Source organism: Ovis aries, chromosome 3, assembly GCF_016772045.2.
Source record: "Ovis aries strain OAR_USU_Benz2616 breed Rambouillet chromosome 3, ARS-UI_Ramb_v3.0, whole genome shotgun sequence".
NCBI lineage: Eukaryota > Metazoa > Chordata > Mammalia > Artiodactyla > Bovidae > Ovis > Ovis aries.
In genome coordinates this window covers 126,923,136-127,067,314 of record NC_056056.1, presented here as the reverse complement: position 1 = coordinate 127,067,314, position 144,179 = coordinate 126,923,136, and the positions used below count along the sequence as shown (strand labels likewise).

General features: G+C 36.9%; 1 pseudogene; it reads right to left on the bottom strand.

Annotated features, from left to right (window-relative positions):
• Positions 1-124,223: 124,223 nt before the first annotated feature.
• LOC101111701 (small nuclear ribonucleoprotein Sm D2-like) lies at positions 124,224-124,689 on the bottom strand (annotated as a pseudogene).
• Positions 124,690-144,179: the final 19,490 nt, after the last annotated feature.

The following is a 144,179-nucleotide window of genomic DNA, read 5'->3' as shown; positions in this document are numbered from 1 at the left end:
TCCCAGCACCAGTGGTAGACTCCACAGCCTCTCACTGCTGGTATCACTGGGTGGGATGCTATTAAAATAAAGTCCAGCTATATTATGGGGCATCTGCCTAGCTGCTCCACCCATCAGTATAATTGCAGGTGGGCCCAATGCTGTTTCTCCTTCCCTTTTGCCAAGTCATTTTCCCCATCTTTAGGTAGGGACATTGCCATGACAGCCTGGACAGACATAAGAATGGGATACTGATGCCTCCTTCTTGAAGGCACCCTCAATTTCTACATTTTATCATATTTGGCTTTGGGGAAGGGATGAGGAAAAGACAACCCTATCTGTTGCCTATTCATCTTTATAGATTTTTATGGGATGATTTTGTATTGTGGTTTTGAGTATAGGGCCAGTTTTGTCACCTCTGAATAAATCCTAAAGACAACTGTCTGCCTCTAGTTAGAGACTTTTTAAAAATGTTCTTGAACAAAATAATATAAGAAGATTTAATATATCTTATTTTCAACCATGAGATCAAGTTACCAGTTCTAGAATAGTGGTAAATCCCAATGAACCTTCTATACCAACCAAATAATATACACACAAATATCAGATAACACTAGATATATGAAGAAAAAAGTCAAGGCTTTGTGACAGAGCAATTAGGTTCAGAGATTATCAGTGTTCTCACGGAGAAGACATTTAGCTGAGACCCAAATGACCAGAAAGGTCAGTAGTAAAGAGAACTGGAGGGAAGAAGGCAAAGATGATTGTAGGCAGAAGAAATAACTAGTGAGCAAGTGAAAACTTGACAGTGAATCTAATATATATGGGTAGCAGAGGATGAGATGGTCAGACAGCATCAGTGACTCAATGGACATGAATTTGAGCAAACTCCAGGAGATAGTGGAGGACAGAGTAGCCTGGCGTGCTATACTCCATGGGGTCAAAAAGAGTTGAACACAACTTAGCAAACTGAACAGTATATACGAAGAAGGGAAAAAGTCACTGTGGCAGTAGCAAGGTTCCAAAGTAGACTGAGATCAAGAGTGGTTGAAACAGTGGACAGAGACAGATGACAGTATTTTCAAACAGAATGTAGGGTCCACTTAACTGAAGTGGGAAATACTTCAAAGTATATTTAAGGGAGTTTGCTGATCTATTAGATGTAGACACAAGCAGCAAGAGTAAAGGGAAATTATTTTTTAAAATGTTTGTTTGTTACTTCGACAGCTGTAAAGATGATCATACCATTTACTGAAATGACAAAGACTATGCCGAAGAATTGATGCTTTTGAACTGTGGTGTTGGAGAAGACTCTTGAGAGTCCCTTGGACTGCAAGGAGATCCAACCAGTCCACTCTGAAGGAGATCAACCCTGGGATTTCTTTGGAAGGAATGATGCTAAAGCTGAAACTCTAGTACTTCGGCCACCTCATGCGAAAAGTTGACTCACTGGAAAAGAGGGATTGGGGGCAGGAGGAGAAGGGGATGACTCAGGATGAGATGGCTGGATGGCATCACTGACCCAATGGACGTGAGTCTGAGTGAACTCCGGGAGATGGTGATGGACAGGGAGGCCTGGCGTGCTGCGATTCATGGGGTCGCAAAGAGTCGAACACGACTGAGCGACTGAAGTGAACTGATGGGGGGAACAGATTGGTTTTGCTGTTTGTATTAGTTCACTAGGGCTGTCTTGATGAACTACCATGGACTGTGTGGCTTAAATAACAGAAGTTCATTTCTCATAGTTTCAGAGGCTACAAATCTGAGGCCTAGGTGTCAGCAGGGTTAGTGTCCTCTGAGACCTTTCCCCTTGGCTTGTAGATGGTTGTCTTTTCCCTATGTTTTCACATAGTCTCCCTATGGTACCTATGTCCAAATTTCTTTTTCATATAAGAATGTTAGTCACACTGGATTAGAGCCAACCTTAATGCTAATTTTAACTTAATCATCTCTTTAAAGACCCTTCCTTCAAATATTCCATTGTGAGGGAACTAGAGGTTAGGATTTCAGTACATGAATTTTTAGGGGATACAGTTTGGCCCATAACCTTGTTGCTGTTAATTTGTATTTATTTTGGTGGAAAGAAATGGAGGAAATCAAGAGCTGTGTCTTGAAATTTACTTTAGGAAATTTAAGAAGAGATAAAGCTTAGGATGACATCTTAAAAGGACACCTCAGACATCACATAAGTACTGTTGGCATTCCTCTACCCCCCAAGTATCAGCAGACAATGTGACTTTGTCTTCATGGAAATGACAGCTTGTGCCTGCAGTCTCAGCTAGTCTACATGCCAGTGTTTTCTTACGTTTTGGCTCATACTTCTTTCTCTCCTGAGAACTTTGACACCAGACTCACAACTCCCCTCTCTACTTTAAATACTGCCATCATTATGAGTGTGACTTCAACACTGAAGGGGACAAACCTACTAACATCATAGTCTCACTACTCCTAAAGAATTTGAACTCTTTATAATATCAAGCTCTGTTTCACTTTACCTTTTCTCTCTAATGACTACAACTTGCATTCATTCAACAAATGGTCATTGTGTGCATGCAATATATTTTCCTCCTGGAAAATGATGAGAGTGTACAAAGATGAAGAACAATGGCTTTCTGCCCTCCAGGAGTTTCCATCTTGAAGAAGAAAGAGACAAGTTAAAACAAAAATTACAATAAATTTATCATTTTTATTTACTTACTGAAGGAATATTATTAAACAATAATAGCTAATACTGTTGAGTGTTATCATTGCTCTATATGCTTGACATATATTAACTCTTTTTAATCCTCACAAACACATTATGAGGTAGGATTTATCGCCATCCCTGTTTTATGCTTGAAAAAAACCTGAGCTATTAAGAGGTCAAATAGATTGTCCAAGGTTCTCCAAGTTCACAAACTGCTTATAAGTATTACAACTGGAATTTGAACTTACGCAGTGTGGCTCCAGAGTCATTCAACCACTACACAATACTGCTTTTTCTGTAAGTACAATTATGTAACAAATCTAAATTATTATCCTTGAAATGATACCTGTATGTCTGATGCTGCCTAGCATATAATAAGGGCAACTCTGCCTTCTGGTCAGGTCAGTCTAGAGTCCAAAGCAGCCCCTCTTCCTGTCAATAGCCTGAAAATTTAGCAGTCATCCATGCCCTGCCAAATAAATACACCAGAGAGATAAAAAGAGCTTTTGGCATCATGAGGTTAGGATTTCGGTAAAGATGTCAGAAAACATACAGTAAAAATGGCTAGAGCTGTCTGTAGTGAATTCACCACATTCTCAAGAGCTCTCCTTTGTTATCATGGGCAAGCCAGGATTTGCCCCAACAGTGTGAGTGGACCTGAGTTAAGGTTAAAGAGCTCAGGAACACAAGGTGAAAATCCAGAAGGATGGAGCTGACCATTCCTGATAACAAGTGCAAACTCAGTTAGTTCCCTCACTTGCCTCTAAATTAAAATGGATCCCATTTCTCTGCAAGAAATATTCCTTATCCTCCTCTGCATTTCTTGTATTCAGCAAGAACTGTTGAAATTAAAAATTAAATTTGGAAGCTCTTAAAAAAAATGGACACAGGCCAAGAGCAGTCAGAAAATGAATGAAAATCTTTTTTGAAAATTTTGTTGATGATTGAGAATCTGGACAGGAAATATGCCTGGCAGCAAATCTTTTATAACAAGGAATCAAATGTGCATGACAACCTTCTTTGTCTTATAATGGGTTATTTATGTCTTTGTTATTAATGCTTTCAGAAAATATATTTATTGACAGATAATCACCTTTGTATTTCTATAGTAGGCACAATGGGAATATGAATGAAGCTGAGATCTGGGGTATGCACTTGGGGTGGAAGAGCTGTGGAGTAGGAGGCATGTGACCCATGCCTTGAGAGAGGAGAGATATTTGGCTAAATGACAAAGTACACACTTTAAGAGAGGAAACAGCTTGAACTAAGGCACTGAGAAAAGAATAAGTCAATACTAAATACGTGGAAGAGCCTGGTCTGATTCATTTAGAGCCAGTACAGAGGAGGTTTTGAGGAGTGCTGGAATATTGTGACATTTGTAGCGTGGTGGAAGAGTAAGAACAGTGCTTCTGAATCACATAATCTCGAATTTGACTCAGCTTTGCACACAGAAGCAGTTAAGACTCAAACCAAGTTTAGATTACTTCTCACAGGCTGAGTGTCTTAATATATATTGTTTTTAACCTCTGTGGATTAAATGAGATAATGTGGCACATTTTTAAACACAATACCTAGGGGAAAATATTAGGTTTTTTTTTTTTTTTTCACCGTCATCCCTACTATTGGTCTTGAGAAATGGAGGCCTTTGAGGTTCGATTTGATACTGTGAACAGTGCTAAATTCATGAACAGAATAAAGTGATAAATTCTGAGTACAGTGATAAAATTTCATCTTGATAGCACACTGAAGCTAAGTTTAAAAAAAAAAAGTAAGAATATATTATTGTAATCTCTTGCCAGGGAGAGGAATCATTATAAAAAGAGACTCCATAAATAGAAGTTGGAAAAATCAATCTCTTGATTTTTAAGAAATACTCTATTTAAAATTTCCATTTAAAACTGCTCCCCCCTTTTTTTTTTCTGTTTGGGGCTATCTTATTAAATATATACATCTTCAAAGGTACAGAGTAGAGGCTTGGAAAGGAGTTAGAAGGCAGATTAGATTTTTCTACTTGCCTGGAGAAGTGTAACACTTTTGACCAACTGAAGACTTCTTTGTGGTTCTTATTGTTTCTGAATATTCCCTTTTCTGAATGTAATTTATGGATTACTCTCACATGCTTTGGAGGAAGGGACAGTGAAGGAAATGACCACACAATGGACAATTATGCAATTTTAGAGCACAACATTCTGGTACATATTAAGTTTTTCAAAATTTAATTAGTATCTTAATAAATCAAATTGCATATTACTCCAATTATGCAAAGCTGTATTGAAAATAAATGATGCGTGTATCTCATTCTTTTTATAAGAACACTGCTAATTACTGTATAATGGTTTAATGATTTGCAACTGGGTTAACCACACATGGCATATTGTAATATACCAATTTTATATAAACCTAGGCAGTAAACAATCAAATCTGTTCTTCAGATGCATACATTTAATACAGAATCATGATATCCACTAACAGGAAAGTGGGATTATCTGATTATCTTCACATTTAGTTAAAAAAAAAATCCTATTACTAACAGAATAACTAAATTTTCCTTTAGCCAATTGAAACTTTCTTTGTATATTTCAGGATTTTCTTTCTGTTTTTGGTCTTAAATGTTTACTCCCTATCTGTAAAATTTGAGGGAAAAAAATCATGTCATAAAATGATTTGAGAATACAAACTTATGCACTTCTAATGATAGTTGTGAAAAAAATTAAGCCTCTAGCCTAACTTAAATGAATTTATTTATCTTTGCTTTGCTATCATGGCATATCAATCAGGCAGGATAGTATCTTAATTAGCAGTTCATTTATTTGTACAAAATTTATATTCAAATCCATGCTGTTGGAGTCAGTCATTGACAGACTTATGGAAGACTTCCTTAAATATTCCTTGCAATCTTATTGGGTCACACTTTGCATCCACATTCCTGTTCTATCATTCAAAAATTTAATTGCATTTTGATTTGCACAGATGTAACAAAAATAAGTAACTAAGATATTGGTTGAAAAATAATACATTTCTGCTTCTTCAAAAAATTTTAAAAGATTAGAAGATATAAAGACCTGTAATGATTTTTCTTACCTTTCTCTGCAGAGTGACATTAGGCATTTACACTCCTAGATGACATCAGTATAGAATGTGAGCATCTCTTTGAAATCAGGCATTTCGGTGGTTTGTCAGAATCGAGGAAGGGTGAAAAAAAAAGAGCTGGCTGGGTAGAATGAATGTACTGAAGAATTATGGGAAATGTAGTAGGAAAGAGTAATTCTATACCAGAGGTAAAAGAAAAGAGGAAGGGGCAGTAACATGTCAAATGTAGAGACCCTACTATCTAAACTGATGTGGCTGTGCCATTGTGCCCATTCAGTGGAGTCACATACAGGAAAGAGAGCAGAAGATTATAAAATTATTTTATATAAGCTATTGCCACTATGCTCCTGAATTCAACACCTTGGGAGCTGGATTTGAATATGCTTACATGTTAGCCTGGGCTGCTGAGACTGCCTGGTATGAAGCTAAACTTACTAAAATACTGAGTATTGTCAGTCCTGCAAAGAACACTTAGAGGATATTAAAACTCTGGTGGTCTCTGTTTCAAATTCACAGAGTGTATTTGGTTCGGCTCACACACCTTTTTTTTAAAAAGCCAACTTGTTAATACTGTGATATATAATATAATAATAAATATAAATACTTAATTTCTGGCTTTTCTTATAAATTGGCACATCTAGCAATACTGAACCCAGATTTCCTTATTGACATAATAGGCTGGAAATGAGAGAGACATATTCTTGAGCCAGGGAATACATTGCCATAGTACACATTATTCCCTATTTTGTCCCTGATACTGGGACTAACTACTGATTGGGGTTTATAGTTTATAGTTTATTTTGTAGTTTATAGTTTATCTTGTAGCTTATAGTTTACTTTGTAGCCTTTTTTAATACTAGAAAAGATTTCCTTCCTTTCTTAAAAAATTTGTTACATTTTTGTCACCTTCTTGGGAACCCAATAAGAATTGGAATTTGTGACAGCTGCTTTTTTTGGCTTCCCATTGCTCACATTCTGTGATTAAACTACTCAGCCTGACGTACATTTACTGTTGCCTGTCCTGATGCTACAAACTGGAGTAGTGATGATGGAATCAGTGAAGGCAGTACAAGGGTAAAAATGGTACAGTTCCTGCTCTCAAGGATCCCAGAGTCTATGAAGATAAATTTCATAAAACTTTATATCAATGAAGTGATAAGTGTTCTAAAGGAGCATGTTCATAACATATTATTGTTACAGAAATACACAGGAGATCAATGTCAAATTACACTCAGGCTGGGTGATTTAGGACACTTTGACATCTGGACTATATACTCTGAAGAAATTTATGAAGCCTTGTAGGTAAGCATTCTATGTCTGTAAAAATAATAATAATATTCACAATTTTTTGATACTTCCTTTTTTGGAAACTACTCCTTTCCTTTTTTATGGAAGCAACCAGACACTCTGGAATCTCCCTTGAGGATTTCCCTCCCCTTGAGGATAATATCTCTAGAAATTTAGCACCACTCCCACCTGCCTTCCATTTCCTAAGAACTCACAGAACTTAAAGTAGCTCTATGGTTTTCAATTAACTCTTATTTAGTGATTGTATGGATAAAATGATCTTGTGTTGGGGAGTCTAGAAAAATTTGCATGAGTATATGTTTCCTGAGTGTTGACCAACTGCCTTGAATGATTTGGGGTGTATTTTTTGTGTGTATGTCTAGAGAGTACAAAAATAGACATGATGGAACACTTTCTGAACTCTTAGGGGAATCTGAGATTTAAATATACTGACATTGACAAATTATTTCCCAACACCCAGAGTTATTATTAAGTAAGATCTTTTCCTATAGAATCAAACTGCATGCTCCTTCTTATATTCTACTTTCTGAGTTAATTCAAGAATGACTATTTATCTTTAGTAGTTCATAATGTACAAGACAGAATGAATGAATTGGGTTACTTTGGTTTTAAATGATCTGTTTATAAATCCTGGAAGAGATGGTATTTATAAAAGTAATTCACAGAAGATGAATGGCCAATGTTAGAATTTGTAGCAGGACTGATCAAAGTATGATGCATAGCCTTGGAAATGGATTTGTTAGCCTTTGTTATGAAAGACATACTATTTGTTTGCCCAAGTGTAGATTTATCTTAATGAATATTTAATTATCAAAATCACAATTTGAAAAAGAAAAGTTAGTATTTGTATTGATATATATTCTTAAATAATCAAATAGAATTAAGAAAATAAATTTTTCAAGTCTCCAAAGACATATGAAGTAATATATATATCAAATATCTACATAATATTATATATATGTGTGTACATACCTATATACACATTCTTCTGTTTTGTTGTCTTTTAGGGAAAACACCTCAAGTGAACTGTTTAAACATTCCTTTAAAAGTGAATCACAAAGTAACAGTTTCCTAAAATATTCCCAAATTTAGATATTTTAATAATTTCTATCTACCATTACATATCAGGAAAGGTATCAAATTTACTTCGAATTCAAGAATCTAGATACTTAACCTCTAAACAGTATTTGTTTAAACATCTGGCCATTTTAAGTCATGTACTTGTATTCCTTTCTTCCCAATAATTCAACATAATTCAAGGGTATTAATTAATGAAACTTGATGTACTTCCTTGATAGCTCAGTTGGTAAAGAATCCACCTGCAATGCAGGAGACCCTGGTTCAATTCTTGGATTGGGAAGATCCACTGGAGAAGGGATAGGCTACCCACTCCAGTATTCTTGGGGTTCCCTGTGGCTCAGCTGGTAAAGAATCTGCCTGCAATGAGGGAGACCTGCATTCAATCCCTGGGCTGGGAAGATCCCCTGGAGAAGGGAAAGACTACCCACTCCAGTATTCTGGCCTGGAGAATTCCATGGACTGTATGGTCCATGGGCTCGCAAAGAGTCGGACACGACTGAGTGACTTGCACTTTTCACTTTCACTTGTGAGGCACAAGTACTACTAATGTACTTGGTCCTGAATCATAATTTGAAAGCTGTCAATCAGGGTATTGGAAGAAGTAGCCTTGGCTCTACCATTTTGAAATGGGGCCAAAACTTAATAGAGGAAGATTGGATGGAGAGCACTCTCCACACAGTTTTGGCTACTTTGTAAAATATAATATACAACTAGTGCCAATGATTTTAGAATTCAGAGAAAAGGACATTTCATTTAGATTGCTGCCCACATTCTTCTGTGGCTCCAATTAAATTGCTTTGCATTGTTTTGTATTATTATCATGGTTCCACTCTTGATCTCACTGTGTGGTAGAAATGCACATCTTTTAAGTATCTATTGTTAGAACATGAAACAGCCTTGGTTGTAAGACATTACTGGTTACTTGAATGAGCATAGAGTGGTACCTGGGGTTACAAGCAAGAATCTATTGTACAAGACAATTATGGGCTAAAAGAAATGGATTTGTTTTGAGGGACCAATTCCAGAGTGCTTAGATGGGCTTCCCTGGGCTTATTACATATTGCTCATGTCATATGCTTACATAATGTCAGAATATCTAATCATGTAAGCAGAGTAAAAGAGTGGGGAATTTAATAGAGCAATAATTATTATCTTGTATTTTCTGGTCATACAAAACCACACGTGGTGGATTCATGTTGATGTATGGCAAAACCAATACAATATTGTAAAGTAATTAACCTCCAATTAAAATAAATAAATTTATATTAAAAAAAAAAACCCACACTCCAGTCAGCAGACTAGGGAAGATCTGGAACTAGTCTTTTGCAAATGAATGGGAAGAAATAAGCAGGGTTCAAGGGATACAGGAAATGCAACTGAGTTTCAAGGTAAATCTCTCTTACTTCAAGATAAGCAATTTACAAATTTGAGACATATTTATAGATGAATACTATTAGCCAAGCATCTACTAGAATGAAAAGTGAGACACAGCCCCCTCTGTTTTCAAGGATCTTACAGTTTAATGAATTATTTAGGTACTTGCACAGATGGTTGTGTATAATTTAGTAAATTATTGATTGATAAAGGAACCAGGGATTATACATGTTTTGATGAGAGGCAGCTACTCCATCCTGAGGGGTTATGGTGTAGCGAGGTGAAAGGTTTTCTGGATTAGGAAACAGAATGAACAAAGACACTGAATGGAGTGTTCAGGGTATGGGAAATGTATCAGTCTTGGCCAAGCACAAGTAAAAGTCAATGAGTATCCAGAACTGAAGCTGGTAAAATAGGCAGATTCCAAGGCAAGAGGACTTTATTTTTCTATTCTATGATATTTCTACCCTGTATATAATGGCTTTTATAGGTAAATTTTTATTTTATTTTATTAATCCCACAGCTGTGTAGATGATAGGCAGAAAGAGTTAAACCAGAAGGCAGTTTGAAGGCTATTGCAGTGGTTCTGAGAAATGATGAGGTCAGACCCAGTAGAATGGGTCTAGTTGGGTTAAAAATAGAAGTGGTAGCACATTTGAAATTTATTCAAGAAGTAAAGGAGAAAAAAACAACTTGGCAGGCAGTCATTACAGCACAGAAGATGCTGTGTGTTCAGCAGCCCCTTTACTTTTCCTCCTAGGCTTATGGACACACTACATTTTCTAGCCTTCATCGCAGTTGAAGTGGCCTTATGACTTGGTTCTGGCCAGTGGACTATAGTTAGAATTGCTGTTTGCTACTTCTGATCTCAACTCATCCAAACCTTTTGCAATCTTATTGTTATTTTTCTCATTCTTTTGGATGCATAGGTTTTTGGAAAAGTATTACAAGACCCCAGCACTTGACAGAAGAAACTGCATCCCTGAGTGACTCTAAGAAGCAAAGCTTCATTACTGACCCTGCATTGAACTTCATTGTGTTTAATTAGCTGTTTGTTGCTTATAATAATAATATACCTTACATAACTTACATAAGTAAAAAAAAAAGGAACGTACTTAGATGGAAAAGAATCATTTCAGTTTTGACATGGTAAATTTTAGGTAATTATGAAGTTATTACCAAAAAGATAAAAACTCCAAGAGTAGATAAGGTCATTCAGGATAGTGGTTGACTGAGGAAAATAGTAAATAAAGGATGAAAGCACCTAAAGTTAGGAGTCAAAAATATAAGAAAACAAGATGCTGAAGCTGGAGAGACTGTCCAGGTCAAATCCAGAGGGACTTGACCTTCACCTTTTCAGGTATTCGAATTCTACCCTTTAAGTCATGGGAAGTCTCTGATTGATTTAATCAGGGAAATGATTTGGTTAGCTCTGTATTTCAGTTAGATTAGTCCTGTACCTCAGGAGATGACACGTGTGGGCCTCAAAAATTACAGAAGAGTTGAGAGGCTACTACAGTAGCCTTTATGGTTAATAGTTTATGGTAATGGTTTATGGTTTATGTGAAGTTATTTTGGAAACAAAGTAAATAAAGTTTCAAGGACAAAAAAATACGATTAATGGTGAGAATGATCAAAGGTGCCAAATTTAACAGAAAGTTTCATTTTTATAATATTAACTTTGGCAGTATGACAATCAACAGGGACTTTAGCCATATTGTAGTGGGGTGAGGCATTACCAGAAGTGAGGAAACAGACTCTACAAAAAAGTAGACAAGCTTTCTGAAGAAGTAATGGGAACAAAAAAAAGAAAACAACTGGATCTTAGTCAGAGGCATGTCTCTAGGGTTAAGTGATTTTTATTGTTGATTTTTGTTAGGATAAAAAAGATGGTTCATATGCTAAAAGGAAAAAGTCAAAAGCACACACACAAAAAAAGGATAGCTTAAGGCTTTTGCAAGAAGAAGATATAACTGACACGGTAAAGTCCCAGGAGTAGGAGAGGGAGAGGAATCGACATCCAACCTGGGGTGGATTAACTTGAATAGGACATGAAGGAACCATTATCAGCAGAGACTGGAAGAAAGGAACTCCAGCATTAATGTCTGTATGTGGGGACAGCAGAAACGTGAGATGGTTCACACTCAATTTCCTCTATTGTCTCTAGAAGAAATAAGCAAAGATATTGAACAAGGTGCTGGAAAATGAACATATGAAATGACCACTGAGGGCAACATAACACTAGAACCAAGGACAAATGAAAAGATCTATGCATGGCATTGAAAATTATCTATTTTCATCTAGAAGTCAAGGACAATAATTGGTATGAACTTTCCAAATGATTATAATGATTAATTCAAGTGTTAGATTTCAGTTTCTAAAAATCAATTATTTGCCAGTGCTTTGGGTGATTTAAATACGATGGTATTTTATGATAATTACTGTCTTTACTGAGCTACATTTTCCACTGACCATGTGTATAAACATATTTGCCTTAAAATTTAAAAGAAGACTTGAACTGTACAGTCACTTACAATGGGCTCTCCTTTGCCTTCCCCTGGAAACACAGGAGGTAGATAGGAGTTCATTCTGTTAGTAATTCTACCTCTCAATTCTTGTTTCTCACATATCATCTTAAAGCATGAATATAGGACAAGAAAAAAAAAATCCTCCTGAAATAGAATTCAAAGGCTATCAGCTCTTTGTTTATAGAAGAATTTCATGAAATGAGATTGCCTATAAAATAAACCTTAGGTGGAGTTGACGTCAAAATCAATACCATTATAGAACTGTCAGATACCGCTTCTCAGGGACTTTTCCTAAAACACTCAGGCTAAGTTGGAAAAGTCTCAGTGCCTCTCATCAAACCAAATATGTCTCTGACATGGCACTCTATGTGACAGAATTAGATCCCTTTATCTGCCTCCCATAATAAACTTGGTCTCCTGACAATTGGGGCTGTAGATGGTTCATTTATATTTCTAGCTCTTTGAAGGCTGCTTGGTACTTGCAGGCAATCACTAACTGGTGCCTGAACAAAACACTGAAAATAAGTGAATTATTGAATAAATAAGTAAGTGAATATTCTCATATTCAGAAAAGATACAGGTTTATTTGATTTCATGCCAGACCACACAGATAAAGCTACAGTTTGGTTCCTCAAAAACAAAAATGAAATAAAAAAAGAAACTAAATGAACAAACTTTTCCATTATTGATGTCAAGGATACACAGAACATGTATGCATAACATTTAGGCATACGGTACCTGCTATGATAATTGTTCTTTGTTCATAAATTAAAAAAAAAAAAAAAACCAACCAAACAAACACTAGGAGAATGCTAAGGAGTGAAATGTGTACTATTGCGCTCAAGGGCAGCTCTGCATTACATGATACAAGTATCAAAAGACATCTAGTATAATATAGCTCAGGAGAGAAACCTCAATTAACAGTTAAAGTCACTGCACTGCAGCATGCATGCAAATCACCAAGGAGAGAGTGCTTTTCTACTGGTTTTCTGGGATTACTAAGCAAAGGAGAGACAAGTTTTCTGCAGATTCCTAATGGTTACCAAATCGTAATATGTATTTTTTAAGTCTATATTTTTAATTTAACTCATTTTGAGAGAAAAGACAAAAAAAATGTAAATGAATACTTGGTTGGTTTACAGCAAAGACATTAGGCCTAGGACAAATTAATTTCATAAAATATATTGCTTTTAATATTAAGAAAATACTACTACTAATTGTCATGATTAGACACACTTGACCTCTGATTAAAATGAGTTCACCTTGAATAATTTCTTACAGAATCAAACATTCAGACGCTATGTTAATATTTGAAACCTACAGATTTTCCCAAAAATGGTGTTTTAGTCCAATTTTTAAAATAATTTGTAATTTTAAAACATTAGTCAATGCACTGGTGCTAATTTCAAATTGTTTTAGGATTATTTTCTCTCTTCTCAAATGAGTCCATAGTGTTATGAGGTTAAATTTAACCTGTCACAAAAACATGTTATAAGTGCAAAAAACATTAGACATGTAGATATCAAGGAAGCTATACAATTCTAAAATCTGAGGTAAAACTACTTTCTTTTTTTCCATGTATGAAATTATTGCCCTGTGAACAGTCCTGAATGCTTTTGAAAGTTTTCATATTAACAATAATCAAAGGATAGACTTATAACACTACAGGGAAATTACTTTTAAACAATAGATGATTATGTTTGACCATATATTTAAAGTAATTTGGAACTACTGATCAGTTGCTTGCATGTTAGCTACAATGTTTTCTTTCATTATGTTTTTGGTATTTTCTTCACAATTGAAAACATTAATATACAGAATATATATATGTATTATATATATACATGCATATAAATACATACACACATGTATGTGTACACACACACACACACACACACGACTGCTTTCCTCAAATTTGTTCATTCTATTTTCCTTAAGTACTAATTATATTATGAGAAAAATTAAAGAAAAATGCAGTTAGATCATCTTAACAGTGGTTCCAGGCTGTTCTCAAACTAGACTAGAATATTCCTAATTTCTTATTGGTTCTAAGAGTGGGAACTAAACTTTGTCTTTTAAATACTCTTATTTTATCCTGGTGGAGGCTGATTTATTAGGCCTAAAATATATATACCATCTCACTTCTCTTACTTGAAGAATACCTGAATAAATAAAATAATCCAAGTATGGCTTTTTCAGATTAGTAAAATATCATGGTTCTCCATGATGATGTTGATAGTTCATTTCACTGGTCTGGCGGCAGGACTCAGGGGGCCCAAAGCTGGTATTTGACTTTTGGTGAGGGGAAATGGGATCCAGCCAGTCCTAGAGCTGGTGCTGGCCTGCTGGTGGGCAATCTAGGTTCTGCCATGGCAGGCTGCAGGGGTACCGTTGTCCTGGGGATGGTGTCTGCCTGCTAGTGGGTAACGCTGGTCTCAAGGCTACAGTAGGCTTGCTGATGAGTAGAGTTGTGTCTCAGGGTCTCTGGCTGCAGGGCCTTGGGTAAGGTTTAGGACATGTGCACTGGTGTGTGGGGCCAAGTGCTGGACCCTCTGGTTGACCAGACTATGTCCAAGGGGCAGCTGTGGGCTCAGATCCTTAAGGCAGCTTGTCTGCTGGTGGGTAGAGCTATATCCCTGCCCAGTTAGTGGTCTGGCCTGAGGCATTCCAGTGCTGGTGCTTATAAACTGGTGGGTCGGGGCAAAGCTGGGTCCTGAGGATACTAATGTAGAAGAAAGATTTCAAAGTGGCACTTTCTAGCATGCGTATTCATGCCGTAGACTGAGTTTCTCAAAATGGCTTCTGCCAATGTTATGTCGCCAGCTCAAGCTCCAGGTGCCTCCTGCCTCTGTGGGGTACTCTCTAAGATGGGCCAATAGGCTCCTTTCAAATTATGATTTCTGTCTAGGGTCCCAGAATACGTGAGACTTTTCTGTGTGCCCCTTAAGACAGGAGTCCCTTTTTCTCTTAACCTTCTGCAGCTCCCAAAGGTAAGTTCCACTGGCCGTCAAGGCCAGATGTTCTGGGGGTTCATCTTTCGGTGAAGAACTCCTAGGTGGGGAGCACTTTGTGGAGTGCAGACCCCCTCGCTTCTTGGGGGAGCCTCTGCAGTTACAATTATTCTCCCATTTGTGGGCCATCCACCTGGGAGGAAGGATCTTCAGTATATAGCATGTCTACACCATCTCATTGCGGCTCCTTCTTTATACCTTTAGTTGTAGAAGATCTTTTCTGGTTGTTTCCAGTCTTTTTCATCAACAGTTGTTCTGTAATTAGTTCTAATTTTGCTGTAGCCTTGAGAGGAGATGAACTCAGAGTCTTTCTACTCTGCCATCTTGGGAACTCCTATCTAACACTTGCATTAATTTCTATTGTCCAAAAGGTACCCAGGTTGTTACTTAATCTTACTGGAACACTTTGTAAACACTAAAGCTTGTATTAAGTTTACCCACTAAGAATCTCATCACCTTATCCAGTCCTAGTTTTTGATACTATGGAATAGAAACCTATGTATTCAATAGAGACATCGTGTTCTTTCTTTCTCATCATGTCAGTTTCTTCCTCTAATTTTTTTTCTGAACAATATATTGATCCTGCTGCTACTGCTGCTAAGTTGTTTCAGTCGTGTCTGACTCTGTGTGACCTCAGAGACGGCAGCCCACTAGGCTCCCCCGTCCCTGGGATTCTCCAGGCAAGAGCACTGGAGTGGGTTGCCATTTCCTTCTCCAATATTGATCCTAGAGGTTGTCATTCACTAATTTATTGAGCTGAAGGTATACAGGTAATACTACAGAGGATCTGATATGTACAAGGCATTTTAACATATTCTAGAGTTTACCATTAGAAAAAGTATGGTTCTTCCCACTATTTTTGTTTAAAGATATTAGGCTCATAAATAAACCACTAAAATTCAATTTTATTGCTATATTTGTAATATATAGAGAATTGCTATGGGAGCTCAAAGGAAGAACTTATTTAGCTAAGGTCAGTTTTGTCTATTTAGTCATCTAGTCCAAATTAAAAATAGTAGGTAAAGTCCTTCTTACATCTTGCTTCATTTTTTACCTCCATGTGAGCAAAGAACAATGGACGTACATTCCATGGTTATTCTATGATACAAGTGGGATTAAAGCCTATCTAGCATGCTTTATGTCATGAAAGAAAGGACCCGTGTTCAATTTTCTCTTCTATAAAACTGATAGAAATGTGAAGTTGGCAGAGTTGTGAGCATTAAATAACAGAACTGAAATATGGAGTACAGTCTTGAACCAGAAAACGTTGCTTGCAAAACCTATATAGCACTGTGAGTAACCTTCCAGGCTCTGGAACCAGGTACCCTCAGTTCAAATTCATGTTCTATCGTTTACTGTCTATGCAATCTTCAACAAGTGGTTTAATCTCTGATCTTAAATTTCCTTTTGTGTGAAATTAGTATAACAATAGCACCCAGTGCATAAGGAGTTTTGAATGTTAAGTGTGGTGAAAAGTGAAAGTCACTCAGGCCTGTCCGACTCTTTGCAACGCAATGGACTATAGTCCATGGAGTTTTCTAGGCCAGAATACTAGAGTAGATAGCCTTTTCCTTCTCCAGGGGATCTTCCCAACCCAAGGATCAAACCCAGGTCTTCTGCATTGCAGGTAGATTCTTCACCAGCTGAGCCACAAGGGATGCCAAGAAAATCACAAAGAAAAGTGTTTGACACATATTAACTAAGATAATGTCACCTTTTATTATTCATCTCTTTCTTACTTATTTTAAGGAGTATTATGAAATAATGATCAAAGACAATGCCACCTAGAAACACAGTGTAAACAGGCTGCTACTATGTACGAGTATTCTGTTCTTAATCTGCTTTTTGCTTATAAACACCTTAACTCTGACTAATGCTTAATCTTCCCACCTCATCCATATGTGTTTGCCTTTTTATTTTCATTTCACCTCCTGCCATGTAATTTAACTCAGTATTAAACTCATTCTTCTGGAATTTATGCTTTCTTGTCTACTTATTGGGTTATTTGTTAGTAAATATCAATTAGCACTTTCTAATAAAACTTCATGAATGCAAATATTGAAATTGTTTAAAAGCTGAAAAATGCCCTAAATAAAGAGGACAATACTGTAATACATTTTCATTAAGACAAATACATTTTACTTGAAAATTTATTTACAGCATTAAATCATTATTATTTTGTACATTGTTCTATTTCTGTTATCTTCTCAATAACTACATAAGCATAATGCATTTCTGACATCACCTAATATAGACTCCTTCTCAATATTACTGACTTAGCTTAACAAGAACACAAGAAACAAACCAATGGCATCCTAACCAACACCCCTTAGATAAATGAAAGATGGCCTTTGGGATGTTTAAACAATCCCACAGTTTTATTGAGGCATAAAATAAAAATGGAAATAGTTTTATGGGCCAGTGCTAAATGTTCAAGCTGGCTAGAAAAAGCCCATCTCGAAGTTGTTCAGAATTATCTCACAGGAAAATCCTTGAATTCCCAAAGCATATGCTAAGTGCTGAACTGAACTGAATTGATGCTAAGTGCCTTATATTAATTTTATTTTCTGGTTATCTCTGGCTATCAGGAATCTCAAAAGCAAACAAACCAGAAAGAAAGAGTAAGTGAAGTCGCTCAGTCACGTCCTACTCTTTGTGACCCGATGGACTGTAGCCTACAACGCTCCTCCATCCGTGGGATTTTCCAGGCAAGAGTACTGGAGTGTCATATCCTTCTCTAGGGGATCTTCCAGATCCAGGGATTGAACCTGGGTCTCCCGCGTTGTAGGCAGATGCTTTACCATCTGAGCCACCATGGAAGTCTGGAGGAAACACACCAGAGAGTGTGCTGACTGCACAAAATGTGTTCACATCTATCTACCTCTGATTTTTAGCATAATTTCTATTGAAATTAACCTTATAGTTATAAACTGACTCAATCCTTTGGAGAGGTTAAAAGATTAATATGTTCAGTAAATTAAGAATAATTTCAAGATCTGAAGAACTTGTGAGTATCAACTACAAATTGGCACTTTCCAAGGGCATTGCCAATGACTAAACAACAAAGGCATTTGCCACCTGCCTCTGCAGAGACCGAACTCCATGCTGCTGCAGCTGCTGACCTTCATCAACCCCTGGGAGAGTTCAGGGTGGAGGGAGGCACTCTGTGCTCCAGGGAATCTGGTGGGACAAGTCTTTAGATAGTTGGATGGTTTTAGGAACAGATTTTATGATCTCAATCCTTGCATCTCCTCATATCTAGAGAAGCACTAAATCCCTTCACGGTGACATCAGATCCCCATGACTAACAAAAATGAGTAAAATGAGTATCTCATGGTATTGAACTCCCCCTTCACCAACACCTTATATATTGGCCTTCTCCCACTGCTGCTTTGGAGCAGACTCTCAGAGCTATCTGAGATGCTGCCTCCTGGGCTGCAGTCCTCATTTTGCCACAAATAAAACATAACTCACAGCTCTCGAGTTGTACATCTTTTTTAAGTTGACATGAGTGAAGACATTTAAATCTCTTTCCACATCAATAAACTAATAGCTCCTGTTGACACCAGTGAAAATTACAGGTAAGACAATGAAACAAGAGATACAATACAAATGATACAAAATTTCTTCACAGTCCCATATTATGGTATTAATTGCATTTTGAAAGAATTAGTCTGAAGTCTCACTTATAGAATAAATTACTCCAGCATTCATGCTCTCAGAGTAAAAAAAAAGATATATTAACAATGTTTTCCTCCTGACATATATGAAAACTTCTGTGTTTCTTTTTCATTTATTCATGTTAAGAAAACTCCAACATTATTTTTCTAGACATAAGACTACACCACTAAGGAGTTTCAATTGGTGTTTTATTGCACTCAATAACATAGGCCAGAGTTGGACTAAACCACTGAATGATGGGCTTCCCTAGTAGCTCAGATAGTAAAGCTTCTTCTGCCTGCAATGCAGGAGACTGGGGTTTGATCCCTGGGTTGGGGAGATCCCCAGGAAAAGGAAATGACAACCCACTCCAGTATTCTTGCCTAGAGATTTCCAGAGGATTTCAGAGGAGCCTGGTGGCTACAGTCCATGGAGCTGCAAAGAGTGGGACATGACTGTGAGACTAACACACACACACTTGAAAGATATACACAACTGGAATCTAAGTGATTAAAAAAATCACCTAAAATATTCATAGTAGATGTTCTTGTATTGCTCTATCATATAGTCATCTCCATAAATAAAGAAAAACAATAAACTAAAGAGATAATATGTGCAATTTTAAGGCAATCAAACTGTGTTGCTATCAATAATATACTTTTACATCCAAGTAAAAATGAAAAAAAAATCCACTGTAAAAATGAAAACAGTATCTAGGCAGAATCTTTACAGAAGAAAAATGTACACAGAAGAAGAAATGTGAATAGCCAATAAACTATGGTCAACATCATATATAGATTTTTTAAATAAATGCCTATAGTCTTTATTCAGATTAGAAAAATTTGAAATATCACAAATATATCCAACATTTTCATACATTGCTATGGAAATATGAATTCTTACATTTGGAGAAGAAACTTGGCATTAAATCTCTAAAAACAGAGAGAAAGAATGTATTTTGACCCCATAACCCTAAGTTTGGAGATCAGTCATGCACTATAAGAGTACCAGTACATTGTATTAATCAACAAGAATGCATATGGCACTGTTGCTTGTATTATGAAGAATAGAAATAAAAGACTGATAGTCATTGTGCCATTTGAATACCAGCTCCTTTCACCAGTTTTTAAATTTGCTCTGTGACCTGTACAAATTGAATTAGGGATTCTCTTGCATTCTGAACCAAATTTCTAGTTGGGTTTAGATAGTGAGGTGAAGGAAAAGGAGCATAAACCCAGAATATTTATTTGAAGATTCATTCCCTACTAAATTGCCATGGATTGTTTAGCTTTCTTGGACAAAGACCACAGCTTCTGTCAAGAGCCACTCTTCCTTGTGTTATTTCTCTGAATTCTAATCTCAGCTCCCTTCTCTTGGCCATTCAAGCTTTCTGGTGTTAGTGATTCCCTTCTGTTTCTAGCCCCTTGTTGCTACTAGCACCTTTCTCTCTCTCTCTCTCTCTCTCTCTCTCTCTCTCTCTCTCTCTCTCTTTTTACTAACACCTTTAAAAATATTTCTAATATTGAATTAACTTCACAGAGAGTATGTACAATCTACTTCCAACTGGCATCTTGACTGATATATCTATCAATTAGAAAATTGTTCAATGAATTCTAACATAGCTATATTCACAAAGTGCACTAGAATTGTATGTTCTGGCTTAAATGAGTGCATGTAATATAATGCAGAATAAGAGATTGAATTTAACAGAAAATATGCCATTAACAAAGAGAAAAGACAGCATAATAAGCAAAGATATGTGCATGCGTGCTAAGTCACTTCAGTTGTGTCCAACTCTTTGCAACCCTATGGACAGTAGTCCACCAGGCTCCTCTGTCCAAGAATTCTCCATGCAATAACACTGGAGTGAGTTGCCATGCCCTCCTTCAGGGGATCTTCCCAACCCAGGGATTGAACCTGTTTTTCTTATGTCTCCTGCATTGGCAGGTGGGTTCTTTGCCACCACTGCCACCTGGGAAGCCCAAGGCTAGGGTGAGCCCCAAGAATTTCCATTTCTAAAAAGTTCCCAGGTGATATTGATACTGCTGAGACATGGCCCATGCTTTGAGAAGCACTGTTTGGAGAAACTGTTACCTATGTACACAAGGAGCTATGCGAAAGACTCTTCACTGCACCAATATTACAATAGTGAAAAATTGGAGACAGACTTAAAGTTCATTTCTAGAATAGATATACAACTGACAGTATACTTATACAAATAAACACTATAGACTGATGAAAATAAGTGAGCAAAATCCACCTGTATAAATGTCCGTAAAATTTATAAACATAATGGTGAATTAAAAATTTATTTTCAAAAGGATAAATTATATTATTTATATATGTTTTGTAAAAGGTAAAAATAACACAAACAGCTATTTGTGGAGAAACATTTATCCATGTAATTATTTTTAAAAATATGGGAAGGGCACACTGTAAAATAGTGATAAACTGAGGCAGGATCAAATGGGAACAGTATGCATGAAGTTCAGCTGAATCTGTAATATCTTATATCTTGAGCTGAATTGAGGTGTTACACAGGTCATATTTATGCTACTACTATAAGAAGGCATATGTGTGTGCTTAGTTGCTCAGTCGTGTCCAACTCTTTGTGACCCCATGGACTGTACCCCACCAGGTTCCTCCATCCATGGGGATTCTCCAGGCAAGAATACTGGAGTGGATTGCCATGCCCTCCTCCAGGGGATCTTCCCAACCAGGGGATTGAAACCAGATCTCCCATATTGCAGGTGGATTCTTTACCATCTGAGCCACCAGGGAAGCCCAAGAATACTGGAGTGGGTAGCCTATCCCTTCTCCAGGGGAAGAAGGCATAGGTGTATCAGTTCAGTTCAGTTCAGTTCAGTTGCTCAGTCATGTCCAACTCTTTGTGATCCTATGAACCACAGCACATCAGGCCTCCCTATCCATCACCAACTCCCGGAGTCCACCCAAACCCATGTCCATTGAGTCAGTGATGCCATCCAACCATCTCATCCTCTGTTGTCCCCTTCTCCTCCTGCCTCAGTCTTTCCCAGCATCAGGATCTTTGCCAATGAGTCAACTCTTTGCATCAGGTGGCCAAAGTATTAGAGTTTCAGCTTCAACGTCAGTCCTTCCAGTGAACACCCAGGACTGATCTCCTTTAGGACAGACTGGTTGGATCTCCTCACAGTCCAAGGGACTCTCAAGAGTCTTCCCCAACACCACAATCCAAAAGCATCAATTCTTTGGCTCTCAGCTTTCTTTATAGTCCAACTCTCACATCCATACATGACCACTGGAAAAACCATAGCCTTGACTAGACGGACCTTTGTTGGCAAAGTAATGTCTCTGCTTTTGAATATGCTATCTAGGTTGTTCATAACTTTCCTTTAATAAGTGTCTTTTAATTTCATGGCTGCAATCACCATCTGCAGCAATCTTGGAGCCCAGAAAAATAAAGTCAACCACTCTTTCCACTGTTTCCCCATCTATCTGCCATGACGTGATGGAACCGGATGCCATAATCTTAGTTTTCTGAATGTTGAGCTTTAAGCCAACTTTTGGAATATCATTGACTTTTACATATTGAACTTGTATCCCGTAGCTTTGCTACATCTACTTATCAATTCTGGGAGTTTTTTGTAAATTCTTTGAAATTTTCTACATAGACATACTTGCTGTCTGTGAACAGAACTAGTTTTATTTCTTAAAATCAAAACCAGGAGAAAGAACTTATCCTTATGATGATGTTTTATTCATGTCCATAAGGGAGAAAGATTGATGAGAAATGTAAAAATGAGTTCAGTGCTTGTTCATTCATGCAGTTCTTTTCATGAAGATCTAAAATGTTACCAGGTTAGCAAGGGCAGTAGATTGCATATTACAATCTTCCCATTCCTTTTCTGTGTATTTGTATAAATTAATGAGTCTTGACTCAAAGAGTTCGTTCAGAAAAATAACAATGCAAACTGTTGGAATGCAAAAACAATGTGATGAGGTAATTAATAAACATAAAAATGTACTTGGTGCTTGTTACTTGTTAGTGTACAAATAATTTACTAGTATTTTAATGAAAACTACAAAAGACTTATTTTGAAATATAATTAAGGAAGGGATAATGATATTTCTTGGCTATATATGTGAATATACTGAATCTAATATGTGAGATTAGAACAAGAAGCTAGGAAAAATTTCCTATTATTATCAGTTATTTTGTATTTGTTAGGATCTGAGTGTTTACGGAGATGAACAGTCCTTAGTCAGGATGAAAACAGTATGAATCTAAAAACAATAATAAATCTTCAATAAAAGTTCATTATTTTTTCAGTCACATTGGCTAAACTGATAAAGTTAAGCACATGAAAGGACTTGGTACAATGTAATTTGCTTTAAAAATACATTAACTTGGGCAAACTTCGGGAGATGATGAGCCACTGGTGTCTACAGTACATGGGGTCTCAAAGGGTCAGAAATGACCGGGTAACTGAACAACAGCATAAAAATAAAAGAGACTGTTTCTTTTTTTTTTCTTTTTTCAATCTATTGTACTAAAAAGCTACTCACACACACTATTGCAATGAAAAAATGTGCACACAGCAAGATTCATGACATAAATGAAAGGAGGTCCTCAATAATTCACAAATGAGAAACATTTTCCTAAAATGACTGCTTACTAATGAACTGCTTTTTTTCTCTTTTATTTAGTTGTTCCTGATGCTTTTCTTCCATATAGTTTCAGGTTTTTCCCCCCCACTTCTGTTGCTTACTTCCTTCATTGTTTTCTGTTGAATTTATTTCAGTTAGCAATTTTTCCATTTCAGTGTATGACATATGTGTTCTGAATCCTATTAATAAGGCAGAGAATACTAATTTTAGGTCTCAAATCAACTTTTAATTTTGTTTAATGAATAGTTCTTACCAACACATCTCCATGAAATGTAAAGCATTCAGAAAACAAACAAACAAACAAACAAAACAAACAAAAACTACTGATGGGTTGACTGGTGTCTTGTGTTTTGTCTTTTGATGCAATGTACCATCATAGACAATCTAGCAGTACACTTTCAAGAATTGTTTTATGATTTAATGATGCCCATCTGGTTTTACAGAGAACATAGACTTAAGTAAAATACCAGATACTAAAACAGGAAGGAAAACTGGCTCTTTAAGTATTAAGATGCAGAAGGATTTGAGTTTTTCATTAGTGAAATATTGAAGCACTTTACATTATTTTTTTTTCAGATACACAAGACATCTAGAATACAGTGAGTACAAAAAACAATGTCTCTTGGACATTGGAGAATACCTGGTTCCAAATTTAATGTTGTGACGAAAAGTTACCTAGAATGGATAGTAGTAAGTTTGCAAAGTAGGAAGGTCTTCCCACTGAGCTTTATCTCATCTAAGTTAAGAAGACCACCTTGTCCATTTGCTTATGTGTGTGTGATGTACTCAGTCGCTTCAGTTGTGTCTGACCCTCTGTGACCCCCCTGGACTATCACCTGCCAGGCTCCTCTGTCCATGGAATTCTCCAGGCAAAAATACTGGAGTGGGTTTCCATGCCCTCTTCCAGGGGAATCTGTCAAACCTGCATCTACTGGATTGCAGGCCGATTCCTTACCCACTGAGTCACCTATAGATGTCTGAAAAGAAAATATAGGATTTCTTTGCAAACACTTCCCTGGAGCACTGTTTCCTCAAGCTGGCCTTGGAAAACATATACCGATTTTGTTTTTTTCTATTTCAAAGCGAGTCACGCTTAAAGGAAGATCTTTAGCCTTTATTCTCTTAACAGTCTTGTTCTAATTTTGTCTTTGACAATTATCAAACACGTGGCAGGTTCAAATTCCATGATCAAAATGTTTGTCTTCAGTAGTGAGGAGTGGAGATATTTCAGGAGATTTTTAATAATTATACTGGGTATTTAGTGCAGCTAGTTCTACATAAATGTGGTTTTAATTAATGTAATTATATAAATCATAGCAGAACATATTAGAACTCCTTGGATTAATAAGCTAATTGTAATTTATTACTTCTCAAGTATTATTTCCTGGCAACCAAGCCACACAATACACCTTACAATGAACATTCAATAGTTCTTTGTTCAATGTATTTCAATTGTTCGTTTTTATTTTAAATGTTCTGAACTCTGTGGCAATGGCCTTTCCCCTTCTGCTTTGAATAAAATATTAATGATAATTACTTTTAAGTGAAAGGTAGTGTGTCTCACCACACTTAGAACATAATAATAAGACAGTATATCCTGAGTCACTGATTAAAAGTGATTAGTACATCATCATGCAAAAGGAGGCTAAATTTACCAGGTTGTATGAAATGACCATTAACTATATGAATGATCATTAACTATATGAATGATGTGTTCTACCAAATGTTCCAGGAGGAGGGTAATTATTGAACCAAATATAATTTGAACCTGACACTTAATTATCGATGATAATATAATCAGTCCTGTACAGAACTTTCTGATTCAATGACAAGTGAAAGCCTTTTATAAAAAAAAGAAAGCATACCTATAATATCTATAGCATTTTGAGATAGTCAAGTAAAAAGTAACAATGTCCAAGAGGGAATATATACATCTATACGCTCCCAACAAAGATTAGTATTTACCTTTGTAAATACTTTGATGGAATGTCTACCTCACTTTCCGTAGCATAAATTGGTCTTTGTATCCCTGAGAAAAATACCTGGGTTTTGGTCCAAAATATAGTTTAGCCAAAGATAAAGAGAGTTTCATTGTTTCCTAGTTGACTACTTCTTATAATTAATAAGTAGTTTTTGGTGTATATCATCAGGCACCCTTGTAATGCCAATCAATATTAAAAGCAGAAACAGCCTGCTACTCAAAGTCCTGTGGAAAGCAGACATCATTATATCTCCTTAGCAATAGCAGGAACATTGCATCATCTGCCTGGATTGACCAATATGTATTAACTAAGAGGAGCTTTCCATTTATACAGAAGCAACTTTCAAAATAAGAAAATTATCAGTTGAAAAAAATATAGCTGGATCACTAAGACTTCTAGGTTGCTCTACCTGTTATGCCAACTGATCTTCAGAGATTTAGCCTTTTTTTTTTCTTTTACTCATATATACACCAGATGGGTGCTCCTCATCTTTAATCATACTGTGATATCAAGAAGGACACTGTTGACAGAAAATAAGAGATTAGCCATGTTGACCAAAGGCTGAACACCTTTGATCACTAATACGTTCCTGTTGTTACAAATGTTTTTGATAGCAGTAATATATCACCTCTTGTCAAGATTGAAGATAAGTAAATGTGCTCCTGGTTAGAGCAAGGTCTCCTTTATATTATTCAGAAATTCAGGTACTTTCCATAAGGCAGCTCTGTCTTCCTTTAGGATTCCACACTCCTCTGCATTCAGCCAACAAGTAGTGCCATGATTCTCAAAATAGTGTTTATCAGTATCACTCCAAAGGTAGGTTAGAGTAAAATCATTCAGTCTACCCTGGGAGTTGCTGACTCAACAGACCTGGGGTGGAGCCCAAGAATTTGCATTGCCAGCAATATCCTGGTGAAACTGCAGCTCATTTGGGGACCAGATTTGAGTGGAGATTAGTATTGTGATCACACTTAACAGGATTTTGTGGGGCAGTCCTGGAAATAGTACATAATAATTATACTCATCTCATTAAATACCACTCAGGCAAGAGATCTCATCTACCTGCACTAGGGGCTGGGATATATATAATTTTATGTCCTGTGAGAAAAAGAAATGGGTTTTCATAAGCAGCTGATGATCTCTTTTACATGTGGCAATTAGTTCATATTGTCATTTTAGCCTTCCACAGGCTTTTGAGTGGAATAAATCATCTATCTATTCATCTAGCTATCATCTATCTATATATCAACCATTCACTGATTTGGATTCAATTCCATTTTTATACAGGACATAAAGGAAAAAGAAGTATAACACTTAAGAGGAAAATTTAAACAAAAACAAGCTATCTTAAGTACTTTTGAAATGCATTCTCAATTTCTAATAAAACCCAGAAAATTGCAGAAATTTGAAGGAATGGCATACTAAAGATATCTTGTGTGTATTCAAGGTAAATCAATACAGCACTATATGTACAGAAGGAGAAGTCTGAAAACAAACCAAAGCCTATCAGTGAGGGAACTGATTGCACATCCTACTGTCAATGAAGAAATATAGACAAAAAATTTTGTTCTGATATTCTCTTTCAATTAAAGATGCTCTATGGAAGTTGAGAGGGAGGCAGTGAGGAGTAACTGGCTGGTCACACAATAGCATAATGGTGACACACGTACCATAGCTACTTGCAGTTTCCTGAGCAGATACAGAAATGGTGTTTAAATATTTTCCATGTCAGATTTTAGTTGGAAAGGCTGATTAACAGTCTTTAAAATTGAATTATGTCACCAAACTCCCATTAAGTATTTTACAACAATGCATTTTTTTTAAGGAGACCAGATGTTTGTATCAGCTCAACTATGACATTCTCTTAAGAGCCACACAATACTGGAATTTTTCTGAATTCAAATGTATGAAAGCAGTGGCTTATAGCATCATTTATTTTTGCTTATTTATGTAATGGACTTATTTCCAGCATTACAATTTTTCTGTTCAGTTCTTGTATTTCCACTAATTATGGTTTATCTGATTTAAAACCATGTTATTTACACAGGAAAAATCTCTGGTAATTATTTCTCTGTTGGGATTTTTACCCTTTATTATTACAAAATATTAATCAAATCATCTTTATTTTTGCCTTGACTACGTTTTGCCTAGTGTAAGTATTATAATCATTATCTGATTCCAATTTGCTTACATTTGCCTTAACTCATTTTGCATAATGCTTTACATTTATAATTTGTGTTCTTTCTAACTATGATATTGTTTAGTTATGCTTTAAAAATTGGAACCAAGAGGCTCTAGTTTAATTAGAAAACCTTACTATGTTGGTGCATGCATGCTGGCTTCGTCAGTCGTGTCTGACTCTTTGCTACCCTATGGACAGTAGCCCTCCAGACTCCTCTGTCCATAGGATTTTCCAGGCGAGAATACTGGACTGGGTTACCATTTTCTTCTCCAGGGGAAACTTCCTGATCCAGAGACTGAATCTGCACCTGCTGCATTGGCAGGAGAATTCTTTGCCACTGAACCACCTGGGAAGCTCTATTATGTTTGTATTTTTCCTATAATCAGTATAAAGTGTTTAAGCCAATGTCCATCATCCATATCAAAATATGAACTTTACCATTTGTAAAGTTGGCCTTTGTAACAACACCTACATCATACAGACACTGTGAGATTTAAATGAATTATTTTTATACAAAGCATTCAAATCAGAAAATATATCTTTTAATAGTTGACTTTTGTTTTTTATTTTATTCTTATTTATAGCATTTATACTTTTTCTATATGGTTTACTTTTTCTGATCTTGTATTACTTGGTATTTAATATGCATATGTCTTATTTTCAGTTAACCAATGAATGCTTACAAGATTTTCAATATTATATTTACTTCCTGAAATCTTATTCTCAAAATTATAGAAGGGAGAATTTTTACTGAGTTTTAGCTAACTGAATGGAAGGAATTCAGAGCATTCAGTCCTCCCCGTATCACTATCCTTACCACAATTAATGTTGTTGATAATTCTGAAACTTCATTTATAGAATTAGTGTTACATTATAATTTCATGGTATTGTTCCGCTTTTGTAAGGAATTTGTGTTTCATTGAGTTTCATAACCATATTATTCTAAGACATTTACATTGATTAATCTTAGTGTTCAATGTCACTAATAATCCTAAAATGATTATATATCTGTTATTATATAACTAGGATATTGACATTTGTAGAGTTATGATATGGAAATTCCCATCACCACAAGGATGACTCATATTGCCCTTTTATGGCCCCATTCACTTTCCTTCCACACCCTTCTCCTGATCCCAAGCAGCCATTAATCTCTCTTCCATTTCTATATTTGTCATGTCAATATGTCATGTAAATATAATAAAACTATATAATTCTTTAGGGATCAAGTTTTTCCACTCAGCATAATTCTCTCCAGGTTAATCCAGGTTGTCACATGGCTATGGGGGTTTTTATTTGGTGAAGGACATCCAGTTTGTATTGTTTGTGGCTATTATGTATAAAGCGGCTATGAACATTTATGCACAGGTTTTCATGTGAATGTTAAGTTTTCAGTTCTCTGGGATTAAATGTCCAGGAGTGCAACTGCTGTGTCATATAGTGGTTGCGCTTTTAACTTTTTAAGAAGTTGCCAAAGTGCCTTCCAGGGTAGATCCAGAATTTACATTCCATCAGCAATGTCTGAGTGATCTGGTTCTACCTATTCTGGCTAACATTTGTTGTCGCTGTGTTATTACAATAACTGTGTAGTGACATCTTACTGCAAATTTAATTTGTATTTTTGGAATGGATAACAATGTTGAATATATTTTATGTGTGTACATCCTCGTATCTGTATAATGAAATCTGTATATTCTCTTTGGTAAAAGGCTTCTTCATGTCTTTTGTATATTTTTAAATGGGATTAAAAAAATGAATTCTGAGATACTTTATATTTTCTAGATACTAGTTGTTGTTGGATCAGTGGTTTGCAAATATTTTCTTTCACTTTGTAGTTTGTCTTTTTAAATACTGCTAACTGGAGATAGCAATATTGGAGTACTGGAGTGGGTTGCCATTTCCTTCTCCAGGGGATCTTCCCAACCCAGGGATTTAACCCATGTCTCCCTCATTGCAGGCAGACTCTTTATCATTTGAATCACCAGGGAATCCTAACACTGCTAACAGGATCTTTCATAGAACAAAATTTTTAATTTTTATCATTTAAATTATCAATTTTTCTTATTGTGGTTGTACTGCTGGTGTCAAGTCTCAGAGCCAAGCATGCTTTTCTAGCCCTAGATCCCAAAGATTTTCTCTTCTGCTTTGTTCTAAAAGCTTTATATGAAGTTTTACATTTTATATTTGAGAGTGTGATCCATTTTGAAGTAATCTTTTAATAAAGTGTAAGACCTAAGCTGTGGCCCATTTTTGCCTATGGATGTGTAACTGCTCCATATTTGTGGAAAGACTATCCTTCCTCTACTGTATTTCTTTAGCATCTTTGCCTTTAATAATCAGTTAGGTTCATTTGTGTGGGTATGTTTCTGCTTCTATATCCTTTTCTATTGATTTATGCTTCTATCCCCATGCTAAAAATATTGATACTATAACAGACTTCGAAATCAGTAGGCTGATTCCTTGAACCTTATTCTTCTTTTTAAAATTGCTTTTAGCTACATTTGTTCCTCTGCCTTTCTATATAAATATATAAATTTGTAACAAACTTTTTCATGTCTACCAAAAAAAATCTTCCTAGAATTTGTTATAAATCATGTTAAACCTGTATATTAATTGAGGATAACTGACATCTTTACTGTTAAATCTTCTACGAACACAACATGATTGTTTATTTAGGTCTTATTTGACTTTTCCATCTATTATACAGTTTTCTGCATCAATGCACTATATATACTTTGTTAGACATATCTAACCCTTTTCCCCTCTCTTCCATCATTTCTTCTTCATCCTCTCCCTCTCTCTCACTCTTTTTCATCTTCTGGGTGATGGTTTAGTTGCTAAGTTGTGTCCGACTCTCTTGCGACCCCGGTGGATTGTAGCCCACCAGGTTCCTCTAATTGTGGGATTTCCCAGGCAAGAATATTAGAGTAGGTTGCCACTCCTTTCTCCAAGGGATCTTCCTGACCCAGGGACAAACTTGTATCTCCTACTTGGCAGGCAGATTCATTATCACTGAGGCACCCAGAAGCCCCTCTTATCTTCTAATGATTATAAATAGTACTGCCTTGTAAATTCGGGTTTTCTCTGTTTATGGCTAGTATATAATTGATTTTTGTATGTTTACTTCTTATCCTGTGACCCTATTGAATTCGTTAAATAATTATAAGTACATTTTTATAGATGCCTTGGGATTTTCTATGTATATTGTCTCCTGCAGATAGGGAGAATTTTATTTCTTTTATCTTCATAATTTTTATTTCCTTTACTTGCTTGATTGCACTGGTCAAAATTCCCAGAGCTATTGAGTAAGAATGGTGAGAGAGGGCATCCTTGTCTTGTTTGTGATCTAAAATGGAAAGTATTTAGTCTTTTACCCCAATATAATGTTATTGAAGGTTTTCTGTAAAATGTTCTTTATTGAGAATGGATCTTATCTTCTATTTCTACTTTTTTTCTGAGGATTTTTATTATGAATTAGTGTCAAAATTTATCAAATACTTCATCTGCATTGTGTTGTAAATATATAATTTTCTTTTTTGACCTGTTAATATAGTAGGTTATACTGATTAATTTTCAAATATTGAGCCACCAGTGTTTGTATCAAAGAGTAAACTCAATTTGGTCATGATGTATAAGTTCTTTTATATATTGCTGAATTCTATTTGCTATTTTCTTAAAAGATTTTTGGGTCTATGTTCGTGAGAAATATTGGTCTGTATTTTATTTGTTTGTTTTGGTGCTAGCTTTGGTATGAGGGAAATATCTGCTTCATAGAATGAACTAGGAAGGGTTTCTTCCAATAAATTTTCTACAAGAGTTTATGTAAATCTAGTGTTAATTATTTTTTGAAACTTTGGTGGTTTCTCCACTGAAATCATCTGGACCTGGATATTTTCCTTACTTATTTTTTTGAGTTTATAAATTATAAATTTAGAAGTGACCTTAATTATCACGGTACTATTCAAATTATCAATTTCAGTTCAGTGAGTTGTACTTAGTGATTTTTACATTGTTTATCTCTTTTCAATTTCATTGCTTTCAACTCTTATATTTATTATTTTCTTCCTTTTCCTAGGAGGGAGTGATTATTTTGAGCTTGTTTCTCTAGGTTTGTGCAATGGGGGTTCAGGTTATTGATTTTAGACTTTCTCCTTTTTTCCAATGTATGCATTTAGTTCTCTAAATTTCCTTCTAAGTAGCTTTTACTGTCTGACACAAACTTTGTTATGATGTATTTCCATTTAAAGCTTGCTTCAATTTAATGTATTGCTTTTTAATTATCCTTGAGACTTTCTCTTTGGCCCACAGATTATTCAAAAGTGAACTGGTCAGACTCCCAAGTATTTATTTATTTAATGTAATGATGCAGGCTTTTTCTGCTTTTCTGAGATGATCATTTATACTTTCTGCTCTTTTCAAAGAAGTAACTCTTTTAAATTTATCAATCAACTTTATTTTGTCTTATGGAATTAATTTCTGATTTCAACTTTATATTTTTCCCTGATAATCTCACACGTGCTAACATTTTTATTGTACTGTTCCAGTTACATTAAAATACAGTTTTTAAAAATTATTTTAATAATTATATTTAGAATTATGTATTTCCATCTGATTAGCTTTTGACTACTATCTTCAGACTTTTAAACAGATATTTCTTACATTATAATTCAGTTATTAAGACAGCAATTTTTCAGTAGCCAAATAATTACTTAGTTTTAAAAAACTATCAATTACATAAAATAATTCTAACTTTTTGAAGTTAGTTTCTAACTTTATGGTATTTTGATTGATAAATGTCACTTTTTTGAAACTTATTTAGGAGAATTGCTTACACATTCTTGATATTTGACTTTTGTTAGTTCCTTTTGATAAAAACTTCTTAGATTTAATGATGGTAAATATCTTTTCCTGTATTTGGACAGCAAATATCAAGCTATAAAGCAGGACATTAGTAAATCTTATAACTTATGACATTATCATAGTCAGGATAATTGCTTGTTGCACCATCTCACAAGCAAGTATATGACTGCAAATGATAATGTTTAAGTGCCTTAAATTCTAGGAGAATAAATCTCTGCCTATAAGCCGAGTAAGGTAAAAGCCCTGTACTTCATCTAATCTAGATATCTACCAGAGTCTACCTCACATGGTCAACAGTACTTGCTGATGTGTCCTGTACACAATGTTTACTGCAGAGTAGGAGACACGATACACCCAAGAAAGAATGAAGCTATGACAGTTCAGTGTGGGTAGCTTCCTAAATTCTCCAGGTGTCTCCAGAATCACTGCTAACAAGACCCCTGACAACATAAAGTATTTACCCTAAACATGTTCACCATGTGTAGAGTTGTGCTGGGAAGCATAATCAAAGAAGGCTTTTTCATCATAGTAATGTTTTAACTTTTTAAAGTGAAAGTGAAAGTGAAGTCGCTCAGTCGTATCCGACTCTTTGCGACCCCATGGACTGTAGCCCACAAGGCTCCTCTGTCCATGGGATTCTCCAGGCAAGAATACTGGAGTGGGTTGCCATTTCCTTCTTCAGGGGATCTTTCCAACCCAGGGATCAAACCTGGGTCTCCTGCATTGCAGGCAGACGCTTTATCCTCTGAGCCATCAGGGAAGCCTTAAGGAAAATATATAGTGTGTTGTAAAGTACATAATACAAAGGTAAAATAATACCTCTATTATTTAGCAGCTCTCTTGCAATTTGATAATTTTTATTTAATAATTGTATGATTTTATCACCCTCTAAAAAAGTTACTATAAAATTCTTCATAAGGCTGATAAATATAATGAATAATTAAGAGTTTGAATTCTGGAAACAGACTGCCTCCTTTGAATCAAGACCTCTTTATGTAATAATTGTGTGGTGTTATGTGAAAACTAAACTATAGATGGCCATCGTAATAGTATCTATTTCACTAGGCGATTTTGTGCATCAAGTAAAATCTTGTACACTAAATCCTTAGTATATATACTGGCACAAAGGAAACACTCAATAAAGCTTAGGATTATCAGATAATAAATGAGGGAAGATAAATCAGGCAAAAATTAAAAATAAAATTTTAATGTCATAATTATTCATGTTCAACAAGGACAAATTTATTTTTATGTCTAATGCTGTTTGATCCATTTGGCAACTTTTTATTCATGTGTCAGAATTATGTTTTTATTTTAAATTGCTAATAGTCATAAAGATTATAATAGCTTGGTGCCTTGTGATGACCTAGATGGGTGAGATGAGGTGGGCAGTGGGAGGGAGGTGCAAGAGGGTGGGGATATATGTCCACATATAGTTGAATGACTTCGTTGTACAAAAGAAATTAACACAGCATTACAAGGTGTATACACACACACACACACACACATATATATAATTGTGAATATATATATACATAGAAAGAAAAATGAAGTCGCTTAGTCGTGTCCAACTCTTTGCAACCTCATGGACTGTAGCCTACCAGGCTCCTCCATCCAAGGGATTTTCCAAACAAGAATACTGGAGAGGATTGCCATTTGCTTCTCCAGCAGATCTTCCTGACCCAGGGATTGAACTCAGGTCTTCCGAATTATAGGCAGACTCTTTACCATCTGAGCCACCAGGGAAGTCCATATATATACATATACACACATATATACAACTGAATCACTTTGCTGTACAGCAGATTAAGACGACATTGTAAATCAATTATACTTCAATAAATAAATAAAGTGAAAGAAAAGATTGTAACTGACCAACACTTTACTTAATTTGGTAGCTTAAGAAAAACTGAATGTCTCTTAGCAACCGGGGCTGATGATATCCCTGAGAAGAAACATTTCATCTGTTCTCAAATCTCTTTCTCATGACTGAAACAATATAGATATAATTAAGGCCGTTGCCTGGGATTCAAAATGATATAAGAAAATAGAATGACTGCAAATTGTCCTTGGATGAGATGATTTGCTCTTGGTGAGCACATTGTCTATACATCTGAGCAGCAACATGATAGTCTAATTTTTTCCCCTGTAATCTGGCATATCAAAGGCCGAAAATTTGTACTGTGCTTGGTTCTTAAAGTAATCAAAAAAAGAAAATGACTCTGAAGTTTTCTTGGAGGAGGCTTAGTTAGGTACATAAAGCAAAACTTTTTTCTCAGAATACTTGATCTTTAAAAAAAAGACTGAGGGACTTGGAATATAAGAATGCAATTTTCTGGGACTACAAAAATCACATGTTAAATAAATCAAGGAAATTGAATTGAAGTGCTCCTTTTTAATTCAGTGTGAAAACTCATCATGAGAAAGGAAAGCTAATATTCCAAAAACAATAATGACTCAGTTTTGCAATAAAAAGCATTATGTTCAACCATCTCATTCTCTGTGTGTTTTTGAAAATAGTGATGAGGAAATGAAAACTAGGATGCTTTTTGTTCTTTTCATTTGAAAATTCCAAACAGGCACTCATCAAATAGACCTATATTTATTTTACTTCCAGTACCCATTAAAATATGTGAGGAGCCTGATATCACAATGGGAACTAAAGGAAGCAGTTACTACGGAAGGCTTCTGAATAAGAGCCAGCTGAGCACTCTGCATTTTCTAAGGGAAACTACTCTTTGAATTAAATTATTTCCATAGTAATTTAGCAGCATGAGCAGTCAGAAAAACTGGTCCCTAAAATAACTGTTATTATGTACATCCATAGAAATGGTGAGTCAAGATAAGGCAACAAGGCTTTACTGAAGTTTGAGGTTTGAAATATTGATTAAGGTTTAGAAGACTCATGGAGGAAATAACAATTAAACTTAAAAAGTACAAAAAGGCCTTTATTTTTCTGGCTGATTACTTATTGTTAATGCCAAACAATCTTGAGCCTGTGGAATTCCATCAATTTCTAGAAATATTTTTGATAGCAGTAATCCCAAACTTGGGAAAAATATCAGTGGGATTCTTACTGTTTTCTTCTCGGCTTCAGTCTATAATGAAAATTGTAACTGATTCTTTCTACTCACATCCTTTCTTCTTTAAATATTTGTTGAGAGCACACTTTAGTTTCCTGATTCTTGGAAAAATATTGTCACTTGGGTATTATACTAAATATCAAGGTTTAGATGTTCTTCACAGCTATCTTTCTCATCTTTAAAAGCTCAGATCTAAGATAAAAATAAATATTTTAAGAAGTTCATGGAGCTGTGACAAAAGCTATTAATAGGCTTCAGATGATTTTAAATAACACTAAGTTTTGGGAAACTGATGACAGGAGGTCCCTGAAGTATTCAAATATTCCTATCTGCATCACTTGTCACTCTGATTTTCAACAAATAGGTCAAACACAAAAAAAATTGGTATAACATTTAAAAATTCACAAATATGTGTATACATAGATATAGAGAGAGATGGATGGATGGATAAGGTGGTTATAATATGATTTTAAAATATTACCTCTTTTCCACATATAATTATTTTTATGGATTTCACTATTTCTTTCAATGGAACTACCATTCTTTCACATGACAAGTCTCTACAAATTTCCATTTTCATTAAGCTTACACTTTAATCGAGATATAAAAAATAAAAAATATTTTAAAATATTAAATAAGCCCAATATGCAGAATATCAGTGATGAGGCTAATGAAGCATGAGAGAAAATGTTCGAATAAATTTGAACCCTTAAGTAAAATGATCAAGAAAAGAGAAAATTACTCTTAAGAAAGTGATTCTTAAGCAAAAACTGGAAAAAAAAAAAAAAAGAAAGTTAATGATACAAAAGGCTAAGCAAGTGAAAAGGCCCTGAGGGAGAAGCATACTTAATGTTCTTGGAATGGTAAGAAGGCCAGTGCGGGTGGCTACAGTGCAGAAATGAGGGGAAAGGTTTTTTAAATAACTCCTTAGCCTGGCATTTAAAGGTATCCCTAGTCTAATCTCCCTCTAATAATGCTCTGTCAATTAACACTCTGCCCATGCCCAAAGACTGCATAGCACTCTCATCATCAAGATTTTATTCTTTCCATTCTCCTTGTCTATTTTATACTCCTTTCTTTACACCTAGGTAACCGATCTGTACTTTGTCAAGAAAAATATCATCCCTGAGGAAACGTGCAATTTTCCCAACCTCGAGGGATTCTCTCTTTTCTCTAAATCTCTTAGAGTGCAATTTCTCTCTCTCTCTTTCACACACACACACACATATACACACATACATGCCTTTATATGAGCATAATGTATTTATATTTTTCTATCTCCAGATCTAAAATTACAAGCTGAGAAATGGGGAACTCTTAATAGCTTTTTGTATCCTATAGCAACCGGAGTGCCTTGCAGCAAGTCAATTTTTAAAAAAGATTTAGTCATATTTGTCTGTAGGATTGAAAGCTCAGTAAAGGGAGTGACTTAACCTTTCATTTGACAAACACATATTGAATCCTTACTAAATATTGCACTGAGGATTGAGAAAAAGAAGGCCCAATCTCCAGTGACAAGAAGATGACAAGCTAGTGTATAAGACCACCTGGTAAATGCGCAAGTGCAGTACAGCCTAATTGTTGCCTAGTTAGAGATATACACAGGGGTGTGGATGTGTTACTCTGGGTCCTCCAAGAAGCAGATGCTAAGACAAGATTAAATGTGCAAAGCTTTTCCCTAGGGAAATGCTTGTGAGTGAATACAGGGAGGAAATGGAGAAATTTGAGAAGCAGCTGGATCATGATGCAAGCCTGACAAAGAGAAGGAGGAACAAGTGGGTGAAAGTTTCCTGGACTTCTGTGCAGTCTCAGGAAGGTTGATCCAAACACAAGAGTCAGTGAGGCAGAGCCAGGCTTTGCAGAGTCCTGAGTCTGCCAGGATGGACCTGCCTTTGTCTTCCACATTCAGTCATTGACTAGACATGGCCTATGAGAAGTGTGACCTTGGCACAGATGCAGCCCTGAATTACAGAGCACAGCAGCTGGATTTCAGAGCAAGGATGAACCCTGCTGTGGGAGGTCAGCGAGACACAGACTCAGGGCTGCCACCTGTAGGAGCCCGTTGGATCCAGAGTTAAACCGAAGCAAGGGAGGACTCTCCAGAGTAGCCTACACTTGAGTTGTGCCATGAATACATATGGAGTTAGTTCCATGAAGGAAAAAGGGGGAGAGCCAAACTGGGAAGGCACTGAGGCATGAGGTGCACTGGTGGTTCAGGGTGTCCCATAAATAGGTGGCTTGAGAATATGGAAAGTAAAGGAAGTGAGAATGAATAGAAATGCAGCAAACAGTGGGCACGTCATTAAGAGCTCCATGAATGGCATATGGGTTTGATGTTCAGAGAAGAATTGCCAGAGAAGAATTTTCAGCCAGAGTAATTGCTTGACTGACTGCTCAAACACTACTAAAAAAAACAGAAGGTAATCCTGCTATGATTATAGCACTCTCCTCGTTTTCAACTTATATTAAACATTCGGTTCAGTTCAGTTCAGTCGCTCAGTCATGTCCAACTCTTTGCGACCCCATGAATCGCAGCACGCCAGGCCTCCCTGTCCATCACCAACTCCCGGAGTTCACTCAAACTCACGTCCATCGAGTCGGTGATGCCATCCAGCCATCTCATCCTCTGTCGTCCCTTTCTCCTCCTGGCCCCGATCCCTCCCAGCATCAAAGTCTTTTCCAATGAGTCAACTTTTCGCATGAGGTGGCCAAAGTACTGGAGTTTCAGCTTTAGCATCATTCCTTCCAAAGAACACCCGCCGCCCCTGACCTCGGACGCGGGGTAGCTCCTCTCGGCCACGCTTCTGCGAGGTCTGTCGCAGCCGGCGTGCCTCTCTAATATTAACGTTAGCTTTTGAAGAGGGTAAGTTGATTTTTTAAAATTATCTTCTCTTTAGCTTTTGGTGGGTTTTAACTAATTTTGAAATAATTAATATCTAATGTCTGTAAGAATCTAGACTTTAAAATTCAGGGCTTCTAAATGAAGGCGCTTAGAATTAGGAAGTTGAGGTTCTCTGTGTTTGGTGTTATTTTGTTAAAAAATATTTATAAAAATCTCTCAAGAGTTTTTGGAGGGTATAGAGAAGCTGATAGGCTTGGACAAGGGCTAAATCCAGGAAGGATATAAGCTGAGTATTATGAACCTATTGAGTATCATTTGCCATTTTGTTAAAGGAGTTTGAACACCTTCAATCTTTCTGTTGAAGAAATATCACAGTGTGATACTCAACATCATTAAACACAGTAGGATATGTTTGGGCTTACCATAGTCCGAGATTCCCTAAGGAAAAAAAAAATTTCCTCTTATTCTGGCAACAACCATTAGATAGTAATACAAATGATTCAGGAAATGCTACTCAAGGATTATTTAGTGAGTATAGTTATTGGAGACATGAGAGATTTCCACACAATTGCAATTCTTAATTTGTTCTTTCTAATGGAATGCTTTACTAAAATAAAGATGGTTTACCATGATCTCCACCACTAGCTATGGACTGATATTCTTAGTAACTAGCCAGACCTGTCAATGAGAAAGACACAGATAATTTTGAATAAAGCAAAGGCAAATGCTTTCTACTGGCAATATACATATATACATATAAACATCCATAAAATGACACCACACAAAAGATAGTTTGGCACTACATTTGAGTGGTGGTAGTTGCTCAGTCACTAAGTTGTGTCTGATTCTTTGTGACCCCATGGACTGGGACCCGTCAGGCTCCTCTGTTTATGAGATTTCCCAGGCAGGAATACTGGAGTGGGTTGCCATTTCCTTCTCCAAGGGATCTTCCTGACCCAGGGATTGAATCTGCATCTCCTGTATTGGCAGGTAGATTCTTCACTCCTGAGCCACCAGGGAAGTCCATTTGAGTGGTTACTGGGCAGTGGTTCTGAACTGAGAGAGAGAAGAGATTTTACACTTACCCCAGGAACTTCTCTGGCTGCTCAGATGGTAAAGAATCTGCTTACAATGCATGAGATCCAGGTTTGATCCCTCGGTTGGGAAGAACCCTGTAGAAGGGAATGCCTACCCATTCCAGTATTCTTGCCTAGAGAATCCCATGGACAGAGGAGCCTGGTGGGCGACAGCCTGTGGGGTCATAGAGTCAGAAAACAATCGAGCACACACACATACACACACACACACACACACATATACACGCAGGAGATATTTGGCCATGTCTGGAGACATTTTAGATTGTCACATTAAAGGGGATTATTACTTACATCTTGTTAGTAGAGGCAGATATGCTGGTAAATAATGTACCGAATGGTCTCCCCACCACCCAAGAAAGAATTGTCCAGTACAAAATGTCAACAGTTTCCAAAATGAGAAGTGTGATCCTAACTATAAATCATCAAGCCCTGATCTGAGAAACAAACATGTACCAGCCCCGGCTGGTATGTAGAAAACTGATACAAGCATAGTAGTCTGGATGAGAGAAGATACTACCTTCACTCCACAAGTGCTTTGCTTAGTCACTCAGTTGTGTGTGACCTACTGTTTGTGACCTCATGGACTGTAGCCTGCCAGACTCCTCTGTCCATGGGGATTCTCCAGACAAGAATAGTAGAGTGGGTTGCCATGCCTTCCTCCAGGGGATCTTCCCAACCCAGGGATTGAACCCAGTTCTCATGCACTGCGGGTGGATTCCTTACCGTCTGAGCCACCAGGGAAGCCCAAGAATACTAGAATGGGTATCCTAGCCCTTCTCCAGGTGATTTTCCCAAGCCAGGAGTCAAACCAGGGTCTCCTGTTTTGCAGGCAGATTCTTTACCAGCTGAGCTACCAGGGAAGCCCTCACCCCACATAATAACACAGATACTCTTCACCTGATATATATCTCAATGACTAGTAAAACAGTTGGCTGTTGTTTTTAGCTACAGTGACAAAAAGAACAGGGACAGTGTGAAGAAAGTTCATTTGTATCTCTGGGGAGAAAATTATTGCATAGGAAATTTCATTATTCCAAAAGGCCAATATTAGGTAGTCCCACTATATATCAAACAATTGATGGATCCTATTTTATAAAATACTTATTATAATCCTTTAATATGTATTTATATTAAATACCTACTTTAATATTATATATACATACATATATATATGTATACATACATGCATATATATATATATATATATATATATATATATATAAAATGACCAACCTATACAGCATATTAAAAAGCAGAGACATTACTTTGCCAACAAAGGTCCATCTAGTCAAGGCTATGGTTTTTCCAGTAGTCATGTATGGATATGAGAGTTGGACTATAAAGAAAGCTGAGCGCAGAATTGATGCTTTTGAACTGTGGTGTTTGAGAAGACTCTTGAGAGTCCCTTGGACTACAAGAAGGTCCAACCAGTCCATCCTAAAGGAAATTAGTCCTGAATATTCATTGAAAGGACTGATGTTGAAGCTAAAACTCAAATACTTTTGCCACCTGATGCGAAGAAGTGACTCATTTGAAAAGACCCTGATGCTGGGAAAGATTGAAGGCGGGAGGAGAAGGGGGCGACAAAAGATGAGATGGTTGGATGTCATCACCGACTAAATGGATATGAGTTTGGGTACAAACTCCTGTAATTGGTGATGGACATGGAGGCCTGGTGTGCTGCAGTCCATGGGGTCAGAGTTAGGCATGACTGAGGAACTGAATTGACTGAACTGAGTGTATACATGCTGCTGCTACTGCTGCTAAGTCGCTTCAGTCGTGTCCAACTCTGTGTGACCCCATAGACAGCAGCCCACCAGGCTCCCTTGTCCCTGGGATTCTCCAGGCAAGAACACTAGAGTAGGTTGCCATTTCTTTCTCCAATGGATGAAAGTGAAAAATGAAAGTAAAGTTGCTCAGTCGTTTCCGACTCTTAGCGACCCCGTGAACTGCAGCCTACCAGGCTCCCCCGTTATATATATCCCATTTTACTGAAAAAGAAATTGAAGAAGAGTCACTTGTCAGTTTGCTCAAGTTCTTGTAGATCATAAGCAGATGGTTTTAACAACTTGTATGTCATCCAAGCACAATAATTTTAGAGGTTTTCCATCCTTGCAACTATTGTTAAAGCTTTCTTTGTTTTTAAACATTGAAGTCATTTTCTGCTATACATCTTTATGTCAAAGAACCCATGCCTCCCTCCAATAAAATCTCCAATTATCTTCTAGTCACCAAATCTGACTACCTTTGTCTCACTTTTCATCTTCTCTGAGTTTCCTGATTCATTTGTAACTATTGACACTATCCCAGTGACACAGAAGCTGGCTCCTTTTATTTTTCTCACCACTGGACACATCAGGCTTTATTCTGTTTTATTCTTGTCTGTTATAGCTCCTTTTATCCTCTTTATCTCTAAATTTGCCTCTCTTCTACAATTTTGTTTCTGAATCTCTTTACTTCTCTGTATTTGTATTATTGATATCTTATGACAGACACATATACACCCATATTTCTTCAATGCAGATACAGAAATCAACTTTAAAATAGCAGATATGTGATTATACAAGCGGTTGCTGGTTAAAAGGGTATATATACAATTGATTTCTAAATAAAAGGTATAATATTATGTAGGTAGCAAAGAGAATTAAAGAGTAGAAAACTAGAAAAGACTTACTTTGATAGGTGGACAAAAGCATATTTATTGAGGAAGTCTACAATGGTTAATGTTTTATGTCAACTTGGCTAGGCTATGATAACCAGCTATTTGGTCAAACACCAACCAAATATCTCTGTGAAGACTTTTTAAAGATGAGATTAACACTTAATTAGTAAACTTTGAATGAAGCAGTTTATCCTTTATAATATGGGTGGGCCTCATCCAATCAGTTGGTCTTACTGGATTGAGGTTTCCTGAGAACAAGGCAATTCTATCTCTGGGCTGCCTTCAGACTCAAGCTGTAACACGCATACATTCACACATGCACACACACAGACACACACACACACTGCACGCACACATATCCTACTGATTTTCTAGAGAACCTTAACAGAGTCTTAGTAAAAATATCTGAAAAAGGTAGTACGAAACCCGGGAAAGATTACCTTCCAAGCCACTGATGGAGTTTCAAGAAGTGTTAGGTGTTCAGCAATGTCAAATGCTGCAGAAAGCCCTACATTTTGCAACAGAGAAGAGACCAATGAATAATAATCTTTCATCAATAGTAACTTGAACAAGAGGAGTTTCAGTGGCATTCAGGAACAAAACTGTAATGGGCTAAAGAGTGGGTGATCTTGAGGACTGGAAATATTAGCTTAGACAACCCTGTTAATACATTTGATAATGTCAGATATCATTATATATCTTCTCTTTCCACTCTCACTGCCAATCTCCAAGTTAAAGCCCTTCTCCCACTTTGTAGTCTACCCCCTTAACTCTTTTGCTTTAAATAACAGCTTCATTAATATATTATTCACATACCATAAAATTCACTCTTTTAAAATATACAAGTCAGTTGAGTTAGTATATTTACTGAGTTGTGCAACAACCCCTCAATTGTTCATCACTTTTCTGCTGAGTTTCCCTTTCTACTTTCCTCCGTTCATGGTTTCCATATTGATCTTCTTAAAGCACAGAATAATTAGGTCTCTCCTGGTGCAGAAACCTGTAGCAGTCTCTGCTTACTCAATTACCTATTATTTTTCAGTCTGGATTCAAGGCCTTCCAGACCTGAACTCTCTTCACATATTTTCCACTCCCACAAAGCTAGATGATTTTTATTTTTTTCAATTTCTGAAAAGCCACTTAGCTCTCCAGCACACGCTGTTCCCTTAAACTGGAACACTCTTCTCCCACCAGTTTAGCATCACATATTATTCCTACTCATTGTTCATAATCTCATATGTCATCAATCTCAAAATGTGCCTAACAGAAATCATAGTAATGGTGCTTTGCAAAGACAAACATTTAAACCTTTCTCATAAAAGGCCCAATCTGAGCAGTCTCTAGGTTGGCAATGGTGACTTTCTAGCTTCAAGTTTCACTAAGAGTAGGGTGTGACCCACATCCTCAGAGACCAAAATAGACTCATTGACAGAAGGAACATCCTAAGCGGTAAGAAGGAGAAAAGAGGAGAGACAAAAGAGACATTCTGGCTCTCTTTTAAATTAATCACCTATATAAATTCTATATAATATTGCAACTTCCAACTTATTGATCAGCATGTATTTAGGGAAATGGCACCATGTAGCTGAAAGGATGTTGGTAAATGTGAACTTCCTTCTTGACCATAAACATTCTAAAAGAAGAGATTGGACACTGAAGCAGGCAGCGTATAGTCTCTGTCACAACCCATGTTCTATGCTTTTAGACATTTCTTGTCCTGATATTGCAGCTATTTGGGTAATAACTCTGGATAACAGTATTATCCCTATTCAGATCACAAAGTCTGTGAAGGCAGAGATTGAATTAACCTTTGTATATACTTTAGTGTTTAACTTTTTTTTTCACATCAAAGTGTGTGGATGTTTAGAAGACAAGTCATAACTTACTCTCCTGAATTTAGGACCAACTATGGCAGAGACACAAGAGTAATATAAAAATAACTGGGAAAGTTGGGCAAGAGTATGAAAACCTAGCTTGGACTGAAGGCCACAGTTGTTTTCCTATAAATACTTCATAATTTTACCTCAGGCAAGGAAACCACACAACTACAGCTCTACGCAATTAGCTCTTGTTTCATTGCTTTGTGTGTGGGGAATAGGAAGAGAGAGGTCTTATGTTCCTTAAGGAAGACTTGTTGAAGAGATGGGTTTAGATCGTGAAAGAGAGACACAGAGAACAAGTGAGATAAGACTTAACTCATTCTACAAGCCAGGTAAGTTATTGATTTGTCTGTGGTATGGTCAAGTAAGGGCTGGAAGAAAGATGCAAAGGTGTTGTTTTTCAGTATTTGTTTATCTGGGTAATGGAATGAACTCTATAGAAGCAACAGTGGGTAATTAGTGCTTCTCTTAACAAAGCGTGTATTACGTGCACATTTATTACAGTCACTGACCTGGGAACTTCAATAACTTTATCTAATGACTTCTCGCATGCTGTGCAGTAATTACAATAAGAGTTTATCATCACATGGATAATCAACTCTCCAAATTCAGGTCTGATGATCATTTCTGCTGATTTCTTAAAGAAATTGGAAAAAGGGAGCATTAATTGCTTTTATTTAAAAGTGTTATAGCTTATCGACAACTTGTCAAAGAAAGTCAAGTATTTACTTTGCATAGTAAATACACTTTTTCTTTTGAAGTTCATTGTTACTAATAGGGAGTGTTTGACTATGAATGACCAGATAGCAAAATAGAAATTTATAGAAAGTGTAGTAGAACTATGGAATATCAGATGATATAATCAGTTCTTTCTTAACGCTTTTTAAATGTTTAAGCATGTTACTTAATGTAGGGCTAATGAATTCTCTGTGTATGTGTGAGATGAAGAATATACTTCCAATGCTGAAAGTTCATAGCTTCTATCTATCTACTTGTCTATTCATAAATAAGAATGACAAGTACAGAAAAGAGAAAATAAAGCTGTTTCCATTTTAAATTTTAAATTTATTTCTGCTTTAGAGCATGTAAGTAAGGAAAAGAGTGAAGAAGTTTGAATGAAAATAAAATTTTAATGCCTTGAGAAATACTATTTACAGTGATAAAGAAACTTTAAGTACCATACTAAAAATATGGAGGCCAGGAGAGGCAGATACCTATGCATATTCGAGCAAGTATTGCAACCATAAATTTTAACATAGATGCTAACATTTGATGAGTGCCTAGAAGTCCTATTATTCTAGGTTACCCCAAGCATGTTAATGGGATGTTGTTGATTTAACACATATTGCTTGAGGCTTTTTCTCTGAGCCAGTCCTTGGTTTTGAGTTGAAAAAGACAGGCTTTCATGGAGACTGTCATTAGTGATGGCATGTACAAATATGGAAAGTTACCAAGACTTGAGAGATACTAAAACAAAACAAAACAAAACAAAAACACAAAAAAAGAAACCAATACTTTCTAGCAAAGCTTTATTCCTTACAGAATCGACTTTTAAATTTTTTATTTTATATTAAAGTATAGTTGATTTACAAGGTTGTGTTAGTTTCAGGTACATAGCGAAGTGATTCAGTTACACATATACATATATGTGTGTGTGTGTGTTAGTCACTAAGTCGTGTCTGACTCTTTGCAATCCCATGGACTATAGCCCGCCAGTCTCCTCTGTCCATGGATTTCTCCAGGCAAGAATACTGGTGAGGGGTGCCATTTCCTTCTCCAGGGGATCTTCCCCACCCAGGGATCGAACCCCGGTCTCCTGCATTACAGACAGATTCTTTACCCTCTGAGCCACCAGGGAAGCCCGTAGTAGTAGTAGTAGTAAGTAGTAGTGTTAGTCACTCAGTCATGACCGATTCTTTGTGACCCCATGGACTGTAGCCCACCAGGCTCCTCTGTCCATGGAATTCTTCAGGCAAGAATACTGAAGTGGATTGACATTCCCATTCAAAGGGGATCTTCCTGACCTAGGGATCAAACCCGGGTCTCTTGCATTGTTGGCAGATTCTTTACCGTCTGAGCCACCAGGGAAGGAAGCACATACATATATTTATTCTTTCTCAAATTCTTTCCCCATATATATTATTACAGAATATTGAACAGAATCTATTTTTTTATATGAGAGTTTAAAGGCAAACTGGAAAATTATCTCATAATTCATTAAACCCTATGAAACCTACATATACATTGCCTATAAAATAGATTTAGTTATGATTTTATAAATCATAACTCATCATGTTCCCACTCTTAATGAGATAATTCAAGAGTGTATAGGATATTTTTTATTGATTTTTCCCCTGACTTTCTAGGTTCATCATAGTGGAACTGCTCAAATCAGCCCTTACCCAATTAGACTTTCTTAATTCTTGAGTCAATTCTGAACAAGATAAAAGGAAATTAGCAACCAGATGATATAGTCTGGGACTGGTCTTTCTTCAGTAAAACTGATATCTTGGGTAAATTCTAGTTACCTACAGAGTTTCTTATTTAGCTTTGCAAATACTGAAGGAGCTTCTCTTTGTCCTTTTCTCTCTCATTCCTTCCTTCACCAATCTGTTGGACACATCTATTTGACTATTACTTTTTCTTCAATGTTTCTACCTGATCCTTCAGTGATATGTTAGAAATAGAACTCTGTCCTAAAACCATGTAACTAGAAGAAGCTGTCACTCCCAGGAACTCAGTCATATTTCCATTATTTAGTGCCTGACTAAGGTCCTCCTTGAAAAAGATCACCAGTGATTTTGAGTGTTAGCTCTAATATGAAAAGTCAACTTTAACCGATTGATTAATCTTTCTTTCATGCACCAAAACCTGCCTAGACTAGATCTGAACTTTCATCCCTTTGGACCTTGCTCATCATCATAACACCTTGCCCTTAGGCAAGCCAGCTAAGGGAGGACACATTTATTCTAGATAGTAAACAAACCCAATAATCTTTCCCTTTCACCCTACTGCTCATGTTACTGGGACTTGACATATCTAAATGTGCTCACAACTATGATCATAGCTAAAGAAATCTTCCACTTTTCTTTATATTGCATACCCTCTCTAAAAATACAGAATTAATGTACACAAGGAAGAATAAAAATAGTCACGCTGGTACAAAATATGTTTACTGACATTGAGCAGCAAATAGCACGACTCAGAGTTGTTATTCTTTTCAGACACACTGCGTGAGTTAAGCAAATTTCATCTAGTTCTGCAGCATTAGTCAGACCTCCAAGCTTAAAATGTTGCATTGTTTAATATTTTCCATTACTGTGACGGTAAACACAGTCATTAATCCAATATCATGGCAACAGTAATGTTTTGTTGTAAAGAAGTTGATCACCAAGACTGTCATAAATACACTAGTGCATAGGAAATTTTGATATACAGTGTTTTGGGGGAATGGATAATTAATGTTCTTGAAGCATATTTGACTAGATGTTTATTTTGTAAACCACCGTAACCATTTAAATAAGAAGCTTAGAATGATGTCAAAATATTTTTGAAATAGTCCCAAAACCCTTAAATATAATTCAAATTTATATTCCAGCAATCGTAAGAATCAAATCATTTTCTCCAATAAAACAATATTTTATCCAGCAAAGAAAATAGTGTTATAGACTCATTTTTTAAGAGGGACATATTTAAGTATAAGCCAAATGTATAAGCCAATTCTTCTTTTTAAAAGTAAAAGAAAGCAAAAAATAGTTGCTTTCTTATAAACTTCTCATAAGCTAGGTACTCTAGAAACAGTAATTATTATTAATTCTTTAAGTGATTTTATGTGGCATAAGTTCAGTTCATAATATGGTTATTTGCACTTTTGATGATTCCTAGGTTTTCCTGTTCAGTCTCTAAGTCATGTCGAATTCTTTACAACCACATGGACTACAACATGCCAGGCTTCCCTGTCCTTCACCATTTCCTAGAGCTTGCTCAAACTCATGCCCATTGAGGCAGTGATGCCATCCAACCATCTCATCCTCCGTCACCCCCTTCTCTACCTTCCCTCAATCTTTCTTAGCATTTATTAAAGACTAAAAAATGAAACCAAATGATACATAATTCCACATACTAAATTTTTTATCATTGTCATTTAAAAATATATTTTGGAGGAAACACAAACATGTAACATGCCATATATATATATATAATATATATATTTGAAATAGCATAAAGAGATAGATGTTAAATTATGAAAGATTTGCTCTATCTGTACAAAATGTCCTTTTTTCTTGCTGTGTTGCAAAGACTTATTCACTAAAGTGAGCCAGTAGAGAATTATCTGATGAACACAGGAAGAATAAACAATTTCAGGATAACTGTTTAATGTGTCAGTTTGTCTGACTTCATCAACTGAAGAAAGAAAACAAGTTCTCAGTCCCACTTACAACTGAAATGTTTAAAAAATGTTGAATCATCCTAATGGAAACTATGAGACTGAATTGGTACACATATAACTAAAATTCTTCAATATGAAAGAAGTATTTTCTTAAGCTACATACTTTTAATAAATATCTTATTAATAAATATCAAAGTTAGACTAGAGAGCTGATTATTTAGAATATGCAGCAGAAATTGTGGCTTAAGCCTGAGTCATCTAAGTTTCTTGGCTTTTTGATATAACTTAGATTATATGTCTTATTGTGATAGATGATTAATTTGGAGAAGCTCTTAACAATATTCACTTAAGATAACTTGCATTTAAAGCCTTAAGGCTTTGAGGAAATAAAATTTGCTATCTTCATTGTATAAAATTCACTTGGTTTTTTGATACACAATGTATATATGAAAAGGCCATGCTTCCCAATCAATTATAATTGTGATAAATATTGACAATTGAAGGCAAGGAACAAACTCAAGGTAATAACAAGGAACCACTCTCCTTTCCTCACTGAATGATTTCTGGTTTGTGTCTTTGTCTCAACCTAGCTCAGAGGTCACAGACTGTGTAGCCATATGTAAATAACTTCATCCCAAACTCCTCCTAGTCCTAAAGTAAAGATTTTGTCTATGTAGTATCTAAGATCCCTTTCAATATAACACGGGATTACTATGTTATATCCTTGTGGTATCCAAAGAAATATGTCATGGGTTCCATCCCTAGGAACCATACCTATGGAATAGGTCCCATACCTATTTTGGGACTTACCTGGTGGCTCAGACAATAAAGAATCTGCCTGTAATGTGGGAGACTGGGGTTGTATCCATGAGTTGGAAAGATCCCCTGGAGAATGAAACGGCAACCCACTCCAGTATTCTTGCCTGGGAAATCCCAGGGACAGAGGAGCCTGATGGGCTACTGACCATGGGGTCACAAAGCATTGGACACAGCTGAGCAACAAACACTTTCACTTTCACATTGAATTCGCAGCAGCAAAGAAGATTAATTTTTCAAACTTGTTGTGAAATTGTGCTAGAAATAAAATGTGCTGAAAAGAGGAAAAGCAGATATAAAGGGAGAATCAAATGGGAGATATCCCTATCAAAGCAACTAGAACAAACAGAATAGAAAGCATACAATGAGCAATTTGTTGAAAAGCAAATTTTGGTTATGTGAATGGGAAGTTTATCATCTGTCATAAAAAGAGAAAAGAAATATAGAATCCCTGATAATAAGACATAAACTGGTATATGTTTTAAACATAAAATAATATGTAATTATCACTGTGCATCCAGCCTGTTCCAGCTCATTAAAGTACTTAGAACAAAAATCAACATCTAAAAAATGTTCAGGGGAAAAATATTAAATACATTCTCTTTTTTTTTTTCACTTTCCTTTTTTTTAATTAATTAATTTATTTATTTATTTTTAATTTTAAAATCTTTAATTCTTACATGCGTTCCCAAACATGAACAAGGATAGCTTTCACATTAAAAGAAAACAAAAAGACATTTTGAAATATAAAAGAATTGAACATATACAGTATTACTTATAAAAATCTACCTGCAAATGCAATGCAGTCAAATAAATAATGAATCAAAATTATAAACAATGGATCAATAAATCAAGGAGTGAAAGGATTAGAAGAGAATTCTGAATCTAGGTAAATATATCATTAAATCTTAACATTTATAAAAACTGGCTGCAAATGGAATGTTTTAATTATAGAAACAAAAGTTAATACATTTGAAAAAGAGCAGACAAAAATATGCCAGAGTGTGCCAAAAATTGGGAAACTTGGACAGACAGGGAAGGTTATTGTTGTTTGACTCTTTGCAACCCCATGGACGGCAGCCCGCCAGGCTCCTCTGTGTATGGGATTTCCCAAGCAAGAATACTGGAATGGGTTGCCATTTCCTCCTCCAGGGGTTCTTTTCTACCTAGGGATCAAACTTGCATCCCCTGAATTGGCAGTTGGATTTCTTTACCACATAGCCACCTGGGTTAGGGAAGGATATAATAATAGTCCTTAATCTTCCACACCAGAGAGTAAAGGATATTTACTTTCTGTAGCTAATAACTAGAAAAGCTTAGGCAATATAATTTAAAGATATAGAGATAATCACATTTAGAAAAGAACAATTCTGCTTTATTGACTATGTCAAAGCCTTTGTGTGGATCACAATAAACTGTGGAAAATTCTGAAAGAGATGGGAATACAGACCACCTGACCTGCCTCTTGAGAAATCTGTATGCAGGTCAGGAAGCAACAGTTAGAACTGGACATGGAACAACAGACTGGTTCCAAATAGGAAAAGGAGGACGTCAAGGCTGTATATTGTCACCCTGCTTACTTAACTTCTATGCAGAGTACATCATGAGAAACGCTGGATTGGAAGAAACACAAGCTGGAATCAAGATTGCTGGGAGAAATATCAGTAACCTCAGATATGCAGATGACACCACCCTTATGGCAGAAAGTGAAGAGGAACTAAAAAGTCTCTTGATGAAAGTGAAAGAGGAGAGTGAAAAAGATGGCTTAAAGCTCAACATTCAGAAAATGAAGATCATGGCATCCAGTCCCATCACTTCATGGGAAATAGATGGGGAAACAGTGGAAACAGTGTCAGACTTTATTTTTTGGGCTCCAAAGTCACTGCAGATGGTGAGTGCAGCCATGAAATGAAAAGACGCTTACTCCTTGGAAGAAAAGTTATGACCAACCTAGATAGCATATTGAAAAGCAGAGACATTACTTTGCCGACTAAGGTCTGTCTAGTCAAGGCTATGGTTTTTCCTGTGGTCATGTATGGATGTGAGAATTGGACTGTGAAGAAGGCTGAGCACCAAAGAATTGATGGTGTTGAACTGTGGTGTTGGAGAAGACTCTTGAGAGTCCCTTGGACTGCAAGGAGATCCAACCAGTCCATTCTGAAGGAGATCAGCCCTGGGATTTCTTTGGAAGGAATGATGCTAAAGCTGAAACTCCAGTACTTTGGCCACCTCATGCGAAGAGTTGACTCATTGGAAAAGACTCTGATGCTGAGAGGGGTTGGGGGCAGGAGAAAAAGGGGACGACAGAGGATGAGATGGCTGGATGGCATCACTGACTCAATTGACATGATTCTGAGTGAACTCCAGGAGTTGGTGATGGACAGGGCGGACTGGCATGCTGCGATTCATGGGGCCACAAAGAGTCGGACACGACTGAATGACTGAACTGAACTGAACTTTGAAGTTAGCAAAGATAAAAGATAAAAGAATAGCAAACAATTAAAATAAAGGATGAGTGAGTGAGTGAGTGAGTGAAGTTGCTCTCATGTCCGACTCTTGGCAATCCCATGGACTGTAGCCTACCAGGCTTCTCTGTCCATGGGGTTTTCCAGGCAAGAATACTGGAGTGGGTTGCCATTTCCTTCTCCAGGGGATCTTCCCGACCCAAGGATCAAACCCAGGTCTCCTGCAATGCAGGCAGATGCTTTACCCTCTGCGCCACCAGGGAAGCTAAATATAGGATACACACATTATCTAAAATAAAGGATACACACATTAAATCACATGAAAAAAACAGACTTAAATATTTGAAGCAAAACAAAACATCTGATAAGAATTGCAAATGAAAATTTCACCAAACTGAGACAGAGTGCATCCTGAAAACTTCTAAAGGAAATAAAATAAGCTGTAAAAGAATAATAATTAGGTCAACCACATTTTTATCAGTAAAAATGGATGCCAAAAAAACTGAAATGTCTTCAAAATTTATAGGGAAGTAGTTTGTAATCGAAAATTCTATACTCTTGTGGTAGATTGTGCAGTGGCTGAAAAACGTTCACTTTCTCCTTGTATCAGGATTATACATCCTTATCAACCTACCTGTGATTTTTCTGAGCATATGTCGCCATGGCACTGACCTCAGATTTTGAACAGGTAAATGTGCTTTGGCAATTGAGATGTGAATGAACATGACATACATTTGCCATATTTGAGTTGGACTCTTTAAATACTACTGCTTGATTTGGTTTGACATCACTCTCGCATCCCTGCCCTCTCTGTGAGAATGAACATCTTAAACAGGGGCTACTCTATCAGCCTGAGGCTCTGAATGATAAGATATTGAGCTGCTGAGCCACGTTGAACACACTGGGTCAAGCAGAGCTGAAGCTGATCTACAGCCCTCATACAATGTGAGCCAGAAATAAATTTATGCTGTTGTAAGTTACTGAGACTTCGAGACTGCTTATCACCAGAGCGAAACTGAAAATGCAGACATTCAAATGACCCTTCCCCTGTGAGAAAGAAGTTTATTGTGTTCTCAGCATTCATTTTTCCCTTTGTTCTAATATTACCAAAGAGACTTCCATCTGGGATCTACTCCTTTTTCAAGCACCATTCAAATGGTTTGGGTGAGTCTATGCACAAGTCCCAGCTCCACGAGGTGTGGATACTGTTCTTTGTCCATATTGACTTGATCAGAAGTTGGTACATGCCCCTCTTCAGCCATGAGACATGTTTATTAACTTTTACCGATTGGCACGCTTACTGCTGAGGAAAGCTTTCTCTGCACTTAAGCCTGGACAGCTGTTAAGTCCAGATCTTTCAGTGGCCATCATGAAAAGATAGATTGTTTCTAAAAGGCTAAATATGAAAGTGAAGACTGAGCTATATGACATTATTTAGACCTTGAACACAACCATTGTATTCCTGGAATTTCCTTCAATTAATACATAGTTCTCCTTTATATTTTAGACAATTTGAGTTAATTTTAATCATAGCCAAAATAGTCTGTATTACTCTAGCTCCCATTTACCTTTTTTCTTTAAATTTGTTGACATTCTCAAGTAAAACAAGTAAATCAAGAAATAGCAAAGCCTTGAATTAAAAACAAACAAACAAACATAAAACTCTATGAAGTTTAAGGGAACAGATGTGTATTTTATGAACTTACTGGTCACATGATAGGAAAATACTAACTTCAAGACTCCAAGAAGGATTTCGTCAAAATTGTGTCCCAAGCAACAGAGAAAATTATTAAGAAGCTGGAAGACATTAGTAACAGAGTAAAGAGTGTGCATGCTTTGTTTCTCTTCTATTCTCTCAGTAAGAAAAAAGAAAGGCAGTAAGAAATATACAACTCTACATAAATAACTATACAAGGAAGTCATTATTTTTAGTTGATGCAAACTAGAAAAGACATCATTTGGGGAAGTTGGTGGAATACAGGCCAATATTTGTGAATGTGTTTGAAAGTTAGCTAAATTTTCAACTAGCACAACAGGAAATAGATAAGATTCAAAGGCATGATAAGTCAATAAAAATAAAGCTCCATCTAAAACTATCCTCCATAGGTTTGGACTCCTCATTACAACTAAAGTCATAAGTGGTTAGAGGGATTGCCTCTTACAAAAATGAGAGTGATAGGAAGGACAAGGGAAGCACTTTCATCACAGGCAATCTTGTACAAACTTGTGCAACTGGATTTCCTACTTGTTTTGTGTATTATTTTTTATAAGTAAATGAGTTAAGCTTAGCAAATTGAAAGAGAAAGTTTAAACTAAAATAAAATTTAAACTACATGATGCATGCAAGAATTTACAATGAAAAGTCTACCTAGCATAAAATATAGGAACAAAAAATAAGACTCTGAACTCTAAAAATACATTAATAGGACACCCAACTTTAAAAAATGTACAAAAGATTTGAAAAGACATTTAACCAAAGATATAAAAATAATAAACACATGAAAAAATTGCTCATCATTATTACTCATCGGGAAAATTGAAATTAAAACAAGATACACTGAGGGGCGGCAGTGAGGAGATATCCTTCGTCCAAGGTAAGGAGAAGCAGCTGCGCTTTTCTGGAGCAGCCGTGAAGAGATACCCCACATCCAAGGTAAGAGAAACCCAAGTAAGATGCTAGGTGTTGTGAGAGGCATCAGAGGGCAGACACACTGAAACCATATTCACAGAAAACTAGTCAATCTAATCACACTAGGACGACAGCCTTGAAACTAAGCCATGCCCATGGAGCCACCCAAGACGAGTGGGTCATGATAGAGAGGTCTGACAGAATGTGGTCCACTGGAGAAGGGAATGGCAAACTACTTCAGTATTCTTGAGATCCTAATGAACAGTATGAAAAGGCAAAATGATAGGATACTGAAAGAGGAACTCCCCAGGTCAGTAGGTGCCCAATATGCTACTGGAGATCACTGGAGAAATAACTCCAGAAAGAAGGAAAGGATGGAGCCAAAGCAAAAACAATACCCAGCTGTGGATGTGACTGGTGATAGAAGCAAGGTCTGATGCTGTAAAGAGCAATATTGCATAGAAAACTGGAATGTTAGGTCCATGAATCAAGGCAAATTGGAAGCGGCAAACAAAAGATGGCCAGAGTGAACGTTGACATTCTAGGAATCAGCGAACTAAAATGGACTGGAATGGGTGAATTTAACTCAGATGACCATTATGTCTACTACTGCGGGCAGGATGCCTTAGAGGAGGAGTCACGGTCAACAAAAGAGTCTGAAATGCAGTACTTGGATGCAGTCTCAAAAAGGACAGAATGATCTCTGTTCATTTCCACGGCAAACCATTCAGTATCACAGTAATCCAAGTCTATGCCCAACCAGTAACACTGAAGAAGCTGAAGTTGAATGCTTCTATGAAGACCTACAAGACCTTTTAGAACTAACACCCAAAAAAGATGTCCTTTTCATTATAAGGGTCTGGAATGCAAAAGTAGGAAGTCAAGAAACACCTGGAGTAACAGGCAAATTTGGCCTTGGAATGTGGAATGAAGCAGGGCAAAGACTAATAGAGTTTTGCCAAGAGAATGCACTGGTCATAGCAAACACCCTCTTCCAACAACACAAGGACATCACCATCTACACATGTCCATCTACACATGGACATCACCAGATGGTCAACACCAAAATCAGACTGATTATATTCTTTGCAGCCAAAGATGGGGAAACTCTATACAGTCAGCAAAAACAAGACCGGGATCAGACTGTGGCTCAGATCATGAGCTCCTTATTGTCAAATTCAGACTTAAATGGAAGAAAGTAGGGAAAACCGCTAGACCATTCAGGTATGACCTAAATCAAATCCCTTATGATTATACAGTGGAAGTGAGAGATAGATTTAAGGGACTAGATCTGAGAGTGCCTGATGAACTATGGACGGAGGTTCATAACACTGTACATGAGACAGGGATCAAGACCATCCCCACGGAAAAGAAATTCAAAAAAGCAAAGTGGCTGTCGGGAGAGGCCTTACAAATAGCTGTGAAAAGAAGAGAAGCAAAAAGCAAAGGAGAAAAGGAAAGATATGAGCATCTGAATGCAGAGTTCCAAAGAATAGCAAGAAGAGATAAGAAATCCTTCCTCAGTGATCAATGCAAAGAAATAAAGGAAAACAACTGAATGGGAAAGACTAGAGATCTCTTCAAGAAAATTAGAGACACCAAGGGAACATTTCATGCAAAGATGGGCTCAGTAAAGGACAGAAATGGTATGGACCTAACAGAAGAAGAAGATATTAAGAGGTGGCAAGAATACACAGAAGAACTGTACAAAACAAAGATCTTCAAGACCAAGATAATCACGATGGTGTGATCACTCACCTAGAGCCAGACATCCTGGAAAGTGAAGTCAAGTGGGCCTTAGAAAGCATCACTACGAACAAAGCTAGTGGAGGTGATGGCATTCAAGTTGAGCTGTTTCAACTCCTGAAAGATGAGGCTGTGAAAGTGCTGCACTCAGTATGCCAGCAAATGTGGAAAACTCAGCAGTGGCCACAGGACTCGAAAAGGTCAGTTTTCATTCCAATCCCAAAGAAAGGCAATGCCAAAGAATGCTCAAACTACCACACAGTTGCACTCATCTCACATGCTAGTAAAAATTGCTCAAAATTCTCCAAGCCAGGCTTCAGCAATACATGAACCATGAACATTCAGATGTTCAAGCTGGTTTTAGAAAAGGCAGAGGAACCAGAGATCAAATTGCCAACATTTGCTGGATCAGGGGAAAAGCAAGAGAGTTCCAGAAAAACATCTATTTCTGCTTTATTGACTATGCCAAAGATTTTGACTGTGTGGATCACAATAAACTGTGGAAAATTCTGAAAGAGATGGGAATACCAGACCTCCTGACCTGTCTCTTGAGAAATCTGTATGCAGGTCAGGAAGCAACAATAGAACTGGACATGGAACAACAGACTGGTTCCAAATAGGAAAAGGAGGACGTCAAGGCTGTATATTGTCACCCTGCTTATTTAACTTATATGAAGAGTACATCATGAGAAACGCTGGGCTGGAAGAAGCACAAGCTGGAATCAAGATTGCTGGGAGAAATATCAAGAACCTCAGATATGCAGATGACACCACCCTTATGGCAGAAAGTGAAGAAGACCTAGAGAGCCTCTTGATGAAAGTGAAAGTGGAGAGTGAAAAGTTGCCTTAAAGCTCAGCATTCAAAAAACGAAGATCATGGCATCCGGTCCCATCACTTCATAGGAAATAGAATGGGAAACAGTGGGAAAAGTGTCAGACTTTATTTTTTGGGCTCCAAAATTACTGCAGATGGTGATTGCAGCCATGAAATTAAAAGACGCTTACTCCTTGGAAGAAAAGTTATGACCAAATTAGAAAGCATATTGAAAAGCAGAGACGTTACTTTGCCAACAAAGGTCCGTCTAGTCAAAGCTATGGTTTTTCCAGTTGTCATATGTGGATGTGAGATTTGGACTGTGAAGAAAGTTTCGGTTCTGTTCGGTTCAGTCGCTCAGTCGTTTCCAACTCTTTGCGACCCTGTGAATCGCAGCACGCTAGGCCACCCTGTCCACCACCATCTCTCGGAGTTCACTCAGACTCACATCCATCGAGTCCGTGATGCCATCCAGCCATCTCATCCTCAGTCATCCCCTTCTCCTCCTGCCCCCAATCCCTCCCAGCATCAGAGTCTTTTCCAGTGAGTCAACTCTTCACATGAGGTGTCCAAAGTACTGGAGTTTCAGCTTTGGCATCATTCCTTCCAAAGAAATCCCAGGGTTGATCTCCTTCAGAATGGATTGGTTGGATCTCTTTGCAGTCCAAGGGACTCTCAAGAGTCTTCTCCAACACCACAGTTCAACAGCATCAATTCTTTGGCGCTCAGCCTTCTTTACAGTCCTACTCTCACATCCATACATGACCATAGGAAAAACCGTAGCTTTGACTAGACGGACCTTAGTTGGCAAAGTAATGTCTCTGCTTCTGAATATACTATCTAGGTCATAACTTTTCTTCCAAGGAGTAAGCATCTTTTAATTTCATGGCTGCAATCACCATCTGCAGTGATTTTGGAGCCCCCCAAAGTAAAATCTGACACTGTTTCCACTGTTTCCCGTCTATTTCCCATGAAATGATGGGACCAGATGCCATGATCTTCGTTTTCTGAATGCTGAGCTTTAAGCCAACTTTTTCCACTCTCCTCTTTCACTTTCATCAAGAGGCTTTTAGCTCTTCTTCACTTTCTGCCATAAGGGTAGTGTCATCTGCATATCTGAGGTTATTGATATTTCTCCAGGCAATCTTAATTCCAGCTTGTGTTTCTTCCAGTCCAGCGTTTCTCATGATGTACTCTGCATAGAAGTTAAGTAAGCAGGGTGACAATATACAGCCTTGATGTCCTCCTTTTCCTATTTGGAACCAGTCTGTTGTTCCATGTCCAGTTCTAACTGTTGCTTCCTGACCTGCATACAGATTTCTCAAGAGGCAGGTCAGGTGATCTGGCATTCCCATCTCTTCCAGAATTTTCCACAGTTTATTGTGATCCACACAGTCAAAATCTTTGGCATAGTCAATAAAGCAGAAATAGATGTTTTCTGGAACTCTCTTGCTTTTCCCCTGATCCAGCAAATGTTGGCAATTTGATCTCTGGTTCCTCTGCCTTTTCTAAAACCAGCTTGTACATCTGAATGTTCAAGGTTCATGTATTGCTGAAGCCTGGCTTGGAGAATTTTGAGCAATTTTTACTAGCATGTGAGATGAGTGCAACTGTGTGGTAGTTTGAGCATTCTTTGGCATTGCCTTTCTTTGGGATTGGAATGAAAACTGACCTTTTCGAGTCCTGTGGCCACTGCTGAGTTTTCCACATTTGCTGGCATACTGAGTGCAGCACAGTCACAGCCTCATCTTTCAGGAGTTGAAACAGCTCAACTTGAATGCCATCACCTCCACTAGCTTTGTTCGTAGTGATGCTTTCTAAGGCCCACTTGACTTCACATTCCAAGATGTCTGGCTCTAGATTAGTGATCACATCATCATGATTATCTGGGTCGTGAAAATCTTTTTTGCACAGTTCTTCCGTGTATTCTTGCCTAGTGCCAAAGAATTGATGCTTTTGAACTGTGGTGTTGGAGAAGACTCTTGAGAGTCCTTTGGACTGCAAGGAGATCCAACCAGTCCATTATCAAGGAGATCAGCCCTGGGATTTCTTTGGAAGGAATGATGCTAAAGCTGAAACTCCAGTACTTTAGACACCTCATGCGAAGAGTTGACTCACTGGAAAAGATTCTGATGCTGGGAGGGATTGGGGGCAGGAGAAGAAGGGGACAACAGAGGATGAGATGGCAGGACGACATCATTGACTCGATGGACGTGATTCTGAGTGAACTCCTAGAGATGGTGATGGATAGGGAGGCCTGGCGTGCTGCGATTCATGGGGTCTCAAAGAGTCAGACGCTACTGAGTGACTGAATTGAACTGAACTGACACTGTGGTATTGTATCTTAATGTGGACACTAAGGACACTGTGAGGCGCGTAGAACTCTTACAATCCGGGTGAGAATGCAATGTACTGCAAACATCTTAAACAGTTTGATAGTTTCTTAAAAAGTTAAACACATACCTGCCCTATAAGATCACTATAACCCAGTCATTCCACTTTTAGATATTTACCCAAGGGGATGAAAAAGTATATGCCCACACAAAAGACTTGTGTAATAATGTACTTACAACTTTATAGTAATAGTCAAAAACTGAAACAGGACTTCCAGAATGACAGACTTGTGAACCTGTTCCTTGGCGAAATAACTGTGATTATAAAAATGATAAAGGCCCCAAACCCTTAATCATTTAAACTCACTGGAAACTCTCCTAAGGATATACAGCAAATATATAATTATTTATGCAATGAGCATTTGTGACACTTGAGTTATGCCCTGTTTCCTCTTTCTCCACTCCCAGCTCAGCGTAATAGAAAATTCACTCCATAAGGTGCAGCCAAGATGATGTGGCTAAGCTTGCTCCAGATCTTCATGAGAAACTACGGTGTCTCCTCAGGAAGAGAAGGCTGCAAGCATTTCTCATCCTTCCAAGTTCTGTCTTGCATCTGGCAGAAGCTGAATTCCGAACAAATGCAACCAAGAAACAGAGGGCTCCCTTCCCTCATTCAGTCCTCACTCTCAGCATTGAGGCTCTACCAAGGAAGGCAGACTGAGAATAATGGGACCCCATGTGTTAATAAATGTAGTCCTTTCCCCAGCTTGCTCATGGGGCAGAGATTCCATGCTGGTAAGAGGAAAGCTGAGAAACCAGAGGCTACCATCCTCACCCAGCACCCTACTTATAAAGTAAAGGAGTCACCACATGAGAATAGTCCACCATCATCTCTCACGGTTCTGGGAAAATGACTCAGAGATTTTGCCCATGGGGAGAGGCAGACCATAAAACCAGAAGACTCCAAAGCCCTCTTCAGGTGAGCTGACTTGACTGGGAGTAGAGTAAGAGAAAATTCAAGACACCTGTGAAATTAATGGGAATTTGGAGTTCTAGTATGTACAGGAGATTGGAGACTCTAAGAGAGCAACCAAGTAAAACATAGGGCAGTTGATTTATCAGGAAAAGAAACAGCTAAAATGACCTCTTCTCTTTTCAGAACAAACCTCAAAACTGCCATGAAAACCTGCTCCTCAAAAGGGCCTGTTCTTGATTGGGTCAGACCATGGAGCAATTTATACTGCAAGGCAATGTCAAAAAGTTAGAACAATCAGCTGGCAATTAGGAAGCCTAGCCAACTGAGTGTAATATCAAAAGAGGCAGATAGCTTAACACAAAGAACTGGAGAAGACTCAAAGAGAGCTCTGTTAAGACACTGTCATTTTTGACTTTGCACACATCCAAGGCAGCACTCTCTAAGAGGTGATATCAGAGGTATCACATTGCAGGGAAATGGACTTCACTAAAACAATCCAGTCCAAACACTAATCAAATGAACAAGCAAGCAAAGCAACAACACGTCCTGAACAAGGGAGATTAGCATCCAGAGTTACTACAACATATTATCTGAACAGCCAGTTTTCAACAAAATAGTATGAGGCACACAAAGAAATGGGAAAATGAGATCCATACACAGGAGAAAAACAAGCAAGTAACAGAAAATGTCTATAAGAGGGCCAGGTGTCTGACTTAGCGGATAGTCTTCAAGGCAACTATAAACATATTAAAAAAAAAAAAAACTAAAGGAAATCACTCCTTAAGAAGTGAAGGAAAGAGTTCCATTTCTGGTTGACAGTCTCTGAGGACATACTTTCCAGTGAAACTGATGGGAAACATGAAAGGACAATCAGTTAAAGAGATTATGTTGAATGAAAAATGCCAGACAAAATTAAGTACATGCTATAACAGAAAATGTAAACATTATATTGAGAAAGTCAGATGAGTGGTTGCCTGGCTATGCAGGGGGGTGGTGGAGGAAGGGTGCTGAAACTTTTGGGGGTGGTTAATGTGTAAATTCTTTTTATGGTGGTGATCCTTTCATAAATTATATATATATATATATATATATATATATAAGTTTACAGTTTAAATATTTATAGTGTTTTTCATGTAAATTCTTCATAAAGCTCTCTAAAAATGTTGCACAAAAGTATAACAGGAAAAAGCTAACAGAAAGAATGTGGGGAATCACAATTCCATGGAGGTTTATCCTTTAACTCAGGAAATATCTTTAAATGCTTCCTTCCCCAAAAATGCACTTCAATGTCTCATTATAAAGACTAATAATTTTTTTCAAATTATATAGAATTAACACCAAAACAACACAGAATTCACCCTGCAGGCAGACAGAAACAGTTTGAAGTCCTCTACCCATCCTCATACTCCTTTGCAATTTGAAGGTTATTCTAAATGCAGAATGGTTTGATTACTTGAGCATCTGCAAAGAGATAGCTTGTTCCTTTCTCAGATTACTGTTTATCAAACTTCAGTGTGTATATGAATTACTATGCTTATTTTATATACAAAATACAATGACGTATATGAAATATATTGACAATCTCGGGGAGGTTGCAAGTGCAATTTGGTTAAGGTGTGATTTTTGCCTTCCAAGTATGAATGTAATCAAAATCAAAGCCAAAGGCATTCAATCAAAGCATTACTGTATCACAATGGATATATCATTAGAATTACAAGGGTACATAGTAAGGAAGCTTTATTCCCTCAGTAAGTCATCATTTATATGAAAAATAATAGCAGGAAATACAAAGAAGTAGCAGATAAATACAGAAGCGGAAGGTGTTTTTCAGTCCTTCATGACTATTTAAATCTTGAGGCATGGTCAGAGAAATTCAATGTGTAGTAAGGTAAGCGATATAACTCCTATTTTCAAAAACCTCTTTTTTGTTGTAGTACCGTTAGTAATATGAAATATGTTAATCACTTAAACATATAATTTGCCATTAAACACCTTAATTTGGAAGACATGTTTGGCTATACTCGAGAACTAGTCACCAGCAAAACCCATTAAAAATTTTCAGTAAATACAAACAGAATATGGATAATAAAATAAAGTCTAACCTTTTTTTTTTTTTTTTTGTGCTCCATCTAGTTTTGCATGCTCACAGGTTGCCATGGGCAGAGGTCCTGAACCAACCCTTCAGACTCGAGTTTCTGGTGGCTGCACTGATGCTTCATCTCCTGCCATGTGTAAAACTGCTGGGCACAGCACCCAATTCTACAGACAGTGGAGCCAAGTGGGCTGTGCACAGTGGCAGTATAAACAGCAGGTCTGAGCCTTCCCCCTGACCCCAGAACACCCCTTCCTTGCCCTGCCCATCAGGAGAGTGTGTTCTAGAGCTCAGCTCAGACCTCTTACTTCTTTGACTGAAGAATATAGCTTTCCTTTGCATCCAAGCCTAACTTGGTCTTATTTTACTCGCTCCAAAAACACAGGGCAGGAGAGCCCTTGTTGGGGCCTGACCCAGTGCCAGTAACTCTACTATTTGTATTAACTTATGGCGTGTGTGCATGCTCAGTCGTGTCCAACTCTTTGTCATCCCATGGACTGTAACCCACCAGGCTCCTCTGTCCATGGGATTTCCCAGGCAAGATACTGGAATGCGTTGCCATTTTTTTCTCCAGGGGATCTTCCCAACCCAGGGACTGAGCCTGTGTCTCCTGCATCAGCAGGTAGATTTTTTGCCACTGTAGCATTTGCAGTCATTAACATTGATTTGGAATGAAGATCATATCAGACTATTAACGATCAACTACTGCTCTATAAAAAGCTCCTGTAAGCCTCAGTTGTATACCAAAAGCATAGCACTTTATTATTTTGCAGTAATCTGTAAATTGGCTGGTGGTTCCTCTGATATTTCACCCAGGCTGTCTTAAACAACTGCATTCAGATGGAGGGTTACCTGTGGCTATAAGATGAAAGATGATCTAAAAATTTTTAAGCAGTCAGTGATGACTTTTGGATGGGTTACTTTTTAATTCTTCTGTATGTAGCCTTTCATCCAACAGCATTCTTAACTGGCCCCTAAATGGTGATTCTCAGGGCAGCTGAGAGTGGTAGCTGCAAACACGTTTAAGGGCTAGGTTCAGGAATCATTTTCTATTGGTCAAAGCAGGTCACGAGATTAGCACATGTTCAAGGGTATGAAACTGCTGAGGGAAATGCCTTTAAGATCCTTAGAACAATTTTGGCAGACTGACAAGGTCAGCCAAATGAGGCATGAATTTAAATCACTAAGAGGTCGTTAAAATTGCATAGGCACAGCCTTGGTGAGATCTTTGTCTGCTGAGGTTATTTTATGTTGAAGATTTTTTACTACTGGGCAGAATGGAAACAGCCACTTCCAACCCAGTATGCTCTCTAGGCCTTCTATATTTTTTCTAAATTTTAATCGCAAATCATTTCCTTTCTTAGCTCCTTTCCTTTCTCAACTTTCTGTCCATAGATGTCCTCGATCATATCCTGTTCATTATGCTGGTTTTCTATCCTCAGTTCCAGAAGTCAGTATTTTTGTTAACTGTTCTTCCATAACATCACATGGATTACCCTTTCTGTAGCCTCCAACAGTTCCTTTTCCAGCCATCTTCCCTGTCTTTGCTTATATGTTTCTCATTGCTTTTCCAAGTTCTCTTGTTCCCAGTCCTAAAATAAATGGCACAGTTATTTCAAGATTTTTGTCATAGTAGCTTCCAACTTCCAGGTACATAACTATTAACTATTGGTATAAAACAAAGCACACCAAAACTCAGAGGCATAAACTATAAATATTTACCATTTATCATCAGTCTCTGGGTTGGCAAGTAACCTCTATGCTGACTTATTTGGGTAACCTCGATGGATGCTGGAAGATAAACTGGCTATGTAGGGGAGAAAAAATAATTTTCCACCTACCCTTCTGAGTTATCACTGAGTCTGTAACAAAAGACAGATTAACAAGAGAAAAAATGGATATAAGATTATGAAAATGTATACATCATGAATACATGGAGGTACCCAGAAAAAAAATGAATAATTTAAAGAGGTAGCTTAGAATTTAGGCTTGCAAATTTCTGCTTTATTGACTATGCCAAAGCTTTTGAGTGTGTGGATCACAATAAACTGTGGAAAATTCTGACAGAGATGGGAATACCAGACCACCTGACCTGCTTCTTGAGAAATCTGTATGCAGGTCAGGAAGCAACAGTTAGAACTGGACATGGAACAACAGACTGGTTCCAAATAGGAAAAGGAGGACGTCAAGGCTGTATATTGTCACCCTGCTTATTTAACTTCTACGCAGAGTACATCATGAGAAACGCTAGACTGGAAGAAACACAAGCTGGAAACAAGATTGCCTGGAGAAATCTCAATAACCTCAGATATGCAGATGACACCAGCCTTATGGCAGAAAGTGAAGAGGAACTAAAAGCCTCTTGATGAAAGTGAAAAGGAGAGCGAAAAAGTTGGCTTAAAGCTCAACATTCAGAAAACGAAGATCATGGCATCTGGTCCCATCATTTCATGGGAAATAGATGGGAAACAGTAGAAACAGTGTCAGACTTTATTTTCTGGGGCTCCAAAATCATTGCAGATGGTGATTGCAGCCATGAAATTAAAAGACGCTTACTCCTTGGAAGAAAAGTTATGACCAAGCTAGATAGTATATTCAAAAGCAGAGACATTGCTTTGCCAACTAAGGTCCATCTAGTCAAGGCTATGGTTTTTCCTGTGGTCATGTATGGATGTGAGAGCTGGACGGTGAAGAAGGCTGAGTGCTGAAGAATTGATGCTGTTGAACTGTGGTGTTGGAGAAGACTCTTGAGAGTCCCTTGGACTGCAAAGAGATCCAACCAGTCCATTCTGAAGGAGATCAACCCTGGGATATCTTTGGAAGGAATGATGCTAAAGCTGAAGCTCCAGTACTTTGATCACCTCATGCGAGGAGTTGACTCATTGGAAAAGACTCTGATGCTGGGAGGGATTGGGAGCAGGAGGAGAAGGGGATGACTGAGGATGAGATGGCTGGATGGCATCACTGACTCGATGGATGTGAATCTGAGTGAACTCCAGGAGTTGGTGATGGACAGGGAGGCCTGGCATGCTGCGATTCATGGGGTTGCAAAGAGTTGGACACGACTGAGTGACTCAAGTGAACTGAACTGAACTGATCATTAACTCTTGCCCATGACTAAATGGACTTGAGTTACGGCCATGAGTTACATGAGTAATGGCCATAGCACCACCGACGCAATGGACATGAGTTTGAGTAGACTCCAGGAGTTAGTAATGGTAGGAAAACCGGTGTGCAGCAGTCCATAGGGTCACAAAGAGTCAGACAAGACTGACTGACTGAATTGACTGATCATTTTAAGAGAGAAAGGAAAGGAGACAGGTAGTCCTATTCATTCAGTCAGTCATTTCAGTCACTCAGTCGTGTCCGACTCTTTGCAACCCCATGAATCACAGCACGCCAGGCCTCCCTGTCCATCACCAACTCCTGGAGTTCACTCAGATTCACATCCATCGAGTCAGTGATGCCATCCAGCCATCTCATCCTCTGTCATCCCCTTCTTCTCCTGCCCCAAATCCCTACCAGCATCAAAGTCTTTTCCAATGAGTCAACTCTTCGCATGAGGTGGTCAAAGTACTGGAGCTTCAGCTTTAGCATCATTCCTTCCAAAGAAATCCCAGGGTTGATCTCCTTCCAAATGGACTGGTTGGATCTCCTTGCAGTCCAAAGGACTCTCAAGAGTCTTCTCCAACACCACAGTTCAAAAGCATCAATTCTTTGGTGCTCAGCCGTCTTCACAGTCCAACACACACATCCATACATGACTACTGGAAAACCATAGCCTTGACTAGACGGACCTTAGCCGGCAAAGTAATGTCTCTGCTTTTGAATATGCTATCTAGGCTGGTCATAACTTTTTTTCCAAGGAGTAAATGTCTTCTTCACGACCTGGATAATCACGATGGTGTGATCACTCATCTAGAGCCAGATATCCTGAAATGTGAAGTCAAGTGGGCCTAAAAAGCGTCACTATGAACAAAGTTAGTAGAGGTGATGGAATTCCAGTTGAGCTGGTTCAAATCCTGAATGATGATGCTGTGAAAGTGCTGCACTCAATATGCCAGCAAATGTGGAAAACTCAGCAGTGGCCACAGGACTGGAAAAGGTCAGTTTTCATTCCAACCCCAAAGAAAGGCAATGCCAAAGAATGCTCAAACTACCACACAATTGCACTCATCTCACATGCTAGTAAAGTAATGCTCAAAATTCTCCGAGCCAGGCTTCAGCAATACTTGAACTGTGAACTTCCTGATGTTCAAGCTGGTTTTAGAAAAGGCAGAGGAACCAGAGATCAAATTGCCAACATCTGCTGGATCATGGAAAAAGCAAGAGAGTTCCAGAAAAACATCTATTTCTGCTTTATTGACTATGCCAAAGCTTTTGACTGTGTGGATCACAATAAACTGTGGAACATTCTGACAGAGATGGGAATACCAGACCACCTGACCTGCCTCTTGAGAAATCTGTATGCAGGTCAGGAAGCAACAGTTAGAACTGGACATGGAACAACAGACTGGTTCCAAATAGGAAAAGGAGTATGTCAAGTTTGTATATTGTCACCCTGTTTATTTAACTTCTATGCAGAGTACATCATGAGAAACGCTGGACTGGAAGAAACACAAGCTGGAATCAAGATTGCCTGGAGAAATATCAATAACCTCAGATATGCAGATGACACCAGCCTTATAGCAGAAAGTGAAGAGGAACTAAAAGCCTCTTGATGGAAGTGAAAGAGGAGAGTGAAAAAGACGGCTTAAAGCTCAACATTCAGAAAACGAAGATCATGGCATCCGCTGCCATCATTTCATGGGAAATAGATGGGGAAACAGTGGAAACAGTAGTTCTCTTAGGGGAGAGTAAATGACTTTTTGGAAATATAAACAGACCCTTAAAAAAACAGATGAAAGATATGATAGTTTGTGACAGTTTTCCTAGGTGTGGTGCAGACTTCTAGTCTCCTCTTATGTGATAAGGAGCAATCTCCCCTGGTTGATGAAACTCCAAGAGAGGGCATTTATGACAACTGAACTCCTTTTAAAACATGTTTTTAGACAAATAAAAGGAGATTGGAATAAGTCTATCTCTGAATTTGCTGTTTTTCAAGTGCCTGGATTTCAAATAATCAATACACCAAAGTGTGTATTTGCAGGTGGCTTTTTTGGCTACCCTTCATTTGTAAGGTACAAGATGGCCTCACTCAGCCTAAAAGTTGGTGCTGTCTCTCATTGGTGACAACTTACTTCTCCCAGTTGTCTCTTACTTTTCATTGGGCTAGACTACTGCCCTTATACGATGATTTTAGAACAGCAATTTAATAGAGAAAAGGCAAATACTACAAATCCTCTTGAGGCCATAGCTGCTGAATTCACACAACATAATTTCCAGCACATTTTATTGGTTGAAGGGTGCCACAAGGCCAGCCAATGATCAAGACATGAAAAACTATACTTCACCTCTTGATACTAGTTGCTACATAGAATTTATGGTCTTATTTAATCTATCATACAGATGAATAAAATAAGTGTTTAGAAGCATAACATTCTCATTGTTTAATTTTTAAATTGTAAATACTAAAAAAGAAAAGATAAGGATAATTTTGTATTTATCTATGACAAATCTAGGTAGTGTATTAAAAGGAGAAACATCACTTTCTCAACAAATGTCCATACAGTCAAAGCTATGGTTGTCCCAGTGGTCGTGCACGGATGTGAGAATTGGACCATAAAGAGGCTAAGCACCAAAGATTTGATGCTTTTGAACTGTGGTGCTGGAGAGGACTCTTGAGAATCCCATGGGCTGCAAGAAGGTCAAGCCAGTCATTCTAAAGAAATCAACCCTGAATATTCATTGGAAGACTGATGCTGAAGCTGAAGCTCTGATACTTTGATCACCTGATGCAAAGAGCTGACTCCCTGGAAAAGACTCTGATGCTGGGAAAGACTGAAGGCCAAAGGAGAAGGAGGTGGAGGAAGATTAGATTGTTAGATACCATCACCAACTCAGTGGACATGAATTTGAGCAAAATTCGTGACAGTGGAAGACAGAGCAGCCTGGTGTGCTACAGTCAATAGGGTTGCAAAGAGTCAGACCCAATTTACTGACTGAACAACAACAGTCTTTTGAAGAAATAAAAATGCATAGTTATCTTCTGAAAAAGAAGAAAACAGTTTCTGCACATTAATGATGTTTTTCTTTATTTTTTGTGAATTACTTGACAATATTTGGTTTTAATTTTCTCAAACAACTGAGCATTCCAAAGATAAAAATGAAAATGGTAATTAGAAGTTTCCTGGCTTGGAGTGTTCTGCTTTTCACAACAAACCTGAGAAAGAACAAATATATATATTGTTGGAATTCTTCATAAAAGAGCTTCCATTAGTGCTGCTGAAAACACAGTATGGATGGATGAGTTGGAGATGTCACAAAAAATACTTGGCTTATGTACATGAAATTAAATGTATTATTGTTGTTTAGTATAAGGAGACTTAAAATTCAGTTGACATTCTATTATATATATATGGCTAAAACATGTTTTTAATTTCTTCTCTGCATATAAAGTCATTATAATTTTTACATATTTTATCTTAATGTGAACTTTTTTGCAATTTGGTTTTATTTTTTTCAATATTCTGTTTGTGAAGTTTCAACAAATCGACATGGGTTGACACCAACTTGTGTAACTATTTTAAAGTGTCCCATCTTATATATTTCAAATGGTTTATATATTCTTTTACTCATGTTTAGAATTTTACTGTTTTATGCAATTCTGTTCTAAATGGTTTTATATCTCCTTAGGTATATGGGCAAAATTGTGTCTAACAGTGTAAATGGAATTATGAGAGGGGAGCATATTCAAGTATTCTAGAAATTGCCAAATTGTTCCCCAAAATGGTTGTGACAAGTTATCTCCCACTCCTCCAAAAAGTAGAGCTGTCTAATGGGATCCACATAATCTCCCAACATATAATATTGATAGGTATCTTCACTTTTAATTTAACAGGGTGAAATATGTCCAAAAAAGATGTCCTTTTCATATAGGGGACTGGAATGCAAAAGTAGGAAGTAAAGAAACACCTGGAGTAACAGGCAGATTTAGCCTTGGAGTATAGAATGAAGCAGGGCAAAGGCTAATAGAGTTTTGCCAAGAGAATGCACTGGTCATAGCAAACATCTTCTTCCAACAACACAAGAGAAGACTCTACACATGGACATCACCAGATGGTCAACACCAAAATCAAATTGATTATATTCTTTGCAGCCAAAAATGGAGAAGCTCTATACAGTCAGCAAAAACCAAATGGGAGCTGACTGTGGCTCAGATCATGAATGCCTTATTGCAGAATTCAGACTTAAATTGAAGAAAGTGGAGAAAACCACTAGATCATTCAGGTATGACCTAAGTCAAATTCCTTATGATTATACAGTGGAAGTGAGAGATAGATTTAAGGGACTATATCAGATAGACAAGATGCCTGATGAACTATGTAAGGAGGTTAGTGACATTGTACAGGAGACAGGGAGCAAGAACGTCCTCAAGAAAAAGAAATGCAAAAAAGCAAAATGGCTGTCTGAGGAGGCCTTACAAATAACTGTGAAATGAAGAGAAGTGAAAAACAAAGGGAAAAAGGAAAGATATACCCATTTGAATGCAGAGTTTCAAAGAATAGCAAGGAGAGATAAGAAAGCCTTCCGCAGCAATCAATGCAAAGAAATAGAGGGAAAAAATAGAATGGAAAGGACTAGAGATCTTTTCAAGAAAATTAGAGATACCAAGGGAACATTTCATGCCAAGATCAGCTCAATAAAGGACAGATTGTATGGACCTAACAGAAGCAGAAGATATTCGGAAGAGGTGGCAAGAATACACAGAAACTCTAAAATAAGATCATTATGACCCAAAAATAGTCATGATGGTGTGATCATCCACCTAGAGCCAGACATCCTGGAATGTGAAGTCAAGTGGGCCTTAGGAAGCATCACTACCAACAAAGCTAGTGGAGGTGATGGAATTCCAGTTGAGCTATATCAGATCCTGAAAGATGATGATGTGAAAGTGCTGCACTCAATATGTCAGACAATTTGGAAAACTCAACAGTGGCCATGGGACTGGAAAAGGTCAGTTTTCATTCCAATCCCAAAGAAAGGCAATGCCAAAGAATGCTCAAACTACTGCACAATTTCATTCATCTCACACGTTAGTAAAGTAATGCTCAAAATTCTCCAAGCCAGGCTTCAGCAATATATGAAACATGAACAAGATGAACAAGAACATGAACAAGATGTTTAAGCTGGTTTTAGAAAAGGCAGAGGAACTAGAGATCAAATTGCCAACATTTGCTGGATCATCGAAAAAGCTAGAGAGTTCCAGAAAAAAAATCTATTTCTGCTTTATTGACTATGCCAAAGCCTTTGATTGTGTGGATCAAAACAAGCTGTGGAAAATTCTGAAAGAGATGGGAATACCAGACCACCTGACATGCCTCTTAAGAACCTGCATGCAGGTCAAGAAGCAACAGTTAGAACTGGACATGGAACAACAGACTGGTTCCAATAGGAAAAGGAGTATGTCAAGGCTGTATATTGTCACCTTGCTTATTTAACTTATATGGAGAGGAATCATGAGAAATGCTGGGCTGGAAGTAGCACAAGCTGGAATCAAGATTGCCGGGAGAAATGTGAATAACCTCACATATGTAGATGACACCCTTATGGCAGAAAGTGAGGAAGAACTAAAGAGCCTCTTTCTTGAAAGTGAAAGAGGAAAGTGAAAAAGTTGGCTTAAAGCTCAACATTCAGAAAACTAAGATCATCACATCCTGTCCCATAACTTCATGGCAAATAGATGGGGAAACAGTGGAAACAGTGGCTGATTTTATATTTTTGGGCTCCAAATCATTGCAGGTTGTGATTGCAGCCATGAAATAAAGATGCTTGCTCTTTGGAAGGAAAGTTATGACCAACTTAGACAGCATATTAAAAAGTGGAGACATTACTTTTTAAACAAAGGTCTGTCTAGTCAAGGCTGTGGTTTTTCCAGTAATTATGTATGGATGTGAGAGTTGGACTATAAAGAAAGCTGAGCACCAAAGAATTGATGCTTTTGAACTGTGGTGTTGGAGAAGACTCTTGAGAGTCCCCTGGACTGCAAGTAGATCCAACCAGTCCATCTAAGGGAGATCAGTCCTCAGTGTTCATTGGAAGGTCTGACGTTTAACTTGAAATTCCAATACTTTGGCCACCTGATGCGAACAGCTGACTCATTGGAAAAGACCCTGATTTTGGGAAAGATTGAGGGCAGGAAGAGAAGGGGACAACAGAGGCTGAGATGGTTGGATGGCATCACCGACTCAATGGATATGAGTTTAGATAGGCTCCGGGAGTTGGTGTTGGACAGGGACGCCTGGTGTGTTGCAACTCGTGGGGTTGCAAAGAGTCGGACATGACTGAGCAAGTGAACTGAACTGAGATATCTACTGAATCCAAGTCTTTGAGTTGGATATCTGGAATGTATTTTTTAAATCTTTCATGTGATTTTGAAGACCAAATATGTTGTTGAAACACTGAGCTAGAAAGTTGAGCTGTAAATGGCATTCTTGGTATGAGAATAGGACAGGGAAGATGTGGAAGTGTGACTAGTTTGAGCCTGCTTTGGATATTGCAAGCAGATCAGGATGCCCATCATAAGGAGTGTAAGTGGGAACATGGTAGGAGAAAAGACTGAAAACAAAGTAGAAACCAGATGGGGAGTGCAACTAGTAAAGAGTAAGATATATGAGTTGTTCAATGAATACTTGTTGAATAATGGCTAAATCAATGAATGAATGAGTCATTACAACTTTATATGTCTTGGTTAGAGTTGATATCTATCTTGACGTTTATGAAGAACCAATGACAGATTTTGAGCCAGAAAGTGGAAACTGAGATTAAATTAACACAAATGAAATGTTATTCTAAAGTGACAAAGAAGCTCATGCATTTTGAAGATTTTTTGGAGCTGTGATGGTATACTCATAAGAGAGAGTTTTCTTAATTCTTATTAATCTTTTATTTAGGGTACTTAAACTCAGTGCAGCTGCTTATAAAATTTCACTAAACCCATTAATAGAAGAAACAATTCAGTCCTGACACAGAAAGAACTGACTGTCCTATTTTCCACCTATTGTGAGAAACATGACATGCACCACAGGGGGAAAATAATCACCTTAATTTTCTGTCATTGTAATGAATAATTTAAACATATAAATGATATTCTGAATACTTTATTTTATAATGGAGCATATCATCTCTTTTGATTTTGACAGCATGCTCTTTTATTTTTTCCCCAATTCAATTTTTGGAATGCTGTACCTTGGGAGAGCACTTGGCTGATTACAAAAATAGAGTAAAAATCCTTCTAGTCCTCCATGAATAACAAGTAGAATAGAAAATAGGAAGAAAAATAAAGAGAAGGAAAAATGGGAATCCCAGTCACTTTGAGCTTTAATTAATCTTTGTAATGCTCCTCCAGGGCTTTGGTGTGAAGGAGCAGCTTAAAGGCCTGGACATGTGATTTAGTTATTTGGAGTGTCTCCCCTCCCTTGGGATGGATTGCCACTTTAAGGATGCCAAAGAAAGAAGCCCAAGAGAACAGATGCCCAGGAGGAGTATGAAATTAACTCAGGATCAACAAGTAAATGAAGGACTAGGGGAACCTGGCCCTGCAAACCAACTAGGACTGAACCCAGAGGAGTAGATATTGTCATTATCAAACCCTTGATTATCTTCAAGCTAACTATTGCCTGGGAAGATAGGTTACCATTAGTATCCACCCTCTATTTTAAAGATTAGTTCCAAACTTCTTATTAAGGTATGAAAGGGCTTACTTAATCTGGCTTCAGACTCTCTCCTTCAGACTTCGTTTCTTGACTCTCTGTTCTCATAAAGCTTTACTATGTGTCCTGCTGCAACATTATCTGCCTCTAGCTCCTGCGTCTTTTTATGTGCTCTTCCCTTTGCCTGGGGAACATTTTTCTCTTCATTTTCTTTCTCACTGGGACAGCAGTTACCTGTTTCTCAAAATTTATCTCAGTTTAAATTTATACCGAGATCCCTTCTACAAGTTCCCACAGAACTCTCTGCTCTGTGCAGAATATTTTATTCAATTTGTTTAATTAAACAAGGAATTCAAAAACAAAGACTCTCCAATCTATTCTAAACTTGGAATAATCAGTTCAATGCCTTTAGAGGGAAGACAGTGGGTACACTAGTAGAGGTTTAGGTGTGATAAACAGAAAATAGTATAGAGTTATGGACTTAGATATGTCACATCCCTCAGGAAAAGCTTTGATATTCAGGCTTTTTTTTATAGCTTTCCTTGACAAACTATATATATATATATATATATATATATATATATATATATATATATATATATATATATATATATACACCTATGGCTGATTTATGTTGATGTTTGACAGAAAACAACACAATTCTGTAAAGCAATTATCCTTAAATTAAAAACTAAATACATTTTTTTAAATGAAAAAGAGCAAAATATATTTGTAAACCAAATGAGCTTGTTTTACAATTACAATCTTGAGATCACATATCACATTTTACTTTGAGTTACTTTTATAACATAAAACTGGCCATAAGAGAGATTTATAAATACTGACTAATTGAAACAAATGACTGAAAAAATGAATGAATGGAATTATTCCTTATTTCTACTAGTCCCAACTTTTTTGTCCTTCTGATAGACACTTCAGTTAGCTGACACACTGGGAAGTGATAACAGATGAAGAAAGTAAATGAGGGGTGACTTTTAAGTATTTAGTCCCAGATAGGCATAAGTTTAGGACGTTGGATATACAAGTTACAAATCTTGAAGTTTTTAACTAGAATGAGACTTTAAAACTTTAAAACATTCCTAGCCTGAAAAAATAACATAAGATAATTTCTAGCTAAGAAATAATTAATATTGGTTAATGTAGCTTCTATTTTTTAGGATACTATTCATATTTCATATACTGAAAAGTCAACATTTTGGAAAAGTCAACACAGTCTTGACTCTTTGTCCAGTTCGTCTGTATCCAAACTATTTATTTGGAGCATTTTATATAGTCAATAAAATAAATAGAAAGCTGTAACTAAAACAATTATTTTTTGAAGTATTAAATTCTAACTGTATGCTGTTGCCTGAAGGACATTCTGAGCTGAGGTCTGCTCTCATTATTATAATGGAAAATTAGCAAATATTAAAGGAGTGTTAACTTTATATTCCAAAAAAAAAAAAATACAAGGTCTACTTCTGAGGCCAACCAAAGGATTAAGAGAATAGAAAATGAATATTCCTCAATATGTGAGTCATTGTTATTTAATGCCATGTCTTTTGTTGTCAATTTCAGATACAGCCAAGAATATACATCCCACATTTTGAAAATACAAGGGCTAGGTGAAAACCACTGACCTGATTTAGTATAACCAAATTAGGTTCCTAAACCCAATTTCAATGTGTGTGTGTGTGTGTGTGTGTGTGTGTGTGTGTGCATGCGTGTATGTAGGCTCTCCCAAACCAACATGCAATTCTTAGGCACAAGCTGCATATCCTACAGCTCAAATCAATTCTGACACTATCTCTCAGAGTTATCATCTGGTTCTACAGGCTGAGGGTTCAGTCCTTTAAGACTGCCCCCCTCACTCCACTAGCTTCGGATGCCAGTTGCAAGACCATGTTGCTACCTGTACTTCTGACCATTGCCTATAAATCAGAGGTCCTCACACCCTCTTTCTTAGGTTTGACTAATTTGCTAGAGTGGCTCATAACTCAGAGAAAGATCACCAATTTAGAACAAAAATATATTACTCAAGAACAGTCAGGTGAAAGAAAGGCACAGGGCAAGGCATGGGAAAAGACACGGGTCTTCCATGCCCTCTGCAGGAGCCACTCTCCCAGCTCCTCTAAATGTTCACCAACCTGGAAGCTCCCTAAACCCTGTTTTATGGAGGTTTCATTACATAATCACCACTGATTTTATTGACAATTAACTCCAGACCCTCTCCTTTCTCTAGCTATCTGGGGCTGGAACTGAAAGTTGCTTCTCCTGGGAAGGAGCCCCCTTTCAAAGGTGTTTTTCAAAAGTCACCTGGCTAACATAAAGTGCTACAGAAAAATGTGCCACAAACACCTTTATCAGGTTGACACTTCAGCAACTCCTAGGTTTGGGGAACTGTGAGCCAGGAACTGTGAAAGAAGACCAAATATATATTTCTTAAAAAATGATATTGCAATGCCATTTACCCTTCTGTAGTTTTATTATCTTGGCTCTAATCTTCCCTTTTCTGAGACAGGGATATCACTGTTGAGAAAGAAAGTAAGAGCCTGGTATCATCCAGCTGAATCTGGTGTGTTTTCCTAATTCCTTCATAAGGAGTGTCCATGCACACATAAGAATTGACAGGTTGAAGTAACTGCCAGTAGATGGAGAGGGAGAAGCTCTAGAAAGAGGATTTATACCTCCCTTACCCTTTCTCAATTATTTCATAATGTGGATTTTTAACTTTCAATTTAAAGTTTTTTCTCATTATTTTCTTTTGAAGCTCTACAGGTGGTCTTCTTTAAACAATCTGCTGAAAGCATGTTTGGCCTGTCCATCAGTCCACAGTCAACTGAAGTCATTTTTAAGGTGAGCAATTAAAGGACTTAATGAAATAAATAAAGCTGGCAGTTAGCTCTACAGTCAGTAATACTAGAGAACTGTGCTAGGATGCATCAGGTCCAAGGGAATGAGGTAGTTTTACCTGGAACACATTTCCCTCAGACTATTTACTGCTTTTTGGTTACTGGATTGTAGTCGGCTCTTCATGTTCTTTTTAACAATGCTTTGGAGGTAAGAAAATATTGGCAGCAAAGGGAAAATGGTGTAAATCGGATTAAGCTTGACGAAACACTTGATAGATGCAAGGTCTTATAAGCCCCATGAGGGAAAAAAGTAGTCATCAAGAAGTAACATTATTTACTCAAAGCCATTTGCCATTGTTTGTGTGCTAGTTGCTCAGTCCTGTGTGACTTTTTGGGACACCATGGACTATAACCCACAAAGCTCTTCTGTCCATGGGATTTTTCAGGCAAGAATACTGGAGTGGGCTGCCATTCCCTTCTCCAGGGGATAGAGAATTCCTGCCGTTCCTGGTCAGGATGGAATTCCTGACCCAAGGATCGAACCCAGGTTTCCTGCACTGCAGGCAGATTCTTTATAGTCTGAGCCACCCAGGAAGCCCAAGTTGCCATTAGCTGACAATAATCAATTTTTCATTTTTAGATGTTTGATAGACACAGAGGGTTAGAGCAGATTTTAGCTTTGTCATTTAACCCTTACTCATAAAGCCACCATAAATGCATTGCTATCACTGCACCAAGCACTTAACACCACAGAGGTTTTTTTTTTTTCTTGCAAAGCTCTATACACAATGGATTTTTAAAGAAGGTGTGTATCTTTTAGTAACACAGACTTCTTAGCCAAGTGTTGTGAGCTCAGGCTTGGAGCTGGATACCTCAACACTGTCATCTACTAATTCTCTCACTATTCTTATAAATATTTTAGAATTTTCATGTATGTCATAAAAGATGTCATTTGTTTGCCACAATTCAGTACATCATTCTCAAAAAGTTTATTTTTTTATGTTCCCCTCAAGTTATTTCAATGATAAGTGATTAAGAGTTCTTATACTCAGAGAGCTTTAATGCATTTTCATTACCTGAAAGTCTGGGTTAAAGTTCAGGGAGAAATTTCAAATTTGAGTTATAAGATACACTGTTGTCGGAGAAGGCAATGGCATCCCACTCCAGTACTCTTGCTTGGAGAATCCCAGGGACAGGGGAGCAAGCCTGGTGGGCTGCCATCAATGGGGTTGCACAGAGTCAGACATGATTGAAGCAACTTAGCAGCAGCAGCAGCAAACACTGTTTTTAATGAATTGCATCTTTTTTTTTTCCTTTGATATGATTTTTTTTCATTTTGAAAAAACTATACTTTTTGCCAAATATTATTCCAAATACATGTTTTACAGGCCACTATGGGCCAGAACCAACCTATGGAAGAAGGCATTTTGACAGATACTGGAAATAATTTTAATTAAAAAAAAAAAGCTGACATTTATCTAGATGTGGCCATGTTCCACAGGATGATTTCAGCATCCAAAGTTCAAAGACAAAATGACTATGGCTTTTCTTGCCACTCAAAATATTAACAATCTTCCCTTAGAGCCCACTCTTAATTGTTAGTTTGTGTGTCAATAGATGGTACACTGACCTTTAGAAGGACTCCAATGGACAAGGGAGTATGGGTGTCAAGCATCAGAATTGATTCAACTTAAGAACAAACTAGCTTTGACCCCAACCAAAGGCAAAATCCAGCCAGAAGCCCATTAGAAATAAATATAAATTGTAGTATCACTTTTACAAGGTTGTGCCACTTAAAACTATTAAACCTAATAATTGAAAAAGAAATAACTGGAATAAAGTGTTTCTTTAAAAATGTATCTCATAAATATAAGCCCACATTGCCTTTTCTTTTTAAGAAGGTGGTTTCATAATCTTAAAAAGAATCCTTCACTTTTGCTACATATCAGGTATTCAGTCTAAAGTTATATTCTTGATAGAGAAATTTTCTATACCTAAAGCTAAAGTAATTTTATAAATTATATAAGAAATCATTTCAAAGACGCAATTCATTAAGGCAGCTGATAACGCACTATCTGATGCAAAAGTCTTTCTTCAAGTCCTTATATTCAAGTTTAAGAGTTTTTAAGTCTTTTAAATCCTTACTACAAATGTTCAAGAGGCCTAAGATTCCACCTTAATGCTAAAACTTTAAGGTCATACCTTACATTTCTATAATTTAAATTACACTAAAGGAGCTCAAAGTATTATATTTACCCACAATAACTGTTTTAGTACACACTCAAATCTCTCAAAGGTTACCTAGTGATTCCTTTGCGCACAACAGATCATGTCTGGAGGGTAGAGACAAGCTAAAGTCAGAGACCAAGAATATTTTTTCTGAAGTGTACCTTTGCTCTCTCTTTACAGACAAAAGCACTGTCCAAATGAATTGCACTTAGAAATGTGTGTGTATGTGTGCATGCTTGCATGTATGTGTTTGAGTACATGCATGGATCTAATTGTTTCCAAGGGGAAGCATTTCTCCTCTCTGGAGTACTTGGTTGTAGGTGTTTAAAGTATTTTCAGGAATTCTGGCTTCACTAAACTTAATATCCTCTACTGTCAATTCTGGGGAAATAAGGTTTGGCCTTAGGACTCTTAAACATACAGGAAATATGGCAAAACATAATGATTTTTGCAGTAAATGATTACCAGTTCAAGTAGAACTAACATGAATAAAAGCTAATGTTATTTATGGCACTTAAAGTATTTTCATATTTCTTTTCAATGTTTTGATATGTGCTAAATAAATATTTAATAAATGAATGCTCAAAGTCCTTCAGGAAGCATTACAGCTTTCATTATCAAAGATGACATTATAACTCATTATCACTGAGCCTCTTTCCTAAAAGTAACTTTCAGGCAATAGGTGGCTTTTCCTTATGTGTATTATACCACAGAGTAGATGCTTTAAAACCAATATATTCTAAAAACAGTCTCTAAAAGTAATTCTAAAAACCAATCTCTCCATATTATTAATGTTTATATTTCACACTGGATTTCAGCACTGAGAATAATTTGAAAATATCTATTTAAAAGCAAGAAAAAAGCCCACATCAACCTCAAAAACTTATATGCCACAGATGTTTACAATGAGCTATTACCAGAGAAATTATAGGAGTTGATTTTTACCCAGATTTCAAGAGAGCTCAAATTATATAACACTACAGACCACATCAGTATAATGGTTTTGCTTTCAGTGTTCAAGTTGTATCCTAAAAGACTGATTTGCCACTATAATTACTGCTGACATTCTGTTCATCATTACTCTATTTCTAGATTTGGCAGTCTTACCTTGTGTAGGGTTTAAACAAGGTAAGAGTCACTGTTGAACACGGATTTGTGGCTTCAAAAGAATGAATGTGTATAATGGAAGTAAGAAGTGAAGTACTTCAGAGAGAGAATAATGCAGCAGAGCTGAATATGATGCTATATATGTATTTTAGAGGTAATCTGACCATTTATTTTATTAGTGAGAGCAAAGGATCCATACAAAATATCTGACTTGCTCAAGATCACTAAGTTGGTTGTTTCAGGCAGTGTTAAAACTGAGTATCTTTTGCTAACAAGATTCCATTCCATTAAAACTGTAAGATGACCATCTGTTTATTGCAGTCATCTACCAAAAATTGGGCTTCCCTGGAGGCTCAGTGGTAAAGAATCCACCTGCCAGTGCAGGAGGCACAGATTCTATGCCTGGTACAGGAAGAGCCCCTGGAGAAGAAAATGGCAACCCATTCCAACATTCTTGCCTAGACAGACGAGCCTGGCATGCTACAGTCCACGAGGTCATAAGGAGATAACTAAGCAACTGAACAACAGCAAGGTCACATAAAAGAAAATGTACAATATTTCTGGCTGGTCTCAGGAAGAGTTTAAGACTATGAAATTTTAGGTAGAATGTATTATTCACACAGAAGGAGGGCAAATTCATCCAGGAATTTGAAAAGAAGTAAACCTCAAAAAAACCCATCAATTTTAAATAAATAATAATTTCTTCTACTTAAATTCACATTCAATTCAAGTGGACTTATTTTTCTTTCGTAAAGTATTCTTGCATTTTCCTAAATGAAATGATGTGTAGGACATAACATAGCATAATATATTATATAGCTTCAAATGGGTTATATGGGGAGAGGGCGAGCTCATAACACATCTTCCTGACTTTTTTCTCCCATAACGGATCCTTCTGCGTCCATTTCTTAAAAATGCCACCTGACATAGAGACAACATAAATGTCTTCTTATTTTTGCTATTGGTGAGAGAGTCAGTTCCTAGGCAGGTTGATAAGAAGTCTGGGGTCCCTGAGGAGGAGAAAGTGGCCCGGGGCTCTTGAGGAGGAGATAGGAGTCTGGAATTCTCAAGGAGGAAAGGACAAATGTCTTTTTTTTCCCTCCTCTGCATTCCTTAGTCTTAGTCACATAAAACTTTTTATTTCTTTAAGCCCAGAGCTGATGATTACACAACAAAACAACTCGGCTTAAACTCTGTACTAAGATTTATATAACAATTGATCCTGCTTGATGACAGTTTCTCCTTTCTGAAAACCTGTCTTAAAATGTAAATTGTGGGAGTGAGTCTGGTAAGATCTTTACAACCTTGAGACATTCTTTTGATTTATTGTAATAACTAATTAAAAAAGTATATAGCTTCCTTACTAAGACTAGTAAGGGGGGCACTCTCCATCCTCCTTCTGATGTCTATGTCAAAAGCTTTCTCTGTGCCTTTTCATACTTTAAAAAACTCTGCTATGCAAAAGCTTTTGAGTGATTAAGCCTGGTCCCTGGTCCCAAAGCTAAGTCTTCTTCAGAGATCACAAATCTGACACCATTCACCATAAGCTATCACTGTTTTTTTGTTTTTTGTTTTTCAGAATTTCCAACTCTAGGGAGAATAAATCACACAAGTTCTACCCACTGTAAAGACGACTGTGAGATTTGAGAGGTACTGGAGATGAAAGCACTTCCAATGTGTGAGGAGTTAAAGAAATGTTACTCATCATTATGATAAAAATAACCATAATGATGAAGATGTTGGTAACTGCTTTAATTGGTTTTCTTTTTGTTTTATCTCACGCAGACAATATGCAATTAAAGCTCTTATTAAATCAGTGTGGATGTTGACCAGTTGCTTACAGCAATGTACTAAATCAGTGGAATTCTGATAATGAATTTCATGTAAGTTATATGCAAATCTTCATTTGAACATGCTGTGTTACAGTTGGAACCAAAACTTCTTTTTTAAAAAAGAAAATACCATTTTACTATATCTCAAGACTGAATGTGATTCATTTTTGTTTGAAAAATCTTTTTAGTCCTTAAATGTTTTGGGGCTTTCCTGGTAGCTCAGATAGGCTTCTTTGATATCTCAGTTAGCAAAGAATCTGCCTGCAATGCAGGAGACCTGGGTTCTATCCCTGGGTTGGGACGATCCCCTGAAGAAGGGAAAGGTTACCCACTCCAGTTTTCTGACCTAGAGAATTCCATGGACTATACATATCTTAGATAGTATAGAACCTGCCTGCAATACAGGAGACCCAGGTTCAATCCCTGGGTCAGGAGGATCCCCTGGAGAAGGAAATGGCAACCCACTCCAGTATTCTGGCCTGGAGAATTCCATGGACAGAGTAACCTGGTGGGCTTACAACCCATGGGGTCGCAAAAGAGTCAGACACAACTGAACGGCTAACATTAACCGTTTTTGGCTAATTAGAAGTTGGAGGCTGTCTATAAAGATCATCATTTATATGAATGAAAAACATAACATTTGTATTAATTCTATTTTCTATTATAATTTTTGTCCTCAGAAGGTAAGGAACCAGTTTTTAATGTGTTCTTCATACTTTAAGATAATTTTTCTAAACTATCAAAGGCCTATTTTCAAGGAAAGAAACTGAAAACCATTTCATGGATTTTTCAGATTTTTTTTCTAAATAACCATAATTCCTTTATGGAATCTAACTGAAATAAGAGCTACTCTACAATGATGCAGAGAGATAATTGTGACAATTCACTTTCATCACCCTCATTGTCATCTTACTTGATATAATGTAACATGAAGAAGAGCCCTAAAATGTATATTTCATAGTGAAGTTATTTATTTCAAATTTTAAAACTCTGATAAATATTAAAATTAATATTTAAAACATATAAATTTACATGAGTAACAAGTATAATTCTATTAAGGGAGATGAAGTACAGTCAAAATCGTAAGGCAGTGTCAAAGTTAGGTTACTCAACTCACAATTAGCTCCAAAACGTGAATAGGATTTTTTTTAAGCCTAAATTAAGTAACTGACTGATTCAGTTCACATATAATAGTTACTGCCTAAAAGTTTTTAAAAAGTTAATAGAACTTGTTAGTACTTTGCAGTCTTATATTTTAAAATATGTTTTTAAAACCATACATAAAATATTTTAGTATACAAAAAATAAAACAAACACATTAATGTATTTCATATTTGCGTCTCATCTCATCTTTTTTTTTTTTTGCATCTCATCTTTAAAAACTAAATACAGCTAACAACAAAAGCCTCTCCAAGCATACCATTCTTTCACCTTCTCAGAAGTAAGTATAGCCTGATATCATCATATACCCTTTCTGCGGACATTTTATGTCCACATATCTCTATACCATGCATAATCATGTTCTGTTGTTTGTGCTTTAAACTAGTGATTTTTTATCATAAATAGCACTTCATTTTCTCAGTTTTCCAAAATCATCAGTAAAATCACAATAAAATCAGACAACAGTGCTAGCTAGGCCTAATCATGGTGTACATTTAGAGAAAAGCTCCTTTTTGTCACCTTTTCATCAAAAACATACTTGAGAATATGAAACAAGAAAGGTTAATGTAAGCATTCACCATTTGTAGTACTTACCCAAGCCAAATTTGTAGCTTTCACAATCTAGTAAGCACTCCTTGGCTCTGTCTCCTCTTAAGCAACATAAAGGTGAAAAAGATATGCATTATTGTGAAAAATTATTAGGATCCGATAGGATGCATGTAACCAAGTCAGTGACTTAGCATCATTAAATTCATTTCTTTATTTATTCTCTGAGCTGGTAAAATGACTGTTTGGGGAGATGTGGATCTGACATCTGTTTCATTCAATTTCATTATATAACTGAATAAAGGAAAGCAGGGAAATGGGCTTACAAATTATAAATCAGTAAATGTTCTTTGGAAGTCAGTTATTTGGAATTTGACAGATATATTCACATAGACACAATATTGTACATAATGTTTATTATCCATTAGGCACAGAAAAATCTATTTAATTCATATCATGAGTCCAAAGTTTAGGACTCTATTCAAATTATTGAAAGTGTTACCAGAAAGAAAATCAATGCCCTATGATAGCCAATTTTAGTTTCGGGGCCCACTAAATCGGTCAAAAACTTATGTCCACAGCCTCTCAGTTGATCAAGCATGAGGTGTAAGAAGTCTCCAGGTACAAACTCTGGTAATGACTGACAACATGTGGGATTAAGAATTCAGCAGATAATTTAAGAATTAGCAGCTGGAGTGGTCAACCCTTTGATGAAAGAGGACCTGAGGAAAACCTCAAAGAAGAAAGCTTTAAGAGAAAAGGTCTAAGGAATTAGGAGTCTCAGGGACCCCTGATAACATGTGCCTCCATCTTGACATTGTTTAGCAGTCACCTCCTTTCTCTTATTTCAGTTGCTTTAGGCATTGGCCTAGGATGTTCCCTATTTAATTCTTTCACTCTTCCTTCTGACAAATGTTTTTCAATCAGTCTTTCATTGGAGGAAAGAAATCAGTCCGATTATATAGCTCATTCTCAGGGTTAAATTCAAGGGCCATTTGACAAAGTCTCCATGAATGAAAGATTTCAAATTTAGACTTCCACTTTTATCTCCAAACAAGTTTATGCATATAGTCATGAGAACACATTGAAAGGATTGAAAGATGGTATTCATAGAATTTTGTTAAATTTAACTTTTAAATATATCATTGTATTTATAATATTGTCTTGTACTCCCTTGGTTTTTAATAAACTTGGATCTCAAAAGTAGGCTTGAAGATCAGTTCTTTCTTAACTTTGAGAAGACCTGACCACACCTCACCACTCCTAAAAACAAAAAGAATTGCTTCTTTGAGCTTTCTTTTTGCAGTAAAAATGTTCATCCTACTCATTTTTTTTTTTGAAAGAAAAACTCCTGGTATGAATGCCATTGCTTCTCCTCCTGCAACTGGGAAACACATCCTTAACTGATGAGGATGCTCCTTCTTGCTGAGAATTATGCACTGGTCTCAAGTCTTTCTAAACATAGCCTTCCAAGGAGTCACTAACAATTTATCTGATAGCAAGTAAGGTGAACTATACTTGTCGCTTTCAATGTAATTCCTATGGGTACAATCAAATCAAGAAATTCATTAAATTGAGTTTTTGAGTATACAAAGGACTGAAGATTAATTACATCAAAGAAGAAAAACAGGAATTCTGTCTTCCTAGGACATCACTGCAGATGGTGATTGCAGTCATGATATTAAAAGATGCTTACTCCTTGGAAGGAAAGTTATGACCAACCTAGATAGCATATTCAAAAGCAGAGACATTACTTTGTCAACAAAGGCCCGTCTTGTCAAGGCTATGGTTTTTCCAGTGGTCATGTATAGATGTGAGAGTTGGACTATAAAGAAAGCTGAGTGCCGAAGAGTTGATGCTTTTGAACTGTGGTGTTGGAGAAGACTCTTGATAGTCCCTTGGACTGCAAGGAGATCCAACCGGTCCATCCTAAAGAAGATCAGTCCTGGGTGTTCATTGGAAGGTCTGATGCTGAAGCTGAAATTCCAATACTTTGGCTACCTGATGTGAAGAAGCAACTCATTTGAAAAGACCCTGATGCTGGGAAAAATTGAGGGCAGGAGGAGAAGGGGACAACAGAGGATGAGATGGCTGGGTGGCAGCACCGACTCAATGGACATGAGTTTGGGTAAACTCCAAGAGTTGGTGATGGACAGGAAAGCCTGGAGTGCTGCAGCTCGTGGGGTCGCAAAGAGTCAGACATGACTGAGGGACTGAACTGAACTGAACTAATCTGAAGACATCAAATGAGCCAAACATGAAGGAATTCGGGATGCAGAGAAATGCTAAGGGAATATGAGTGAACTGGAAAAAAAAAAAAAAAAGTAGTATAAGGCACTGAAGATGCTACCCTGAGAATTTGTAAGTGGGGAGGAGAGGTGTTGCGGATATACTTTTTAGTTTATTTTTATCTTCTCTTATATACTGTCTTCCAAATCATCCTGTTCTTCCCAAAGTAACATCCTTCAGGACCAGCCCTGTGTAATATTAGGATAGTAGGGTTGGTATAAAGGTAGGGGCCACTTAGAAGTAGCAGGCAGAGGAGAAGGAAAAGAAAATCCCAAAGAGCAAAGGCAAGGAGAGAAGTGTAATCACTGTGATCTTGGGAACAATTTTTCATAGTCATTCATACATAAATGGCACATGTTGTTGTTCAGTCACCAAGTCATGTCCAACTCTTCATGACCCCATGAAGGACAGCACTCCAGGCTTCCCTGTCCCTCAGCATCTCCCAGAATTTGCCCACGTTCATGTCCATTGAATCAGTGATACCATCCAATTATTTCATCCTCTGTCATCCCCTTCTCCTTCCGGCTTCAATCTTTCCCAGCATCAGGGTCATTCTCAATAAGTCAGCTGTTTGTATCAGGGGGCCAAAGTACTGGAGCTTTGGCTTCAGCATCAGTCCTTCCAAAAAGTATTCAGGGTTGATTTTGTTTAATATTGCCTGGTTTGATCACCTTGCTTTGACACATAGATGATGTGTCACTTAGATAACACGCAGAGGAGGATGAATGCTTGTAGTGCCTTGGAATCCAAATAAGTATAGTATTCTTTATTGATTTTAATAAATTTCCTAAACATAATCTACTATGTATATTTTTCTTGCTCTTTCTGAAGTTGAGGAGAGATGCCCTGGGATCATGTATCATGGTCCCTGGTGGCACGTGTTCATCTTTAAAGGACAGGACAATCCCCTCACACAGAGGGTTCTTATGGCTGCTTCAGGAATCTGAAAAGTACTCATCACATCTTATGAGCGTTGAAATTCCTGGCAGTTTCCACAATTGATAAATTAGGACAATACCATAACAGACAAGTAAGTACAGAGAGGAAAAAAAAATCTTTAAAATGTTTCTGTTATTTTAAAAAGATAGTTAAAAAACTGAACAGCAAACTTGGGATACTAACTGCTGTTAATAGGTAAAACCCAAAGCACAGATGCTTAACACAAATGAAGTTTTATTAGTGGATAGCTTCCTACATGAGTATTCAGGAAACCTGTTTTGTCCATCTTGTGGAACCCCATGTCCATGCTCAACATAGAGTTTCCAAGGTCACTTTGTAGGTCATCTTATTTAGCCTGCCAGAGGGGAAACAATCACTATATGTTCACTGGGGAGGTCTTTATGGTCTAAATCTGTAAAGTGGTTCACATTTCTTTTGAGGCATTCTTGGACTGAGTCATATGAACACAACTAACCATATGATATGCTGAGAAATGTAAGCCAGTTGCATGTCCAGAAATAAGAGGTAATAGACTTTGGTCTCTTCCACAACCTTGAGGCTAATTTCAAAATTTGGTCAATGGATTCCAAAGATCAGTCCATGAACACTGCAATAAAATTATTTAGAGAGGCTGTTTAAATATAACTTGACAGAGACAAACCCTGGAAATTCTTATTCAGTAACTTTAGCTAAAACCCAGTGAAATATATTATTAAAATTCCCTAGGTGGTTCCACTGACAGGCCACTTACAGAATGTGGTCCACTGGAGAAGGGAATGGCAAACCACTTCAGTATTCTTGCTTTGAGAACCACATGAACAGTATGAAAAAGCAAAATAATAGGATACTGAAAGAGGAACTCTCCAGGTCAGTAGGAGCTCAATATGCTACTGGAGATCAGTAGAGAAATAACTCCAGAAAGAATGAAGGGATGGAGCCAAAGCAAAAACAACACCCTGTTGTAGATGTGACTGGTGATAGAAGCAAAGTCTGATGCTGTAAAGAGCAATATTGCATAGGAACCTGGAATGTCAGGTCCATGAACCAAGGCAAATTGGAAGTGGTCAAACAGGAGATGGCAAGAGTGAACATCGACATTCTAGGAATCAGCGAACTAAAATGGACTGGAATGGGTGAATTTAACTCAGATGACCATTCTATCTATTACTGTGGGCAGGGATCCCTTAGAGAAATGGAGTAGCCATCATGGTCAACAGAAGTGTCTGAAATGCAGTACTTGAATGCAGTCTCAAAAATGACAGACTAATTTCTGTTCGTTTCCAAGGCAAACCATTCAATATCACAGTAATCCAAGTCTATGCCCCAACCAGTAATGCTGAAGAAGCTGAAGTTGAATGGTTCTATGAAGACCTACAAGACCTTTTAGAACTAACACTCCAAAAAGATGTCTATTCCATTCTAGGGGACTGGAATGCAAAAGTAGGAAGTCAAGAAACACCTGGGGTAACAGGCAAATTTGGCCTTGGAATACAGAATGAAGCAGGGCAAAGGCTAATAGAGTTTTGCCAAGAGAACACACTGGTCATAGCAAACACGCTCTTCCAACAAAGCAAGAGAAGACTCTACACATGGACATCACCTGATTGTCAACACCGAAATCAGATTGATTATATTCTTGGCAGCCAAAGATGGAGAAGCTCTATACAGTCAGCAAAAACAAGACTGGGAGCAGACTGTGGCTCAGATCATGAGCTCCTTATTGTCAAATTCAGACTTAAATTGAAGAAAGTAGGGAAAACCACTAGACCATTCAGGTATGACCTAAATCAAATCCCTTATGATTATACAATGGAAATGAGAAATAGATTTAAGGGACTAGATCTGAGGAGTGCCTGATGAACTACGGACAGAGGTTCATGACATTGTACAGGAGACAGGGATCAAGACCAGAAAGTTGCAGAGGAAGGTAAACTTCCAAACTAATTTTATCAGGCCATCATCACCCTAATACCAAAACCTGACAAAGATGTCACAAAAGAAAGAAAACTACAGGCCAATATCACTGATGAACATAGATGAAAAAATCCTCAACAAAATTCTAGCAATCAGAATCCAACTATACATTAAAAAGATCATACACCATGACCAAGTGGGCTTTATCCCAGGGATGCAAGGATTCTTCAATATCCACAAATCAATCAATGTAATTCACCACATTAACAAATTGAAAAATAAAAGCCATATGATTATCTCAATAGGTGCAGAGAAAGCGTTTGACAAAATTCAACATCCATTTATGATAAAAACTCTCCAGAAAGCAGGAATAGAAGGAACATACTTCAACATAATAAAAGCTATATATGACAAACCCACAGCAAACATTATCCTCGATGGTGAAAAATTGAAAGCATTTCCTCTAAAGTCAGGAACAAGACAAGGGTGCGCACTTTCACCACTGCTATTCAATACAGTTCTGGAAGTTTTGGGCACAGCAATCAGAGCAGAAAAAGAAATAAAAGGAATCCAGATTGGAAAAGAAGAAGTAAAACTCTCACTGTTTGCAGATGACATAATCCTCTACATAGAAAACCCTAAAGACTCCATCAGAAAATTACTAGAGCTAATCAATGAATATAGTAAAGTTGCAAGATATGAAATCAACACACAGAAATCACTTGCATTCCTATACACTAATAATGAGAAAGTGGGAAAAGAAATTAAGGAAACAATTCCATTCACCATTGCAACGAAAAGAATAAAATACTTAGGAATATATCTACCTAAAGAAACTAAAGACCTATATATAGAAAACCATAAAACACTGGTGAAAGAAACCAAAGAGGACACTAATAGATGGAGAAATATACCATGTTCATGGATCGGAAGAATCAATATAGTGAAAATGAGTATACTACCCAAAGCAATCTACACATTCAATGCAATCCCTATCAAACTACTAGTGGTATTTTTCACAGAGCTGGAACAAATAATTTAACAATTTGTATGGAAATACAAAAAAACCCGAATAGCCAAAGCAATCTTGAGAAAGAAGAATGGAACTGGAGGAATCAACCTGCCTGACTTCAGGCTCTACTACAAAGCCAGAGTCATCAAGACAGTGTGGTACTGGAACAGAGACAGAAATATAGATCAATAGAACAAAATAGAAAGCCCAGAGATAAATCCACACACCTATGGACACCTTATCTTCGACAAAGGAGGCAAGAATATATAATGGATTAAAGACAATCTCTTCAACAAGTGATGCTGGGAAAACTGGTCAACCACTTGTAAAAGAATGAAACCAGATCACTTTCTAACACCATACACAAAAATAAACTCAAAATGGGTTAAAGATCTAACTGTAAGACCAGAAACTATAAAACTCCTAGAGGAGAACATAGGCAAAACACTCTCCGACATAAATCACAGCAGGATCCTCTATGATCCACCTCCCAGAATACTGGAAATAAAAGCAGAAATAAACAAATGGGACCTAATTAAAACTGAAAGCTTCTTCACAACAAAGGAAACTGTAAGCAAGGTGAAAAGACAGCCTTCGGAACGGGAGAAAATGACAGTAAATGATGCAACTTACAAACAATCAGTCTCAAAAAATACACAAGCAACTCCTGCAGCTCAATTCCAGAAAATAAATGACCCAATCAAAATTGGGCCAAAGAACTAAATAGCCATTTCTCCAAAGAAGACATACAGATGGCTAAAAAACACATGAAAAGATGCTCAACATTACTCATTATCAGAGAAATGCAAATCAAAGCCACAATGAGGTACCATTTCATGCCAGTCGGAATGGCTGTGATCCAAAAGTCTACAAGCAATAAATGCTGGAGAGGGTGTGGAGAAAAGGGAACCCTCTTACACTGTTGGTGGGAATGCAAACTAGTACAGCCACTATGCAAAACAGTGTGGAGATTCCTTAAACCTGGAAATAGAACTGCGTTATGACCCAGCAATCCCACTGCTGGGCATACACACAGAGGAAACCGGAAGTGAAAGAGACACGTGTACCCCAATGTTCATCACAGCACTGTTTATAATAGCCAGGACATGGAAGCAACCTAGATGTCCATCAGCAGATGAATGGATAAGAAAGCTGTGGTACATATACACAATGGAGTATTACTCAGCCATTAAAAAGAATACATTTGAATCAGTTCTAATGAGGTGGATGAACTGGAGCCGATTATACAGAGTGAAGTAAGCCAGAAAGAAAAACACCAATACAATATACTAACACATATATATGGAATTTAGAAAGATGGTAACGATAACCCTGTATGTGAGACAGCAAAAGAGACACAGATGTATACAACAGTGTTTTGGACTCTGTGGGAGAGGGAGAGGGTGGGATGATTTGGGAGAATGGCATTGAAACATGTATAATATCATATAAGAAATGAATCGCCAGTCTAGGTTCAATGCAAGATACAGGATGCTTGGGGCTGGTGCACTGGGATGACCCAGAGGGATGGTATGGGGAGGGAGGTGGGAGAGGGTTTCAGGATTGGGAACACGTGTACACCCATGGTGGATTCATTTTGATGTATGGCAAAACCAATAAAATATTGTAAATTAAAATAAATAAATAAAATAATCTTAAAAAAATTAAAAAAGAAAATTAGAGATACCAAGGGAACATTTCATGCAAAGGTGGGCTTGTTAAATGATAGAAGTGGTATGGACCTAACAGAAGCAGAAGATATTAAGAAGAGGTGACAAGATACACAGAAGAACTGTACAAAAAGGATCTTCAAGACCAAGATAATCATGATGGTGTGATCACTCACCTGGAGCCAGACATCCTGGAATATGAAGTCATCTGGGCCTTAGAAAGCATCACTACAAACAAAGCTAGTGGCGGTTATGGAATTCCAGTTGAGCTATTTCAAATCCTGAAAGATGATGCTGTGAGAGTGCTGCACTCAATATGCCAGCAAATGAGGAAAACTCAGCAGTGGCCACAGGACTAGAAAAGGTCAGTTTTCATTCCAACCCCAAAGAAAGGCAATGTCAAAGAATGCTCAAACTACCACACAATTGCACTCATCTCACACGCTAGTAAAGTAATGCTCAAAATTCTCCAAGCCAGGCTTCAGCAATACGTGAACCATGCACTTCCAGATGTTCAAGCTGGTTTTAGAAAAGGCAGAGGAACCAGAGATCAAATTGCCAGCATCCACTGGATCATGGAAAAAGCAAGAGAGTTCCAGAAAACATCTATTTCTGCTCTATTGACTATGCCAAAGCCTTTGACTGTGTGGATCACAAGAAACTGTGGAAAATTCTGAAAGAGTTGGGAATACCAGACCACCTGATCTGCCTCTTGAGAAACGTATATGCAGGTCAGGAAGCAACAGTTCGAACTGGACATGGAACTACAGACTGGTTCCAAATAGGAAAAGGAGTATGTCAAGTTTGTATATTGTCACCCTGCTTATTTAACTTCTATGCAGAGAACATCATGAGAAACGCTGGGCTGGAAGAAGCACAAGCTGGAATCAAGATTGCCAGGAGAAATATCAATAACCTCAGATATGCAGATGACACAACCCTTATGGCAGAAAGTGAAGAGGAACTAAAAAGCCTCTTGATGCAAGTGAAAGAGGAGATTGAAAAATTTGGCTTAAAGCTCAACATTCAGAAAATGAAGATCATGGCATCTGGTCCCATCACTTCATGGCAAATAGATGGGAAAGAGTGGAAACAGTGTCAGACTTTATTTTGGGGGGCTCCAAAATACTGCTGATGGTGACTGCAGCCATGAAATTAAAAGATGCTTACTCCTTTGAAGAAAAGTTATGACCAACCTAGATAGCATATTGAAAAGCAGAGACGTTACTTTGCCAACAAAGGTCCGTCTAGTCAAGGCTATGGTTTTCCAGTGGTCATGTATGGATGTGAGAGTTGGACTATAAAGAAAGCTGAGCACAGAAGAATTGATGCTTTTGAACTGTTTTGTTGGAGAAGACTCTTGAGAGTCCCTTGAACTGCAAGGAGATCCAACCAGTCCATTCTGAAGGACATCTGCCCTGGAATTTATTTGAAAGGAATGATGTTAAAGCTGAAACTCCAGTTCTCTGGCCACCTCTTATGAAGTGTTGACTCATTGGAAAATACTTTGATGCTGGGAGAGATTGAGGGCAGGAAGAGAAGGGGACGACAGAAGATGAGATGGCTGGATGGCATCACTAACTCGATGGACATGAGTCTGAGTGAACTCTGGGGGTTGGTGATGGATAGGGAGGCCTGGCATGCTGCAATTAATGGGGTCGCAAGGAGCTGGACATGACTGAGCAACTGGACTGACTAACTAACTGACTGAGGTGGTTCCAGATTTGGGCCAGAGTTGAGATCAGCTATTTCTAGGTTTTCCTGAAATCAACCACTAAATGGACACTCTGGGGGCATGAAAATTAGCAATAATCAGTTGCTCTCATAGGGCATAAACAAACCCTCTTTCTTTCAATCTTTCATTCAACATGAAGAGAACATTGAAGTATTTAACAGCTTTTCAGGACAAACTGTTAGCTTCCTGATGATGTTTGAATAGTGGCAGTTGTCCATATGGGAGTGAACTGAAGGATATAGTAATTTCAAGTGACATTATTCACTAAGCAGCCCTGAAATAATAAGTTTGGTAACAACAAACAGATCATTACTCAGCTGGGTGGCATTTGAATTAGTATCCTAAAAACTCCCACTGTTTTGTTTCCAAAGCTGAGTCTCTTTCTTAAAACACCATGAAAATTAGCATGACTAGAATGGTTAGACATTTTCCTAATTCCTCCAAACTCAAAGTATACACTATATGTAGCCATCTTCCTCTAGATTTGAATGGGAATGTTACTCATGCAGTTGTGTCCGACTCTTTGCAATCCCATGGATTGTAACCCACCAGGCTTCTCTGTCCTTGGAATTTTCCAGACAAGAATACTGGAGTGGGTAGCCATATCCTTCTCTAGGGGATCTTCCCAACCCAGGAATTGAACCTTGGTCTCCTGCACTGAACCTGGCTTCCCTGGTGGCTCAGAGGTTAAAGCGTCTGCCTGCAATGCAGGAGACCAAGGTTCAATCCCTGGGTTGGGAAGATCCCCTAGAGAAGGATATGGCTACCCACTCCAGTATTCTTGCCTGGAGAATGCCATGGATGGAGAAGTCTGGTGGGCTACAGTCCACGGGGTCGCAAAGAGTCGGACATGACTGAGCGACTTCACTTACTTACTTACTCCTGCATTGTAGGCAGATTCTTTACTATCTGAGCCACAAGGTAAACTCTATTTTTTAGTTATACTAAAAATCCTGGAGAAATGCAGAAACTTTGCTAAAGAATATTTCCTGTTTTGAGCTCTTTGATGTTAGTGTAATCTCCCACTGTTAATCTTCACAGTATATCTGAACTCTTAATCTCAGATTGTTCTGTGGGAATTAAAACAGAAAATAATTCATTAGGATGAATTATGTGAGTCTTTGTGAAACCGCAGCTCTAGCAGTAAGCATAAAAATGCACCCTACAGCTTGAAATTAGGGATTAAGAAGGCTGAGTGCCAAAGACTTGGTGTTTTCAAATGTGATGCCAGAGAAAACACCTGAGAGTCCCTTGGGCTGCAAGGAGACCAGAACAGTCAATGCTAAGGGAAATCAACCCTGAATATTCATTGGAAGGACTAATGCTGATGCTGAAGCTGAAGTTCCAATATTCTGGCCACCTGATGCAAAGAGCTGACCTATTGGAAAAGACCTTGCTGCTGGGAAAGATGGAGAGTAACAGAAGTGGCTGGCAGAGGATGGGATGGTTAGATAGCATCACCAACTCTGTGGTCATGAATTTGAGCAAACTGCAAAAGGTAGTGAAGGATATGGAAGCCTGGTGTGCTGTAGTTCATGGGGTCACAAAGAGTTGGATACGACTGAGTAACTGAACGGCAACAACATATGTAATGCATATACATATATGAATGTATAGATAGACTCTAAATTGCCAAACACAAGTATATTATTGGAGAGTGCATACACCTTGAGATTATCAGCTATTCCTTAAAAATACTTTAAATTTATTGAGCTACAAAAATACTGGAATAGGAATAATTTACCTAGTTCTCTCCATTTAATTTCAAAAGGGTTCAGCAAATTTTGAGGTTTGTTACAAGACTCACTCAGCACACACATATGTGTGAGCACATTTGGGGAATACTTAATATATGCCATTATTTGAAATTACAGATAGCTCAGTTAATAGAAATGCAAAATCTGCTGTTCTCTTTGTCTTTTAAAAATTATTTCCATGTGTTGTAATTTAGCATGGTGCAATTTGTTTGGAAAATTAAAGTAATAAAACCTTAGTTTGTTGTGTGTCTGAATGGTGGCAATGATTTTCTCAGTGGGTGGCTGCAAATGTGGGCAGAAGTCATTGTCAAGATATGCAGACAGAATAAATACTATTTACTAAAGGCTAATGTATCAGAACTAATAATAGACATATTGTTGCATGAAAAATTACCTCCCTAGGAGAGCTTGAACAGTTAGTGTCAGTGCAGTTAGCATGCATATGTTTTTCCTTCTAAACCACTAAAATAACCTTCTGGAGAAAAGAATCCAGAGCAGCCATCTCTTTGTCACCTTTTTATGTCATGCTATCTGGGGTTATGTGGTAGACTATGAAGTTAGTAGTAATTAATAATGATTATAGTTGCTGGATATTAATATTTTAGAAGCATGAAAATGATTATTGTAATCATAGGAAGCACCATAAATACATGTAATTGTGATAATGCTGGCTATCATTTTAGTAATTTAGAAAATTAGTGCATAAAAAGTGAACAGTGAGGGACAATTTAGAGTGTGTGAATATGTATGTAAGAGGAAAATTATTACAGGGCAAAGCTAATCAGCTGGACAAGAAATTTTTCTGAAACTGTTCATTCTCAAACTTTCTTCAGTAGGAAATTTGAATTTTCCCAATGTATGACCCCTTAAAAAGCACAATATTTTTGAAAAATTGCTTTGGATCTATAAAGTTCTAATTACAAGGCACAGAAATTAGATCCTTAGTCAAAAGGATCTAATGCATTGAGATTTTAAAATATCAGCATGGATCAAAGACAAAGATGTACTGCTCTGAGTGTATCCCATAAGTCTTTTTTTCTGTGATGAATTCTTTCAAAACTTCAAGTGAACTTGTCTTTGCTTTGAAAGAATCTTGTCAAAACTGGTTATCTTGATCCTCTTGAATGGTGAATATGTGAAAGTGTCGGACTCCTCTAATAAGCAATTTATGTTGAACTTTTCAATTAATACCACAATAACCCTATGAGATCAGTAATATTACTATATCCATTTTACCAGAGAGAGACAAAGAGATGTTGAGTAGTTTGTCCAAGGATGCACAGTTGGCAAGTACCAAAACTGCTATCAAACTCAGGATGACTCCAGAATTCCCAAGCCTAAGGCCACTTCTCTATATTACTGTGCATGGAATTTAAAAACAACATAGTCAGGAAAGCACATATGAGTTTTATAGGGTTTTTTTTTTTGTCTTTTTTTTAAGGGGTGGGGTGTGTGGTTATTTTTATTTATTTATTTTTGGCCATGTCATGGGACACAGAATCTTGGTTTTACATATCCCCTGCAGTAGAGGCAAGAAGTCTTAACCTCTGGACCGCCCAGGAAGTCCCAATTTTATATTTTTCAGCTCCTTCTTTTGCAAAGGCCATACATGGATAATGTCCCAGATTATAGGGCTGGTTCAGATTAAGATACACAATGGATATGACGTAAGAATAAGTATTAGAATATTATATTGGAGGATGATTAAGGATTAGTAGCATGATATTTGTAACATACACTAAATCTGAGAGGTTAAAAATAAGAATCCAAGACAGAAGCCAAGAACTAGAACAGAGGTGTGTGTGAACAAGATGCAATGGGAGACCAGGTGAGGGGGTTTCTGAATGATTATGTATCACAGGAGCTAGTGTGAGTGAGGAACATACTTATAAAGTGTACTCTTTAGGTGATACATAGGTGCATTAATAGCAGTGTATAGTAAAATAACAGGTAGTTAAATACATGGTTAAACATTGAAATTTGTTTCTCATTATTGATATGTATTCAAAAGTTATCCCTGATATTATACATTTATATATATATATGCTGCTAAGTTGCTTCAGTCGTGTCCAACTCTGTTTGACCCCATAGACGGCAGCCCATATATCAGATGCTTAAATTTAAAGCACAAAATCTATGATTATATAATTAAATACTATGAATACTAGAAAAGCAGGACTTAGCAGTGAATTCATGTGTGTTATCAGTGGACAGCTCATAGAAATATGCAAAATCATAAATAAATCAGAAAAATATAATTTTTTACTTTTATTCTTTTTACCATTAGTATACTTTTGTTATCAAAAAAACTGCACAAGATAATGTATTTATCTTCTGCATCCTTCTTCACATTTATTTCCTTACATGAATGTTACCTTCCTTCCTCACAGAATATCTTTGTCCTTGTTGTTTCCAGTTTCCAGATCAAGTTAATACTTTTCAGGAGAATATTCCCTTGATTATCCCAATGGAGGCTAACCACTGTTTCATGTGAATTTTAAAAGTAACACCAACTTGAAACTTTAAAAATTAAATTTTTATATACTTTATGTCTTCAACTGAATTGTAGGTCTTTGGGGATTATAATTTATTAGATTTCTTTCTTTGTGTACATATATATATATACATATATATACTGATTGAAGTAAACTTCATCAAATTACGTTAATCAACTATCATTTACTATCATTTATCATACACCAGTTTTTATTTTTTTCTTTTTATTTTTTTTAAATTTTATTTTTACTTTGTTTTACTTTACAATACTGTATTGGTTTTGCCATACATTGACGTGAATCCACCACGGGTGTACATGCGTTCCCAAACATGAACCCCCCTCCCACCTCCCTCCCCATAACATCTCTCTGGGTCATCCCCATGCACCAGCCCCAAGCATGCTGTATCCTGCATCAGACATAGGCTGACGATTCGATTCTTACATGATAGTATACATGGTACAATGCCATTCTCCCAAATCATCCCACCCTCTCCCTCTCCCTCTGAGTCCAAAAGTCCGTTATACACATCTGTGTCTTTTTTGCTGTCTTGCATACAGGGTCATCTTTGCCATCTTTCTAAATTCCATATATATGTGTTAGTATACTGTATTGGTGTTTTTCTTTCTGGCTTACTTCACTCTGTATAATCGGCTCCAGTTTCATCCATCTCATCAGAACTGATTCGAATGTATTCTTTTTAATGGCTGAGTAATACTCCATTGTGTATATGTACCACAGCTTTCTTATCCATTCATCTGCTGATGGACATCTAGGTTGTTTCCATGTCCTGGCTATTATAAACAGTGCTTCGATGAACATTGGGGTACATGTGTCTCTTTCAATTCTGGTTTCCTCAGTGCATACACCAGTTTTTAGATGCTTAGATTAGAAGGAATAAAGAAGTAATCATTGAACAAATACATGGTTCTTTTCTCAAACATCTCATCATTTGTTGGAAGGAGTGTAACAGTCTGCATAAGCTAAGTTTTGCTGCCACAACAAATGGCTACCAAATTCTAGCTTCTGACAAATAAAAATAGTTTGTATATCTCACGGAGTACACATCCATTGAAATTTAGCTAGTCTCTGCTTCATAATCTGCACTCCAGGATTCAAACTGACAAAACAATCTGGTCACGACACAGAGGTAAAAGAAATCGCAAACCATGTTCTGGCTTTAAAGCTTCTCCCCAAATCACACACAAAGCTCACTGCCACATCTTTTGGCAAATGTTAATTACATTTCTGCTGATACATTCTACAAAGGTGGGATATATCTTCTAGGAGTGGGGGTGGGTAACTCAGACAGAGAATGTTTACTGAATTGTAGTTCAAGTTACCTCAAGGTGAAAGAAATAACACAGTAATGAAAACCTTTGTCAGAGAGGATATCTATTTTGCTTTTTGGAAGCTTCCCATGGTAGATTGTCAAATCACCTGCTATCAGCATTGGAAAGAATGTTAAAAGTCATCTAATTCACCAATCTATTCAAGGCAATCAATAACTGCATGTTGATGGAGATTAAATAAGTGTGGAAGTCAATAAATATGCAGTAATACCATAGGATCATTTCACCCAGATAAGATAAATTTTTGTGAATATGAGAAAAAAAATATGTGAATGAATAATCTACTCCAGGAAATTGTTTCAGAATTCTACACACAATATGTATAGATAGTGGCACTGTGAACTTTTTTACCCCACGACATTTTATTGGATCAATGTTTAGATCTGAAATTTCTTAACAAAAGCACAGATGATAATTTAATAATTCTGTGAATACATAAAAGCTTTTGTAACTGAATTTTAAGGGACTTACTAGTACCATTCTTATGCTAAAATTAATCTATATTTCAAAGAACAGAGTGAAATCTGAGGATTTATTTTTACTATTTTTCTATTTTATTTAAATCTTACTACCATCCGTTTTATATAATAAGACAAGCCATGCTTTTTGTATGATATATTACTCATCTGTAATCTGTTCATATTAATTTAGTGGATCTTTCCTATTAATTTGCTAATAATTTGTCTATGTAATATAATATGACAAGTTTCAATATGTATAGTAAAGATATTTCTTTTTATAATACTTATTTTAGCAATTTAGTAAGGGCGATGATTAATATGAAAACAAACAACTGCGTTTCTATATACCAGCTAAAGAAAATGAAATTTCTAGGAATAAACCAGTATGAGTAAGACTTCAGTACAAAATCTTTAAGGTGTTATTAAGAAAAATCAAAGACAGAGAAAATAGTGGAATATACCATATTTATGTTTGGAAAACTGTTTTAAGTATGCCAATTCTACTCAAATATATAAAATATAATCCCAATCAAAATACAAGAAGTTTGGGAGAAAAGTGATGATCTAATTCTAAAATTTTTATAGAAATGCAAAAGCCAAAGAAGTCAAGACATTCTAAAAGATGAGCCAAGTGGAAACACTTGTCCTGCCAGATATTATAAAACTACAGTAATTAAGTTAAGACAGCACATAATTAGGCCAGAGATGAATACATAGACCAATAATAATAAAGAACAGTGAAAGGACTCATGCATCAACTGACTTTTTTTCTATATGAAATTAGTTGAATACTTTAGAAAGGCTCAATGAAGTAAGATTTCTAAAATATATTGATACTGATTTAGGTGGAGGTGGTGGTGTTTAGTTGCTAAATTGTGTCTGATAGTTTGTAACCCCAGGGACTGTTGCCCGCCAAGCTCCTCTGTCCATGGGATTTCCCAGGCATGGATACTGGAAGAGATTGCCATTTCCTTCTCCAGGGGATATTCCTGACCCACAGATCAAACCCATGTCTCTTGCATTGACAGGTGGATTATTTACCATGGAACCACCAGGGAAACCCAGGTATAGGTGAAATACATATAATAGACATCGGAGAGGGATAAGGTAGGATGACGTGAGAGAGTAGTATTGAAACATATATGTTACCATATGTAAAGTGGATCAGTTCAGTTCAGTCACTCAGTTGTGTCCGACTCTTTGCGACTCCATGAATTGCAGCATGCCAGGCCTCCCTGTCCATCAGCAACTCCCAGAGTTCACTCAGACTCACGTCCATTGAGTCCGTGATGCCATCCAGCCATCTCATCCTCGGTCGTCCCCTTCTTCTCCTGCCCCCAATTCCTCCCAGCATCAGAGTCTTTTCCAATGAATCAACTCTTCGCATGAGGTGCCCAAAGTACTGGAGCTTCAGCTTTAGCATCATTCCTTCCAAAGAAATCCCAGGGCTGATCTCCTTCAGAATGGACTGGTTGCATCTCCTTGCAGTCCAAGGGATTCTCAAGAGTCTTCTCCAACACCACAGTTCAAAAGCATCAATTCTTCTGTACTCAGCTTTCTTTATAGTCCAACTCTCACATCCATACATGACCACTGGAAAAACCATAGATAGCCAGTGGGAATTTGCTATGTGGTGCAGGGAACCAAAGTGGGTGCTCAGTGATAACCTTGACGATGGGATGGAGAGGGACATGGGAGGGAGGTTTAAGAGGGAGAGGACATATGTATACCTATGGCTGATTTATGCTGATGTATGGCAGAAGCCATCACAATATTTTATAGTAATTTTCTTCCAATTAAAAATAAATTTTTTTTAAAGATATGGAAAAAATAGTTAAAATCTGGGAGAAGTCTCTCCTAAGATTATTTCTTGTCTCTTTACATTCTGGCTTCTTTTGAGGAAAACCCACACTGCAAATTATACAGAAGATGTAGAGCTTTTGTCAGAAAATTCATACATACTTATATTCATTCATATTACTTTGGCAGGTCAAAATTTTGGACAATAAATATGTAATTATATACTATAAATTAAGTTTATAGTGTTACTATTTTTTCTGCTTTATTGTTATTTTTTATTAACTAACCTCCAGCACTGAATGTAAAGTATCAAAATGTTTCTACTGTGCTTCTTATCATGTATTTTTTTTTTATTTTAAAATCTTTAATTCTTACATGCGTTCCCAAACATGAACCCCCCTCCCACCGCCCTCCCCACAACATCTCTCTGGGTCATCCCCATGCACCAGCCCCAAGCATGCTGCACCCTGCGTCAGACATAGACTGGCGATTCAATTCTTACATGATAGTATACATGTTAGAATGCCATTCTCCCAAATCATCCCACCCTCTCCCTCTCCCTCTGAGTCCAAAAGTCCGTTATACACATCTGTGTCTTTTTTCCTGTCTTGCATACAGGGTCGTCATTGCCATCTTCCTAAATTCCATATATATGTGTTAGTATACTGTATTGGTGTTTTTCTTTCTGGCTTACTTCACTCTGTATAATTGGCTCCAGTATTTTTATGCTTATCATAAAGAAAAGCTTACAAAGAATAAATTCAGTGGGTTTCTTTGGGGACATCTACAGTTTTGTACTTTGGACTGCATATTAAGCATAAAAAATTCTATTTCTTTCAGGACAGGAAAATTGGTGTGGAGAAAAATATTTCCTTTGAGTTCAGTTCAGTTCAGTCCCTTAATTGTGTTCAACTCTGCGACCCCATGGACTGCAGCATGCCAGGCTTCCCTGTCCATCACCAACTCTCAGAGCCTACTCAAACTCACATCCGTTTAGTCGGTGAGTGGTAGTTTTCAGTAAGACATGGGTAAGATGTGATTCAATGTTCAATATAACAGTACTTTCTTGTAACTAAGAACTCTAAAGACACATACTTAAAGTGTCAACTAATAAGAATTGCTATTACAAAACCATTTTACTTCTCATAAAATAGCATAATCTCACGCTTCCTTTACCACAGTCCCCCTGCCTCCTTATATTTTATCTTATTTAGTTATATCTTCTGTTAATTAAAAAATGATTTTTTTAAATAACTTTTTTTCTAATGCCTTAAGAACTTACTTTTCTTATAAATGTTGAGGAGTTTTCACCAGAGGGATCTCATTTTTTCTCAATTCTTTTTAAATGAAATAAAATTTATTCTATATTTCATTAAAATAATGTCAGTATATGGCATATGCATATAACTTGAAAAATTAAAATGTTCAGAAGACTATATTATGCCTGGTTCTATGGCTTGAAGGGAGAAGGAAATGGCAACTCACGCCAGTACTCTTGCCTGGAGAATCCCATGGACAGAGGAGCCTGGCTGGCCATGGTTCCTGGGGCTGCAGAGGGTTGGATACAACTGAAGTGACTAAGCATGCACACATGGCTCAAAGACAACCACTTAATACTTGCTGCAAATAATTTTAATGTTTTATTTTTACATATTTTATTTTTACATACATTTTAAAATGTAACAACCTTTGTCATTCATGTGACATTTTATCATAAATGGTTTACTTATAAATTTAAACAGAGAAAGATAATTTTACTTTTAATATTTCAAAATAAGTTTATTCTAGGAGAGCTAAAAAAAAATTGTGTATTGAAACATAAAGATTTTTGTGATTTAAGCACAATGTTACCTTGAAAGTGAGAAATCACTGTAAAATGAGAAATTTTTCTACCAAAGAATAAAGCTTTCTTGATTGAAAAATGAATATGTATCCTTTTCAATCTTGATTAGAAAATTATGCTTCTTCAGCACAACCCCTGTGAGAAAGAATATAAGCATATTACATAGGTTTTGTCAGTTGAATGCGCCACTGCTTATGGCAAAAGCCATAAAAACGAGGACAGTTTATGGCTTATTCCAATGGAGAAATCTAGCATATTTGGTCAAGACTAATAGTGGTAGTGGAACTGGGAGTCAAAACACAAAGATAAAAGTGTCTGACATGAGTAAAACCTGCTAAACAGTCTAACTAGCTTTGACACTCTCTGGGGTAGTATAAGTCTATGTTTTTGGCTCACTGGAGTCATTTTCCCCAAAGTCATTTCCTTAGCTCTATTACACAGCTTTTTTTATTAAATCTGTGAGCTACCCCATTATAAATATTTTTATACTGAATCTAAGCAGCTTTAGTTTCTGTTTTGCAACCAGGAACCCTGACTGGGACAGAATTACAGGGCACTAAAGTTAGACTCTGTCACTGGCAAGTCATCCTCAAACTGACAAAATAAATAAGCAATCTTCAACTTGAAATAGTTATTCTCTGGCAACTGAATGTCTTATTTCCCTTTATAAATGATAAAATAATCTCTAGGATGGCTTCAATCTGTGTTTTAAAATGTTTAAATTACACAGTGTGGGTAGGAAAATGATCACAGTTGATATAACAACTAAGCTTCATTCCTCCCCATACTCCTAAGTTATGAAAAGTGACTATTACATTTGGAGTTTCCAAAATAACCATTTTAACTGTACTGATGTCAAATTGTATATCTCTATATTAGCTTCACCAATGTTTTTATTTAATTAACCTGATACATACAACCATTATCTATCATGTTTTATAAATTAAGGGTGTCATGTGTTTTGAATCTTGTAAAGATTATTTTTATTGTTCCTTATTTGTGGCTTATCATGCTCTAAGAACATTACTAGTTATCTTTCAATTAGATTTTTGACATTGAGAAAAGTATTTAATTTCTACATGCTGATATTATCAGGGTAAAATCATGATGATACTTTTAATCTAATTCATTAGGAATTTGTCTGTCATACAAATAGTCCTTAGATCTATAGGGAAAGAAAAGATAAATAATACTTTAGATTATGTCTCAAAAGATGTAGAAGAAGAGATGGTCAAAAAAGTTAAGATGAAAGGCATGTAAACACATGCTTTTATAGAGTTTCTAAATAAGGCAAACTTCCTAGAGGAAGTATTATTTGAGCTGGGCTTCAAAGGGTAAGATTTAAATAGTTAGAGACAGAAAAAGGGTGTTCTTAGAATTGGGGATTACATTTAAAAGGTGACGATAAGAAGAGAAAACATTTTATGAGCTGTATAGTGTTTGCAAAAGGATATAACAAATATAGAGAAATTGAAAAGAGGTTAAAAAAAAATAACACTTGATGTTCCACTAACCAAATGTATCCAGTTAATTGTTAAAAGTCTTCATCTCTCAAAGCATTTGTTTTACATAATTAGAATTACAGGATACCTGCTATTTATTAAACATTTTTTTTCTCAGCAGTATATCATGGATTTTATAGCACCAATAAATGTATATCTGTTATCAAAACTTTAATAATTGCATAGTTTTTTAATTTATTTTAATTGGAGGCTAATTACTTTACAATATTGTATTGGTTTTGCCATACATCAACATGAATCCGCCATGGGTGTACACATGTTCCCTATCCTGAACCTCCCTCCCACCTCCTTCCCCATACCATATTCTGGGTCATCCATAGTTTTCAATTTTAAGTGTGGATAATACTAGTTTACCAGTCCTTTTGGTTTCCAATTAATTAATATTAAAAATGCTGCTATGATGAAACCTTGGCATATCTTTTATCTTTCTAAATACTAGCTCCTAAGTAGGATGGCTGGATGGCATCACTGACTCGATGGACGTGAGTCTGAGTGAACTCCGGGAGTTGGTGATGGACAGGGAGGCCTGGCGTGCTGTGATTCATGGGGTCACAAAGAGTCGGACATGACTGAGCGACTGAACTGAACTGAACTGAAGTTTAACTAGAAGTTGGAATGCTACAATATACATAGTATACATTTTGTTTCATATTACCAAATTATCTAGTAATAAAGGCCTTTTTAAAAATTTTTATTTTTACTTTGTTTTACTTTACAATACTGTATTGGTTTTGCCGTACATTGACATTAATCCACCACCGGTGTACATGCATTCCCAAACGTGAACCCCCCTCTCACCTCCCTCCCCACAACATCCCTCTGGGTCATCCCCGTGCACCAGCCCCAAGCATGCTGTATCCTGCATTGGACATAGACTGGCAATTCGATTCTTACATGATATTATACATGTTTCAATGCCAGTCTCCCAATCATCCCATCCCAGGGATGCAAGGATTCCTCAATATCTGCAAATCAATCAATGTAATTCACCACATTAACAAATTGAAAAATAAAAGCCATATGATTATCTCAATAGATGCAGAGAAGGCTTTTGACAAAATTCAACATCCATTTATGATAAAAACTCTCCAGAAAGCAGGAATAGAAGGAACATACCTCAACATAATAAAAGCTATATATGACAAACCCACAGCAAACATTATCCTCAATGGTGAAAAATTGAAAGCATTTCCCCTAAAGTCAGGAACAAGACAAGGGTGCCCACTTTCACCGTTACTATTAAACATAGTTCTGGAAGTTTTGGCCACAGCAATCAGAGCAGAAAAAGAAATAAAAGGAATCCAAATTGGAAAAGAAGTAAAACTCTCACTGTTTGCAGATGACATGATCCTCTAAATAAAGGCCTTTAGAATAGACAATTTCACCAAAAATGAATGAAAGAATACCTCAAAGGGCAGTTGATACTTCGAAGAAAAAATTGTGCCGTGTTTTGTAAGCTCTGGCTTAAGGACAAGTTATGGGGGTGGTGTATGGTGACTGAAGTTCCAAAGAAATTCTGCTATATTTCTGGCCTGAGAAACCATAGGACAAAGAACCAGTATTAGTCACTAGAGAGTGAGGGTCAATGCTGGGGATAAAACAGCCAGAATAGGAGCGTCAGTGTAAAGTCAGCCAACTCTCTAGTTGAACCCTGAACTAGACATATTCAGAGCACAATCAGAGGGATTCAGCTAAAGACAAAAGACCTAAACCAAGTTTGAAGCTGATTCTCTAAACATCAGTTTCGCAATTGCATACAGAGGAACCTGGTGGGCTACAATCCATGGGGTCACAAAGAGTCAGACATGACTGAGCGACTAAGCACAGCACGAGTTAATTACCTAGCAAAATGAAAACACAAGTAGCCTTCAGAAAAATGCAGTGGAATGTAAAGTTTTAACAACATCATGCTCAGAATCCAGTTTCTTAAAATATGAAGAAGGAAAATGTGGCTCATTATTTTTTATTGTTGTTCCCTGACCAGGAACTGAACCCAGACCCTTGGCAGTGAGAGTGCAGAGTCCTAACTACTGGACCATCAGGGAATTTCCTGACTCATTTTAAATATCAAATATAATCAAAAGAAGGAGACACCAAGGATACCCATATGTTGGATAAAGTCTTTATCATACAAGGACTTTAAAAGAGCTTTTATAGCTAAGAAAAGGAAAATAAGTTTGAGATGAATGCAAAAGTCATAAATTTGAGCAGAAAAATAAAAGGTTCATCGGATGAACTTAAAAGCAAAATGGAGATAACAAAAGAAAAAAAATCAGTGAAATTAAAAAAGAATCAATGGAGACTATACAATGTGAACAACAGAGAAAAAATTTATAATAGAAACAGTATTTCAGAAACGTGAAAGACAATCTCAAAAGGTCTAATAAAACTACACGGAGTCAAAGGTGGAGTGGGCCAAAAATATATAGAACAAGTACTAGAAAAATTTATGCTCAAAAATTTCTCAAATTTAGTGAAATAAAATTATCTATTCAAACAAAACAGCAAATTTTGAACTAGAAAAATACAAAGAAAACTAAGCTAATTGTATAGATCAGTTAACATATAAAAAGAAAATATTGATGACAAATGAAAAGAGAAAGGGTAAATAAGACCAGTTACAAAATGCTCACATTTTCTAGACATTGCCCAAAATTAATACTAGTAGACCGTGAAGTTTAAGAGGCATACTGTAGCCTCTAGAGCAATTACAAACAGTAGTAATGCAGAGACGTATATTAAAAAAAAAAAAGAAATCCTTAAAATGTATTGTGATTAACTGCAATGTGCTAGCACAGTGGGTAAAACTATAAAGAGTTAAACATAAATATCAATAACCATAAAAACCATTTTTTTGTTACAGATGTAGGAGTAACAGGTTATATGAAAGCAATAACTCCTAAATCCTGTCTTTTTCACTTATTAGTCACCTATATAGAGAGAGACAGCTCAGAGAAATTAGATTTCGAGAGTTAAAATTACCATGGTGTTAGGAGTGGTAAGGGAATTTACTTTTTTTTTTTCATTCATTTTGGAGATACATACATGTAAGTTTACATTTACATGTATAATGTTCTGTATATACCATTTCAAAAATTAAGATGAGTGATGTGTCACATAAAAGACTGAGTAATAATTATATGATGAAATATACAACAATGCAATTTAATTGATTAACTGCTGGGTCATACTTTTAAAGAATAATGTCAAATGGGTCAAAGGCCTAAATGCAAGGCCAGAAACCATGAAACTCCTAGGAGAAAACATAGGCAGGGCATTCTTTGACATAAACCATAGAATTTTTTTTTTGATCTTTCAGGAAATAAAAGCAAAAATAAATAAGTGGGACTGTAAAAGATTTTGCACAGCAAAGGAAACCATATATAAAATGAGAACACAACCTACTGAATGGAAGAAAATATTCACAAATTACTTGATCCATAAGGGGATAATCTCAAGATAGGTAAACAGCTCATGCAACTCAATATCAAAAACAACCTAGTTTAAAAAAATGGGCAGAAGAATTGTTTAAACATTTTTCCAAAGAGGACTTGCCGATGGCTAACAGGCACATGAAAACATGTTCAACGTAGCTAATCAGAGAAATGCAAATCAAAAGCACAATGAGAGATCACCTCACACCTGCCAGAATCAATCTCATCAAAAAGAACGCAAATAACAAATGTTGGTAAGTATATGGAGAAAACGGAACCTTTCCACACTGTTGGTGGGAATGTAAATTTGTATAGTCACTACGGAAAACAGTATGGAGGTTTCTCAAAACTGATATAGAACTACCATACAACACAAAAATTTCACTCCTGGGTATATAACCAAAAAAAAAAAAAAAACCCCAAACCAAGAAACACTAATCTGAAAAGATACATACATCCAATGTTCACAGGAGCATTACTAACAATGCCAACATATGGAAGCAACCTGTGTCTATCAAGAGATGAATGGATAAAGATGTATACACACACACACACACACACACACACACACACACACACACACACCCTAATGGAATACCACTCAACCACAAGAGTAAATGAAGCTTTGCCATTAGTAGTAACATGGATGGACTTGGAGGATATTATGCCAAATGAAGTAAGTCAGAACGAAAAAAAAAATGCTGTGTAAAGTGTGAAAGTTGCTCAATCACCTCCGACTCTTTGCAGCCCCACGGACTGTGGCCTGCCAGGCTCCTCTGTCCATGGAATTCTTCAGGCCAGAATACTGGAGTGGGTAGCTGTTCCTTTCTCCAGGAATTCTCTTCTCCAGGTGATTTTCCCAACCCAGGAATCGAATCCAGGTCCCCTGAATTGCTGGGGCATTCTTTACTGTCTGAGCCACCAGGGAAGCCCAAGAATACTGGAGTGGGTAGCCTAACCCTTCTCCAGGGGATCTTCCTGACCCAGGAATGGAAATGGAGTCTCCTGCATTGCAGGTGGATTTTTTTACTAGCAGAGCTACCAGGAAACCCCAAAATGTTGTATGATATCACTTATACATGGCATCTATAAAACACAACAAATTAATGAATATAACAACAAGAAAACAGACTCACAGGCTGCTTGAATTAAGACTCTGTGAAGGCACGTATATTAATAGGATGGCAAGCTAGAACTTCTAGAGAGGAGGAGACCCCAATTTGGATTCTTCTAGAGTGGGAATAACCACAGATATTTAAGAAAATTGGCATCTTACATGTGACTAAAGTATTTAGCACTTTGTATAACTAACTATTCTACTTCAAGAAATTGCTGCCTTTGGGAAAGAGAAGAAACTTGTTCTCATGTTTTCATTATCAAAAGAGAACTAAGACACATGTTTACCTATGGCTGATTCATGTTGATTTGTGGCAGAAACCAGCACAATATTGTAAAGCAATTATCCTCCAATTAAAAATAAATTAAAAAATAAAAATAAATTAATTTTTTTAAAAATTAAGAAATGGGAGAATTGTATGCTATATGAATCACACCACCAAAAGGCTATTAAAAATACAAATGAGAACCAAGATATCTAGAATAACTCACAGATCCAATTACAAGACAGTCCAAAATAAATAAGGATTGCTGCTGCTGCTGCTAAGTCGCTTCAGTCTGGGCCAACACTGTGCGACCCCACAGATGGCAGCCCACCAGGCTCCCCCTTCCCTGGGATTCTCTAGGCAAGAACACTGGAGTGGGTTGCCATTTCCTTCTCCAATGCATGAAAGTGAAAAGTGAAAGTGAACTCACTCAGTTATATCCGACTCTTAGGGACACCATGGACTGCAGCCTATCAGGCTCCTTCATAAGAAGCATCAAATGATAGGTAAGTTACAACAGCAAATTCTTCTTAGTATCCATGAAAATACTGGGAAGGATGGTTGACTTCCCATAGTTTTAAGTGGGAGACTTCCCAAGTTATTTTACCCAAATAATAAAAGGAATGATAGCTCTACGATGCTAAAATATTGAAGCTAAAACAGTTATTTTGGATGACCACAAAAATTAAAACTTTTAGTAGTATATAAATGGTATAATACTACTTGATTGGTAAACTTTCTTTGGGACACAATACATATTTTTAGGGTTTTTTAGGCACATAGGTTTTCAGAGGAGAAAACTTGATAAAAATATATAACAGCTGTGCTAACACTGAGTAAATAAATAAGCAAAAATATATTAATTGAATTCTGGTTTTAGGTTTCTATATATTCACCTAAATATGTTAGCAGAATATGAATTTACAAAGTTAAGTGATTACTAAAGCTTTTCTTAGACTGAAATCTTTTTTGAGTTTGAAGAGAAAAAATTCAGATCATGAGTAAATATAACAAAACAACAGACCAAAATTAGCTGTCTTCAATACTTTACAGAATTCTCTGGAGAATGAGTGAAAGAATGAATGAATGACTAAATTAAAGGGAAGTAATGAATTTTCAGTAGGTCAAAAGGCTGTGAGAAATTTCTGTTATACCTTATCAAGTGCTGATTAGGTTATAAATTCAGGATTTCCATGACTAAAATGAAATTTCTGTTATACCTTATTAAGTGGTGATTAGGTTATAAATTCAGGATTTCCATATGACTAAAAATTGAGGAGCTATTTATAAGCAAATTTGGAAAACTCAGCAGTGGCCACAGGACTGGAAAAGGTCAGTTTTCATTCCAATCCCAAAGAAAGGCAATGCCAAAGAATGCTCAAACTACCACACAATTGCACTCATCTCACACGTTAGTAAAGTAATGCTCAAAATTCTCCAAGCCAGACTTCAGTAATACGTGAACCTTGCACTTCCAGATGTTTACTGGATTTAGAAAAGGCAGAGGAACCAGAGATCAGATGGCCAGCATCCGCTGGATCATGGAAAAAGCAAGAAAGTTCCAGAAAAACACCTATTTCTGCTTTATTGACTATGCCAAAGCCTTTGACTGTGTGGATCACAATAAACTGTGGAAAATTCTGAAAGAGATGGGAATACCAGACCACTTGACCTGCCTCTTGAGAAACCTTATGCAGGTCAGGAAGCAACGGTTAGAAGTGGACATGGAACAACAGACTGGTTCCAAACAGGAAAAGGAGTATGTCAAGGCTGTATATTGTCACCCTGCTTATTTAACTTCTATGCAGAGTACATCATGAGGAATGCTGAGCTGGAGGAAGCACAAGCTGGAATCAAGATTGCCTGGAGAAATATCAAGAACCTCAGATATGTAGATGACACCACCATTATGGCAGAAAGTGAAGAAAACTAAAGAGGCTCTTGATGAAAGTTAAAGTGGACAGTGAAAGAGTTGGCTTAAAGCTCAGCATTCAGAAAGTGAATATCATGACATCTGGTCCCATCGATTCATGGGAAATAGATGGGAAACAGTGGAAACAGTGTCAGACTTTATTTTTTTGGGCTCCGAAATCACTGCAGATGGTGATTGCAGGCATGAAATTAAAAGACGCTTACTCCTTGGAAAAAAAGTTATGGCCAACCTAGATAGCATATTGAAAAGCAGAGACGTTACTTTGCCAACAAAGGTCTGTCTAGTCAAGGCTATGGTTTTTCCAGTAGTCATGTATGGATGTGAGAGTTGGACTGTGAAGAAAGCTGAGAGCCAAAGAATTGATGCTTTTGAACTGTGGTGTTGGAGAAGACTCTTGAGAGTCCCTTGGACTGCAAGGAGATTCAACCAGTCCATTCTGAAAGAGATCAGCCCTGGGATTTCTTTGGAAGGAATGATGCTAAAGCTGAAACTCCAGTACTTTGGCCACCTCATGTGAAGAGTTGACTCATTGGAAAAGACTCTGATGCTGGGAGGGATTGGGGGCAGGAGGAGAAGGGGACGACAGAGGATGAGATGGCTGGATGGCATCACGGACTCGATGGACGTAAGTCTGAGTGAACTCTGGGAGTTGTTGATGGACAGGGAGGCCTGGCGTGCTGCGATTCATGGCGTCGCAAAGAGTTGGACATGACTGAGCAACTGAACTGAACTGAACTTATAATTTTTCAGAAGAAATTAAAAATTCCATGTAAGTTGTATACATTCGAATAGAGTGGAATTTTGTAATCATTTTTGCTAGAGAACCAAATATTTGTTTAGGGACCTTGCCTTCTTTTTAGTTTCAATTGTGTTCTCTGCATCTGTGAGTGTGCATGTGTGCTCAGTCATGTCCCGCTGTCTGTGATCCCATGGAGTGCAGCCCTCCAGGGTCCTCTGTCCATGGGATTTCCCAGACAAGAATACTGGAGTTAAGTGGCCATTTCCTTCTCCAGGGCATCTTTCCCACACAGAGATTGAACCTGCATATTTTGCCTGTCTTGCATTGGCAGGCAAGCTCTTTATTAATGAAACCACGGGAGTCCCCTCAATTATGCTAGTCATTGTTATCCTCAGATAGAAAGAACAGATTTTTCTTATTTCTTTTTGTTGTTGTTGTTTCATCACTTATCATCAATTCAGTTCAGTTGCTCAGTCATGTCTGACTCTTTGTGACCCCATGAACCTAGCACTCCAGGCCTCCCTGTCCAACTCCCAGAGTTTACCCAAACTCATGTCCATTGAGTTGGTGATGCCATCCAACCATCTCATCCTCTGTCATCCTCTTCTTCTTCTGTCCTCAATATTTCCCAGCATCAGAGTCTTTTCAAATGAAACAGCTCTTTGTATCAAGTGGCCAAAGTATTGGAGTTTCAGCTTCAGCATCAGTCCTTCCAATGAACAGCCAGGACTGATGTCCCTTAGGAAGGACTGGTTGCATCTCCTTGCAGTCCAAGGAACTCTCAAGAGTCTTCTCCAACACCACAGTTCAAAAGCATCAATTCTTTGGTGCTCAGCTTTCTTTATAGTCCAACTCTCACATCCATATATGACCACTGGAAAAACCATAGCCTTGACTAGATGGACCTTTGTTGGCAAAGTAATGTCTCTGCTTTTTAATATCCTTTCTAGGTTGGTCATAGCTTTTCTTCCAAAGAGCAAGTATCTTTAATTTCATGGCTGCAGTTACCATCTGCAGTGATTTTGGAGCCCTCAAAATAAAGTCAGCAATTGTTTCCCCATCTATTTGCCATGAAGTGATGGTTCAGATGCCATGATCTTAGTTTTCTGAATGTTGAGCTTTAAGCCAACTTTTTCACCCTCCTCTTTCACTTTCAATCAAGAGGCTCTTTAGCTGTTCTTCACTTTCTGCTATAGGGAAGTGTCATCTGCATATCTGAAGTTATTGACATTTCTCCCGACAATCTTGATTCCAGCTTGCGCTTCCTCCAGCCCAGCGTTTCTCATGATGTACTCTGTATATAAGTTAAACTAGCAGAGTGACAATATACAGCCTTGATGTACTCCTTTTCCCTATTTGGAACCAGTCTGTTGTTCCATGTCCAGTTGTAACTGGTGCTTCCTGAGGGCATTACTTACTGAAAATTTCCATAGAGAAATTTCTTTCAGCATATTTATTTTTCCTACATATTGTGGCTCAGCTGGTAAAGAATCTGTCTGCAATGTGAGAGATCTGGGTTCGATCTCTGAATTGGGAAGATCCCAGGGAGAAGGGAAAGGCTACCCACTTCAGTATTCTAGCCTGGAGAATTCCATGGACCTTATACTCCATGGAGTGGCAAAGAGCTGGACAGGACTGAACACCTTTCACTTTCATTTATGTTCTATCTCTGAATAGAGACTGAAACAAGGCTAGAAATAAGAATAAATTATATGGAACATTAAATAATGACCCCATATCACAGCTGTCCAACAGATCTAGTACTCTGAGGTATACTGATTTAAAGCTTTATTGTGAAATTATTCTTTTCTAAGACATAACAGAAGAGTTTATTGGCATATAACGTTACTTCATTTAAGACTTGCTAATATTTAAAGACTGTAGTAGCAGGATTTTAATTATGACCAATATTTATTATTTTAAAGGTGCCAAAAACACATATCTAATTTTTAAAAGTCTTTTATACTAAAGCAAATAGAGCTTGTTCTCCTTTCCATAAGATGTTAATGAGATGCTAACAAATGCTTGGCGTTTTTAACATAATTAACAGTAGGTTATTTTGAATCTTTCAAACTATTTCGCAATGTGCCTTTTGTTTTTTAATCTCCTCATAAGTAGACATAATAGAACAGTTTAAAATATGAACAAAAATAAAAGCTTTTGAATTTTGATGGATTTTGAAGATATCCTATTGTCCAATGCCATAACTCTCCCAGAAAACGTAGAATGTCATGATCACATCACAGTAACAAAGAAAGTTCTGTGGTTACAAAACTTAAATAAGGCATCTGAAGACAATGATTTTAATCAATTAAAGTTAGAGAATATAATCAGAATATGAAGAAAACCAAAGTAAATCAAAATATTAAATAGCTAATTTAAAACTTGGGGGTTTGACAGTAATTCACATACATAACTTGACCAACTCAGATGGGAAGACCACGGATTACAGGGTCAGGATCCCAGGAGTCTCAGCTTATTCCCTACTTTTCTGACCTCATTTCCACATCTATTAAGAAAAGGGTTTTGGGCTGAATCCTTAGTGACTCTTCCTCCCTAGATTTTATGGTTAAATTATTACAACCAAAACATACATTCCCTCCTAGAGGTTTTTATTTCCTTACATGGCATTCTAACATGTATACTATCATGTAAGAATTAAATCGCCAGTCTATGTCTGACGAAGGATACAGCATGCTTGGGGCTGGTGCATGGGGATGACCCAGAGAGATGTTATGGGGAGGGGAGGTGGGAGGGGGGTTCATGTTTGGGAAAGCATGTAAGAATTAAAGATTTTAAAATTTAAAAAAAAAAAAGAAAAAAAATTACATAGATCTTGGATATTTATGTTACTGGGATCCTGACATTTGCTGACTTACTTTTAATCAGAACACCTCTGAAGAACACTGGATTTATACACAATTGTCTTATAATCCAATTAATGAAAGTTTATTGAATAGTTACACATTGAAAAATGAGTACAATGGTATATATATGAAAACATTACATTTCGGGCCAATATTGGGAGATAAAGTATTACATGGATCAAGTGCCATCCATTTTGCTGTGCATCGTGTTGTATCTATAATACAACTGAAAAATGAGCACTCTCTTCTGTCTCATGGGCAGTTAAAGGAAGATGTGCAGAAAATACCTTTGTGAGCCTTATGTTGTTTAAATTAAAAAAAAAAAGATTTTTGAGAGGTATAAATTGGAATGCAATAGAAGAAACTACAGATTTGCAGATGAATGGTTATAAACTTGCAGAGTTCAGATTATGGTGAATTATAAATCACACAGATTATATTACAAATCAACCTGATGGTTTTTCCCAATCTGTGGTCTGACTTTGAATGGAAGGTTATCTTTCTTTTGTTTTCCTTTACAACTAATGGTCATTAATCCATCCATATTCTTCCTAGGATTCACTGTAACCAGCAATATGCATTTCAAGAGAGGAAACAGGATTCAACTTCAATGATTAAAGATTATTTATATCATAATTAATTGCATTTAAAGGACTTGCCCTTGGTCCATCTACCTCCTGTGACATTCTATTGTAACTGCTTGGATTTCTCAGAGAAAATTAAGATGTCTTTTTTGTTTTGACCATTGGTTCCCTATTTGTTTATTCACTTAATAAATATTCAAAGAGTAACAACTAAATGTCAGACTTGTTTTAAGCAATAGACACACATTGATGTACAGAGCACAAAGCAGAGGCCTCCCTTATCTGGATCAATGGATGATGCTGATAGCAGTGAACAAAATAGGTCTTACTGTGCAGAGCTTATAGTCTAGTGGTAGAGACTAGCATCAGTGTACTCTGTCATGACTAGTATAGTTGAAAGACTCAGAAAAATGCTTCTCTATAACCCTTGCTCTACATCCTTGAGAAAAAGGCAACTGTATCCTAGGACTGTGACGATGTATGGATTGCATTTTTACCTTCATGAGTAAAAGACATTGCTTTGAAATATGGGAAAATTTGAGTGATGAAAATCTTTGGGTAGAGATTAACTAACTCATAATTAATCATATTAATTAACTCAGAATTCTTCCTCTGAAATTACATGAATGCAATACATTTTTACACAAAATGAAGTATCATTTTACTGAAGTGTTGACTATCCTTGTGTCTTTCTCTTCTAATTTACAATTCCAGGGGTACTCAAGAATTAATGTGATGTTTCAATAGTTGCATATGGTGCTTGAGGACTATTTTACAATATTAAACAATTCATGTTACTCTTAAAATCTATGTGGTTCCAGATTTAACATGCATGAAACATGATATCTATACTTACATTGGTTTTTATATCTTGATGTTGCTTCACAAGGCTGTAAAAATTGTTATATAAATGGTAATAGTTTATGTGATAAAATTTACCATTTTTATAACATATGCTATGATAAAAATAATTTACTTTATGCAACCTCATTTTAATGTTTAAAAACTCTATGTAAAAACTCTGGTTCATTTCCAAGTTTTATTTAAGAATTTTGTTCATAATTCTATTGGCCTCTACTCTAGTAGTTCAAAGTTTCTCTAAATTAAGTTTTAAAAATTATCAGAGAATTACAAAGTCAAGGAAGATTAATTTGACATTATTATCAATAGAATACAGATTATGTGAAAATCTTGATAATAAGCATATAATTGATTTTGCTATAATGGAGCAAGAAAATTAGAATAAATATGTAATAACTTACAAATTATATATTCATCAATCAAACATTTCTGGCTCAACCATGCAACACCAAGATATATACATATATATATACATACATATCATATATACAGATAGATAGATAGATAGATAGATAGATAGATAGATAGATAGATGTTAGGTAGTTAGAATAGGAAATAGGAGTCCAAAATGGCGGTGGCTAAAAGACAAGGAAGGGAAAAGCCTGCAAAAATAGAACAAAGGAAGGTCCAAGGACCAGAATAAAGACTTCAGGTGGAACAAACAGCACTCCTGGCTAGCCCAGTTTACATGGGGCAGGCCCAGGGGGAGGAATAAACATATAAAAAGAGGAGCCAAAGGGCCGGGGTTTCTCTCTCTCTCCCTCACGCACGTGCTCTCATTCTCTCTCGCTCTCTCTTCTCTTCTCATCTTTGGGTCAGTATGCCCTCATGCCCCGAGGATGTATTTTCCTGCTATTTTCTAAATAAAATTGATCTGTGACACAGAGCTGTAACACTGATCTGTTCAAGAGCTATAATATGGTCTTTCCAAGATCTGTGATGTGCCGAGGGCTTTAATGTCTGTTGCTTCGAATTTTTGTTGATGAGACAGAACCGAGGAGATTACACTCCCCTCACACACACACACACACACACACACACACACACACACACACACACACATATAATAAAACTATACAGCATATATAATTTTGTATGTATTCATTGAATTTCTATTGAACTAGCAAACGGATTTTCACCTTTGAGTTTACTAATATCAGCAGTTTCTTACATATAGTACATGTTTTTGGCATATGATCTTTTCATGTTTAATACATATCTACATTTACTATCAGTCCTTTCCTTCCACAACTTGCCTAATCAAAACTTTTAACTTTTCAGAAAAAGTGACTTTATAGCTATATAATTATTGAGTTAAAATATTTTCCCCCTTAAAGCTCTATAGACATTACTTCTTTGTCTTATGAAATTTATTGTTTTACTGAAGTCTCTTACTAACCTAGTTCTTTGTGGGTAATTTATTTTTCTTGCTTGGATGTGTTCAGAGTTCTTTCCTTACTTTTGACATCTAGAACTTTCAGATGTGTTTCAAGATAGGTAACTCCTTTTATTCATTTGTCCTGGAAACAAGTTTAGGCTTTTACTATATAGACCCAGAATTTTTTCCTTTTCATTCCCCACCCCTCACCCCCAATGTTCTGGTACAGATTTCTTCCAAAAAAAAGAAAAAGGAGGGGGGTTTATTGCCTTTTATTTGTTTTGCTCTGTTTTCTTTTAAAAGTGAAAGTGTTAGTCATTGAGTCCATTCAACTCTTCGTGACCCCATGGAGTTTTCCAGGCAAGAATACTGGAATGGGTTGCCATTCCATTCTCCCGAGGATCTTCCCAACCCAGGGATCAAAGTTGGGTCTCCCGCATTGCAGGCAGATTCTTTACCATCTGAGGCACCAGAGAAGTATTATTCATGTGCAATAATTTACTTATGGTGAAAGATGCAATGTAAATCATTTGAGGAGAGAAATAATCATTTTATATCTTCACTGGATTCCACACCCCAGATATATTCTAGTAGTATTATATATACAGGTTAATAATAATATTATGGTGACACTCAAAAGAAAAAGTAAAATAAAATGTATACCAGGAAACTCAAAGAAGGATGTATTGGTCTGTTCAGACTTACCTTTACAATCAGCCCTTGATGATTAAATTGTTCTGGTCTCTGGTCTGGTTTACCCAACTGAGCCTCATGTGACTCTTTCCTGTCCATCATCACACACCTTTCTGTCTTTATTTGCCATGTATCCTCAACAGACCTTCCACCCTAACTGGAGTAAAAAGTCTATGGCCCTACAGCCTCACACACCTTTTCTATATTTTAAATGTCCTTTCCTTTGGATCATTTGATGTGATAAATTTTACCTTAAGCACCTCCTGCTGTTTGAAAACTTCTCATTACTGAAGCTACAAAGACCATTCCGTCTTTAGCATTCTATACAACAGATTGTTCCATTATCAGGCTCTGATAAGCATGTATGGCCACAAAAGTAATGACTGTGTGGATACATATCAGTGGATTTCCTATATCCACAGTAGAGATGAACAAAGAGGTAAAAGTAACGACTTTGCCAAGGCAACACCATTCACAGCAAGCCCTTATCAGCATAATAGGTCCAGTCCTGGCTTGGTTCTCACATTTTCCAATCTCATCTTTTTAATTGACTGTATCATCAACCATGCAAACACTTCTTAGGTGTGTGGGATGCTGCTCTCCATGCTTTTACTTCTCTTATATTCAACTTTGGTTTATTTCCCATTTACTATCTGCTACTTTCAGTTTCCTGCTACATTCCATAGTACTCCTAAACAGAAGTCTTGTAGCTTGTTCAGCAAATTTTATTCACTTATTGCTATTCAGCCCACTGCAATCTTTCCACAGCCGTGCAGTCTTTGCATCATCATAGACCCCAATCGTGGCTGTGTTTGTCCTCAATTCTTTGCACAATCCTAGGAGATCATATGTCTCATTTCTCCCAAAGAAAGGAATTGGCTCTCTTGTGGACAACCCCAGTCCTATTTCCATCTTCACTTCTTTTCTCCATATTTCCTCCTTTATCTTCGTTTACCTTCTCACTTCTGTTTATTTTACCTACTGACCTCTTCCAACACACGCTTTCCCTTCCCATCTGCTCCTCAAGTGAAGGAAGATCTACAAATTCTATTGTAAGTCTGTGGTGTTAGGTTCACTTTGAAAGCATTGTTATCACAAATTGTTTAAAATCTTGTTCTGAAATCTTCCTCAGCCTGGGTAAAAAGAAAATGTACCCCACAGTGGTTTAGAGAGTTTGTATTAAAAGAACATACTGCAAGACCTCAACTTTATTGTCTTCTCTTCTAGTTTTAAAGGACAATTACATCTGAATTTAATTTTATAATACAACCTGGTTTTCTCCCTGAAATTTAGTATCAGGATTTAAAACCATGATGGACAGAAACAAAGTAAATAGTAAAGAAGCACATTAGCTTGTATTAAAAGTTTTGGTGCCAAAAAAGTTAAAGATATGAATTCAACTCTGAAGACAGCTGTTCTCCTGTGTTGTTGAAATCATCTTAATGTAGCTTTTAGCTATAAAGCTGCAAACATTCTTTTGAAATGGCAGTGTTTGTGAAATTGTGGCACCAAGGAGCTAATCCATTCTTGGCAACATAAAAGAAGAAACAGTTCTCTTTGTAGTCAGTTATGTCTCTGAAGATTATGTTCCTCTTTTTTTTTTTTGTTTTTTTAATGTGTCTTTTAAAATTTATATATTTAGATTTTACCTTGCCTGAAAACTATGCTTTTCCATGTATAGGACTGTGTATGTAGGTGTGTGTTCTTGCTAAAGTGATTGCTTAGATTGTGAGGTGGGACATGAAGACTATGACAATCGATGCTCACCTCACCTTGGCGGAAGGATGGTGAAAAACTGAAAGCATTCCCCATAAAGTCAGGAACAAGACAAGGGTGCCCACTTTCACCACTACAAGACTAGAATTCTGGACCTGGCAGACTCTAACTCGTCATGGACTGGGCTACTGAAGTTGTATGCATGTTGTTGTTTTCTTCATACACTATTGTGTTGCTCAACACTCATTCCCAGCAAACTTGCCTCTTGATTGTGACTTTCCATTTATTCAAATTAAGAGTGGCCACATGGTGCTGTGTAGGGCCATAGGACATAAGTGGAAGTGTAGCAGAAAGATTCTTCAGGAGATATGTTTGCTCTGCTAATAGAAGAAACAGAGGCTCCATTCCCTGCAACTTCATGATTTCAACATAATTATATTTCTTTACATGAGACAGCTATTCAACCACCATGAGAAAGCATCTGAAAGAATGACAGAAATGCTGTACTTGACATCGTTGAGTCTTTGAAACATTAATAGCATCTTATCTCCTGACACTAAGAAATACAAACTTCACTCCCATTCGTGGACCATGAAACTTCCGTGCATGGTAATGAGTATAACTCTGTCAAATATTCTAAGACACTGTGTATCTTCGATAGAAGTTAAAAATGGATGTTGGACTTTAGACTGGAAAAGGAGACACACTTTCTGGGTCATGTCCCTTGAGTCTGAAGGCAAAAGACCAAATAGATTTGGTATATTCTCAGCGGTAAAAGACCTGGTCCCAAGTACACAGGGGCAGAGGAGAGACTTAGCAGAGTATTATTTTCTAGTTGACACTGAGGATGAGCTGTAGCTTTTGAGCATGCCCTCATAGAGCAATGGGGACTTTCTCAAGTGCTCTCCTCTTCTTTCATCCATTATCACAGAAGCTCTAGTAAAATATTGTTGAATGTTGAGTCTGGAGTTAGTTGGACCATAAAAGAAAAAAAAAAAAACTATTTCCATGCCTGATTTGCAATGATAAATTAGTCCATGGTGATCACAACAGGCAACTGTGGTGTTTACATGATGGCATTCTATCATCACTAGAGGCAATGACATGTCAGCTTAAATAAGTGTTCAGGGAAGAATGATGTATGGGACAGGCTGCTGAACACAGTGACATAACACTCTGAAGAACCTCAGAAGCAATTAGAGACACTCTGTGATGTGCTCAGAATGGGAAAGACCCTCTGTCATCAAACACTGGGCACTCATCAAAATTCAATTTAGGGCTACCCTGGTGGCTCAGTGGTAAAGAATTTGCCTGTTAAAGCAGGAGATATGGGTTCATTCCCTGGTCCGGGAAGATCCCACGTGCCAAGGAGCAGCTGAGCCCATGGACCATAATTATTGAACCTGTGTTCTAGAGCCTGGGAACCTCAGGTACTGAGCCCTTGCATTCAGCTACTGAAGCCCATGCAACCTCGAGACCATGGTCCACAACAAGGGAAGCCACTGCAATGAGAAGCCCAAGTGCCACAACTAGACAAACGCCCATGTAGCACTGAAGATCCAGCAGGGCCAATAAAAAATATTATTAAAAATTCCTTCAAAAGATTCAATTTAACCATGATGTCAAGAGCTAGCGAGTCCAGGAAACAATTCAATTAACACTATTAATTTAAATTTTTACCTACTTGCAAGAAGTAGACATATTCTACTTTTCTTCTTCAGCATTAGATGTGATGCTGTAGCTTCCAGTGCATTCATTCTGGAGAAAGAAAAAGACTTAATTGAAGAGTGCTGACATGGCCTAACAAATCCAATATCCAGGAATTTCTTATCTTGGCTTAATTTTATAACGTTTGTGAAAAGAGACTCTTATAAACATTGGATTCAGTGAAACATTATAATTTTTGAATTTAGTTGGAGCACTACCAAGGAGAGATGTCTAATGAAGTGATTTAACATAATATTACTTGTATAGTAAATAAACTAAAAAATGTCTCTGATCCACTTGCCTCTTATTGACATATTTAGTAATGAAGGTGAATTGATGACCTTTACTCTATTACTGCTGGTACTTTAATTGTCATCACACATAAAGAGTTTTAGATAACTCATAGGCTTGAAGACAATAGTGGTATATTCAATTATCCAAATTTATTTCATTGTCATAACTTTGTTAGGCACAAAGGAAATGCACCTTGTGGCTTATAGTTGTTGATAGAGAATGATCCAAAAATGCAAGAAAAAATTTACTAAACTAATTGCTCATGTCATCAAGATTAATGAGTTACTCAGTTCAGTTCAGTCGCTCTGTTGTAACACCGTGGAGTGCAGCACGCCAGGCCTACCTGTCCATTACCAACTCCTGGAGTTTATTCAAACTCACATCCATTGAGTCAGTGACGCCATCCAACCAGCTCATTCTCTGTCATCCCCTTCCCCTCCCACCATCATGGTCTTTTCAAATGAGTCACTTCTTTGCATCAGGTGAACAAAGCATTGGAGTGTCAGCTTTAACATCAGTCCTTCCAATGAATTTTCAGGACTGATTTCCTTTAGGATGGACTGGTTGGATCTCCTTGCAGTACAAGGAACTCTCAAGAGTCTTCTCCAACACCACAGTTCAAAAGCATCAGTTCTTTGGCACTCAACTTTCTTTATGGTCCAACTCACATCCATACATGACTACTGGAAAAAACATAGCTTTGACTAGATGGACCTTTGTTGGCAAAGTAATGTCTGTGCTTTTAAATATGCTGTCTAGGTTGGTCATAACTTTTCTTCCAAGGAGCAAGCGTCTTTTAATGTCATGATTGCATTGAGCATTGACAGTGATTTTGAAGCCCCCTCAAAAATAAAGTATGTCACTCTTTCCATTGCTTCCCCATCTATTTGCCATGAAGTGATGGGACAAGATGCCACGATCTTAGTTTTCTGAATGTTGAGTTTTAAAGCAACATTTTCACTCTCCTCTTTCACTTTCATCAAGAGGCTCTTTAGTTCTTCTTCGCTTTCTGCCATAAGGGGGATGTGATCTGCATATCTGAGGTTATTGATATTGCTCCCAGCAACCTGAGTTAATTAATATTAGTGAGTTAATTAATATTAATGAGTTAATATCTAGCTATAAATATGTGACTAATGTGAATTGTATGAATATGTGAATAATTTTCACATATCCAGTTGTCTACCATTTGATTTGGACAAAGTTTTTCTTCATTAAAGAAATTAGACAATGTAACACTGAATTTGAAAACTATGACCAGGATCCTTTCCAACAAAGCAAGCTTATATTTGTGTATCATGAAGTAAGTTGTTTTAAAGTTCCCACTTCATTTTCTCAGAAACTTGTTTAGAAACAGCATATATTCAAACAATTGTTTTAAGGAAACATTATTATTTTGTCACCTTGAGATAATCAAGGGGCAGAACTTTGGAGAAGAGATATTCCAGAGAATGATGAAGTAACCTGCAGTGCTTCTAACACTGGCTCGGTGTTAGACAGGGCACACCAGAATTTCCTCCATTGTGATTGTCATTATCTCGTTCCTTGTGACCATTTGTCCAAAATTTATTTCTAATTTATACCAGGCACATTTATGAATTCATAGACTGTTGAAAATATTTTTCAATGGTAATGAGAGCTATAATTTTAGCACTTTTTATTTGCAAGGCGTTGTACCTAACATTTCACCTGCTTTATTTCATTTACACTCTCCCTTGACATACACAAAGACACACACAAAATATAATAATAATAAACAATACCTGAAACTCTAGCATTGAGTATCAGAAAAGTTTCTATTTTTCACAAAGTGGTTAAGTAACATTCCCAACTCTTCTTTATTAATAAGTGGCATCGTTGGGATTTGAAGTCACAAATCTAACTGCAGAGATTCCTCTGACATGATACTTATCTGACCATCAAGAGATTGAATAATAAGTTTATCTTCATATAAAATATCTTTAAAAATACTGCAATCAATGGTCAAGAATGCTGCAAAAGCCCTATCTTCTTCTACTACAAAGAAGCCATTCAAAACTTCGAGAGTTTCCCTGGTGAAATCTGAAATTGGCTCTTATACACAGAGGGCAAGGAGAGATTGGAGAAAGAGGCAGACTGCTTCAGACTGACAGGTGGCAGGTTTAAAAGCAAGAAAAATTAAATACATAGTTTGTCTGATGCAGCCACAAAACAAGCAGATCCCAGTACCTGCCGGCCAGAATCTTAAAAATCTGTATGGAGGTCTTAATTCGGTTCAGTCATGTACACAGTCCAGAGGGTCTCAACACCACGTTGCTGTCTCAAGGCTACTCCTACTGTGGGAACAATGCAGAGAGCAGGGGAGGGAGGTGAGGACCCTCCTACTGCCTGTGTCCAGCTCTCATGCCAATCAGCCTTATGTCTTCTCAATGACCCTCTCCAATAAAAGCAACAAATTGTAACAGTTAACATATTGTAAAATGTACTATTTTTATCTTCAATAGAGCCCATTATTTTGTATCAATTGGTAGAAGAATATTTTACATTTGGCTTCATCTTTTTAAGCTTAAATTCAATTGATCATTTATCTCTATCTCTTTCTAATTGTATGCTTCACTTTCCAAACTAATTAATTCTTAAAGAGGATTTGGAGGATGCTTCTAGCAACATCTATCACTTGTTTACACATATTTGTTTATGTGTTCCTTGCCCAGAGTGTTTTGGATTTTTAAGTCGCAAACACTCTGGTCCTTTTTCTTAAATATTTCCATAATTGATTTTTGATCATATCATTAAATTAAAAAAAAAAAAAAACAATGTCACCTTTTTTCGCCCACAATAATGCAAGCTATATTTTAAGGAGTGATCTCAGAGCTGCCTGTGCTTTCATAGATTGATGGCTGCAGCTTACTTCTGATTGGCCAGTTGTGGTGCTGGACAATGTCATACCTTTAAATAGCAACCAATGATTTGGGGTTATTACAAATATCCCTTATTATGCTGAGCATTTCCATCAGATTGTAGAAAAATATTTCAAATTACTGTTTTTATAATAATTAAGTAATCTTCTTGATTAAAAACACAGTATTTATTTATTTATTTATTTATTGCTAGAAAAAACGCACAGTTTTATTATTTCAAGTACAGAGGGCAGGTCTTCGCAAAACCAGGGGCAAAGTTCTGACAGCAGGGAGGAGGCCCTACTTGCCAGCAATGAGCGGGTTCCTCAGGACCACGATAACAGAGTCCCCGCACAGGAACATCTTGGAGATGTAGCGGTCCTTGTTGACTGGCTTGGACTTCTTGCCCTTGCCGCTCTTGGGGACTCCGTCCACATTTCCTTCACATTCTCCAGCACCATGTTGCAGTGCCTGTCGAAGGCCTTCACGCGGCCCAGGAGCTTCTTGTTGTTACGGCAGTTGATGAGCTCTTGAGTGTTGTTTTTGACTGACTGCGTGAGCACGGAGAGCGGCCCCGTGTTAAACTCCTCCTCCTCCCGCTTCTGCAGCTCCTCTGGGGTCATCTCACTCTTGGACTTGTTGAGGAGACTCATGATGATGACGGTGACGGCATTTTCAAGCCACTCAAGACACAGTCTTTAAATGCTAACTTGCAGTGCCTCTAACGCTGGCTCGGTGAGAGACTGGGCACACTAGAATTTCCTCCATTGTGATTGTCATGTATTTGGCTCCTTATGACTTCAAAGGTATATAGGCAGATTGTCATTTTAGTAGATGGTTGTTAATTATTAGCTGTCTGCCTTCAATTCCCCATTTCTCAGTGAAGCCTAATACCCTTTGGGAAAAATTCATGCACCTTCCCTCACATTGGGAGGCCTGAGAATCATAATCAGGGCCTTCTCTTTTTCTTTCCTCTCTGGTCTATAGAGCAAGCCTGTGAGCTGAGCTTGTGATCAGGCAATAAAAAGACAAACATCTGAAGGATTTAAACTGAAATTCTTGGCCAGGTTCTGAGGATGTCTACAAACTGCCCTTATGTTTTCTCTATAACTATGTCTTCAGCTAAACTTCTTACATAATCTTCCAGCCTAACAAGTTCAAAGTCCTTATTTTCTCTCATAGATATTCATTTCTATTTCTATGTTTTGTCTGTACTCCTTACTACTGCTGGATTTCTACTTAATACATGTCTTTTTTTTCCCCCTCCATCCATATATATTCTTATACAATTTATACTCCTTTTATTTTCCTTTTAACTTTCAAAAATTTCTCCCTGATTTCTCAACTCCATGAAAATATCTTGTGTCTTTGACCTTCTATAGAATTTATATTCGTAGCTTTGGGTGCTAGATTACACTGATTAGTGCCTTTGGGCACTATATAACACGTGGTTTTGTAACATTTGAGTCCATGTTTCTCAATGAATTTATAAACTCCATAAAGACAAAGGTCTCTTTCAGCAACCAAGATATTATGGCATATAAAAAATAACTGTTCAAATATTTTTATCAAATAGAATATTACCATATGTTTTTGGTCATTTCTGAAAATCTGAGAGAGGTATTTTATGTCCCTAGTATTTATAGTTTAATGGCTTTTGTATGTTTAATGTGTGAAATATTTCTGGCCCAGAACAAAGACTAAGATGCCAAAAACTGTCTGAACTTCGTATAAAAATACATTTAAACCAAAGTCTATGTGTCATAATTTCTAAACCTAAAAATGTACAAATATCTAACTCAACTCATGAACGTAGTTCATTTTATGGGAAAGAAGACAATATCATTACTCAAAATGAAAGTTAAGATTATTCTGTAAGTCTTCTGATTTTATAGCTAGTCCTTGGATGTGTATATATACACATGCCATGACAATTACATTTCAAGCAGTCTAACAAATATTTCTTAAGCATTTGCACTGTGAAAGCCTCTGTGAAAAGTGCCAGAATAAGATACAATTGCTACATGGAGAAGTTCACAGTACGTCAGAAAACTATCTCACAAAGATATAGTTAAACATAAGAAGTACAATACGAGATGTATGCATAGAGTGCTATGATTACATAGACCAGAGTATACTGTGTAGATGCTACATTTAATTGAACCCACCTCTTAACATATACTTACAACCATCTATTAATGTGCATTTTGACCATTATGCCCTGAACAGAAGATACTAATAATGTTAGAAAGTCAGTAGTATAGTAACAAGTACACAAAATTGAGATTCATAATACCTGGATTTGAGTATCAACTTTACTACCTATTGTGTGACCTTGAGAAAGTTACAAAGTAATTTATGTCACTTGTCATATCATTTTTTTAAAAAGTAGTAATATTTATTCAAGTTATCATAATAAAATATTGGTTATAATTTTAAAGTAATATTAACTGCAGCTTGTTTCTTGCTATTTAATTCTGGTTGGGATGAAGTAAGGGAAATATTGTGCTTGTTTACTGGGTTTTCTTCCTTTAAATAATCTTATTACATTCACTCCCCTCCCCAACTACATACCCCATGCCTAACTCTTAAAAATGAGAGTCATAGAAAAAGAAACCCTCTTGTACTGTTGGTGGGTATGTAAATTGATACAGCCACTATAGAAGACAGTATGGAGAGTCCTTTAAAAACTAGGAATAAAACCACCATATGACCTAGCAATCCCACTACTAGGCACATACCATGGGAAACCAAAATTGTAAAAGACACATGTACCCCAGTGTTCATTGCAGCACTATTTACAATAGCTAGAACATGGAAGCAACCTGGATGTACATTGAAAGATGAATGGATAAAGAAGCTGCGGTACATATATACAATGGAATATTACTCAGCCATAAAAAGGAATGCATTTCAGTCAGTTCTAATGAGGCGGATGAACCTAGAGCCTATTATACAGAGTGAAGTGAGTCAGAAAGAGGAAAACGAACTTAGCATATATTGCATAATCCACACATATGGAATCTAGAGAGTACTGATAAAATTATTTGCAGGCCAGCATTTTTAGTAATATCAAATCTAACATCCTGAAGTGAGACTACTAACATAGATAGCTCCTACTTTTATTCCCCAAAGAGTAGCCTTACTCTGATGGAGATGGTATAGAAGAAATGCGACAGGAACACCTTAGAAGTGAGACTAATGTTCTTGACCATAAAGGGTGTTAACCTATCTCTAAGGAATTTAAATGATGTTATTTGAACTACTATGAGCAAGCAAGTGAAAATGGGTAACTATATGCAGCAAAGAATAGATTCCATAGGAATATCATATTTGAATCCATTATTAATCTTACTTATCCCAGATAGAAAGGCTCAGATAGTGAAATTCTTACATTTCAGAATAAGGGGTTGAAGATTATAAGTGAAAACATTGGAGACCTTGACATGATTTTTGTTTGCTTACTACTCTTTCCAGACTGGGCCACTGGAGAAGGGAATGGCAAACCACTTCAGTACTCTTCCCTTGAGAACCCCATGGACAGTATGAAAAGGCAAAAAAAAAAAAAAATAGGACACAGAAAGATGAATCCCTCAGGTCGGTGTGTGCCCAATATGCTGCTGGAGATCAGCAGAAACATACTGCAGAAAGAATGAAGAGATGGAGCCAAAGCAAAAACAACACTCAGTTGTGGATGTGACTGGTGATGGAAGCAAGGTCTGATGCTGTAAGAACAATATTGCATAGAAACCTGGAATGTTAGGTCCATGAATCAAGGCAAATTGGAAGTGGCAAACAAAAGTTGGCAAGAGTGAATGCCAAAATTTTAAGAATCAGCAAATTAAAATGGACTGGAATAGGTGAATTTAACTCAGATGACCATTATATCTACTACACTGGGCAGGAATCCCTTGGAAGAAATGGAGTAGCCATCATAGTCAACAAAAAAGTCCTAAATACAGTACTTGGATGCAATCTCAAAAACGATAGGATGATCTCTGTTAATTTCCAAGGCAAATCTTTCAATATAACCATAATCCAAGTCTATGCCCAGACCAGTAATGCTGAAGAAGCTGAAATAGAACAGTTCTATGAAGACCTACAAGACTTTCTAGAACTAACACCCCAAAAAGATGTCCTTTTCATTATAGGGGTCTGGAATGCAAAAGTAGGAAGTCAAGAAACACCTGGAGTAACAGGCAAATTTGGCCTTGGAGTATGGAATGAAGCAGGACAAAGGCTGATAGAGTTTTGCCAAGAGAACGAACTAGTCATAGCAAACACCCTCTTCTAACAACACAAGAGAAGACTCTACACATGGACATCACCAGATGGTCAACACCGAAATCAGATTAATTATATTCTTTGCAGCCAAAGATGGAGAAGCTCTATACAGTCAACTAAAACAAGACCAGGAGCTGACTGTTGCTCAGATCATGAGCTCCTTATTGCCAAGTTCAGACTTAAATTGAAGAAAGTAGGGAAAACCACTAGACCATTCAGGGATGGCCTAAATCAAATCCCTTACAATTATACAGTGGAAGTAAGAAACAGATGTAAAGGACTAGATTTGATAGAGTGACTGATGAACTATGGAATGAGGTTCATGACACTGTACAGGAGACAGGGATCAAGACCATCCCCAAGAAAAAGAAATTTAAAAAGCAAAATGGTTGTGTGAGGAGGCCTTACAAACAGCTGTGAAATGAAGAAAAGCAAAAAGCAATGGAGAAAAGGAAAGATATACCCATTTGAATGCAGTGTTCAAAAGAATAGCAAGGAGAGATAAGAAAGCCTTCCTCAGTGATCAGTGCAAAGAAACAGAGGAAAACAATAGAATGGGAAAGACTAGAGATTCTTCAAGAAAATTAGAGATACCAAAGGAACATTCATGCAAAGATGGGCTCAATAAAGGACAGATTGTATGGACCTAACAGAAGCTATTAAGAAGAGGTGGCTAGAATACACAGAAGAACTGTACAAAAAGATCTTCAAGACCAAGATAATCATGATGATGTGATCACTCACCTAGAGCCAGACATCCTGGAATGTGAAGTCAAGTGGGCCTTAGAAAACATCACTATGAACAAAGCTAGTGGAGGTGATGGAATTGAGCTATTTCAAGTCCTAAAAGATGATGCTGTGAAAGTGTTGCACTCAATATGCCAGCAAATTTGGAAAACTCAGCAGTGGTCACAGAACTGGAAAAGGTCAGTTTTCATTCCAATCCCTAAGAAAACTAATGCCAAAGAATGCTCAAACTACCACAAAATTGTACTCATCTCACATGCTAGTAAAGTAATGTTCAAAATTCTCCAAGCCAGGCTTCATCAATACTTGAACTATGAACTCCCAGATGTTCAAGCTGGATTTAGAAAAGGCAGAGGAACCAGAGATCAGATTGCCAACATTTGCTGGATCATTGAAAAAGAAAGAGAGTTCCAGAGAAACATCTATTTCTGCTTTTTCGACTATGCCAAAGCTTTTAACTGTGTGGATCACAACAAACTGTGGGAAATTCTGAAAGAGATGGGAAACCAGACCACCTGACCTGCCTCTTGAGAAATCTGTATGCAGGTCAGGAAGCAACAGTTAGAACTGGACATGGAACAACAGACTGGTTCCAAATAGGAAAAGGAGTATGTCAAGGCTGTATATTGTCACCCTGCTTATTTAACTTCTATGCAGAGTACATCATGAGAAATGCTGGGCTAGATGAAGCACAAGCTGGAATCAAGATTGCCGGGAGAAATATCAATAACCTCAGACATGCAGATGATACCACCCTTATGGCAGAAAGTGAAGAAGAACTAAAGAGCCTCTTGATGAAAATGAAAGACGAGAGTGAAAAAGTTGGTTAAGCTCAACATTCAGAAAACTAAGGTCATGGCATTCGGTCCCATCACTTCATGGCAAATAGATGGAGAAACAAGCACAAACAGTGGCAGACTTTACTTTTGGGGGCTCCAAAATTACTGCAGATGGTGACTGCAGCCATGAAATTAAAAGATGCTTACTCCTTGGAAGAAAAGTTATGACTATCCTAGACAGCATATTAAAAAGTCAAGACATTACTTTGCCAACAAATGTCCATCTAGTCAAGGCTATGGTTTTTCCAGTAGTCATGTATAGATGTAAGAATTGGACTATAAAGAAAGCTGAGTGCTGAAGAATTGATGCTTTTGAACTGTGGTGTTGGAGAAGACTCTTGAGAGTCCCTTGGACTACAAGGAGATCCAACCAGTCCCTCCTAAAGGAATTCACTCTTAAATATTCATTGGGAGTACTGATGTTGCAGTTGAAACTCCAATACTTTGGCCACCTGATATGAAGAACTGACTCATTTGAAAAGACCCTGATGCTGGGAAAGATTGAAGGTGGGAGGAAAAGGGGACAACAGAGGATGAGATGCCTGGATGGCATGATCGACTCAATGGACATGAGTTTAAATAAACTCCGGGAGTTGGTGATGCTAGGAGGCCTGGTGTTTTGCAGTCCACGGTGTTGCTGAATCAGACAAGACTGAGTGACAGAACTGATACTGATACTGATAGTATTTTTTCAGTCCCTTGAGTTAAGTTTGCTAAGTGTACATTTGTCTGTTAAAAATTATATATAGGCAGGAAAACAATGAAACGTGAAAGACTGACATTGGGTGACTCTAAATTCCTGAGATTAGTGAGGAACCTGTTCTTCATGTAATTGTTAAAATTATCACTATTAATCATTCCAGTAGTAAAAATTATATACATATATATTTTTAATTAGTTTATTTTTTAATTGAAGGATAATTGTTTTACAGAATGTTGCTGTTTTCTATCAAATCTCAACATGAATCAGCCATAGGCATACAGATATCCCCTCCATTTTCAACCTCCTCCCATCTCCCTCTGCATCCCCCTCCTCTAGGTTGATACAGAGCCCCTATTTGTTTCCTGAGACATACAGAAAATTCCCGTTGGCTATCTATTTTACATATGGTAACATTTTTGTAAAGTATTGCTTTGTTGAAAAATAGTAAATGCTGACTTCCCATTTCTGATCTGACATTTAAAGAGTTAACAAGCTGACACTATATTCTAACAATGAAATTCTGGGAAAAAATGAAAAAATGAATAACACTTCTTAGATTTGTCAGAGAAGTGAAGCCACAAGTCAAATTACTACCCTCAAAACTGGAGAGATAAATAGGCAAACAAAGAGAACCGCAACTTAACTGTAGCAGAAGCTCACAAGAAGAAACCTCCACAACAACCAGTTCCAGGACAGGAAAGCCTGAACTGTAGCTCAGGCTACAGTGACAAATTGCTCGCTGAGGATAATTCTGAGAATTTAAAGCTCCAGGGAGATCCCAGTCACGGGAATGAAGAGTGACTTAAACTGCTATGATTTTTATCTCCAGGAACTCTACTCGTTCTCACAATGAAGATAGAGGAAAGAACCCTTCGTGTCTCCAGGAAGAGGAGAGGAAATGTTACCATTTTGAAATACACCAGAGCATTGTCTTTCTTTACAAGTCTGCACTCAGGAGAAAAAAAAAAAAAAAACCTGCTAGAGTTTTTCCGAATTTAAGTGACCTGAGGGAAAGGAAACATCCAACTCTACCCCTCCACTTAGGAAAAGAGAAATACCCAATTCAAGCCATCGCTAGCCATCCTTTCCCACCTGAATTGCGGAGAGATATACTGAGAAGCACTAGTGAAGTTCAGAGAACAAGCACATAGGCTCATCAAGACTACACAGCTACTCACAGACCCCTCCCCTTCCCTACACCTTACCACTGCATTACAGGAGTGCTATTTACCACAGTTTGTTAACACAGTACATCAAGTCCATCTTTTAGTAAGAAATTACAAGGCATATTAAAATACAGAAAACACAGTTTGAAGAGACAGAGAAAGCATTAGAACTAGACCAGATAAAGCAGGAATGCTGAAATTATCAGACCATGAATTTCAAAAGAATTTTAATTCATATATTAAAGGTTCTAATGGGGAAAAGTAGACATCATGCAAGAATAGATGGTTAATGTAAGCAGAGACATGAAAATTCTAAGAAAGAACAAAAATGCTAGAAATTAAAAACATTGTAATAGAAATGAAAATGCCTTTAATGAGTTTATTGGTAGACTAGACATGACTGAAGAAAAACTTTCTGACCTTTAGAAAATGTTCACAGAAGTTTGCAAAACTGAAAAAGCAAAGAGAAAAAACAAGAATTTTTTTTTTTTTTTTTTTTTTTAAGCAGAATATCAAGACTGTTGGCCTCCCTAGTGGCTCAGAGGTAAAGAAGACCGGGAGACATGGGTTTGATCCCTGTGTCAGGAAGATCCCTTAGAGAAGGAAATGGCAACCCACTCCAGTGTTCCTGCATGGGGAATCCCATGCACAGAGAAGCCCGACAGTCCACAGTTCATGAGGTCGCAAGAGAGTCAGACACAACTAAATGGGCTTCCCTTGTGGCTCAGCTGGTAAAGAATCTGCCTGCAATGCAGGAGACCTGGGTTCAATCCCTGGGTTGTGAAGATGCCCTGGAGAAGGAAAAGGCTACCCACTCCAGTATTCTGGCCTGGAGAATTCTATGGATTGTATAGTCCATGAGGTCGCAAAGAGTTGGACATAACTGAACGACTTTCACTAGTTACTAAACAAACAAAAATAAGTCCCAGGATGTGTGACAACTACAAAAGGTGAGCACACATAATGAGAATATTCAGTGAAGCAAGAAAAGAACATAAGCAATATTTGAAGCAATGAAAGCTAAGAATTCCTCTCAAATTAATGTCAGATATTAAACCACTGACCAAAGAAGCTCCAAGAATAGCAAGCAGGATAAATATTAAAACAAACAAACAAACAAACAAAAACTAACCTAGGCATATCATAGTCAAACTTCAGAGAATCAAAGATAAAAAACCTTGACAGAAATCAGAGGGGGGAAAAAATCTCTCTATAGAAGAGTAAACATAAAAATTAAATTTGATTTCTTCTTAGAAATCACAAAAGCAAGGAGAGTAGCATGAAATATTTAAATTGTGGAAAAGAAAAAAATCAATCTAGAATTTTCATCTTTATGAAATTATCTTTCAAAAGTGAAAGAGAAGCAAAGACTTTTTCAAACAAAGAAAAATTAAATAAATTTGTTGCCAGTAAAATTGCCTAGCAAACAAAGTTTTAAGTTATTCAGAGAGGAGAAAAATGATATAGGTCAGAAACTTGGTACATAAAGAAAGGAAAAGCATCAGAGAAGGAATAAGTGATGGCAAAATAAATATATATATATATTTCCTTATTCTTAATGAAACAGATAATAATTTTTCAAAATAATTACAGGGACAATGTCACTATGTCATTTGAAGGTGAATTTGAATTAACTGTAAATGTATATCACAAACCTCATACAAAATGTCATAGACAATATGAAGGGGCCTATATCTACTAACCAATAATTAATAACCTTCCAAAATAGAAAGCACTGGGCCCAGATGTGTTCACTGGTGAATTCTATCAAACATTTAAGGAAGAAATTGTACCAATTCTCTAAAATCTCTTTTAGAATAAGCTGAGGGTTTACTTGTTAGTTCGTTCACTATCTTAACACCAAAATCAGAAAAATATATTAGAAGAATAGATATCTGTCATGATATAGATGTAGAAATCCTTAACAAAATCTTAGTAAACTGAATCCAACAATGTATAAAAAGAATTTCACAGGATAATCAAGTGAAATTTATCCCAGATAGAAAACTCATATACTTTCCATTTTATTTTGCTTTGAAGCTAAAACTACTCTCAAAAATAAAGTATATTAAAAAATTAGTGAATTTCAAATTTCTCAATTGTATCTATCTTCCCCAGGACTATCATTTTAAAAGTTATTTTTAAAAATATACATACAATATAAAATTTTGTTGATGTATTAATAGCAAATAAATATTAGATGATTTCATGATTTGAATTAGTCTCTTTCATATATTTACTTTGTTTCTTAGTTAACAGAACCCAATAATAATTGGCTATATTGCTGCTGCTAAGTCGCTTCAGTCGTGTCCAACTCCGTGTGACCCCATAGATGGCAGCCCACCAGGCTCCCCCTTCCCTGGGATTCTCCAGGCAAGGACACTGGAGTGGGTTGCCATTTCCTTCTCCAATGCATTAAGGTGAAAAGAGAAAGTGAAGTCGCTCAGTTGTGTCCAACTCTTAGCGACCGCACAGACTGCAGCCCACCAGGCTCCTCCGTCCATGGGATTTTCCAGGCTAGTGTGCTGGAGTGGGGTGCCATTGCTTTCTCCAATTGGCTACACATATGGCTCTAAATAAATTTAATTTAGGTTTCAAACTTACCTGAGAAAGGTAATATTTTCTTAGGATAAGTACTTTAAAAAAAAAAAGAATGTCATTTGGAAGCAGGTTGTTTCAGATGTATAGACTCAAAATATTGGGAGGGTAGTGAATTAGCTGTAATGAAAATGGAATGAAAAAGACTTATGGTTCATTTCCTAGTTGTAATTTTCACAATTCATGTCAATTTGGGAAGGTTCTTAATTTTCGTTTTTTGTTTTGTTTTTTGCCCCTATTTTTTAGATTCAAATTCCTCATCTGCATAAGGTTCATCTGACATCGTTAATATGATAATTACAGTGATAATTAAAAGTGCATCTTTACTTAGAGAGAGCAGGAAAGGGAGAGGAAAAGGGAGGAGTCAAGCCCAGAAACTGACAAATAGTAAGTATTCAGAAAGGTTTATTCTATTTTGAGCTCAGGATGTATCAGGCACTGCTAAATATTTTGCAAATGTTAATTACAACACCAATGTGATGAAGGCATTTTTATCCCAATGGGATTTGGAAAATTTTAAAAATTTCTCCAAGGTCATATGGCTAGAAATCAGCATATTACTTAAAACCATGTCAGTCTGACTAATCAGCATATAGGCCTTCCCAGGGTTGATTGATAGATGAGAATTCATTGATGTTAACAAGCAGAAGAATAGTATGATCTAGCTCTTTCCATTAGAGTCTAACTGACTTGGCAGAAACTAAGTGAAAATCAAAATGAAATGGCCTATGATAGTCTGTAAATCTGAGGTGAATAACAAGAGAAATATCCAGAAGTGAATTTATCTAGGCTGGGGGAAAGAAATATAAATAAGAAACATCATGTTCTGCCTACAGTTTCCTTTAAAAAAAAATCTTTCTGGACTTTTTTTGGGGGGGCGGGCAATATGCATTAAATAATGAAAAAGAGCTGAAAAGCATTAAACATTTCTGAGCAGAAATTAATGAGGAAAGTGGTTGCCTAGCAGCAAAAATATACAGTTTTGACATTATAGTGAGGATTGATGAAACATTAAAATAGTTCATTTTAAAAGCTTACAGTTGCTTTGGAAATGTAAGGCCATCTGATCTTTTTTAGAAGTGTTTTGTTTTTTTTTTTTAAAGAGGCTTTTGTATTACTTTCTTTATGTGATGTTAACAAATTACTAAAAACTTAGGAGCTTAAAGCGACACTCATCTTATTGCACAGTGTCTGTAGGTCAGAAGTCTGGGCACAGCTTAATAGGGTCCTCTCCTCAGGGTCTCACAAAGTATTCATATCAACTAGAGTACATTCTTATTAGGAATCTGGACTAGGAACAGATCAGTTTCCAAGCTCTCTCAGTTTTGGCCAGAATTCATTTCCTTGTGACTGTAAAATTCCTGGCTGCTTACTTCTTGAAAACTGAAAAAACAGAGAGTATCTCCTATTTAGCATCTCTGCCTTCAGGAAAAGTCTTGCTTCTCTTCTAAAGACTCACTCGATTAGGTGAGTCCCACTTAGAATAATCTCTTCTTTGATTACCTCAAAGTTAACTTTTATATTTAAAAAAATACCTTCACTTTTGCAATATAACTTGACATGATTATAAGAGTGATAGCCAGTGACCCTTGTCATATTCTGTTGGTTAGAAGCAGACAACACTTTCCACCAAAACTCAAGGGTGGATACTAGGTTTCAAAAATCATGGAGATACCTATGGGGTATGCCCACCACAGGTATGAACTGACAGTTCCATTCTTATTTTCTTTACCACAATTGAGACAAAGAAATAAAGAGCAATTAAAATTATTTCTCATGGTTAACATTGTTTTACTGGACAAATTATCTTTACAGTACTTTTTAAAAATGATTATTTAAGAGTTCCATAGAATAATTTCTTAATTCTTAAAGTATATCTCTCAGTGTAATATCTCTTTAAATAAGAATTTTTTAAAAAGAGATATAAGGAAGTGTTTAAAATTTAGCAGATAGAGTAAAGCTTTTACTAATTTTAATACAATTTTCTTCTAATCAATGCATGTTATTAGAAAAGTATTTATTTTATTAGATTTTCTATATCTTTTATGTGGTAGGATATGAATAGAACTAATGCATAAGAAGAAACTAGGAAACATTATACCACAAAAAATTATCAACTTTGATGATTATCTATATTATTTTTATTAAAAGAAAGTATATTGATCTTACCAAGATTATTTTATATTAACACATCACATTAATGCTTTTCAAATCTCTAATTTTTGGACACAAACTATTCTAATAACCTGGACATTTTACATTTCTTTCTTGGGCAGAATTAATTCATAATTCTATGTAGATTCTTTCCTATAGATGAATCTTACATAGCTTGGTAAATTGTATTCATCTGAAATACCAGATACCAGTGCAAAAAATAATTCTCCCTCTAACTTTAAATGTAGTCAAAAACACTCAAGGAAAAAAAAAATCACAGAATCTGGTTGAATCAGTCTAATTGCATTACTTCAATTTCTTTTTTATTCACCATGTAGCTTCTGCTTTTTACAACGTTTCTGGTTTCTAGATATTTTGGCCTTAATTAAAAAAATGAATAATGTAACATATAATTAAACTTTGATATTCATGAATCACTTGAATTTTTAAAATCACCTAACTTGGATGACATATTCCCTGAAATCCTGATGTATGTCGATTATAGAAAAGTACTACTGTAAGTCCAAACTGAGTCCTATAGCTTTTTGATTACATTTCTTTGATAAGTAAAATGAGCTGATTCCCCATTCCATATTTGAAGTCAATATCATTGTCATCATTTTGAGGATAGCAAAGAATAGTTCTTACTTTCTCTTAGTTTTTGCTTATCACCTATTCTTCTGATTTGCTGCTTCAAACCTCAATTCTCATTTCACTGATTCTCCTTTAAAATGTTTATTTGCAATTTTATCAGTTATTTATGCATATAGTTTAATGAGACAAATACTATAACAAGACACATATGAAAAACAGTAACCCCTGTACACTCAAACCCAATTCTAACTCCCCTGTGACAACTTCTTTTAAGAGTTCAAGCTTACGTTTTTGGGGTTTACCTATATATCAGTTGAAGGCAACAGTTTTATGCAGGAAGCCCTGTATTCCCACAAACAGACATCCTAGAGTGCAGACCATAAGCATACAGTTAAAGAGTAGTAGGTAAGGAAACTAATTTTTTACTTAAGTATCAAATTACTGTTGACTACCAGAAATTGATTCTTTTGAATCTGTGTTTTCACTACCTATTGACCAGAGCTCTAATATAGAATTGCTGCATTACATTCTAGTCATTTTCATCAGCTGTCTTCTCATCGCTAAACATCTTTAATATTCTATTTAAAGCTACACATATTTTTTAAGCAATATCTGCCACATAATAGGTTCCTAACAAATATTTAACTAAATCAAATTTTAAAAATTTTAGATGTTATCTGTTTTATGTTGTGTACTCACGTGCTATTTTACCGGATGCTTTGAGGATCTTAAATTCTTTTTGGTATCAGAGGCATGAAGCCCCATTCAGAATCACCACACTAGCCTTTACTGTCTTTTTGCTAGAACTGTGACCCAGTTTTCCTCTCAGTCATTCTCTCCCATCAGGAAGCTTCCATCAGCCTCTTATCCTTCTTCATCAGAGGGCAGACAGACTGAAAACCACAATCTCAGAAAACTAACCAATTTGATCACATAGACCACAGCCTTGTCTAACTCAATCAAACTATGAGCCATGCCATGTCGGGCCACCCAAGACAGACAGGTCATGGTGGAGAGTTCGGACAAAACATGGTCTACTAGAGAAGGGAATGGCAAACCACTTCAGTATTCTTGCCTTGAGAACCCTATGAACAGTATGAAAAGGCAAAAAGATAGGACACTGAAAGATGAACTCTCTAGGTTGGTAGGTGCCCAATATGCTACTGGAAATCAGTGGAGATACAACTCCAGAAAGAATGAAGAGATGGAGCTGAAGCAAAATCAACACCCAGTTGTGGATGTGACTGGTGATGGAAGCAAGGTCTGATGCTGCAAAGAGCAATATTGCATAGGAACCTGAAATGTCAGGGCCATGAATCAAGGCAAATTGGAAGTGGCAAACAGGAAATGGCAAAGTGAGCATTGACATTTTAGGAATCAGCAAACTAAAATGGACTGGAATGGGTAAATTTGACTCAGATGACCATTATATCTACTACTGTGGGCAGGAATCCCTTAGAAGAAATGGAGTAGCCATCATGGTCAACAAAAGAGTCCGAAATGCAGTACGTGGATGCAATCTCAAAAATGACAGAATGATCTCTGTTAATTTCCAAGGCAAACTTTTCAATATCACGGTAATCCAAGTCTATGCCCCGACCAGTAATGCTGAAGAAGCTGAAGTAGAACAGTTCTATGAAGACCTACAAGACCTTCTAGAACTAACAAACAAAAAAGATGTCCTTTTCATTATAGGGGACTGGAATGCAAAAGTAGGAAGTCAAGAAACACCTGGGGTAACAGGCAAATTTGGTCATGGAGTACAGAATGAAGCAGGACAAAGGCTAATAGAGTTTTGTCAAGAGAATGTACTGGTCATCGAAAACACCCTCTTCCAACAACACAGGAGAAGACTCTATACATGGACATCACCAGATGGTCAACACCTAAATCAGATTGATTATATTCTTTGCAGCCAAAGATAGAGGAGCTGTATGCAGTCTGCAAAAACAAGACAGGAAGCTGACTGTGGCTCAGATCATTAACTCCTTGTTGCCAAATTCAGACTTAAATTAAAGAAAGTAGGGAAAACCACTAGACCATTCATGTATGACCTAAATCAAATCTGTTATGATTATATAGTAGGAGTGACAAATAGATTCAAGGGACAGATCTGATAGAGTACCTGAAGAACTATAGACAGAGGTTCAAGACATTGTACAGGAGGCAGAGATCCAGACCATCCCCAAGAAAAAGAATGCAAAAAGGCAAAATGGTTGTCTGAGGAGGCCTTACAAAGAGCTATGAAAAGAAGAGAAGCAAAAGGCAAAGGGAAAAAAGAAAGATATACCCTTTTGAATACGGAGTTCCAAAGAAGAGCTACTAGAGATAAGAAAGCCTTCCTCAGTGATCAATGCAAGGAAACAGAGGAAAACAACAGAATGGGAAAGTCTAGAGATTTCTTCAAGAAAATTAAAGATATCAAGGGAACATTTCATGCAAAGACGGGCTCCACACAGAAATGTGTGGGTCTAACAGAAGCAGAAGATATTAAGAAGAGATGGTAAGAATTCACAGAACTGTACAAAAAAGATTTTTGAGACCCAGATAATCATGATGGTATGTAGAGCCATACATCCTGGAATGTGAAGTCAAGTGGGCCTTAGGAAGCATCACTATGAACAAAGCTATTGGAGGTGATGGAATTCCAGTTGAGCTATCTCAAGTCCTAAAAGATAATGCTGTGAAAGTGCTGCACTTAATATGCCAAAAAATTTGGAAAACTCAGCAATGTCCATAGGACTGGAAAAGGTTAGTTTTCATTCCAATCCCAAAGAAAGGCAATGCCAAAGAATGTTCAAACTATTGAACAACTGCACTCATCTCACACACTAGCAAAATAATGTTCAAAATTCTCCAAGCCAGGCTTTAACAGTATGTGAACCATGAACTTCCAGATGTTCAAGCTGCATTTAGAAAAGGCAAAGGGACCAGAAATCAAATTCCCAATATCCACTGGATCATTAAAAAAGCAAGAGAGTTCCAGAAAAAATAACTGTTTCTGCATTATTGACTATGCCAAAGCCTTTGACTGTGTGGATCACAACAAACTGGAAAATTCTTCAAGAGATGGGAAATCCAGACCACTTGACCTGCCTCCTGAGAAATCTGTGTGAAGGTCAGGAAGCAACAGTTAGAACTAGACATGGAATAACAGACTGGTTCCAAATCGGGAAAGGAGTACACCAAGGCTGTATACTGCTTATTTAACTTCTATGCAGAGAATATCATGAGAAATGATGGGCTTGATGAAGCACAAGCTGGAATCAAGATTGCCAGGAGAAATGTCAATAACCTCAGATATGCAGATGACACCACCCTTATGACAGAAAGTGAAGAACTAAAGAGCCTCTGGATGAAAGTGAAAGAGGAGAGTGAAAAAGTTGGCTTGCAACTCAACATTCAGAAAACTAAGATCATGGCATCTGGTCCCATCACTTCATGGCAAATAGACGGGGAAACAATATAAACAGTGACAAACTATTTTTGAGGGGCTCCAAAATCACTGCTGATGGTGACTGCAGCCATAAAATTAAAAGACACTTACTCCTTGGAAGAAAAGTTTTGCCCAACCTAGACAGCATAGTAAAAAGCAGAGACATTTCTTTGCCAACAAACATCCATCTAGTCAAGGCTATGGTTTTTCCAGTGGTCAGGTATGGATGTGAGAGTTGGACTGTAAAGAAAGCTGAGTACCGAAGAATTGATGCCTTTGAACTGTAGTGTTGAAGAAGACTCTTGAGAGTCCCTTGGATTGCAAGGAGATCCAACTGGTCCATCCTAAAAGAAATCAGTCTTGTAATTTCATTGAAAGGACTGATGCTGAAGCTGAAACTATAATACTTCATCCACCTTATGCAAAGAAGTGACTCATTTGAAAAGACCCTGATACTGGGAAAGATTGAAGTCAGGAGAAGGGGATGACAGAGAATGAGATGGTTGGATGTCATCACTGACTCAATGGACATGAGTTTGAGCAGTCTCCAGGAGTTGGTGATGGACAGGGATGGGGTCACAAAGAATCAGACACGACTGTGTGACTGAAGTGAACTGAACTTGAAAGGTACAGCAGGTTCATATACTGCAAAGGAAAATACACAAAACCATTTTCTTCTTGTCATAAAGTCTCAGTGGCAGGATAAAATGGAGAGAGCGACCAGTCATCCAAGAGAGCAAGGGTTATTAAGCAAACCGAGGTAGAACTGTTGCCATTTGCTTCCCTACAAGTATATCAATGCCAATTTTAATGGATCATGGAATCTAGCACCAACAATCTGTTTTATAGCTGGTAATTTTAGGATAGACATCCCATCCATACACAGCTCTAGTATAGCATTCATCTTTGTCATGAAATAGACACTCTAAAATATGAATAATTACCATTGTAAGACAGAATATTTACTATGTGGAAAAAAATTTAAATAGATTATCTCTAATCCTTTTAAAACCTGACACAGAATATATGTTAGTTATGATTGGCTGCAAGTGATAGAAAGCAATTTGATCTAGTTAAGAAAACTAGGGGAATTCTTATAAGGAGACAGGAGCAGCTAATGTAGGCCAAAGACAGGCATATAACCAGAACTAACAAATACAGAAACAAGGCTCTGGTTGTCAGAAATTCTGTGTTTCTTCTTTATTTTCCCTGTAAGCCACCTGGCTTCAGTTTATAAGCCCAATCCACACTAAGGAACTTGGAATGTTGGTGCAGATCAGTTTAGGAATTCTCCAGTGTAAGTTAGCCTTGCATATATCAGAATAATATATAACTGACCATAAAATCATATTAGCCTTGACATCCAAACAAAAGCCAGAGACCTATGACTTAGGTTATAGAAATATCAATACAGAGAATTATTAGTGTTTCAATTTTCAGCAATGTTCAATTATTAGCACAATTTCAGTTCAGAGAGAAACATTTCTTAATATTATACCCAAATATGACTGTAGATATTCAGCTAAATTCAATCTTGGTTTCATTTTTTTTCCAGTAGCTAAAATAGTAGATTATAGCCACTGTAAAATTGGTCTGTCTTGCATTTGGTTTGTCCCCTGAAGGCGTAAATTTTTTTAAAGGCTATTTTCAATGTCATTTCATGAGGTTTGTGATATTTTTTGTTCTTTCTAATTTGCAGAACAGTCATAGTTATTGCTGCTGTTATAATTCGACTCATGTTGGAACACAGAGAATCCTCTGGGTACTATGTTTTGTAATTTGAAAAGTATTTTGCATTATGTTCAAGACTATTTTAAACTGTATTAATTATAAAGTCAAGCAATATACATTTAATGAAATAAAATAAAATTTTTATATAATATTCTTTGACAAAATGTTTTTTCAGAAAATATTAAGCAGGTGAATTTAAGAATATATTTTTCAAAAGTTTTGGAAGATTTTAGATTTGATATTAACAAAAAAAAATAAATGTAATGTTGAAGCTGTATTTAATGCTCTTTGTAACTCATAAAGGTATTTGTCATTCGTTAAAAAATACATGGTAAAGTGATTATAATATAAATGAATTTAGGATTTATCAACAAAATGATTGGCTATCTTCATCTTGGAATGTATCAATATGTATTAATATTTTGATTAGACAAACTAACATTGTTCATTTACCTGAATAATAATTTATTAAATATCTGCTATGTGTCTAATATAATAACAAGTTAAACAAGTGTGAGATAAACAATGTATCTCATAAAGTCAAACAAATAAATAAGTGGCTTTAAAACACAGATGTAACAAAAACTAGCAGAAATACTGAATAAAATAGACACAGAAGGGAGTGGTTCTTTCTCCTTGAAGTACATCAGAGAAGAAAAATGAAATTACCATTTATTTTGTATAACTGTTTTTGTTTTTAAGTGTCCGTTTTACATGTGTGGAAATTGGGTTTCATATTTCACAAAAAAATCTTCTAAGATTCAATCACATAGATAGTGTGAAATGGTCATCTGATTTTGCTTCATTGTTCCTGTCATTTGCTGCTCTAAAGAACTCTTCAATGCGAAAATATATTAAACAGAGAAATAAGGAATAAGGAGTTTATATTAGGAACAAAATTAAAGGGAGAGAGAACAGTTACTGGAGAATGAAGAGCAACTGGGAGTAACCTAAAAGTTTGAGCTGAAATGTAGAATGTAACATTTGTAGGAAAGTGAGGAGGGTGAAAAGATATTTAAATTGTAATTAGACTTTAAATCACTCCAATTAGGATATCATGCTGAATTTGGGTCAAGACAAGGGAAAATACTGAAAAGATACATACGTTAGTAAAATAATTTCAAGATCATTAAGGAGAATTAAGTGCATAAGAAAGAATGGGATGCAGAGATCAAGTGATCTGCTGTAGCTTTGAGTCCAGATTAGAAATGAAGCAAGTCAGAATAGAGAAGGCAAGGGATGGATGAATTAATGAAATAATAAAGATTAAATCATTCCACTGGGTAAGTACAGAGAGAAGATAAATAAAGGGTGAAGAGGAAGGGATAAAGTCAGTAACTAGATCTAGTAACTAGAGATCTTTCGTCTCTATCCATGGACTTGTGAGTAGTGTCAAAGAAACTTATATTTACCTTCTATTTCAAAGATACAGGTTATTATTGCTATGACATTCAAAATATTTTTAAAAATCTTGTAGTACAAGGAAGAACATTCCAGTACACTTGCAAATCATTGTCTCATTTTATATAGTCAATTTTCCTTTCAGCCAATTCAGTGGGATAGAGGAAAGAGGAATCAGAAAGTCATCCAAAAGTTCTCGCTTTTTTCTTGTAAGAAGATGAAAATCAACAGTTGAAGCCCAAAATTCATTCAGATGGGTGAAAAAGAATCTCTCTATTGAGAAAGAGTAGCAAGAATCATCTCAGTCACATGTTTAGTTCATAAAATTATGTATTTCATGAATCTACTCACTTTAAGTCAAGTTTTATAACTGTTCTGCAATAAAGTGTGAATGTTGAACCACTGGCTTTGCGTGCCTTCACCGGTATTTTTTTTCTCAACTTACCTAATTATTCTCCTTTCTCACTCGTAACTGATTGCTCATAGCCCAGAAAAACTCGCTTGAAAGTGCAGAAA